Here is a 144179-nt window from a genome sequence, read left to right on the forward strand (position 1 = left end):
CCCTGGTCCTAGTGTAGCCAGTATCCTAAACCTGAATCCATGGTCCTGGTGTAGCCAGAGTCCGGAACCCGAATCCCTGGTCCTGGTGAGTCCAGGGTCCTGAACCTGAATCCCTGGTCCCGTTGCAGCCAGTCCTGAACCCGAAGTCCCTGGTTCTAGTGCTGTCAGTGGCTGAACCTTGTCCCCTGGTATGTACAGTATCCGAGGCCTGTGTGTCTGAACATGTGCTTATCCGAGTAACCGGTATGTTAGAACGGCTTCAACCAGTCTCAGAACACTGAAGGCGCATTGGAGGCACCTGTATCCTGAAGCCACTAAGGCCGTAAATGAATTAGTTCTGTCTATTCGTATCAGTAATAGTGTTGAGCATTCCGATACCGCAAGTATCGGGTATCGGCTGATACTTGCGGTATCGGAATTTCGATACCGAGATCCGATACTTTTGTGGTATCGGGAATCGGTATCGGGATTAATATCAATGTGTAAAAGAAAGAATTAAAATAAAAAATAGGGATATACTCACCTCTCCGGCGGCCCCTGGACTTTACCGCCGTAACCGGGAGCCGTTGTACCTAAGAATGCGTGCTTGAAGGGCCTTAGATGACGTCACGGCGCTCTGATTGGTCCGTAGCGGTCGCGTGACCGCTACATGACCAATCACAAAGCCGAGACGTCACCTAAGGTCTTACAAGCGCGCATTCTTAGGTACAACGGCTCCCGGTTACGGCGGTAAAGTCCAGGGCGCGTCAGAGGGTGAGTATATCCCTATTTTTTATTTTAATTCTTTCTTTTACACATTGATATGGATCCCAGGGCCTGAAGGAGAGTTTCCTCTCCTTCAGACCCTGGGAACCATACAGGATACCGTCCGATACTTGGTGTCCCATTGACTTGTATTGGTATCGGGTATCGGTATCTGATTAGATCCGATACTTTGCCGGTATCGGCCGATACTTTCCGATACCGATACTTTCAAGTATCGGACGGTATCGCTCAACACTAATCAGTAACCATTTTGCCTAAGGATCCTAAACCTATTAGTCTGAACGGAGCCCGAGTCCATCTCCATGTCAGTATCCATTCTGCAGAGGATCAAGGAGCTACTACTCTGAATGGAAACCACGTGTGCCACCTGCGTGTATAACAATAAAGCTGTTGACGGCGTGACATGAAGACTAGAGATGAATGGATTGTTCTACAGAAGATTAAGTCTGTGTTGTTTCCTGAATTTGCAGTTTCATGAGAATTCTATAATTTTGAGATTTGATTTGTGGTTCTCAAGAAAATGTTTTTTTACATTTTCAGAGTTACTGGGTAAGTCTTTCACTTTTGCTGTGTGTGGCTCTTTTCTTTCGGGTTATTAAGACAAGTCAGAGATGTTATCATGACTCCTCAGTGGAGGTCCAAGAGCTGGAACCTCTCTATTTTTTGGAATAAATGTAAGAACACCTGTTTTTCAAAGAGTTCCTCAGGCCTTTGCATTCTCATTATTGCGGGTCCCAGACCTTCTCAGGTGACATATCTTAATCAAAATGTCTGAAAAAGAACTTAATTTGAGAAACCTAATGACTATCTATTGTTACGTCAAATGAATCAAAGTAAAATGATCATTGTCATTGAGTATAATTATAATTATTTATTTTAAAATATTTAATTAGCCCAATTAACACATTGATTGTAATAAAGAGTTGTTTTCATATTAAGTAACATTTGGCACAAATAATGTCATACAATTAAAGTATTTTTCTCAATACAACATAAAACTCGAAGCATAATTTCAGAAGAAAATCAGAACACAATGATATAGGAAACTAATTATAATTCACAGCACGTACTGCTATATATAAATGTATTTCCTATGTTTCTGCTAGATCTCACTGGAAAAAAAATCATAAGCTGGTCTGGTTGGCACTGGGCTGCGTGTCTCTGGTTAGGAAATTAATTCAGTTTCATTGCGTTTATACTCTATATAAAAAAACAACGTTGGAGTCATATGGAAATTTACATGAGGACAGAGACTTTAAAGGGCAGTTTATTCTTATGTGAAAAAAAACACAATAGAGTGCCAATTTATGAACATTTTTCTTCCAAATCGATTAAAATAAGTGAAAAAAATTGTTGATACTGGTTAAAGGTATATTAAGTGTTGAAAATATAGAGAAATAAATTCCAGCTTCTCCTTCTATCCTACTGAGTGTTATTGAACTCCATCTACCGATCTTTCTAGAATAAAAGACTAAAAAAACTAAAGCCCACCCGCTTAGCAAACATCACTCCTTCAAGCACCAGCCAGCTGAAATTAGGGGCATTATTTGCTGCATTTTCTTATTGTTTACAAGACTTACTGTTTCATTAACCTCTACACTACCTTGCGATTTTTCGTTTTTGTACTTTTGAACAACACTTTATTTTTCCACCTAGCTTCCTGGAAAAAGGGGGAAAAAAATGCAAATGCATTAAAATTTCAAAAAGTGCAATTTCACAATATTTTTTTTATTTTTTATTTACCATGTTCATTATATTGGAAAACTGACCTAACAATATGATTCTGCAGGTCACAATGAGTACGCAGATAACCAACATGCATAGTTTTTTTTATATAGGTGGTGAAATTTTTTTTAGGCAATTTATAGAAAAAAAATTGCTTATGTTGACATTTTCATCTTTTGGGTTCTTTGGCTGTATGGGGGATTATATTTTGGGCATTAAGATGATTTTATTGATACCTTTTTGGGGTAGATACAATTATTTGATTGCCTCTAATTGCATTTCTTTGCAATATTGTAGAGGCCAAAAAAACCATAATTCTGGTGGGTTTTTTTTGTTACGCCTTTTACCAACAGCTTTATTTTATATGTTGCTAGATTGGACATTTTTGCGATACCAAATATGTGTACTTTTTTATTTATTTTTTTTAATTGGTTTAATGGGGAAAAAGAAGGGTGATTTGAACGTTTTAGTTTTTTGATTTTTTTTCATATTTTTAAAACTTTTCTTTTTATTTTTACTGTTTTCAATGGTCTCCATAGGAGAACTGAAGTTGCAAGCTGCCCGTGCTAAACATAGCAGTTATTCGGCACTGCTATGCATAACATAAATGACGATCCCTATGAATGCCAGCCACAAGTCGTCGTTCACAGGAGGATTGTAAGGACAGGCATGTTGGTCATGAACAGACCCCCCGGCTGTCATGACAAACCATTGGCGCCCGCGATCATCTGACAGTTGCACCGATCGGCAGGAAGAATTACACGCTTCCAGGTGGTGCATGTTAAATACCGCTGTCAGTGATTGACAGTGGGATTTACCTAGCTGATAGCCTTGGGTAGATCACTGCTGCATGTCTGAGTTTGATACAATTTACCAATAACACTCGGCCATGTAAGTCGATGATTTAATGGAAAATATTGGACTGTACTCGAATGACATCTGAATGCAGTCCAATTTTCACTGGCTGACAGAATGAAGAAGGTGGAGACATTTTTTTCTCCCTCTGAAAGAATCAGAGCACACCATGATCACACTCTGATAAAACACTAATCAGAATGTGATTTGCACAATTGTCCCAATTCTCTTGAGTGCAGGAATATATGGTCGTGTGCACCTGCCCTAATAGTGACAAGTTACCATGTGACAAATCAGTAATACATGTGGTATATAAAGTTTGTAGGTTTGGAATGTAATTCACCTTTCGAAATGCACGCAGAATCTAAAAGTGTTCGTTCAAGTGCAAAAGAAAGGCACTAGGGCAGCAGCAAAATCACCTGGGGCTCATGAGTAGTAATGCATGTAGTTTTACATACAGTGGCATGTGAAAAATGTGAGCATTACAGTTATTGTTAACAGTTAAGCAAGTTGAAGATGAGATGATCTCTAAAAAGCCTACGTTTAAGGATGACACATTTCCTTTGTATTTTAGACAAAATATATACCGTATATACTCAAGTATAAGCCGAGATTTTCAGCCCATTTTTTTAGGCTGAAAGTGCCCCTCTTGGCTTATACTCGAGTCATTGTCCCAGGGGGTCGGCGGGGGAGGGAGAGCCGCAGCTGTCCATCATAGTCACATGCTCCCGGTACATCTCTGCATGTCCCTGCTTCTCCGGCACCAGCAGCTCTTCCTGTGGTCAGCGGTCACATGGTACCGCTCATGAAAGTAATGAATATGGACGCGACTCCACTCCCATAGGGGTGGAGCGTATATTCATTACTTTACCGAGCATTACCAGTGACTGCTGAACATAGGAACAAGCTGCCGGCGTCAGAGACCATTGCATCAGAAAGCAATTATCACAGGAGTATGAACACCTTGTGCAGTTACCAGCCAACTGGCTTCTTTTGTTGGACTCAGATATACTGGCACCACAGATCCCCGGCTCAATAGCACCAGACTCTGAGATATTGAATCTAGAAAATGACCTATAATAAGAGAATGCAATATCTCTGAACCTAGCCAAGCACGTAACCGGAATCTGCATTCCTTCCCCGACAAGCCCATACCATGCAGTCACCTCTAGAACTCTGTATAATTGAATTATAAAGCATAGCTACCAGGAATTAAATATGGTAGCCGTATTTGGTCTCCCTGCACAGATAAAATCCATTAGAACCCAGTCCCATTTATAGCTTTGGGAGGAAAGTTATCAGCATCCACAGTTCTATCCAGAAAACCATGCTCTCAGATATGGGAGGAGAGAGGCTGCACAGCCCAGGGGTTGGTACAGCCTGTGGGAGGGAGCAGCCTAGGGGATAGAAGGCAGCTCCTCATTTTGGACTCAGTTTTTCAACTGGCAGGAGGTCAATTAGCTGACGCGGCCAAAGAATCAGCACCTCCCTGTGTTCGCATGCTACATAACATGGTAATTGTAATCTATCTGTTTTCTACCCTTGTACTACACTCCTGACTGTATACTTGTACATTTGTTCTTGTAAATATATACCTGTATATTTCTAGTGCTCCTTTCTGCGATTAAATATAAAATAAATTTTGGGCTGCTCTTTTATCTCGATTCATGAATCCCCATGTCATGCTCGGTTGGTTATTATATGCTACCCCGGGGTTGGTTTCTGACCCAATATAAGCCTGTTGTCGGACGGGGTTTATATTTAATGAGGAACTGGTGGCAGCATACTGTACTGTGTTTTTGAGGAACTCTGAAAATGATGGCTAAGAGGTTTATATATATATATCCCTAGCCTGGACTCATGATACATATCCCCCCTCACTGGGAGCGCCTCAATAACTCGTACCTATAACGGAAGCCTTCCCGCGACTATTTTTCTTTGGTGCAGTTCCCTGACTGACCTGGGGTAAGTGGAGGCGCAAGAGAGCCGATGCCTGCTGGATCATTCTCTCCCCTCCCCTGAGGTGAGAGAAGTTGACACAGCCTTTCCCCTGTATGATTCGTCACACCCATTTACATACCCATTACTGTAAAACTAAAAATAATAAAACACCATATTTCTCAACTGTCCGATGATAATTATTATGTCCCACAACATGATCCAACTCTGCTACATCTGGATTGTATGGCTGAGTGGTAGCATGGTGCAACAGCTCAGTTGTGAATCCAGGAGATGCTGAGCTGAGCCTGAGAGCGCAGCTTCAGTGACCCGCTGTGATGTCATTGAGATTACCGCCAGTCACAGGCAGTGGTTCTCAGGCTCAGCTCAGTGTCTTCTGGATTTATGGCTGAGCAGTCGCATCATGCCACCGCTCAGCCATGCAATCCAGATGAAGCAGAGTTTGGCTCTTCATGGGACAAATGGAGTATCGGCAGACAGGTGAGGATATGGTGCTTTATTATTTTTAATTTTACAGTAATAAATGGGTAAAATAGAGTGGGAAGTTTTTTTTTAAAGGATTTTTTCGGTGTGTTTATTTTGATTAAATTACTTTTTTCTGTGTCTCTTTATTTAATTCTCACTACGGGGTTAGTAATGAGGGCATCTTATAGATGCCTCTCTACAACTAACCCCTGGGCTTTATGTCAGCTGACATTACAAAGCTGACATCAACCCACAAATATTATCCCACTTACCATCACACCAGGGAGAGTGGGAAGAGTGAGTCTAAGCACCAGAATTGGCATATCTTATGGTTGCGCCATATCCCTGAGGAAGGAGTCAGAGACTCTGAAACGCGTAGGATAGTGTGGTCCTGTGTGCTATTTGTAGCTGGTCACGTGATCACATCACATGCCTGTGACGTCACGCAAGGTCCTGTACCTTGCCGGCTTTTTGCTTTCACATTAAGCTGCTTTTGCCAGTGCACAGCAGAGTTTGCATTTTCCAGGGGAACGCTAGTCACCGGCCGGGACAGCATCCTCTGTACTACAATTCATTACTTATTACTGCCCTGTGGCATTGGACATTAATGGAACAGTTATACAGATAAGGATCCAGCCGCATGCTTCACAGCACATAACTGCAGGACCTTTTGAAGACATAACAGGCAAAATCTGAACACAGTCTTGGACACTCAGGTAATTTCAGATTGCCATTCATTTGTATATTAACGTGAAACATATTTTGTTTTTTATTCACATTTTTATTTATTTTTATTTATTTTTTTATTTTTTTATTTTATGATCTTAAATTGAGGAGTTTAGCGCAAATATTTTAACTTTTCCTTTTGTGGGTTAGTAATGAGGGCATCTTATAGATGCTTCTCTACTACTAACCCCTGGGCTTTATGTCAGCTGACATTACAAAGCTGACATCAACCCACAAATATTATCCCACTTACCATCACACCAGGGAGAGTGATAAGAGTGAGGCTAAGCACCAGAATTGGCGTATCTTATGGTTGCGCCATATCTGGTGTGGCTGAGGGCTGATGTTCTTAATCTGGGAGGGGGCCAATATCCATTGCCTATTCCTAGGCTATTAATATCAGCCTGCAGCATCTTTTTTTTGTTTTTGCTGTTTATTGAGCTTAGGGGCACCCCACGTCATTTTTTTGGGGGGTCTCCCCTATAATAACCAGCAAAGGCTAAGCAAATATTTGTGAAATGGTATTAATAGCCTGGGAATCTTTAGGGCAATTGGCTCCTTTCCAGAATATTAACAACAGCCTTCAGCCATTGGCTTTCCCTCAGCTGGTTATGAAAATTACCCCACACCATTATTTTCATTTTTTTAAATTTATTTCCCAAGGTAAGCTTAGTTCACAGCCTTCCGGTGTTGCAGCAGCTGGAAACTCCAGTAACCTAAAAATGTCCCTCAAAATTTCCCATGAGGGTTACAATGGAAATACTTGGCATGGATGTGATGGGGCCGAAAGTGCCCACAACCTTAAAGATTATTGATTGAGCCTTTCAACAAGCTTTATTAGTCTGTAGAACCCAAACAGTAATGTGTATCTACAGTAAGAAGTTCGTGTTCAGGGTTTGGTACCGGCCACAAGGTGTCCAGTACGAAACCCAAACTTTACATGTGAATAAAAGACAAATCTCGCCATACCTGATGGCAATGGATTAAGATATTACATATCTTTGACAATATTTCATGCTGCTCTTACTTACAGAAAATTTTGAAAATTCAACTATGATGGTAAATAACCCCAATATATTAACCCTATCTTGACTATTTGGGGGCTTATATATAAAATATTAAAAGATTTCTGCCAGTTTATTCATTTCTGGCACAAAAAAAATTACATAAATCTGTAAATTAAGAATTAAGTTTAGTGCCTATACATGTGGAAGAAACTCTGTTCTGCAGAGATGTGCCTAGGTACCTCATCTGATGCCTCTGTACAGCACATGACAGTTTTTTTCTGTTGGATTCCACACACTTAGAGGCTGTGAGAATAACAGCATTGTGCAAGTTTAGGCTTGTATCGAATTGTAATATTGTTGTCCGTATGAGCCCTTAGGCTTTAAGCAGTCACTTGCTGTAAATATGTATTTTTCTAGTACAGTAGGTGTAAATGTCTTTGTTCTCCTGAATCTGAAATTGATTAATTCTTGCATTTTTTTCCTTTCTGAGATTTGTCTCCCTCTTACCTCAACTCTTCTTGGAGTTTTTTTTTAGGATCACACCACCTTCCCTAGATGGGGCTACTAGTGTTGAGCGATACCGTCCGATACTTGAAAGTATCGGTATCGGAAAGTATCGGCCGATACCGGCAAAGTATCGGATCCAATCCGATACCGATACCCGATACCAATACAAGTCAATGGGACTCAGGTATCGGACGGTATCCTGATGGTTCCCAGGGTCTGAAGGAGAGGAAACTCTCCTTCAGGCCCTGGGAACCATATTAATGTGTAAAAGAAAGAATTAAAATAAAAAATATCGCTATACTCACCTGTCCGACGCAGCCGGGACCTCAGCGAGGGAACCGGCAGCGTTGTTTGTTTAAAATTCGCGCTTTTACTTGGTTACATGAGGTCCCGGCTTGTGATTGGTCAGGGCGGCCATGTTGCCGGGACGCGGACCAATCACAGCAAGCCGTGACGAAATTACGTCACGGCTTGCTGTGATTGGTCCGAGTCCCGGCAACATGGCCGCCATTAACCAATCACAAGCCGTGACGTCACGGGAGGCTGGACATGCGCGTATTTTGAAAAGCGCGCGTGTCCAGCCTCCAGTGACGTCCCGGCTTATGATTGGTCACGGCGCCATGTTGCCGGGACGCGGACCAATCACAGCAAGCCGTGACGAAATTACGTCACGGCTTGCTGTGATTGGTCCGCGTCCCGGCAACATGGCCGCCATTAACCAATCACAAGCCGTGACGTCACGAGAGGCTGGACACGCGCGCTTTTCAAAATACGCGCATGTCCAGCCTCCCGTGACGTCCCGGCTTGTGATTGGTTAATGGCGGCCATGTTGCCGGGACGTCACTGGAGGCTGGACACGCGCGCTTTTCAAAATACGCGCATGTCCAGCCTCCCGTGACGTCACGGCTTGTGATTGGTTAATGGCGGCCATGTTGCCGGGACGTCACTGGAGGCTGGACACGCGCGCTTTTCAAAATACGCGCATGTCCAGCCTCCCGTGACGTCACGGCTTGTGATTGGTTAATGGCGGCCATGTTGCCGGGACGTCACTGGAGGCTGGACACGCGCGCTTTTCAAAATACGCGCATGTCCAGCCTCCCGTGACGTCACGGCTTGTGATTGGTTAATGGCGGCCATGTTGCCGGGACGTCACTGGAGGCTGGACACGCGCGCTTTTCAAAATACGCGCATGTCCAGCCTCCCGTGACGTCACGGCTTGTGATTGGTTAATGGCGGCCATGTTGCCGGGACGTCACTGGAGGCTGGACACGCGCGCTTTTCAAAATACGCGCATGTCCAGCCTCCCGTGACGTCACGGCTTGTGATTGGTTAATGGCGGCCATGTTGCCGGGACGCGGACCAATCACAGCAAGCCGTGACGTAATTTCGTCACGGCTTGCTGTGATTGGTCCGCGTCCCGGCAACATGGCCGCCCTGACCAATCACAAGCCGGGACTTCACGTAACCAAGTAAAAGCGCAAAATTTAAACAAACAACGCTGCCGGTTTCCTCGCTGAGGTCCCGGCTGCGTCGGACAGGTGAGTATAGCAATATTTTTTATTTTAATTCTCTTTTTTACACATTATTACATTAATGTTGTTGCGATACCCGATACCCGATATCACAAAAATATCGGATCTCGGTATCGGAAATTCCGATACAGCAAGTATCGGCCGATACCCGATACTTGCAGTATCGGAATGCTCAACACTAGGGGCTACCCATCACTTTGATTATTTTTCCCTATGTTGCTAACTACATGCCGATTCTGCCTGACATCAATCTCTGCTGGCTCAAAGTAGTCACTAGTAGAGATAAGCAAATATTTCAATGTTCATTTCAGATTATGATCGCCGAATTTGCAATATTCGCCAATTAATTTGTCGAATATTCGCCAAACATAGCCAAATGTCATTCATGCCAATGGGAGGCTAAAAAAAAAAAAGCATGTACAACAACTTATAACAGTCCCAAATGCTGCCAAAACACATGAAATGAGGAACAGATACCAGGAAATTGGCCTCAATTCACCCACAGTACAAATTGTAGCATGGCACTGCAGCAATCAGCCAGGCATAAGGTACCAGGGACAGCATTTACAGCTTTCAATTGAACGTCACAGTAAGACAAGGTGGGTGAAGGATCAGTGTAGGCCTTCTTTGCTGGGTGCCCTGATACCACATGCAACACCTCTAACCTGCTTCCATGCTAAGCCACACTCAGATGGAACAAATATCAGTTTCGTAGACTACTATTGTCAGAAAAATTTAAGGATAGTAACACGGTAGTTGAGTCGAAGGAAGTGGAGGCCTGATAGTCATGGAGGCCTACTGCTACATGCAACATGAATGAAGGAGACCCAACCTGGAGTCTACACATGTTCAAAAATTTTTGGCAGACAGTACCAAAGTGGCATCAATTTCCTGACAGTAGAAATAGTGTAATAGGGACTGACAGGTCTTCCACTACACCCAATCCAGCAGATGGACACCTCAACCAGAGATGTTCACATTTCCAAAATTTATTGGTAGACAATACCAAAGTGGCATCAATTTCACCACAGTAGAAAAAGGATAATAGGGACCCACAGGTCTTCCATAACATCCTATCCAGAAGATGGACACCCAACAAGGAGTGTTCACATTTAAATAAATGAGTGCCTGACACCACCGAAGTGGAATAAATGTCACGAGAATAGAAATAGTATAATTGGGACCGACACGTTTTCCACTACAGCAAAAACAGCAGATTTAGACCAACCATGACTGTTCACATTTCCACAAATTTGTGTTAACATCAGCAGCAGCAGCAGCGGCAGCAGCCACAGCAGGCATAGAAGCCACACTAAAGGTATCACATAGTGCAGTTGCATGACATTAATGCAGCACACTAAATATGCAATATCACCTAGTCTGTACAGTCTGAGATTGGGGTGCAAAAGTCCTTGGAGATCCATGACTTGTTCATCTTGATGAACTTAGAGACAATGTTACCCCTTCCGCATGATCCTCTGCTTCCTCCTCTTCTTCTGGGACTACATCTCCTCCCACAGGCTATTCAAAGTCTACTGCAGCATATGGATGACCAGAATAGCGATGCTGATGATGGCATTGTCAGCGCTAACCATCTTAGTAGCCATTTCGAAATTGTGCAGATGGGTGCAGAGGTCCTAAATCTGTGCCCACTCTGTAATCATGATATGCGCCACATCCATACTGTGTTAGCTCGAGCTATACAATATGACATACTGCGTCAGGACTTGTTGCAGCTTCCACAATCGCTGCAACATGTGTAGAGTGGAATTCCATGTTGTCGGCACATTGCATATCAATCTGTTAACTGTCATGGACAAAGACCTCTGTATCAATGCAAGTCGATGACCTGAGGGGTGCGAATGGTGGAAATGAACACACAGCTTCTGTGCTTTATGGAGCAGATCACCCAGGCCAGGATAGTGGTGGTGAAAACGCTGTACCACCAGGTTGAGGATGTGAGCCATGCAAAGCATGTATGTGAGCTTGCCTCGCTGTAGGGCTGCCACCAGGTTCGCACCGTTAATGGACATGGCTTTAACTGGATGCAGGTTCAGCAGAGACAGCCATTGATCAAACTCAGCCTGGAGAGCTGTCCACAACTCTTAAGCTGTATGACTGTGATCTCCAAGGCATATCAATTTTTAACACTGCCTGATTACGGTGAGCCCTGGCTGCGCAGAATGGAGGAGGTGGGGATTTGCTCTGCACTGTTGGAACACATGTCTCATTAAGAAAAAGGTTGAGGTCGCAGGTGGAGGCCCTAGAGGAGATAGAGGAGGAGGCAGAAGCAGTGGAGGAAGTGTTAAATGTAGAGATTGTCCTGCAAGCCTTGAGGATTCCAAGACTTGTGGATTAGCGCCTGTCCCCACAGCCACCAGAGTCACCCAGTGCCCAGTCAAAGAGATGTAACGCCCTTGGCCATGCTTACTTGTCAAGGTGTCTGTGGTGAGATACACCTTGGCAGACATAGATTTAGTGAAGGAATGGGTAATATTTTCTGCGACATGCTGGTGTAGTGCAGGCACAGCTTTCTTTGAATAGTAATGGTGACTGGGCAATTGGTACTGGGGGGACTGCAATGTTTATCAGCTTTCGGAAACCATCGGTATCTACCAGGCAGAAAGGCAGCATTTCTGTGGCCAAGAAATTGGAGATGGTGGAGTTTAACCTCTTAGGTTTGTCATGCGTAGGAGGAAATAATCTTTTATGTGACCACAACTGAGGTACCATGGGCTGGCTGCAGTGCTGTGAGAGGGAGGAGTACGGTGAACCGGACAAACTGCTGGACCGTGAGAGAAGTGCAGGCAGAGATGTTATGGTGGATTGTGAAAGATGTGGTGTGCTTGTTCTCTGAAATTGGTTAAAAATAGCAGGAATGTCCGCTTTTGTTTCAACTGACGGTGGGCTCTCAGTCAGTTTGACTGGAGCAGATAAAAAATCTGAGGTTCTGCGGTCGAAGACATGCATCTCAATAGTTGGCACGGTAACAGAGGAGAAAGAAGAAGTAGCAGATGTGATTGATGGGGTGACTGATGGTTGTTGAGGTCTGCAGGTCTGCATTTTTGACCAGTGGGATTCCCACAGTATCGCATATTGATTGCGCATGTGAAGGTTCACACATGTCGTAGTCAAATTATTCCACTTTTTACCTCAACTCAAATTTTTTTGCAAAGTTGGCAGATTACGTGAGTTGGTTCATCCTTTGCAGACCCACGGACGATGCTGGTCACAGCCACAGTTGTGGCTGAGGATGCATTGCTCATCGTGGCTGCATCATTACGTGTTTGTGACGTATGGCACAACATAACCTACTCATCTTCCTCCTCAGATGACCTACTCAGCTGGGTGTGTCTATGTTCATCCCAACTGGGATCAAACACCTCATCATCATCATCCTCTGAGTTATCACTTTTTGCACCCATGGAGTCGCCCTCCTCCTCTTCCTGCCCTGACAGCACAGTACAGTCCATGTGAGCCTCAGATATCTCCCTCTAGGGGTTAACGTATGATGACGAGGGTCAGGATGCTGTTTGGACCCTACTTCGTCCTACCCTGGATCCAACTAAGAATATTTTTGGCATCGGTGTAAATTTTCTCTTCTTGACTTTGTAAAACTTTTGAGTTCACTTCTGATAACCCTGACTAGAATTTGTGATCAGCTCTTAAGAATCACCCATCTGTGGTTCCGTACAGTCAGTTGTATGGCTGGAGAGTTGGGACGCGGGGGGAAGCAAGGGGAATTTGGGTGCCACATCTGTGGACTGTACTGAATGTGATGTTGAGGTGGAGGAAGAGGAGGAGAGGCCACTTGAAGCTGCATTTGCCATCCACTTGAGCACATGCTCTTTCTGGGCCTCATCAACAAGGCATACCGCTGTGCGTATGCCAAAGAAAGGTAGTGGAGTAGCCCATCCAGTAACAGAAGTTGTCAGATGTCTTTTCATAGGATGTGACGTTGTTGGTTCACTAGTGCTTTCACTAACCTTACCACCTACCTGAAGTACACCTTGAACACCAAGTCTATTTCCCCTTCCACCACAGCCTAGTTTTTTCTCAGTCAGGTTGCTCAAATAGTGTGGTAGGAGCACAGTATTTGCAAGAAAAAAATTTGATTTTAAACTCTGCACCACCTCTGCAAACTGCTGAATTTCAGAGGCAGTAAATTCCAAGCTGAAATATTGCGTGCTGTATCATGTTAGTCACAGAAGAAAGAATCATTTGAGTGTGGATGAGGCCTGTATAACAAAGAATATATGCTACAAACAATTTGAAAGTCAGATGTCCTCTACTGTATGATGTTAGGAACACAAGAATTTTTTTAAAAAAAAGGGGAGAAGCCAGCGCAGCTTATGGTCAGAACGCAATACATAAAGTGCACATGCACATATTGATTTCTAACTGTATTTTAAAATGAGACAGATAAAGGTCGACCAGATCCAAGCATAGACATTTCGGGTCCAACCTCCACACTGCCCAACCAGCACCACAGATAAAGAGTGAGACAGGCCCAGACACAGGTGCATAATCAAACAGAGCCTAGGGCAGGGCAGGGCAGAACTGCTGTGTATGTGTACAGCAGCCTAGATCAATCACAATGAACACAGAAAGAATGGTGTGCATAACCCAGCGCACACGGCAACAGTGGTGGTCAGCCACAAACCAATGTCAAAACAGGGGAGAAGCCAGCGCTGCTTATGGTTAGAACGCAATACATAAAGTGCACATGCACATATTGATTTCAAACTGTATTTCAAAATGAGACATTTAGCAAACAATTGATGAATTCTTTGAGCCACCCCGCCATGCCAAGGCATTCTCATAATGGGGCAGTCCTACTCTACGTTTTTTATATTCGCTGTGCCATTACAGCCTCCTAAATGTGTTGGAAGCATGACCACATTAATCCCACTCTTCGTTTTTTATATTCACTGTGCCATTACGGCCTCCTAAATGTATTAAAAGTGAGACCACATTAAATGCAAACTGTACCTGAAGCATTTCTGAATCTCTCCCATAGCGCCAGAAAGGGTAAGCGCAGATAAAGGTCGACCAGATCCAAATATAGACACTTCGGGTCCAACCTCCGCACTGCCTAACGAGCACCACAGATAAAGGGTGAGACAGGCCCAGACACAGGTGCATAATCAAACAGAGCCTAGGGCAGGGCAGGGCTGCTGTGTGTGTGTACAGCAGCCTAGATCAATCACAATGAACACAGAAAGAATGGTGTGCATAACCCAGCGCACATGGCAACAGTGGTGGTCAGCCACAAACCAATATCAAAAAGCCTAGATCAATCACAATGAACATATATGCTACAAACAATTTGAAAGTCAGATGTCCTCTACTGTATGAAATTAGGAACACAATAAATTTTTGGAGGCCTCTGGATCAGGCCTCTATTACACACTAGATGCCACAAAATATTTTAAAGTTAGGTCCCCTACTGTATGACGCTAGGAACAGAAGAATTGTTTGTGGCCTCTGGATCACGCCTCTATAACAAACTAGATGCTACAAACTATTTTAAAATCAGGTCCCCTACTGTATGACGATTAGCAACAGAATTTTTTTTATATATATATGCGCAAGATCTGCAGGCTGCTTAATTTCAACCCAACAAAATGACAAAGTGTGACACGACACTTTTTGCAACTGAAAAATTATAATTTTTTCTTTTAATGTGCATTAGGATTTCAGTTTGATATCACCACAGCACTAAATAACAATGTGGGATACAGCAGGGTGTTTCACATTTAGCTATTGAAAAAATATTACTTAGAACACTACACTTGTGCATGGAGCACCATAGAAGCAGTGCACAACACATCTGTAGGACATGTGCCCTGCTGGCTTTGTCTGTGGACCTCCGTAATGGCCAAAAACAAATGCTGGAAGGTAAATTTAACAGCCATACTGGACACTAGCTAGCTACACTATCCGACTGATATACAGCCGCCTAGCTAACTAGCTAAAATCTTGCTGCCAGCATCAAGAGCGGCCTCTCTGCACTGTTACAGTGTCAAAATGGTGTTAAAACAAGATGTCCGATCTTTTTATGGAGTGGAACATGTGATTTCTACAGCCAATGACAAACGCCATGGTGTCAGGACATTGTGGATGTTTCCTGTGCCCTGACTGGCTAGCAGCAATGTGCACACATAAAGTTAGGAAAAAAAAGTTTACAAGAACACCACGATTCTGACCTCTGCAAACTCCCTTCGCTCATCAAACACATACAAAACACTCCTGATACACCACCATTATTGTTTCAAAAGTGCATAACATACTTTTGTGGCAACACAAATATATTCCCGCACTTTTTACTAAATGTTACTGATTTTTAATGATTTTATAAAATTTTGCTCGTATTTACGATCATGAATCCAAATGTGCCATATTTGTACCAAATTTATGTTTGGCGATTGTTTTCCAAACAAATTCGCTCATCACTAGTCAACAACAGCTCCTGCTGCTTCTTATAACCGAAACTTCAACAAAACAGCTCTTGCACTCTGCTATATGGAGGTTCACTGTCCACATCATGCTGATTGACAGCCTGCTTCCTGCAGTTAAGCCACACTGATTTGGCTATCAATCAGCATGACATCGGCAGTCACACCCCATAGACAGAGCAGAGTGAAAGAGAAGAAGCTGCTATATCAATGTGAGGTCACCAGAAGCTGCAAAATTGCCAGCAGGAGCGATGTGTGACTGCTCGGAACTGGCAGAGATCGGCACCGAAAAGAACAGATAAGGGTAGTTAGTAAGTAACTGCAGTAAGTTCCTAACCTCATAGGGAAAAATAAGCAAAGTTCTGGATAATCTCGGTAACTAAATTATGTTTAAATTCAGGGAGCAAAAAGTAAGAGAAGCCAGATCTCAGAAATTGAGAGGCGTAGGGCCAAATTCATGAGAACAGCTGCACTTTCACCAGATAGCATATATATTTATATATATGCAAACATTGTAAGTTGCAGTTCCTTTTTAAAGGGGTTACCCAGTGTCAAGAAATTGATACTTACAGTATGTTGGTAAATGTTAAGTCATGACTCATGACGCATCTATTCACTGTGGTAACTTTAGTATTTATGGAAGCTAAAATATGAATATTTATAGTGGGTTACTTAGATATTCTCTTTGATCTATAGATCTATACTGTCTATACTTGTCATACAACTAATATTACAATTAATAATAAACATTAACTACCGGCATCTGAATTTTTTCTATGAAAATATTTAAATGTGTAAATTGCCAAGAGTCAACAATAAGACTGCAAACTGCGTATGCAAACATTATATGGATCAGTTGAGTTCACATGACTGTTCTCGCCTCGGGCAAACCACACCCGGATATTGTGTGAGTCTAAAGGAATGATGTTTAACATCTTAAATTCTAGCTCATATTGTGAAGTGCAGATTTAGCTTAGGAAAATTTTTCTTTTTCAAAACAGTGGCCCTAATTTATTAGTTAATTTGCACCTTTTTAAAGTTAACTGTAACTTTACTTTAACTTTATTTGGTTTCGCTTTTTTTTGGGGGGGGGGGGGGCAATGTGGACATGTTGTTTGTACATTTTCCCGCTTAATTGTAAAGTGCAGTGGAATAAGTTGCTTAAACTTAAACTTAAACAGTTTCTTTGTCCTAATGTATTATTTGCATTTTTTTTTCGAAATGCTGCAAAAAAAAAATCTCAAATGTGCTCCAATATCATTTTGGAGAACAAAATCTGTCTAATTTTTTTTTTCCACAGTTGAAGATTAACATTCAACATTTTAAAGGTTCATGCAACTCTTTGGTCTAAAAAAGTCCAAAACAGGAGTTGCGCAAACATTTTTCAGGCCAGTTTGGATCAGTTCAGCTGAATGGGTGGAGCTTACAAAGAGTGGGGTAATGCTTGCTCACTAGATTCATGAAAAGTTGTTGTTTTTACCCCAGAAATACTACTATTGTTCCTGACTGGAGTAGCATTTCTAGTCTGACACACACTCAGAAGAAGCATCAAATTCATTAAGAGGCTTGGGCCTCACAATGAATTTGTTACTTATTGTACTCCATCAAGATTGGTATAGTACAACCGTACACTGTGCCATTCTTAATTAATGGAGCCCTAAATGTCTAACTATGTAGCAAAACATGGATCAAATGTATCAGACAGCACGAGGCGCTTTGACACATTTTTAGATTGTCTGGTCTTACAGCACGAGGCGCTTTGACACATTTTTAGAATGTCTGGTCTTAGTTTACTCTGAATTAGTTAGAATTCGTAATCTGCTCTATTTTGCCATTTGTCTAAAAGGGAAAATCACACAAAGCAGTGGACCTACAGCTGTGGACTTGTATAGTTTGCTCCATCCATTTGTTGAGCACTCCCTGTTTTAGATATGATGAGGCTAATGTAGTTACTTTGAAAATCCATGAACGATTGCATGAAAATTCCCCTACCCATCATTATAATTTTATTTTATGAGTTTGAACTCATATAGTGCTCAGTTTAATTTAAGGATTATGAAGCCATTCTGACTTGGATTTTCTAATTAATTAACTTCATCAGGTTTAAAAGATCCTTTTAAAGAGGATTGGTCGCAGTGTCAAATTTGTCCAGTTTTTGCCTTTGTTTTATTTCTGTTGCTGAATACATATTGATTTTTTTTTAAAGTCTGCCATATGGTTCCAGAAATATAAACGTTTTTAACTGGTTTCAAATTGTAAGGTCTTTATGAAGTGGGCAGTGCTCACAGGATTCCCTGAGAGTGTGACTTTAAGGGCTCATACTCATTTGCGAGAATCTCAGATGAGTCTCGCATGTTAGTACCCGGCACTCAGATAGGAGCGTGCGGCCGCATAGCAATACATGCAGCCTCACGCTCCGCTCCTGAGTGCCGGGTGCAGTGCCAGGTATTGCCGTGCAAGACTCATTCAAGTTTCTCGCAAGTGAGTATGAGCCCAAAGCTGCTGTTCATTATTAGGGCTCATACTCACTTGCAAGAAACTCGGATGAGTCTCGCACATCAATACCTGGCACTGCACCCAGCACTCAGGAGCGGAGCGTGCTGCTGCATGTATTGCTATGCGGCCGCACGCTCCAATCTGAGTGCCAGCAGCAGTGCCAGGTATTAACATGCGAGACTCATCCGAGATACTCACAAGTGAGTATGAGCCCTTAAAGGGGTCATCTGGGATTTTTTTTATTTCTTAAGAGCCTGAGAACTTACCGGCAGGTAGTTGAAACTACCTACCTTTTGCTTCCATATGCCAATTTCTTCCGACTCATTGCAATGCATTATACTAGTGACCAGAGTAAATAAATTTAAAGTCCCATAGAGAGACTAAGTAATAAAATGAAAAAAAGATATAAAAAAATTATAAAAGTATTCCTAAAAAAATCATAAAATAAAGAACTAAACAATGAAAAAAGCATAAAACCAATAAATATGTATATTAATGTAAAAACAAAAATGAAAAAAGTACACATATTTGGTATTGCCGTGTCCAGAATGACCTGACCTATAAAACAGTCATACCAGTTAACCCCTTCAGTAAAGACCGCAAAAAAAGAGGCAAAATCATCATCATATCGCAGAACAAAAAGTGGAATACAACGCCATCAAAAAGTCAAAAGTAAATAAAATCGGTATAGCTGAAATGTCATCTTGTCCCTCAGAAAACAAGCCATCAAACAGCTTTATCAGTGGATAAATAGAAAACATATAACTCCTGAAAATTGCAATGGAAAAACAATTCTTTTTTTTCCAAAAATCTTTTTATTTTGTATAGAGGACAAAACTTAAAAAAATGTATAAATGTGGCATCACTGTAATTGTACTGACCCAAATAATAAAGCTGCCTTATCACTTTGACCACATGATGAGCAACAATAAAAATAAAAAGATAAAATAATGTCTGAATTGCTGGTCTTTGTTCATTCTGCCTCCCAAAAATTGGATTAGAAAAAGAAAAAAAAATGTTATTTGCCAAAAAATAGTACCAATAAAAATGTCAAAATGTCTGGCAAGAAGCAATCCCTCACATGACTCTGTTAGCAGAAAAGTATACAAATTAAATTAAATCTCTCAAGGTGTGACGATGCAAAATCTTTGTTTTATAAAAATATAGTTTTTTAGTGTGTGACAGCAGCAAAACAGAAAACACCAATGTAAATCTGGTATCGCTGTAATCACACCGACATGAAGAATAAACCTGCCTTATTACTTATAGAGCACCAGGAATGACGTAAAAATAAATAAAACCAATTCTTGATCTGTTGTTGATTTGTTCATTCTGCCTCACAAAGATTGCAGTTAGGCTTGTCACACATTAATCCTGTGCTCTATACGATTACGCCAGAGTTTCCATGTAAATCTCTGAAATACATGATTCTGGAGGAACGACTGGTAGAAAATGTCCTATAATGGGGGAGATGGGGACACTGGATGTCATCTGGCCTATGACCAGGCAGTGTACCTCCTTTTCAGCATATAAAGTGCGAAAAGCGCTATTGCTCCCCACTAGTGATGAGCGAGTATACTCGTTACTTGAGATTTCCCGAGCATGCTCTGGTGATCTCCGAGCATTTGGATGTGCTCGGAGATTTAGTTTCTGTCTCTGTAGCTGCATGATTTGCTACTGCTAGACAGCCTGAATACATGTGGGGATTCCCTAACAAACATGCAGCACCCACACGTACTCATGGTAGCTAGCAGCCACAAATCATGCAGCTACGGTGACAGAAACTAAATCTGCGAGCACATCCAAATACTTGGAGATCACCCAAGCATGCTCAGGAAATCTCAAGTAACGAGTATACTCGCTCATCACTACTCCCCACACTCAAAAAAAATCCAGTGCAGCTTGTTTCTGGAAAACACCTACGGAGTTAAAATTGTAATTACACCTGTAAATAAATTCCCAAAGGGTATAATTTCCAAAATAGGGTAACTTGAGGGGGAATCTGCTCTTTTGGCACTGAAGGGCTCTGTATAAGGAGTCTGCAAACTATTGTACAATAATTTGTTCTTCAAAAGTCAAATAGCGCTTACTCCCTCTCGAGTCTCGCCGTGTGGCTAAGCAGTACTGAACATCCACATATGGGGTAATGCCACGTTCAGCAGAAATTGTGTAACAAATATTGGTGCAATTTTTACCCTTTTCACCTTATGAAAATGTAAAATTTAGAACTAAAACTATTTTTTGTGGTAAAAATGAAATTATTTTTTCTTCACTGTCCAATGGTATAAAATTAAGCTGCCCATCTGTGCCGTCAATATGATCACTTTAGATTAATTAATTGAGAGGTGCAGATTATAAAATGGGGTCACTTATGGGGGGCATCCACTGTTCTCGCACATCATGGGTTCTGCCAATGTGACATTGCACCCTCAAGCCATTTCAGCATAACCTAAAGTCTAATATGGTGCTTCTTCCCTTCTGAGTTTTGCACTGTGCTTCAAATTTGGGCATATTCAGGAGGATATGTGTAACATATTGTACCATTCATTTTTTCCCATTAGCCCTTTTGAAAATTAAAAACTTTTGGTCAAAGCATCATTTTAGTGTAAAAAAAATGCTCATCACACATCTAAATAAGTTTCTTGAGTGGTGTAGTTATCAAAATAGTGTCATGTGTAGGAGGTTTACACTGTTTAGGCACATCAGGGGCTATGCAAATGCTACATGGAGTCCCCTATCTATTCCAGCTAATTTTGAGCTATAAAAGTCAAATGGTTCTCCTTCCTTTCCAAGTCCTGCCATGTGCTCAAAACAGTGATTTTCCCCTATATATGGGATATTGGTGTACTCATGAGAGATTGCAAAACAAAATTGTATGTTCCATTTTCTCCTGTTACCCTTATGAAAATGAAAAATCACCATTTTTGTAAACAAATGTATTTTTTCATTGTCATGGCACAAGGTAAAATTCTCTAAAGCACCTGTGGGTTCAAGGTGCTCATCATACCCCTAGATAAGTTCTTTAAGGGTATAGATTCCAAAATGGGTTCACTTGAAGGGTGTTTAATAATCTAATAATAATCTTTATTTTTATATAGCTCTAACATATTCCGCAGTGCTTTACAGGTTGCTAAATTCCCTATCAGTATGTCTTTGGAATGTGGGAGGAAACCGGAGTACCCGGAGGAAACCCACGGAAACACGGGGAGAACACTCAAACTCCTTGCAGATGTTGTCCTTAGTGGGGCTTGAACCCAGGACTCCAGCGCTGCAAGGCTGCTGTGCTATCCACTGCCCACCGTTGTTTTAGCACATCAGGAGCTCTGCAAAGCATCACGGTGTTTGCTATCTGTTGCGGAAATTTTTTTTTGCCCTAAATGTCAAATGCCTTCCCTTCTGAGCCCCGCCATGTGCTCAAACAGTCGTTTTCCACCATTTATTGGGTATCGGCGTACTCAGGAGAAATTGCACAAAAAATTGTGTGGTCCAATTTCTCCTTTTACCCTTGTGAAAATTAAAAATTTGGGACTACAGCGAACAATTTTATGGGAAAAAGTATTTTTTTTTTCCTTTCACATTGCTTTAATCCTCTTTAATAATGTATGCAGTTTGTATTGGATAATCTGGTGACTCTCCCTTTAGGCAAATAGCATCACATGTTATTGTTCTGTTTTGGTTAATACGAGAAATGACCTGTTCCTGTGGTAGGCTGCCCTTTCATAGAGCAGCATAAATTATTTAAGTGACAGATCTGTCCTTAAAATAGTTTTCTATGAATAAGAAAGCTAATGACATTTACGAGGCAACAAGTTCTAGTTAAAAAGTATTTAAGGCTTTCACTAGTGACTCATGGATTATCGAGTTGATTTATTGAGTAGATAAGTTTTTGTTCTCATGAATTCCTCATTTTATATTTTGTAGAATATTCCACACATAGCAGAGTTACAAAAATATTCAGCAACATCATATACATTAGTATTTTCTGGTATTTTTCTCTAGCAAACATCCAGTATAGTTTAGACATTAAAAAATAAAATAAATACATAACTCCACCAATTCACCATTGCTCATCCATTCTGCTTGCCAGGGCCCTCCCTGGTCCCCCATATTGCTATTTTTGCATGGACATCATATGATAGCTGCAGCAGTACCATGGATGGACATACCGCATGTGCAGCCTTTGTGGCTGCACTGGGGCCCAGAGGTGGATGGGGGCCCCTGCAGGGTGGCTAATAATCGGGGCAATCTGACCCCTGGCGATGGTGGAGAGGAAGACAATGGTGATGCTGTGGCAGAGCGTGTGGAAAGGTGAGAGGTGCTGTGTGTGTGTATGCATGTGTAGTGCTGCGGGGGAATGTGCAAAGAGGTGAATGGTGCTGTGTGTGTAGGGAAAGGAGAGGGCAGTGATTGGGCTGATAAAGAGTAGGCAATGATGGGGTGATGGAGAGGGCAGTGATGGGGATTGTGGGGGAGGAGGAAATGATGGAAGTGGTGGAATGGGCAAGGATGGGGATGGTGGGGGAGGAGGAAATGATGGGTGTGGTGGAAAGGGCAATGATGGGGGTTGGTTGGGGAGAAGGCAATGATGGTGGTAGTGGAAAAGACAATGATGGGAGTGGTGGGGAAGCAGGCAATGATGGGGTGGTGGAGGGGAAGGCTGTGATGAAAGTGGTGGAAAGGGCAATGATGGGGGTGATAGAGAGGGCAATGATGGGGTGGTAGGGGAAAAAGCAATGATGGAGGTGGTGGAAAGAGCAATGATGGGGTGGTGGAAATTGCAATAGGGGTGGTGGGAGAGGAGGTAATGATGGAAGTGGTGGAATGGGCAATGATATGGGGTCATGGGGAGAAAGCAATGATAGTGGTGGTGGAGAAGGCAATGATGGAGGCGGTGAAGAGTGCAATGATGGGGTGGGGGAGAGGACAACAATGGGATGCGGAGGGAGGAGGACAATGAGGGGTGTGGGGGATTAAGATAGGAGGAAGGAAGACTTATAATGGACATAGGAACAGGGGAGGAGGGGGAAAACATTATTATTGCTTATCATGTCTAACACAGTCCCTTAGTATAGAGTGTATGTACTTATTATGTATAACACAGTCCCTTAGTATATAGAGTACTCACTAATTCTGTATAACACCATCCTTAGTTACATCGTTTCGTCTTTAAATATGTATCACATCATCCCTTATTATGGACCACCCTCTCTAGTTATATATTGTGCCGTCCCTTATTTTAACAACCCTGCTGGCATCACTGCATGGCCTCCCATCCCCCAACTGCATTACACTTAAACTCACTTACTTCTCTGGGCCATATTGTGACTTCTCTCTGCTGCCAGCTCCATGCTATGTGCCTCATGTCTGCTGCTTGCTCTGTGCATGCTCTGTCTGTGTGCATAGGGGGGGGGGTGCAAGCAACTCCTCTGTTTTATTGAGACTGTGTGCACCTTGCTAAGGTGTCCCCGGCCAATTGCCATGAGGCTTCCTATATTTAAGATATGTACACCCATTGGTGGGGGCCTGTGCAACTTACCCCCTCAGTCAGTTCTTAACTGCTGAGGTGCCAGGCCCTGTCTCTGTGACTCTTGTGTCCGCCACCCAGGGGGGCATTGTACCCTAGTCTGTGTCCTTGTGTAGCCACCCAGTGGGGCATCGTACCCTGGCTTGTGTCCTTGTTTCTGTGCCTTGTCCCAATCCTGACTCTGTCTTAGTCTAGTCCTGTTCCTGTGTTCGTTTATGTCCCTGTCTTGGTTTGCTTTCTCTGCTGTGCATACTCTGTGTCTTGCTTTGCTCTGCTCTGCACTCTGTATCTAGCTTTGTCTGCTCTGCACTCTGTGTCTTGCTTTGCTCTGCTTTTGGCTCTGCTCTCTGCAACCTTGCTTTGTTCCTTGCTCTGCACTCTGCGGCTTCGCTTTGCTTTCAGCGCTGCACTCTGTGTCTTGCTCTGCTTTTGGCTCTGCTCTCTGCAACCTTGCTCTGCACTATGTGGTTTTGCACTCAGCTCTGCACTCTGACTTTGCTCTGCTCTCAGCTCTGCACTCTGTGGCTTTGCTCTCAGCTCTGCTCTGCTCTGCACTCTTACTTTGTTCAGCTCTGCACTCTGTGGCTTTGCTCTCGGCTCTGCTATCTGTAGCTTTTTTCTGCACTCTGACTTTGCTCTGCTCTTAGCTCTGCACTCTGTGGCTTTGCTCTGTGGCTCCGATCCTTGCAGTTCTACCGTGCTCTGCTTCTTGTGGTTCTTCCCTGCTCTGACTCCTGTGTCTCTGCACTTGGCACCGCCTTCTGCATTTCTGCTCTTGGCTCCGCCTTCTGCTATTGGCTCCGCCTCCTGTGTGTGTGCACTTGGCTCTGCCTCCTGCTCTTAGCTCCACCTCCTGCGTGTCTGCACTTGGCTCTGCCTCCTGCTCTTGGCACCGCCCCCTGTGTTTCCACACTTGGCTCCTGCTCTTGGCTCCGCCTCCTGCGTTTCCGCACTTGGCTTCGCCTCCTGCATTTCCACACTTGAATCCGCCTCCTGCATTTCCGCACTTGGCTCCGCTTCCTGCTCTTGGCTCCGCCTCCTGCATTTCCATGCTTGGCTCTGCCTCCTGCATTTCTCTTCTTGGCTCTAGCTCCTGTGCTTCCGCTTTGCATTCGCTCTTGCGGTCTTTCGCTACCTATTCATAAGTCCTCCTGTCTGAACAGGTTTTTACCTGTTTTACATACCTGCCTGCAGACCGGTCCCTAATGGTTCTTCCAGTATACCAGCCTTGTCCGCCTGTCCTGCTAGAGAGCCAGCCGAGCGCACCTGTTTGCCAGTGTCTCTGTTGTACCCGTTTGCCTGCCTGTGTCCCAGCTGTGCCCGCCTGTTTTCCAGAGTGCCAGCCATGCCTGCCTGCCTGTCTATGTTCCGTTCTCCCAGTGGGATCAGCAGCCACAGCCAGACAACACCCTGGAGTGGTACCTGGTAGCTTCCTGCCGCACAAGTCTGACCTCACCAACAGAGGCTCTAGCGAACACCAAGGAAGCTACTTAGTTGCGCCCCTTCCAGGGTAGTCTGTTCTGTGGCACAATGGGGCCACACCCCCGCACGCCCACGCCAACCAGTTTGGGCGTGAGCGTGACACTTATTATATAGCTTCCTCTGCTGTTATGTACAGTATTGTCTGTTACATAGTGTATTCTTGTTATTTTTGTTATTCACAGCGCCCTCTTTTATTACATAGTCCCCTCTCTTTTTAGATATAAAATGACTGCTGATGGAGGAGCCGATGACCAGACTACCAGTCCATCAGCTCCTCTATTAGAAAACAATATTTCCCATGCTCCATCAGTCATCATTGCATTATACAGCTAACAAGACAGGACGGTATGTAATAAAAATCAGGGCTCTATATAATCCAATATGTGATGGTGCTGTACATAACAAGACAGGGCACTGTATAATAAGGGATGGCAATATACATAATAAAGGAGACTATGTAATATATACAATATATACTCGAGTATAAGCCAATCCAAGTATAAGCCGAGACCCCTAATTTTGCCACAAAAACTGGGAAAACTTAATGACCCGAGTATAAGCCTAGGGTGGGAAATGTAGCAGTTATTGGTAAATTTCAAAAATAAAAATAGATACCAATAAAAGTAAAATTAATTGAGACATCAGTAGGTTAAGTGTTTTTGAATATCCATATTGAATCTGGAGCCCCATATAATGCTCCATAAAGTTCATGATGGGCCCCATAAGATGCTCCATACAAAATACGACCCATATAATGCTCCATAAAGTTCATGATGGGCCCCTTAAGATGCTCCATAATAAAATATGCCCCATATAATGATCCATAAAGTTTATGATGGACCCCATAAGATGCTTCATACAAAAATATGCCCCATATAATGCTGCACAAAAGTTGATTATGGCCCCATAAGATGCTCCATAGAAACATTTGCCCCATACAATCCTGCATAAAGACTGATTATGGCCCCATAAGATGCTCCATAGAAAATGTGCCCCTTATAATGCTGCATAAAGGTTGATTATGGCCCCATAAGATGCTCCATAGAAACATTTGCCCCATATAATGCTGCACAAAGGTTGATTATGGCCCCATAAGATGCTCCATAGAAACATTTGCCCTATATAATGCTGCACAAAGGTTGATTATGGCCCCATAAGATGCTCCACAGAAACATTTGCCCCATATAATGCTGCATAAAGGTTGATTATAGCCCCATAAGATGCTCCATAGAAACATTTGCCCCATATAATGCTGCACAAAGGTTGATTATGGCCCCATAAAATGCTCCATAGAAACATTTGCCCCATATGCTGCTGCGATAAAAAAAATGACATACTCACCTCTTGTCCTGAACAGGCAGGGGCACCAGCACTTGCAATATTCACCTATCCCCGTTCCAGCGCAACATGCTGCTGTGTCTTCCGTGCTCCCTGCAGCGACTGTTGAGGCAGAGGGCGGCGTGCACACTAAACACATTATTGCACCCTCTGACCTGAACGTCACAGCCAGAGGACACGGAAGACGGAGAGGCACACAGCGGTGGAACGGGGACAGGTGAATATCGAAATGCTCACCCACCCCCGTTATACTCACCTGCTCCCGGCACGCTCCCTTGCAGCTTCTCACTGACAAATGGTCTCCGGGAGCTGGCAACTTCTTCCTATGTTCAGCGGTCACATCGTACCGCTCATTAAAGTAATGAATATGCGGCTCCACCCCTATGGGAGTGGAGTCGCGTCCATATTCATTACTTTAATGAGTGGTGCCACGTGACCGCTGAACACAGGAAGAACTGCGGGCGCCGGAGAAGCAGGGACATGCAGAGACACACCGGGAGCAGGTGAGTATGATGAACAGCTGACTCTCCCCCTCCCCCGCCGACCCCCTCGGACAATGACTTGAGTATAAGCCAAGAGGGGCATTTTCAGCCTAAAAAAATGGGCTGAAAATCTCGGCTTATACTTGAGTATATACGGTAAATGTATGTGTGTGTGGGTATATACAACCCCTGGCAAAAATTATGGAATCACCGGCCTTGGAGGATGCTCCTTCAATTGTTTAATTTTGTAGAAAAAAAGCAGACCACAGACATGGCACAAAACTAAAGTCATTTCAAATGGCAGATTTCTGGCTTTAAGAAACACTAAAAGAAATCAAGAACAAAAAATGTGGTAGTCAGTAATGGTTACTTTTTTATCCAAGCATAGGGGAAAAATTATGGAATCACTCAATTCTGAGGAAAAAATTATGGCTTTAGTTTTGTGCCATGTCTGTGATCTGCTTTTTTTCTACAAAATTAAACAACTGAATGAACATCTTCCAAGGCCCGTGATTCCATAATTTTTGCCAGGGGTTGTGTATATATATATATATATATATATATATATATATATATATATATATATATATATATATATATTATTGCTTTGCCGCCATAAAAGGGGGGGGCCCAGACACATTTCTTGCACAGGGGCCCCAAGCTCTCAGTGTCCGCCCCTGAGCAGTACACAATGCATCTCCTCTTCTGCTGGTTATTAGATGCATGTCTGTAGTACTAAAATAGTATACCAGTGAATACAGCAGTTATTTGAAGAACTGCCTGAAGGAGAAGGCTTCGAATATGGCTGAGTATCTAGGTAGCAATACAGAAGACTAACAATAAGGGATTGGCATTATTATTTTTTTTTTTTAAACAATGCTGTGATGTTTAAAAAAAAATGAATAACCCCTTTAATGTCATATAAAAACACAGCTTCTGAGTCAAAGTAATGTATGCTTGTAATTGAAAAAACAAGAATTTTTATGTAAATGCAAAAAACATAACAGAGGAGGAGTGAGAACCCCGAACATGGACTTCTTACTGTACATCCGGTTTTCTGCTTGAGTTTGGCAGGCTAATAAAGCTTGTTGAAAGGCTGCAGCACAGCAAATCAACAAGCTTTTTTGATGTGGGCACATGCAGCACCAAGCATTGGCATGGATATGATTGGTTGGTGCACAATGTTAGAAAAAAATAAATAATAAAAAAAGGTGTGGTGTCCCTCCTATTTTTGATAACAAGTGCAGGTGAGCAGACAGCTCCCAGCTGCAGGCCCCAGCTGCCCGCTTTATTTTGGCTGGTTATCAAAAATATATGGGCCCCAATGCCATTATTTTTTACTTATTAAATATTTTTTGATAATCAGCCAAGGTAAAGCAGACAGCTGGGGGTTGATATTCTCAGGCTGGGAACGTCATGTATATTTTTCCCTCCTCAGCATAAAAATAGCAGCTAGCAGCCACCCCAGAAAAGGTGCATTCATTAGATGCCCCAATTCTGGAACTTTTTCTGGCTCTTCCTTCTTGCTCTGGTGCCCTGGCAAAAGGGGTAATATTTTTGGGTTGATGTTAGCTGTGCAGTGTCCGCTGACATCAGGCCCAGAGGTTAGTAATGGGGTGACGTCTATCAGACACCTCTATTACTAACCCAGTAAGTAAAAAGAAGAAAACACACAGAAAAAATTCTTTATTTCCTCAGCTGTGAACTTCGTGCACCTTATCCACGTTACCGAGAGGCACTGATGCTGTGATATTGAGCAAAGCTCAGTCTCTCTGCTGGATACCAGGCTGAGCGCATGCATCATGCAAATGTTCAGCATGGCATCTAGATGTAGCAAAGCTAGACTCTTTGCAGGAAAACTTGATTATCTTCAGACAGATGAGGAATATGGTGTTTTATTTTTTGTCTTTTACAGGGTAAATGGGTATTGCCGGACAATCTTCTCGTTGGACAGGTGAGTATAACTTTGCATTTTTATTTTTAATTTGTTGAAATAAATGGGTGAAAGAGGCAGATGTTTACTGGAAATAAAGTACTTCATTCAGGCTGTTAGCTTTTTTAGAATTTGACTAAGGCCGGCGTCCCACTCAGCGTATGTAAATACGGTCATTTTTTTACGGCCGTAATACGCAGAAAAGTCCCCAAAATAGTGATCCGTATGTCATCCGTAGGCAGGGTGTGTCAGCGTATTTTGCGCATGGCATCCTCCGTATGTAATCCGTATGGCATCCGTACTGCGATATTTTCTCGCAGGCTTGCAAAACCGACATCTAATGGATTTATGTGCTCAAATGTTCGGTAAAACATATATACAATATATATATGTATGTCATTGAGACACATATATACATATTCTGTATTTATATTTAATTCAGCGCGATATATATGAAAAGCCGGTAATTCAATTGCCGGCTTTTCATTTCTCCTTCCCAAACCCAACATGATATGAGACATGGTTTACATACAGTAAACCATCTCATATCCCTTATTTTTTTGCACATTCCACACTACTAATGTTAGTAGTGTGTATGTGCAAAATTTTGGCGCTGTAGCTGCTAAAATAAAGGGTTAAATGGCGGAAAAAATTGGCGTGGGCTCCCACGCAATTTTCTCCGCCACAGTGGTAAAGCCAGTGACTGAGGGCAGATATTAATAGCCTAGAGAGGGTCCATGGTTATAGGACCCCCCTGGCTACAAACATCTGCCTCCAACCACCCCAGAAAAGGCACATCTGGAAGATGCGCCTATTCTGGCACTTGGCCACTCTTTTCCCATTCCCGTGTAGCGGTGGGATATGGGGTAATGAAGGGTTAATGTCACCTTGCTATTGTAAGGTGACATTAAGCCAGATTAATAATGGAGAGGCGTCAATTATGACACCTATCCATTATTAATCCAATAGTACGAAATGGTTAAGAAAACACACACACATTATTACAAAGTCCTTTAATGAAATAAAGACACAGGTTGTTGTAATATTTTATTATTCTCTTAATCCAGCTGAAGACCCTCGTTCTGTAACAAAGTAAAAATAACAAATCAACAATATCTCATACCTTCCGATGATCAGTAACGTCCCACGAAGTAAATCCATCTGAAGGGGTTAAATCATTTTACAGCCAGGAGCTGTGCTAAAGCACTGCTCGTGGTTGTAAAACCCCAGGAATGAATGGAGTGCAGGGTGACCTATAGTTACCTTGAGTCACGGTGAGGCGCCCTCTGCTGGTTGTCCTCATAAGAACTCGAGCGTGGGAACTTTTACCAGGCTCCAGTTCATGAGGACATCCAGCAGAGGGCGCCTCACCGCAACTCAAGGTAACTACAGATCACCCTGCTTTCCATTCAGTACCCGGGGTTTTACAGGCAGGAGCGAGTGCTTTAGCACAGCTCCTGGCTGTAAAATGATTTAACCCCTTCAGATGGATTTACATCGTGGGACATAACGACGGAAGGTATGGAATATTGTTGTTTGTTTTTTTTACTTTGTTTCAGGACGATGGTCTTCAGGTGGATTAAGAGTCTAATAAAATATTACAACAACATGTGTCTTTATTTCATTAAAATACTTTGTAATCATGTGTGTGTATTTCATTAACCATTTAGTACTATTGGATTAATAATGGATAGGTGTCATAATTGATGCCTCTCCATGATTAACCTGGCTTAATTTCACCTTACAATAGCAAGGTGACATTAACCCTTCATTACCCCATATCCCACCGCTACACGGGAGTGGGAAGAGAGTGGCCAAGTGCCAGAATAGGTGCATCTTCCAGATGTGCCTTTTCTGGGGTGGCTGGGGGCAGATGTTTTTAGCCGGGGGGGCCAATAGCCATGGACCCTCTCTAGGCTATTAAAATCTGCCCTCAGTCACTGGCTTTACCACTCTGGCGGAGAAAATTGCACGGGAGCCCACGTCAATTTTTTCCGCCATTTAACCCTTTATTTTACAAGCTACAGCGCCCAAATTTTGCACATGCACACTACTAACATTAGTAGTGTGGAATATGCAAAAAAAAAGGGATATGAGATGGTTTACTGTATGTAAACCATGTCTCATATCCTGTTGGGTTTGTGAAGGAGAGAGGAAAAGCCGGCAATTGAATTACCGGCTTTTCACTAAAACCGCTGCGTATTTCTCGCAAGTCACACTGCTGGTCCGTGTGGAATCCGTATTTTTCTCGCCCCCATAGACTTTCATTGGCAATTTTTTTGCGCAATACGGTGACAAACGCAGCATGCTGCGATTTTCTACGGCCGTACAAGACCGTATATTACGAATGCGTAATATACGGCAGATAGGAGCAGCCCCATAGAGATTCATTGGGCCGTGTGTAATGCGTATTTTACGGATGTAGTTTATGCGCTCATACGTCCGTAAAACTCGCTAGTGTGACACCGGCCTAAGGGAGTTAGGAATGAGGGTGTCTTATAGATGCCTGTCCATTGTTAAACCCTGGGTTTGATGTCAGCTGCCAATACAAAGCTGACATTTTATTATTATTATTATTATTATTATTATTATTATTATTCATTTTTATAGCGCTATTTATTCCATGGCGCTTTACATGTGAAAAAGGGGCATACATAGACAAGTGCAATCAACATGAGCAATACAATGCACACACAAGTACAGAAGGACAGAGGACTCTGCCTGACAAGGGCTCACAGTCTACAGGGGATGGGTGAGGATACACTACGAGAGGGTAGAGCTGGTTGTGCGGCGGTTCAGTAGACCCCAATGCTGTTACCCCACTTGCCACTGCACCAGGGCAAGTGCGAAGAGCAGATACTAAGCCCCAGAATTGGGCATCTTTTGGATGAGTCATTTCTGGAGAAGCTGATGTTTTAGTATGGGAGAGGGCAAATATCCACAGTCCCTTCCTACCTTATAGATATCAGCTCGCAGCTGTCAACCTAGCCTTTGCTAGTTATTAATTATAGGGGGGTTCACATCTTTTTTTGGAGGGTCCCCCATTTAAATAACCAGTAAAGGCTAAGTGTACAGCTGTGAACTGACATTAATATCCTGGGAAGCTCCATGTTTATTACCCTTTTCCCAATCTATAAACATCAGCCCCCAGCTGACCTCTTTCCCTCAGCTGGTTATTAAAATTGCAAGGGACCCATGCCATTTTTTTCTTTAAAGCATTTATTTCTGACTTAAATACATGTACAGTAAGTTACACATGCAAAGCAATAATTATATATCTTACATGTTTCTACCTATCTACCTATCTATCTATGTAAAATAAAAATTGTAAAGCAGCACCTGCAAGCATTGTATGAAAAATGGGTGCCAGGCCTTCCAGGCATAGATCAATCCTCAATATAGTATAAAAAGATGAAGATGTCACTCCTTTTTTAGAAAAAATATGGTGGCATAATAGCCAATGGGGGCTTCAGCAACATTTCAGTTCAAAGTGTGAGCCTTTCTCAAGCCCTCTCAATTTTTTGTACAATACTTTAGCTCTTCACATGGCACTGTATGGTTTGAGGACCTGATCTGAGTGATCTACACCCTCCATGTACTTAACATAATCCAAGATACAATCTGGCTTTGGGACTTGTGTTGCTTTACGTTAGACAGTGACATGGGAGCTGTTGTCATGGTGTATGGTGGTCAAGATAAGGATATCCCTTTTGTCCTGATAATTTTATTGGGGTATAGTCCATATTGGATCGATTGCCTTAGGGGTTGCCTGGGTCCTAGGGCGCCTTGCTGGGGGGCCCTCCTCATTTCAAGAGGAATAGAGGAATGTGGGATCTTCCTCACTGGCTGAATCCGTGTCAGAGGCAAGAAAAATGTATGCCTCCTCTGGTGTTAAACATCTTTTTGATGAATGGTCCGCTTTTATTTTATTATTCAAAGCACAAGGGATGTGTGTAAGTGTTGCTTTTACACTTGCATTGTGTGTGGTCTGTGTATATGGTACTACATATTATAAAAGTAGAGAAAAAAAGTAAAACGGAAAAATTTTAATAATAATAAAATAAGAAAAAAAGAAAAATCAGTAGATGTAAAAAAAAAGTTTGTAGGAAAAAAAAATCAGAGACATTTACTACACTAAAGCCCTACTTATAAAGTTACCCTGTGCTTACTCAGCACAAACATTTTTTTTTTCAAAAGAAAAATGTTACCTCCCTATAAAGCTACTCTGTATTAACTACTATTTTTTCTTAAAGAAAATCGGATGCCACTAGCAGTGTGACGTCCAATACTGTAATACGCTACATCGCTATGTATGAAACTACACTGTACGAACTACTGTTTTTTTTTTTTAAAACAAAATAGTGTTGGAGAGGGGGGACTGGACAGGGAAAGGGATTGGGGAACCCCTGCTGCTGTGATCTCAGATCAGCAGCAGCCAGCACACAGCCCGCAGCACAGGAGCAGGAGGCAGATAGCAGCACTGGGAGGCACAGATGGCGGGGAGATTGCACTGGCCACCAATGAATCTCTCTCAGGGTAACACAGTGGGATCTCACAACCACTCTGCGCGCAAACTCTGAGGTAAAGATGGCATGCAGCATGGGATCACTATTTTAGATTAAGGGTCCCTTTCCACTTGCGAGATAAAAAACGGTCCGTAATCTGGACCGAAAAAACGGATGGAACGTATGCGATTTTCATGCGAGTGTCATGCGAGTACAATGCGATTTTTAATCGCATCATCCGTTTTTTATAATCGCATCATCCGTATGACATCCGTATTACTGTCCGATTTGTACGCACCGGTGTCCTTTGAAAAGCCGGCAATTCAGCGCGGTGTACAGTAAAATCACACTGACAGGTTAGAATAGAGTAGATATATACACATAGAATAGGTATATATACATATATATATGTCAGTGAGACACCTATATATGTATATTTATTTTTAATGCAGCGCTAGATAGCATAAAAGCCGCTAATTCAATTGCCGGCTTTTAATTTCTCCTTCACAAACCCGACATGATATGAGACATGGTTTACATACAGTAAACCATCTCATATCCCCTTTTTTTTGCATATTCCACACTACTAATGTTAGTAGTGTGTACGTGCAAAATTTGGGTGCTGTAGCTATTAAATTTAAGGGTTAACTCGCGGAAAAAATTGGCGTGGGCTCCCGCGCAATTTTCTCCGCCAGAGCGGTAAAGCCAGTGACTGAGGGCAGATATTAATAGCCAGGAGAGGGTCCATGGTTATTGGCCCCCCCATGGCTAAAAACATCTGCCCCCAGCCACCCCAGAAAAGGCACATCTGGAAGATGCGCCTATTCTGGCACTTGGCCACTCTCTTCCCACTCCCTGTAGCGGTGGGATATGGGGTAATGAAGGGTTAATGCCACCTTGCTATTGTAAGGTGACATTAAGCCAGATTAATAATGGAGAGGCGTCAATTATGACACCTATCCATTATTAATCCAATTGTAGGAAAGGGTTAAAAAACACACACACACATGATTACAAAGTAGTTTAATGAAATAAAGACAGCGGTTGTTGTAATAATTTATTGCTCTCTCAATCCATCAGGAACACCCTCGCTTGGCAACATAATAAACGCACAAGATACATACCCTCAGATGTCAGATCACGTCCCACGATGTAATCCATCTGAAGGGGTTAACTAATATTACAGGCAGGAGCCCTGCTAATGCAGCTGTGTGCTCCGTGCCTGTAATTCCCCGGCGAATGAATGAAATGTAGGTCATTGACCTACATTTCCTTCAGTCGCGGTGATGCGCCCCCTGGTGGATGTCCTCATATGACCTGGAGCGTGGGAAAAAGTTCCCAGGCTGCAGTTCATGAGAACATCCACCAGAGGGCGCCTCACCGCGACTCAATGTAAGTACAGATCCTGCTTTCCTTTCAGCACCCGGGGGATTACAGGCACCAGTGAGTGGTTTATCGCAGCTCGTGCCTGTAATATTAGTTAACCCCTTCAGATGGATTACCTCGTGGGACATGATCGGACATCAGAAGGTATGTATCTTGTGCGGTTATTATTTTGCCAAGCGAGGGTTTCCTGATGGATTGAGAGAACAATAAATTATTACAACAACCGCTGTGTTTATTTCATTAAACTACTTTTAAATCATGTGTGTGTGTTTTTTAACCCTTTCCTACAATTGGATTAATAATGGATAGGTGTCATAATTGACGCCTCTCCATTATTAATCTGGCTTAATGTCACCTTACAATAGCAAGGTGGCATTAACCCTTCATTACCCCATATCCCACCGCTACAGGGAGTGGGAAGAGAGTGGCCAAGTGCCAGAATAGGCGCATCTTCCAGATGTGCCTTTTCTGGGGTGGCTGGGGGCAGATGTTTTTAGCCACGGGGGGGCCAATAACCATGGACCCTCTCCTGGCTATTAATATCTGCCCTCAGTCACTGGCTTTACCGCTCTGGCGGAGAAAATTGCGCGGGAGCCCACGGCAATTTTTTCCGCCATTTAACCCTTTATTTCAGCAGCTACAGCGCTGAAATTTTGCACATACACACTACTAACATTAGTAATGTGGAATATGCAAAAAAAAGGGGATATGAGATGGTTTACTGTATGTAAACCATGTCTCATATCCTGTCGGGTTTGTGCAGGAGAAATGAGAAGCCGGCAATTGAATTAGCGGCTTTAATGCTATCTAGCGCTGCATTAAATATAAATATACATATATAGATGTCTCACTGACATATATATATGTATATAGACACATTCTATGTGTATATATCTAGTCTATTCTAACCTGTCAGTGTGATTTTACTGTACACCGCGCTGAATTACCGGCTTTTCAAAGGACACCGGTGCGTAAAAATCGGACAGAACTCGCATGGTGCGAGTGCTGTGCGATTTTTTTCTCGCACCCATTGACTTGCATTGGCGAGTCTCGTCCGAGAATCGCAGCAATACGCAGCATGCTGCGATTTTTTTCTCAGCCGATCCAGATTTTTCTCAGTCCGATTTCGGCTGAGAAAAAAATCGCAAATCAAAAGACACCTATTAACTAACATTGGTCCGAGTGCAATCCGATTTTTTATCGGATTGCACGCGTCCGTTTTCCTCGCAAGTGGAAAGGGACCCTAACCCTTTGGCACTGATTGGTTAAAAACTATTGTTCAGCCAATCAGCACCAAACGGGTTAATCAGGCGAGGTGACGTCGCGATCACCCCACTCATTGTGACTGCATTGAGTGGTGCTGTCTTAGACAGTACCAATCATATCATGTCGCATGGTATTTTTTTACTGTACAACTTTATTGACACATCACTAGTGTTGAGCATTCCGATACCGCAAGTATCGGGTATCGGCCGCCGGAGAGGTGAGTATATCCATATATATCCATATACTCACCTCTCCGGCGGCCCCTGGACCTTACCGCTGTAACCGGGAGCCTCCGTTCCTAAGAATGAGCCCGTGAAGGACCTTCGATGACGTCGCGGCTGACGTCGCGGCTTCTGATTGGTTGCGTGAGCGGTCACGCGACCAATCAGAAGCTGCGACATCATCGAAGGCCCTTCACGCGCTCATTCTTAGGAACGGAGGCTCCCGGTTACAGCGGTAAGATCCAGGGGCCACCGGAGAGGTGAGCATATCCATATTTTTTATTTTAATTCTTTATTTTACACATGAATATATATCCCAGGGCCTGAAGGAGAGTTTCCTCTCCTTCAGACCCTGGGAACCATTCCGATACTTTGCGTCCCATTGAAATGCATTGGTATCGGGTATCGGTATCGGCGATATCCGATATTTTTCGGGTATCGGCCGATACTATCCGATACCGATACTTTCAAGTATCGGACGGTATCGCTCAACACTAGGGTTGAGCGACTTTCATTTTTTTAAGATCGAGTCTGGTTTTGTGAAACCCGATTTAGTCCAGAGTCGAGTCGAGTGAAGTCGGCCGATTATCGCTAAAAGTCGGGGATCGACCGAAACACGAAACCCAATGCAAGTCAATGGGGAAGCATAGCCGGCAGTGAGTGGAGGCCAGGAAAACACCTACAGTGCACATTTTACTGCCAAAAACATCCATTCTTGTTTTCTGAAGCTTGTCAATCTTAATTAACTTTATAATAATAGTTGGGCACTGGAAATTGGGGGTCATTTGGCAAAAGTTGTGGGGGTAGGGCTGGTTCAAGGTTTTAGTGGGCCCAGGAAACATGGACTACGTCATGGCGGTGGAGCAGGGAGAGGTAAGTATTTCAACGTTGCAAGTGCTGTGATCCTGAGCAAGCAGGGGGGGCCCACTCGTTCGCATTGGCACTGGCACAGGGCCCCTCAAAGTACGGCGGTGTGTTTGCATGGCGGGGGCGCCTCCCACCAGCAGCAACACTTTTGCGTACTCTGAGTGGCCCTGTGCCAGTGACGTCGCCAACGAGTATGCCCCCCCACCTGATGAAGGAACCTGCACTTTCATCTGCACCTTCCTCTTTGTCCCTGTGTAAGGTGGTATAATATGCGGGAAGGGGAACCTTACTTTCAGCAGGGTCAGATTCTGGCTGTGTAGAGTACAAGGGGAATGTAGTGGTCTAGGTCAATGTACCAGCAGACTCATCTAGCAGTGGCTGGGCAATGGGCAGGATGATGAGGAAACAGATATAGGGCCAAAGAATAAAGTAGGCTAAATGCAGATCAAAATTGGTAACAGGACTAAACAGGCGGCATTGCTTTGTTCACTGGAGTAGCAAACCCAAGAGCAGCAGACACTGTTTCAAGGGCCTAACCACACTAGTAGGCCAAATGCAGTTTAATATCTGATAGTATAGGCCGAAAGCCAGAATGTGGAAGCTCAGCTTTGTTCAGTTGAGGACAACACCAGGGAGGGGCAGACACCGTTAGTAGGCCCTAACCACCATTTTGTTTTTTAAAAAACACTTAATGAGAGCCAGAAGGTTGAAGCTCAGCTTTATTCAGTTGAGGGCAACACCAGGGAGGGGCAGACACCGTTAGTAGGCCCTAACCACCATTTTGTTTTTTAAAAATCACTTAATGAGAGCCAGAAGGTTGAAGCTCAGCTTTATTCAGTTGAGGGCAACACCAGGCAGGGGCAGACACCGTTAGTAGGCCGGAACCACCATTTTGTTTTCTAAAAAACACTTAATGAGAGCCAGAAGGTTGAAGCTCAGCTTTATTCAGTTGAGGGCAACACCAGGCAGGGGCAGACACCGTTAGTAGGCCGGAACCAGCAATGTGTTTAAAAACAGCAGTTAATCAGAGCCGGAAGGTAGAAGCTCAGCTTTATTCAGTTGAGGGCAACACCAGGGAGGGGCAGAAGCCGTTAGTAGGCCCTAACCACCATTTTGTTTTTTAAAAAACACTTAATGAGAGCCAGAAGGTTGAAGCTCAGCTTTATTCAGTTGAGGGCAACACCAGGCAGGGGCAGACACCGTTAGTAGGCCGGAACCAGCAATGTGTTTAAAAACAGCAGTTAATCAGAGCCGGAAGGTAGAAGCTCAGCTTTATTCAGTTGAGGGCAACACCAGGGAGGGGCAGAAGCCGTTAGTAGGCCCTAACCACCATTTTGTTTTTTAAAAAACACTTAATGAGAGCCAGAAGGTTGAAGCTCAGCTTTATTCAGTTGAGGGCAACACCAGGCAGGGGCAGACACCGTTAGTAGGCCGGAACCAGCAATGTGTTTAAAAACAGCAGTTAATCAGAGCCGGAAGGTAGAAGCTCAGCTTTATTCAGTTGAGGGCAACACCAGGGAGGGGCAGAAGCCGTTAGTAGGCCCTAACCACCATTTTGTTTTTTAAAAAACACTTAATGAGAGCCAGAAGGTTGAAGCTCAGCTTTATTCAGTTGAGGGCAACACCAGGCAGGGGCAGACACCGTTAGTAGGCCGGAACCACCATTTTGTTTTTTAAAAAACACTTAATGAGAGCCAGAAGGTTGAAGCTCAGCTTTATTCAGTTGAGGGCAACACCAGGCAGGGGCAGACACCGTTAGTAGGCCGGAACCAGCAATGTGTTTAAAAACAGCAGTTAATCAGAGCCGGAAGGTAGAAGCTCAGCTTTATTCAGTTGAGGGCAACACCAGGGAGGGGCAGAAGCCGTTAGTAGGCCCTAACCACCATTTTGTTTTTTAAAAAACACTTAATGAGAGCCAGAAGGTTGAAGCTCAGCTTTATTCAGTTGAGGGCAACACCAGGCAGGGGCAGACACCGTTAGTAGGCCGGAACCAGCAATGTGTTTAAAAACAGCAGTTAATCAGAGCCGGAAGGTAGAAGCTCAGCTTTATTCAGTTGAGGGCAACACCAGGGAGGGGCAGAAGCCGTTAGTAGGCCCTAACCACCATTTTGTTTTTTAAAAAACACTTAATGAGAGCCAGAAGGTAGAAGCTCAGCTTTATTCAGTTGAGGACAACTTGAATTAGGGACTGCATACAGACTTAGCAGGCTGTCCCCTGTGTGGACCATGCATCCAATACATTAACCCATTGAGCCACAAAGGACACGTAACCTTCCGTGGCCATGCCTACAGGTCCATGTGTCTGTTGTCAGGTGTACCTTTGTCAGTGTAGGCCTATTGGAAGGAGGGACTGCAGACAGGCTTCGAAGGCCTAACACAATAAAATGGGCTGGCTGTAGGCACTTTAAAATTGGTTCCAGGGGTACACGGGCAGCAGTGGTCTGGTCAGTGGAGGCCTAGTGGAAGGAGGGACCGCAGACAGGCTTCGAAGGCCTAACACAATAAAATGGGCTGGCTGTAGGCACTTTAAAATTGGTTCCAGGGGTACACGGGCAGCAGTGGTCTGGTCAGTGGAGGCCTAGTGGAAGGAGGGACCGCAGACAGGCTTCGAAGGCCTAACACAATAAAATGGGCTGGCTGTAGGCACTTTAAAATTGGTTCCAGGGGTACACGGGCAGCAGTGGTCTGGTCAGTGGAGGCCTAGTGGAAGGAGGGACCGCAGACAGGCTTCGAAGGCCTAAAATAACAAACAATAGGCTCATGGCAGTTTTACAGCGGTTACATGGATACACGGGCAGGCAGCTTGGTGGTGAGTGGAGGAGTATTTAAAGTAGGGACCGCAGACAGGCTATCAAAGGCCTAAAATAACAAACAATAGGCTCATGGCAGTTTTACAGCGGTTACATGGATACACGGGCAGGCAGCTGGTGATGAGTGGAGGAGTATTTAAAGTAGGGACCACAGACAGGCTATCAAAGGCCTAAAATAACAAACAATAGGCTCATGGCAGTTTTACAGCGGTTACATGGATACACGGGCAGGCAGCTTGGTGGTGAGTGGAGGAGTATTTAAAGTAGGGACCGCAGACAGGCTATCAAAGGCCTAAAATAACAAACAATAGGCTCATGGCAGTTTTACAGCGGTTACATGGATACACGAGCAGGCAGCTGGTGATGAGTGGAGGAGTATTTAAAGTAGGGACCGCAGACAGGCTATCAAAGGCCTAAAATAACAAACAATAGGCTCATGGCAGTTTTACAGCGGTTACATGGATACACGGGCAGGCAGCTTGGTGGTGAGTGGAGGAGTATTTAAAGTAGGGACCGCAGACAGGCTATCAAAGGCCTAAAATAACAAACAATAGGCTCATGGCAGTTTTACAGCGGTTACATGGATACACGGGCAGGCAGCTGGTGATGAGTGGAGGAGTATTTAAAGTAGGGACCGCAGACAGGCTATCAAAGGCCTAAAATAACAAACAATAGGCTCATGGCAGTTTTACAGCGGTTACATGGATACACGGGCAGGCAGCTTGGTGGTGAGTGGAGGAGTATTTAAAGTAGGGACCGCAGACAGGCTATCAAAGGCCTAAAATAACAAACAATAGGCTCATGGCAGTTTTACAGCGGTTACATGGATACACGGGCAGGCAGCTGGTGATGAGTGGAGGAGTATTTAAAGTAGGGACCGCAGACAGGCTATCAAAGGCCTAAAATAACAAACAATAGGCTCATGGCACTTTTACAGCGGTTACATGGATACACGGGCAGGCAGCTTGGTGGTGAGTGGAGGAGTATTTAAAGTAGGGACCGCAGACAGGCTATCAAAGGCCTAAAATAACAAACAATAGGCTCATGGCAGTTTTACAGCGGTTACATGGATACACGGGCAGGCAGCTGGTGATGAGTGGAGGAGTATTTAAAGTAGGGACCGCAGACAGGCTATCAAAGGCCTAAAATAACAAACAATAGGCTCATGGCAGTTTTACAGCGGTTACATGGATACACGGGCAGGCAGCTGGTGATGAGTGGAGGAGTATTTAAAGTAGGGACCGCAGACAGGCTATCAAAGGCCTAAAATAACAAACAATAGGCTCATGGCAGTTTTACAGCGGTTACATGGATACACGGGCAGGCAGCTTGGTGGTGAGTGGAGGAGTATTTAAAGTAGGGACCGCAGACAGGCTATCAAAGGCCTAAAATAACAAACAATAGGCTCATGGCAGTTTTACAGCGGTTACATGGATACACGGGCAGGCAGCTGGTGATGAGTGGAGGAGTATTTAAAGTAGGGACCGCAGACAGGCTATCAAAGGCCTAACATAACAAACAATAGGCTCATGGCAGTTTTACAGCGGTTACATGGATACACGGGCAGGCAGCTTGGTGGTGAGTGGAGGAGTATTTAAAGTAGGGACCGCAGACAGGCTATCAAAGGCCTAAAATAACAAACAATAGGCTCATGGCAGTTTTACAGCGGTTACATGGATACACGGGCAGGCAGCTGGTGATGAGTGGAGGAGTATTTAAAGTAGGGACCGCAGACAGGCTATCAAAGGCCTAAAATAACAAACAATAGGCTCATGGCAGCTTTACAGCGGTTACATGGATACACAGGCAGCTTGGTGGTGAGTGGAGGAGTAGTGCAAGGAGTGTCTGTCCCAGTACTCCCAAAATATAAATAGATGTTAATGTCTCGCAAAACAACCAAAACAAAAAAAAGGTGGCATACTTAGGTACAGGGGTGGGCTCATCTACTGAGTTTCTGACATAGTAATTTGGCAGTAACTATTTAATGGTGCCAATATAGGACACAGACACAGACTACTTTAAGTTGCATCATAGATGTCTACAAATTTGTATTGTCAGTGCCAGACATTGAATGATGTCAGCGAACAGACTAAAGATTGGTGGAGCTGTGCGACATAATTTTGCACGTGGTAGAGCACATTTTGAGCTGGGGTAGGGGGGAACTCTCTTGAGGCCGGCGGGACCGCCCCAGGGCCCCTCATGTTACAACGGTGTGTCTGACGTTGGGTGCGCACCACCACCGCCAGAGACACTACATTGTACTATGAGGGACCCAGTAGCAATGCCGTCAACCAAAAGCGAGCACACCCACCTCTTCAGACAAACAGCAGTCTCACGGGTGCTTGCGCCAAGTCGCGATACCACGGCCCCGTGTGGGGAGTTTTGCCATTTAGGGAGGTGTAAACATGTCGTATGCTGTACAATCAGCTGCAGCAAATTAGACATTAGAAAAGTAATTCACAGGCAAGAGCTTTTCATAGGAAAGCTAGGTGTCGGCCGGGCAAGGTGGGGCAAAAGATTTCGAAATCCAGTTGTGGTTCATTTTAATGAATGTTAGATCGTCAACATTTTGGGTAGCCAGACGAGTCCTTTTTTCGGTTAATATTGAACCTGCAGCACTGAATACTCTTTCTGATAGGACACTTGCTGCCGGGCAAGCAAGCTCCTGCAATGCATATTCTGCCAATTCTGGCCAGGTGTCTAATTTGGAGGCCCAGTAATCAAATGGGAATGACGGTTGAGGGAGAACATCGATAAGGGATGAAAAATAGTTAGTAACCATACTGGACAAATGTTGTCTCCTGTCACTTTCAATTGATGCAGCAGTACCTGTCCTGTCTGCGGTCATAGCAAAATCACTCCACAACCTGGTCAGAAAACCCCTCTGTCCAACGCCACTTCTGATGTGTGCACCCCTAACACTCCTAGTCTGCTGCCCCCTGGAGCTCGTGTGAGAACGATCACGTGCGCTGTGTGCTGGGAATGCCTGAAGCAAACGGTCAACAAGAGTTGATTGTTTGGTTGCTAATATTAGTTCCAAGTTCTCATGTGGCATAATATTTTGCAATTTGCCTTTATAGCGTGGATCAAGGAGGCAGGCCAACCAGTAATCGTCATCGTTCATCATTTTCGTAATGCGTGTGTCCCTTTTTAGGATACGTAAGGCATAATCCGCCATGTGGGCCAAAGTTCCAGTTGTCAAATCTCCGGTTGTAATTGGTTGAGGGGCAGTTGCAGGCAAATCTACGTCACTTGTGTCCCTCAAAAAACCAGAACCCGGCCGTGACACGCAACCAATTTCCTGTGCCCCCGGGAAAGGTTTGGCATTAAAAATATACTCATCCCCATCATCCTCCTCGTCCTCCACCTCCTCTTCGCCCGCTACCTCGTCCTGTACACTGCCCTGACCAGACAATGGCTGACTGTCATCAAGGCTTTCCTCTTCCTCTGGTGCAGACGCCTGCTCCTTTATGTGCGTCAAACTTTGCATCAGCAGACGCATTAGGGGGATGCTCATGCTTATTACGGCGTTGTCTGCACTAACCAGCCGTGTGCATTCCTCAAAACACTGAAGGACTTGACACATGTCTTGTATCTTAGACCACTGCACACCTGACAACTCCATGTCTGCCATCCTACTGCCTGCCCGTGTATCCTCCCACAAATAAATAACAGCACGCCTCTGTTCGCACAGTCTCTGAAGCATGTGCAGTGTTGAGTTCCACCTTGTTGCAACGTCTATGATTAGGCGATGCTGGGGAAGGTTCAAAGACCGCTGATAGGTCTGCATACGGCTGGCGTGTACAGGCGAACGTCGGATATGTGAGCAAAGTGCACGCACTTTGAGGAGCAGGTCGGAGAACCCAGGATAAGTTTTCAATAAGCACTACACCACCAGGTTTAAGGTGTGAGCCAGGCAAGGAATGTGTTTCAGTTGGGAAAGGGAGATGGCAGCCATGAAATTCCTTCCGTTATCACTCACTACCTTGCCTGCCTCAAGATCTACTGTGCCCAGCCACGACTGCGTTTCTTGTTGCAAGAACTCGGACAGAACTTCCGCGGTGTGTCTGTTGTCGCCCAAACACTTCATAGCCAATACAGCCTGCTGACGCTTGGCAGTAGCTGGCCCATAATGGGACAACTGGTGTGCAACAGTGTCATCTGCCGATGGAGTGGTTGGCAGACTGCGTTCTGTGGAAGAGCTGTAGCTTCTGCAGGAGGACGAGGAGGAGGAGGAGGAGGGGGTGCGAACGCCTACAGCCAACTGTTTCCTAGACCGTGGGCTAGGCACAACTGTCCCTAAATTGATGTCGCCTGTGGACCCTGCATCCACCACATTCACCCAGTGTGCCGTGATGGACACATAACGTCCCTGGCCATGCCTACTGGTCCATGCATCTGTAGTCAGGTGCACCTTTGTACTCACAGATTGCCTGAGTGCATGGACGATGCGCTGTTTAACATGCTGGTGCAGGGCTGGGATGGCTTTTCTGGAAAAAAAGTGTCGACTGGGTAGCTCGTATCGTGGTTCAGCGTACTCCATCAGGGCTTTGAAAGCTTCGCTTTCAACTAACCGGTAGGGCATCATCTCTAACGAGATTAGTCTAGCTATGTGGGCGTTAAAACCCTGTGTACGCGGATGCGAGGATAAGTACTTCCTTTTTCTAACCAGAGTCTCATGTAGGGTGAGCTGGACTGGAGAGCTGGAGATCGTGGAACTTTCGGGTGTGCCGGTGTACATGGCAGACTGAGAGACGGTTGGAGACGGTATTGTTTCCGCCGGTGCCCTAGATGCAATATTTCCTCCTACAAAACTGGTGGTTCCCTGACCCTGACTGCTTTTGGCTGGCAAAGAAACCTGCACAGATACTGCCGGTGGTGCGGAAAATGGTGGCCTTACAGTGACGGAAGGGATGTTGCGTTGCTGACTAGCTTCATTGGCCGAGGGTGCTACAACCTTAAGGGACGTTTGGTAGTTAGTCCAGGCTTGAAAATGCATGGTGGTTAAGTGTCTATGCATGCAACTAGTATTTAGACTTTTCAGATTCTGACCTCTGCTTAAGCTAGTTGAACATTTTTGACAGATGACTTTGCGCTGATCAGTTGGATGTTGTTTAAAAAAATGCCAGACTGCACTCTTCCTAGACTCGGATCCCTTTTCAGGGATTGCAGACTGAGCTTTAACCGGATGGCCACGCTGTCCTCCAACAGGTTTTGGCTTTGACACGCGTTTTGGGCCAGATACGGGCCCGGCAGATGGAACCTGTTGCGATGTTGATGCCTGCTGCGGCCCCTCCTCCACCTCCGCTTCTGAACTACTGCCGCCTGCACCCTGTTCCCCCAATGGCTGCCAATCGGGGTCAATAACTGGGTCATCTATTACCTCCTCTTCGAGCTCGTGTGCAACTTCGTCTGTGTCACTGTGTCGGTCGGTGGTATAGCGTTCGTGGCGGGGCAACATAGTCTCATCAGGGTCTGATTGTGGATCTGTACCCTGAGAGGGCAATGTGGTGGTCTGAGTCAAAGGAGCAGCATAGTACTCTGGCTGTGGCTGTGCATCAGTGCACTCCATGTCAGAATATACTTGTAATGGGCATGGCCTGTTAAATGTTTCACTTTCTAAGCCAGGGACGGTATGTGTAAAGAGCTCCATGGAGTGACCCGTTGTGTCGCCTGCTGCATCCTTCTCTCTTGTTGTAGTTTTTGCTGAGGAGGACAAGGAAGCGACTTGTCCCTGACCGTGAACATCCACAAGCGACGCGCTGCTTTTACATTTACCAGTTTCGGAAGAGGAGGCAAAAGAGCTAGAGGCTGAGTCTGCAATGTAAGCCAAAACTTGCTGTTGCTGCTCCGCCTTTAAAAGCGGTTTTCCTACTCCCAGAAAAGAGAGCGTTCGAGGCCTTGTGTAGCCTGACGACGAAACTGGCTCCACAGCTCCAGACTTAGGTGGAATATTTTTATCCCCACGACCACCTGATGCTCCACTACCACTACCATCATTACCAGCTGACAATGAACGCCCACGACGACCTCTTGCACCAGACTTCCTCATTGTTTTAAAATCTTAACCAAAGTAACTTTATTTGTTGCTGTCAAACAACTTACACGGTGAGCTATAACTTCAGTATGATTTCAATATCCCTTAACAGGTTGGTGAGACCACAAGGAAAATCAGGCACAATGTTACACACTCTGTTTTCTGTGGCACAAAATCACAGAGATGACACACACGCAGGACTGTCACTCAAGCACTAATGTCAATATTAATCTCCCACCTAATTTATTTTTTTTTTTTTCTCAGGGAGACTTTAGAAACCAAATAATATTAAAAAAAAAAAAAAAAAAAAAAAGGCTTTCTATGGCCCACAATTAGAGAGAGAGAGGTGGCACACCCAGGAGTCAAGACTGGCGCACAAGCTGAAAGGGCAATATTACTCTCCCACTGTTTTTTTAAGGTTTTTTTTTTGTTATTTTCAGGGAGACTTTAGAAACCAAATAATATTAAAAAAACCAAAAAAATAAATAGCCTTTCTATGGCCCACTGAATGAGAGAGAGAGGTGGCACACCCAGGAGTCAAGACTGGCACACAAGCTGAAAGGGCAATATTACTCTCCCACTGTTTTTTTATGTATTTTTTGTTTTTTAAGGGAGACTTTAGAAACCAAATAATATTAAAAAAAAACAAAAAAAAAAGGCTTTCTATGGCCCACAATTAGAGAGAGAGAGGTGGCACACCCAGGAGTCAAGACTGGCGCACAAGCTGAAAGGGCAATATTACTCTCCCACTGTTTTTTTAAGTTTTTTTTTTTTTATTTTCAGGGAGACTTTAGAAACCAAATAATATTAAAAAAACCAAAAAAATAAATAGCCTTTCTATGGCCCACTGAATGAGAGAGAGAGGTGGCACACCCAGGAGTCAAGACTGGCACACAAGCTGAAAGGGCAATATTACTCTCCCACTGTTTTTTTAGGTATTTTTTTTTTTCAGGGAGACTTTAGAAACCAAATAATAAGAAAAAAAATAAATAAATAAATAGGCTTTCTATAGCCCACTGAATGAGAGATAGCACACACAGCAGTGGCAAACAAGCCCTGACTGAGGCCAATATTTTTCTCCCACTGATTGATGTAGTGTTTTTGTGTTGAGGTAGATTTTAGAACACAAATCAAGGAAAAAAAAAATAAATGCTTTCTATGGCCCACTGAATGAGAGAGAGGTGGCACACCCAGGAGTCAAGACTGGCACACAAGCTGAAAGGGCAATATTACTCTCCCACTGTTTTTTATGTATTTTTTGTTTTTTAAGGGAGACTTTAGAAACCCAATAATATTTTAAAAAATAAATAAATAGGCTTTCTATGGCCCACTGAATGAGAGGGAGAGAGGTGGCACACCCAGGAGTCAAGACTGGCACACAAGCTGAAAGGGCAATATTACTCTCCCACTGTTTTTTTATGTATTTTTTGTTTTTTAAGGGAGACTTTAGAAACCCAATAATATTTAAAAAAATAAATAAATAGGCTTTCTATGGCCCACTGAATGAGAGGGAGAGAGGTGGCACACCCAGGAGTCAAGACTGGCACACAAGCTGAAAGGGCAATATTACTCTCCCACTGTTTTTTTAAGTTTTTTTTTTTTTATTTTCAGGGAGACTTTAGAAACCAAATAATATTAAAAAAACCAAAAAAATAAATAGCCTTTCTATGGCCCACTGAATGAGAGAGAGAGGTGGCACACCCAGGAGTCAAGACTGGCACACAAGCTGAAAGGGCAATATTACTCTCCCACTGTTTTTTATGTATTTTTTGTTTTTTAAGGGAGACTTTAGAAACCCAATAATATTTAAAAAAATAAATAAATAGGCTTTCTATGGCCCACTGAATGAGAGGGAGAGAGGTGGCACACCCAGGAGTCAAGACTGGCACACAAGCTGAAAGGGCAATATTACTCTCCCACTGTTTTTTTATGTATTTTTTGTTTTTTAAGGGAGACTTTAGAAACCCAATAATATTTAAAAAAAAAAATAAATAGGCTTTCTATGGCCCACTGAATGAGAGGGAGAGAGGTGGCACACCCAGGAGTCAAGACTGGCACACAAGCTGAAAGGGCAATATTACTCTCCCACTGTTTTTTTAAGTTTTTTTTTTTTTATTTTCAGGGAGACTTTAGAAACCAAATAATATTAAAAAAACCAAAAAAATAAATAGCCTTTCTATGGCCCACTGAATGAGAGAGAGAGGTGGCACACCCAGGAGTCAAGACTGGCACACAAGCTGAAAGGGCAATATTACTCTCCCACTGTTTTTTTAGGTATTTTTTTTTTTTCAGGGAGACTTTAGAAACCAAATAATAAGAAAAAAAATAAATAAATAAATAGGCTTTCTATAGCCCACTGAATGAGAGATAGCACACACAGCAGTGGCACACAAGCCCTGACTGAGGCCAATATTTTTCTCCCACTGATTGATGTAGTGTTTTTGTGTTGAGGTAGATTTTAGAACACAAATCAAGGAAAAAAAAATAAATGCTTTCTATGGCCCACTGAATTAGAGAGAGGTGGCAAACCCAGGAGTCAAGACTGGCACACAAGCTGAAAGGGCAATATTACTCTCCCACTGTTTTTTTATGTATTTTTTGTTTTTTAAGGGAGACTTTAGAAACCCAATAATATTTAAAAAAAAAAATAAATAGGCTTTCTATGGCCCACTGAATGAGAGGGAGAGAGGTGGCACACCCAGGAGTCAAGACTGGCACACAAGCTGAAAGGGCAATATTACTCTCCCACTGTTTTTTTATGTTTTTTTTTTTTTTCAGGGAGACTTTAGAAACCAAATAATATTAAAAAAACCAAAAAAATAAATAGCCTTTCTATGGCCCACTGAATGAGAGAGAGAGGTGGCACACCCAGGAGTCAAGACTGGCACACAAGCTGAAAGGGCAATATTACTCTCCCACTGTTTTTTTATGTATTTTTTGTTTTTTAAGGGAGACTTTAGAAACCAAATAATATTAAAAAAAAAACAACAAAAAAAAGGCTTTCTATGGCCCACAATTAGAGAGAGAGAGGTGGCACACCCAGGAGTCAAGACTGGCGCACAAGCTGAAAGGGCAATATTACTCTCCCACTGTTTTTTTAAGTTTTTTTTTTTGTTATTTTCAGGGAGACTTTAGAAACCAAATAATATTAAAAAAACCAAAAAAATAAATAGCCTTTCTATGGCCCACTGAATGAGAGAGAGAGGTGGCACACCCAGGAGTCAAGACTGGCACACAAGCTGAAAGGGCAATATTACTCTCCCACTGTTTTTTTAAGTTTTTTTTTTTTGTTATTTTCAGGGAGACTTTAGAAACCAAATAATATTAAAAAAAACAAAAAAATAAATAGCCTTTCTATGGCCCACTGAATGAGAGAGAGAGGTGGCACACCCAGGAGTCAAGACTGGCACACAAGCTGAAAGGGCAATATTACTCTCCCACTGTTTTTTTATGTATTTTTTGTTTTTTAAGGGAGACTTTAGAAACCAAATAATATAAAAAAAAAAACAAAATAAAAGGCTTTCTATGGCCCACAATTAGAGAGAGAGAGGTGGCACACCCAGGAGTCAAGACTGGCGCACAAGCTGAAAGGGCAATATTACTCTCCCACTGTTTTTTTAAGTTTTTTTTTTTTTATTTTCAGGGAGACTTTAGAAACCAAATAATATTAAAAAAACCAAAAAAATAAATAGCCTTTCTATGGCCCACTGAATGAGAGAGAGAGGTGGCACACCCAGGAGTCAAGACTGGCACACAAGCTGAAAGGGCAATATTACTCTCCCACTGTTTTTTTAGGTATTTTTTTTTTTCAGGGAGACTTTAGAAACCAAATAATAAGAAAAAAAATAAATAAATAAATAGGCTTTCTATAGCCCACTGAATGAGAGATAGCACACACAGCAGTGGCACACAAGCCCTGACTGAGGCCAATATTTTTCTCCCACTGATTGATGTAGTGTTTTTGTGTTGAGGTAGATTTTAGAACACAAATCAAGGAAAAAAAAAAATAAATGCTTTCTATGGCCCACTGAATGAGAGAGAGGTGGCACACCCAGGAGTCAAGACTGGCACACAAGCTGAAAGGGCAATATTACTCTCCCACTGTTTTTTTATGTATTTTTTGTTTTTTAAGGGAGACTTTAGAAACCCAATAATATTTTTAAAAAAAAATAAATAGGCTTTCTATGGCCCACTGAATGAGAGGGAGAGAGGTGGCACACCCAGGAGTCAAGACTGGCACACAAGCTGAAAGGGCAATATTACTCTCCCACTGTTTTTTTAAGGTTTTTTTTTGTTTTTTAAGGGAGACTTTAGAAACCAAATAATATTAAAAAAACCAAAAAAATAAATAGCCTTTCTATGGCCCACTGAATGAGAGAGAGAGGTGGCACACCCAGGAGTCAAGACTGGCACACAAGCTGAAAGGGCAATATTACTCTCCCACTGTTTTTTTTATGTATTTTTTGTTTTTTAAGGGAGACTTTAGAAACCCAATAATATTTAAAAAAAAAAAAAAAAAAAAGGCTTTCTATGGCCCACAATTAGAGAGAGAGGTGGCACACCCAGGAGTCAAGACTGGCACACAAGCTGAAAGGGCAATATTACTCTCCCACTGTTTTTTTATGTATTTTTTGTTTTTTTAAGGGAGACTTTAGAAACCCAATAATATTTAAAAAAAAAAAAAAAAAAAAGGCTTTCTATGGCCCACAATTAGAGAGAGAGGTGGCACACCCAGGAGTCAAGACTGGCACACAAGCTGAAAGGGCAATATTACTCTCCCACTGTTTTTTTATTTATTTATTTATTTTTCAGGGAGACTTTAGAAACCAAATAATAAGAAAAAAAATAAATAAATAAATAGGCTTTCTATAGCCCACTGAATGAGAGATAGCACACACAGCAGTGACACACAAGCCCTGACTGAGGCCAATATTTTTCTACCACTGATTGATGTAGTGTTTTTGTGTTGAGGTAGAATTTAGAACACAAATCACGGAAAAAATAAATAGGCTTTCTATGGCCCACTCAGTGAGAGATGGCACACACAGGGATGGCACTGTAGCAGAAATGCCAATCTTAATCTCCCACAAAAAAAACAAAAAAAAAACAGGGACTGTCCTACAATTACTATCTCCCTGCAGTAATGTAAGCCAGGTATGGCAGGCAGCAATAGGAGTGGACTGATGCACAAATTAAATAAAAAGTGTGGACAAACAAAAAAGATAGCTGTGCAGAAAGGAACAAGAGGATATGTGCTTTGAAAAAAGCAGTTGGTTTCCACAGTGGCGTACACACAGCAATACAGCTATCACGGAGCCTTCTAGGGCAGCCCAATGAGCTACAGCGCTGAGGAAAAAAAAAAAATAGCTTCCACTGTTCCTGCACACCGAAGGTGGTGTTGGACAGTGGAAATCGCTGCAGCACAAGCGGTTTGGTGGTTAGTGGACCCTGCCTAACGCTCTCCCTGCTTCTGACGAAGCGGCAGCAACCTCTCCCTAAGCTCAGATCAGCAGCAGTAAGATGGCGGTCGGCGGGAACGCCCCTTTATAGCCCCTGTGACGCCGCAGACAGCAAGCCAATCACTGCAATGCCCTTCTCTAAGATGGTGGGGACCAGGATCTATGTCATCACGCTGCCCACACTCTGCGTTCACCTTCATTGGCTGAGAAATGGCGCTTTTCGCGTCATTGAAACGCGACTTTGGCGCGAAAGTCGCGTACCGCATGGCCGACAAGCACAGGGGTCGGATCGGGTTTCATGAGACGCCGACTTAGCCAAAAGTCGGCGACTTTTGAAAATGATCGACCCGTTTCGCTCAACCCTACTCAACACTACACATCACTGTTATTGGTTAGTCAGAATTGAACAGCCAATCACAGCGATTACCGACACGGCGGGGTGGTAAAGACCCCTCGGTAAACGTGCATGGATGACCTGCTGTCAGAGGCAGCAATCTTCTTTACTTGGTCACCGCGCGATGCAGCATGGAGAACACAAATAATGCCACATGTTTGCGCATGTCGGGACGGGGTTAAATGATAGAGATTTCCTGCATGTGAAAGCTATTGTTAAAATCACTTTGCATACGCATGTCCTATGGATGTCATGTGTATGCTAGGTGAGAAAGATTGCATTCTACTCACATGACACTCTCATGACACTTGCATGACACACATCTGACTTTTCAGGAACATCGGACCGATTTTAATGCTGATGGGTATGAACCCTTAAAGTTCGTCTGAACCCGATGAACCCAAAACATCCATAGGTCCGCTCATTCCTAAACAGAGGCAGCAAGGAACAGTTTTGGTGTGGCGTTTACATATATCAAATTAGACTAATAAAATAGATCTGCAATCAATCAGAACTTTGTGTGACAAGCACACTCTGGCAAGCTGTCACAGAGTGAAATATTTTTTTCGGCAAGATTTGTGGCTTGCTTAGACCTACATTTGATCCTTGTCTGGCTGATGTAAAGTTCTGCAATGTCTAAAATGAAGGTTGTCATTATAGGTGATTTGAATGAAGCAAATTGAATAGTGAAAAAAAATTATTGGCTTGAGGGAATTCTTAAAAATGTAACACTAATTTGATAATGTTGGCCTATCCTTAGGCTATGGTCAAACCACTGTATATTCTTTAATTTGAGAAAACCGGCCCGATTATGCTCATGACACTCAGAGCAGAGTTTGATCAGAATGTAATCACAGTGTGATCCGATTTTCTTGACTGTGGAGAAGATGGAAAAAAAATTGTCCATCTCATCTTCTCCATTCTGTTAGGCCATGAAAATTGCATCGCACTTGGATGTCATTCAACTGCAGTTTGATGTTTCACACGCACTGTTAGACTGTGAGTGTGATCCAATTAACGGATGCAAATTGTTCATCCTGCAATTTTTTTCCTCGGACTGACGAATTCTGAGGAAAAAATCCAATGTTTTGTCAGATCATACTCGGACTGAAAATATGGCCATGTGCACAAGCCCTTAAAGGGGTTGTACAACATTTGTTCGGCCCCAATAAAGTAATAAAGCCTATACTCACCACCTGTGCCAGCGCCGTTCCCACTGTGTCAGCACTTGCCTTTCCCGGGGCTGTAATGTTATGTGACCCGTGACATCAGCACCCAACCAGTGCTGGCATCACTGTCGCCACCTTTGTACAAACTGAACATGAAGAGGAAGACAGGGATCAGCTGTAGCCCAGACTTCCTCTTCATGTTCAGTTTTTATTATTTTATCTGGGTATAACACTTAGTTTAAGAGGGGGTTGTCCTAATAGTAGACAAACCCTTTAACATAGATTATTAATATCAGGTTGGTGGGGGATGCTACACCCTGCATCTCCACTGATCAGTTGCACCTGGTGCCTGGTGAAAAAGTTGACCAACTAAAAAGGAAAATCATGAGACAAACATTATAAAGAGCTTTCATTTTAAAATAAAAAGCACAATTCTTGATTCCGAGGAATAGACATAGACCCAATGACCTGACGAAACTGCAGAGGGGTTGAAACGCGCGTCGAGGTGGGGGTAACAGACCACAAATCCTACTTAACATGGCCACAGGTAATTCATTGTCTATCCTAATATCATATTTTGTCTGCATGTGTTAGTTTACTGTGATCATCTTATCACCAGTATTCAAGACATTTGTGCACATGCATTGCTTACGTTGAGCCTATTATTTACCTATGTAAGAAAACAACTGTGGGCGCTGCACTAGTAATCCTACTGCTGCAGATAGACGGACACAACTACCAAAAAACGTCCGGATTGGAGTAGATACACACCAGAGATCAATTAATATATGTATATCCGCGCTGCAGGTTACAAGAAATCTATCTATTGATGAGAGTGCAATATTTTACATAGATCATTCAACATGCACTCTATCATAAATTATCCAAAATTAGTTGTTGTATTGCCCCTACCTCATTAGTAGTGAGCCCCAATCTTCGGCGTGTCTCAGCGCTTCCACACGCTTGATGCCGACGAGGCGCAGAGAGCTCACTACTAATGAGGTAGGGGGTGACTGTCACCGGCCGGGACAGAACCTCCTTAATTGTTCCTCATATTTGGAGTAGAAGGAAAGAACGCAAGGACTTTGGAAGTACAGTTACCTAGTGAATCCAGACCGTGTCATACGAGGCAACCAAGGATACCAAATCAGGAGACTTGGAATGCATAAATGCCCGGTAAATATGAATATATAGATTTTTAAAGGCAATACAACAACTAATTTTGGATAATTTATGATAGAGTGCATGTTGAATGATCTATGTAAAATATTGCACTCTCATCAATAGATAGATTTCTTGTAACCTGCAGCGCGGATATACATATATTAATTATTATTTACCTATGAACACCTATATCAGCACTTATATTTGCCATTTATTGCACTGTATTTACATGCTGTTTATAGTTGTTCATAATACTATTCAAGTATCTAGTTCAATCATTATATGTATTTCTGATGCTCTTTTGTTCTGTCACTGTTCATATTTCCATGTGTGACAGGGAATCCAGTACCCCTGTCCTTATTATTAAACTTAAAAAAAAAAAAAAATGTTGTATTTAAGTTGAAGTAACTTTTATTATAAATATTTAATAAAATTTGTACATTGCATTCTATCTTTTTATCGTGTTGCTTCTTCTGTGTCGCATTTGACTTATAGACTCAATCGTTTTGGATCCTCATTAAAAAGCTTTAAAGGGGTCGTATGTATAGTATTAGAAAAGTATGGCTTCTTTCTTTCTGAAACAGTGCCACATGTCTCCACTGATTTCAATGCACTTCAGCTCTATTAATTTTAATGGGACTGAGCTGCCATACCACACGCAACCTGTGGACAGGTGTGGCACTGTTTCTGCAACCATGTTTTTGTAAGTGTATAGAATCTCGTTAATCATTGTGCGATTTTATACAGACAAAAGTAGAAAGAGAGAAAACAAAAACAATGAGAAACACAACAGTAATGCTACCCCCACAAACGCTGCCATGAAGATACAGTATGTTCTGTTATCTAGCATTGTGTTCTAGCTTCCAGCATAAGATTGATTTTATTGCATCGCTGAGCGAGCTGGCTATAACCTCTCAGACTATTTCTACTGTTACAAGAAAGGAGAAATAATAAAATAAAATGCAGATTACTCCTTGTCAAGCTAGCGTTTAAAAGACGCTCATGGCTTATGGCGGTTTACATAATTTCTTATTTGTACAAGTTCTGTTTTGCTTTGTTCTATTTTGATTTTATTTTGAAACTTTATACTTTTTTACTTATTTATATTTTTCATTATGTATTTTAAAGTTAACATACATTTACATTCAGGCTATTTTTATACCCTTTTTCGCAATGATTATTGGGAAATCACTGAAAAAAAGCTTTGGTTTTGAGAACCAATTTTACGAACAAAGCATTTTGTGTAACTACAGATTGTTTTGCTGTTTTTTCCCATGACTAGAATAGCAAAATCCTGTGAATTTGTCGTGATGGGTTGTGTCTCCAAATAAGTTCTCCAAGTATGTGCGCATGAAAACTACAAATTGCTAATCGAAAGTCCTTATACAATTTTTGTCAATAGTAAAAACAAAATTCATGACTTCTGATAGCGTCAGCAGAAAATCAAATTGCAAGAAAAGTCTTTAAGTAGAAAAACAATAAAAAAAAACTTATAAATCTGGCAACACTATATTCCTGAAGATATGCAGAATAATGTTAACATATCCTTGCTAAACTTGTAATTTTTTTTTGAGAATGTTTTTAAACATTTTGCAAGTTAAGTAATTTATAATAGTGCCATTAAAAATATACCTTGTCCAAAAAACAAACCACCATATATCCACACGATGCAGGGATTAAAAAACTTGTAAAATGTCCATGATACTATGTCTGTGCCAACCTTTAAAACTGTCAGATAAAAAAAGATCAATATCAATAGAATATACTGAAGCTAGTATTTTAACTGACACAAGGTAGTTTTGAGGGAGGTTCATTGATAATTTTTCATAAGGCCTGGGAGCTACAATTTACTCCTATGAGTAGGAGCATACAGTACATAGAAATCATGGGCCCTATAAAAAGCATTGGACTCTCATGGCACAAAGGGGAGTCACAAAAGGCTTTAACCCCCAATTTTTCAACACAGGAAGAGAGACATGAATTGTGACATGTCTACATAATTATTGCCCCATAGTGATCATTTCAGGACCCCCATGCACTACAATAAATGCCCCTATACAATATGTCCCTGTACGATACGCCATGTACACAGTATGATGACCCATATCAAATCCCAGCAGTTTGATGTCCCCATGATATCATACCCTTTCAGCCACCTAACACAGTATAATGGCCCTACAGGCCCCCCACACAAAATGAGGTCTCCCACAGTTTCCCATGCAGTGTGATACGTCCCACAGTTCCCACCACACAATATGATGGCCCTCACAGTCTCCCTACACAATATAATGGCACAGTCACCAACACAGTATGATGGCCCCATAATCCTTTTAAAAAATATGATGGTCCCCCACACTAAATTATGCCTCCTACAGACTACAGACCCCACACACTATAACGCTCCCCACAACAAATAGTTTGATGCTCCCCAACCCAAACACAGCATGACCGCTCCACAGTCTTCTCACGCAGTATAATGGCACAACGATTCACCCATGCAATAAGATGGCTTCCACAGTCCTCTACACAGCATGATGACTCCATGTTCCCTTTATACAATATAATAACCCCCACAGTCCTCTACAAAGTATGATGTCCCCACACAATATGATGTGCCCCTGCACACAGTATTATAAACATAAGGATGAATGACCTCGGGGAGATCAAAACATCCAACACCGCGGAGACACCATCACGTGTTTCTCAATGCAGTGATCCAGAACACTGCCCCCATCCCTTAAGGGAAATATGCAAATGCATGTAGAAAAGCCGCAGAGACACCATCACGTGTTTCTCAACGCAAGCAATGAATAGCCAGGTCTTTCACCAGGAAGGAACAACCACGGGAAGGGCAGCATCCAATAAAGGAAAACCACCTATACCAAAACATGGTATCCATCCACAGACAGCTGTTTCAGGGTATTTTCCCCTCATCAGTGTGGAGTAGGAAACTGGCTTTTAGTAGCAGTGCCTGGTGAAAAGACTATAAACATAAGGATGAATGACCTCGGGGAGATCAAAATATCCCACACCGTGGAGACACCATCACGTGTTTCTCAACGCAGTGATCCAGAACACTGCCCCCATCCCTTAAGGGAAATATGCAAATGCATGTAGAAAAGCCACGGAGACACCATCACGTGTTTCTCAAGGCAAGCAATAAATAGCCAGGTCTTTCACCGGGAAGGAACAACCACGGGAAGGCAAATACCCCAAAACAGCTGTCTGTGGATGGATACCATGTTTTGGTATAGGTGGCTTTCCTTTATTGGATGCTGCCCTTCCCGTGGTTGTTCCTTCCCGATGAAAGACATGGCTATTTATTGCTTGCGTTGAGAAACACGTGATGGTGTCTCCACGGCTTTTCTACATGCACCTGCACACAGTATGGCATCCCCACAGCCCCCACACTGTCTGATGCATCTAAAGTTCAGCGCAAAGTTTGCTGGCCCTCACAATACCCATACACAATAATATAGGCCACACTGTTCAGCACACAGTATCATGCCTCCCACAGCTCTCCATATAGTATGATAGACCTACACAACCTCCCATATACTATGAAGGCTCTCACAGCCTCTCATGCATTATGATTTCTGCCACAATTAATAACTGAGGAAATATAAAAAATACTCACCTTACCCCATGCCTCTTCTGTTCTGGTCTATGAAGTGTGTCTACAGAAGGTCCATGCAGCAGGTTCGATCTATGTATTCTTGCATGCTGTGCTGAGTCTCAGACGTACAAGTTGAATGGTGGAAGAATGAGCCAATGGTTTTATATTATTAATTTATTATTATTATTATTGTACATTTTTATAGCGCCATTTATTCCATGGTGCTTTACATGTGAAAAGGGGCAAATATACTGTAGACAAATACAACTAAACATGAGCAAGAAACAAGGCACACATGCACATAAGGAGGGAGGACTCCTTGCCCTTGAGGGCTCACAGTCTGCAGGGGATGGGTGAGGATACACTAGGAGAGGGTAGAGCTGCTTGTGCGGCGTTTCAATAGGTTGAGGATCACTGCAGGCTGTAGGCTTGTCGGAAGAGGTGAGTCCTCAGGTTCTTTTTGAAAGTTTCTATGGTAGGCGAGAGTCTGATGTGTTGTGGTTGAGAGTTCCAGAGTATGGGGGAAGCACGGGAGAAGTCTTTGATGCGGTTTAGGGAAGAAGAGATAAGAGGGGAGTAGAGAAGGAGGTCTTGAGAGGATTGGAGGTTGTGTGTAGGTAAGTACCAGGAGACGATGTCACAGATGTATGGAGTATACAGGTTGTGGATGGCTTTGTATGTCACTGTAAGGGTTTTGAACTGGAGTCTCTGGGCGATAGGAAGCCAGTGAAGGGCTTGGCATAGGGTAGAGGCTGGGGAATAGCCAAGTAGTCAAGGCGGGAGATAAGGGCATGCACTAGTGTTTTTGTGGTGTTGCGGTCAAGGAATGCGTGGGTCCGGGAGATATTTTTGAGTTTGAGACAGCAGGAGGAGGCAAGGGCTTGGATATGTGGCTTGAAAGAGAGGGCAGAGTCGAGGATCACCCCGAGGCACCAGGCGTATGAGACTGGGGAAAGTGAGCAGCCATTGACATTGATAGAAAGGTCTGGTGGAGGGGTAGAGTGAGATGGGGGAAAGATGATGAACTCTGTTTTGTGCATGTTCAGTTTTAGAAAGCAAGCAGAAAAGAAGGCTGAGATAGCAGACAGGCAGTATGGAATTTTGGTAAGTAAGGAGGTGAGGTCGGGTCCGGATAGGTAGATCTGCATATCTTCGGCGTAGAGATGGTACTGCATACCGTGGGATTCTATGAGCTGTCCTAGGCCAAAGGTGTAGATGGAGAAGAGTAGGGATCCTAGAACAGAGCCTTGAGGAACACCGATGGACAAGGGGCGAAGTGAGGAGGTGGTGTGGGAGACACTGAATGTTCGGTCTGTCAGATATGATGATATCCAGGATAATATCCAGGATAGGGCCAAGTCTGTGATGCCAAGACAGGATTTGTAGCAGAAGGGAGTGGTCCACAGTGTTAAATGCAGAAGACAGGTCCAGTAGAAGGAGGGCAGGGTAGCTGTTATTGTGGTGTTATAAAAGTGGCAGCAGCATTTGTGTCATGAAGGGAGGCTATGTCTGTAAGAGGGAGAAGGGACTCAGAGAATGATTGTAAATTGAGGTGTCTGAGATTTTTACGAGGGTGAGTGAGTTTGTGGAAGGGGGTTGCACACTAGGAGAGGAGAGGGAAGAGAATGTCAGTAGGTTGTGGTCAGACAGGGGGAGGGGTGAGTTAGTGAGATTAGTAAGGGAGCAGAGGCGGGTGAAGATGAGGTCCACCGTGTGGCCATCTTTGTGAGTGGCCTCAGAGGACCATTGAGTGAGGCCAAAGGAGGAAGTCAGTGATAAAAGTTTAGAGGCAGCTGAGGTGGAAGTGTCAAAGGGGATATTGAAGTCACCCATGATGATAGTGGGAAAGTCAGCAGAGAGGAAATGAAGTAGCCAGGTGGTGAGGTGGTCGAGAAAGGTGGAGATGGCTAGTTCTGGGGGACGGTATATGACAGCCAGCTGGAGGTTGGAGGGGGAATAGATGCGGATAGAGTGCACTTCAAACGAGGAAACGGTAGCAGAGGGTGGTAGCGAGAGTAAAGGAGCAGGTGCCAGACAGGAGCAAGCCAACTCCTCCACCACGTCCTGGGGCGAGGGGTGTGAGAGAGGTGGAAACCAACATTGGAAAGCGCAGCTGGAGAGGCTGAGTCAGAGGGGGTGAGCCAGGTTTCAGTGATGCCAAGGAAGGAGAGTTTGTTGTTGATGAAGAGGTCATGGATAAATGGCTGTTTGTTGCAGACAGAGCGTGCATTCCAAAGTGCTCAAGGTAGGGGGGCCGGGGGGAGTGGAGGCTGGATGAATGGGTATGAGGTTATCATGGTTGGGAAAACGTGCAGAGGATCATGGCCGGGGGTTAGAAATGGGTGTGGGGATGTGTTGAGGAGGGCCGGGATTTGGGAATACATCACCAGAGATGAGGAGTAGCAGACAGAGCGTTAGAAGGTGGGAGCAGGATAGGACATGATGCGGCCATGTTTGTCTGGCAAAAAAGGATTGTATGTGGGGGAACAGTTCTGAGGAGAAGGTGACATGGCTGGGGAGTATTGAGGGAGAAATTACTAGTTCTTTGCTGGGTGGAGGGATTGCAGGAGATTGTAAGAAGGAAAGTAGCATGGGGGTGAAAGAGAAAAGAAACCAAAACATTGTAGTGGTTTGGTAATTTGTTACCTTCCAGTTAATTCCAGTCTAATTTAGTCTAATTCAATGTAATTAAAAAGATGTAATTTAAAAGATGTAAGTTAAAAGATGAATGGAGCAGACTAAGTCTGGAGCAGATGCCTGCATGTGAATATATCCCCAGCTAAGGGCAAACAGGTGTGAATGAGGAGGTGGCTGGGTATGGGAGACCAGATGTAGAGAGTTAAGCAACTGTCATAAATAGAGGGGGGTTGGACTGACCACTCAAAGAGATATCAGAATAACATAAAGAGAGACACGAAACAGGTCATGGAAACAAGATGATAGGTAAGAAAGCATACCAGAAAAGGATTATATGTGCTGCACATAGACGGTCAGATGCCAGGGAAACCATAGAAAATCAATGCAATATACAGAGACATTCAGGAGCCACGGAGAGCTGGGGAAAGTCAGTGCATACCATAGAAAATCAATGCAATATACAAAAACATTCAGGAGCCAGGGAGAGCTGGGGAAAGTCAGTTCATACCAGAAAAGGATTATATGTGCTGCACTTAGACAGTCAGATGCCAGGAAAACCATAGAAAATCAATGCAGTATACAGAGACATTCAGGAGCCACAGAGAGCTAGGGAACGTCAGTGCATACCATAGAAAATCAATGCAATATACAGAGAAATTCAGGAGCCAGGGAGAGCTGAGGAAAGTCAGTGCAAACCATAGAAAATCAATGCAATATACAGAGACATTCAGGAGCCAGGGAGAGCTGGGGAAAGTCAGTGCATACCTGTGGGAAGAGGGGAACAGCTCGATTAGATGGTACAGATGATGATAATATTGTAGCAGTGATGAGTAGCCAAATGCATTCTAGAATTCAGTCTAATTCAAAGTAATTAAAAACATGTAATTTAAAAGATGGAAGTTAAAAGATGAATGGAGCAGACTGCGTCTGGAGCAGACGCCTGCATGTGAATATATCCCCAGCTAAGGGCAAACAGGTATTTAAGAGCCAATGGCTCCCTTTTCACCATTACATTCATCATGAGGATGGAAATACCATTGAAATCAGAATGCCCGGCAGAGGGTGGGGAAAGATGCCACTCAGCACGGGGTCCCTGTACCTTACAGGCCCCATATCAGCCATGTGGTCTGCTGCTATGGGGAATATGCACCTGCCTATGGGGCTTCTATAAAGCTCTGGGGGAAGCTGTGTCCTGTTATGCAGAATAGCAATTAATAGGTTTCTTTTCAGGATATTAAGCGTTAAGTCATTCGTACCAAATCTTTAGTAATTTAAAAACCTCAAGAAGTTACCATGGTTTCCAGAAGCAATTTAAGTGATTCTAAGAACCATAGTGCATATTTGTTGGACATTTCTTTTTTTAATTTTATGTTTTTATGCTCGTTGTTGCCAGAGGGCCTTGACTACATAACACCGCCAAATTGTATATTCACAAATGGGTTTATTTATAAAACATATCAATTTAGCCGCATTCATCAGACTCTATATGTATCATCGGAGGATAACTTTTTATTTTTCTACGATGAGCAGCTGTGCCATCATATTAATGAAATATGAGTAAACTGCATTGTGTTTGTTTATTGCTAAGACTCACGGTTTGCTGCTTAATTGGAACGTGAATTGTATTGTGGTAGGAAAATATTCAATTAACATGCTATCACTATGGTTCTTCTCATGGAGCAATGAAAATGAAAGGTAATTTCACCTGTTACAATGAATCTGTCAGCATTGCATTGTGTAGAGCAGCATAAATAATCTATACAATGTGTTAGCAAACATATAGCCTCAGGCGAGAACGCGGTCTCCAGCAGTCCTCCAGTCCTTGTCCGTATGTAAATGATTTGGTCTTGAGCACTCCTTTCATAAATGTGCATATTAAGTTGGTCAATCGTGTTTCCAATTTGGAAATTCCTGCTCTTAGGTGTCATTGATGTACACAGTCAGGAAATGTTCTTTGCATATTTTCCAAAAAAATAAACTAAAGTAGGTGTCCAATAGCCTGTAGCCTAACAGGTCTAATATGCAGTATCTCTGGGAGAAGAAAAATGATCTTTCCTCATTGTAAAACAGACACAGTATATTGATATAAAGGGGTTTTCTAGGTCTTAGGGGACTTTTTCCTATTGAGCTAAGAACTTCAGGCAGTTAGTCACTAACTACCTGCCTGTTCTGCCTATCCCAGTTTAGGACAGTCACAGACCTCTCCTGCTGGCGATTTTCCTTCTTCTGGTGATGTCATATACAAAAAGTCCACCTCTTCTGCTCTGCTCTGATGATGGAGAGCCACTGCTGATGCTATGCTAATTGACAGCCAGCTCCCCACTGCCTAACTGCGGGGAACCAATAGTGATACTTTGTGAGCTGAACAGACCAGATGCAGAGGATAGGAGAGTGCTCTACTCACTTACTGAGGACTTCACCATTATTTGCATATGAATTAAAACATACATTGCATAGCTAAAGGTGCAGATGACATTATCTTTCAGACAGCAACATGACCATATAAATAGTCTTGGGTGGATCATGATGACAGATTCCCTTAAAATGTAATATATTTTTAATATTTTTGGTGATTATTTTCATATGACAATCTGTATTTAAAAAAAATTCTTTCAATATTTTTACTAAGCTTTATACTTGACACAAACATCCTGTTTTGTGCCAAAGACTTTTCAGAGATCTCACTATCAATAAAGACATAACTACAATGACAAATCACACCTATATGCACAACGTATGATAACACAGGATCCACCAATCACAACAGGTGATGTGTCAGCTCCTCCAGTTCCCTCTCCATTCACAAATACCTTTGCACACATTCATTAGAATGTAGGGTTTAAGTAAATTTATTGCTGCTAATGTACATTGTGTCCAGGGGAAAAATACATGCCCCCGGACAGACTACAGGTATGAGGGGCAAATTATAAAAACGAATAGTTCAGCGTTGGAAGGGACCCCAACTAAAAGAGCCACCTTGACAGAATGCAGCATTAGTGCTGCACAAGGTGGCTCTTTTAGTTAAAAATGCCTGGGGGGGTGACAGGTTCCCTTTAAATGGCTGAAGGCCAGAGCTTTCAGTGTTCAGTGTGAGTCTGGAGAGAGAAGACTCCAGGAAAGTGTGTGCTAAACCTGAACCATGGGCATTGCTGCCTGTGAGAGGGTGGATTCCCACTAGGAAAAGGACTGTGTTTTTTGGTTTCTTTGTTTCCTGTTTTGCCCAGAGGGCTGTGTTTACTTTCCCAAGCTTGGTTTATGCTGTCCACAATAAACCAAGCCTTTTCTTGAAGAGACAGTGTTCAGGTTATACCTCTGTGTGCAGCTGAGTGAGCCGCTCTACCACAGTAGCAAAAATCTGCTGACAGATTCTCTTCAAGGGAACACTTAAATCTCACATTGGATCTCAATTAATGAAAGATTCAAAAATAAAATCTCTATTGTTTTTTATTGACATCTCGGTGATCAAAAAATTGAGGGCAGGATTCAAAATCACCCCTCCAAAAGTAAAAACTTAATTTACAAATGGATCAAATTTGGTTTAATTTCATCATGAAAATTCATAATGTGACTTAATAATATGTATAGCATTGTATGTAATAATGTAATTGATGTACTCCCCCAAATGTCTGGGTTTATGGCTTTACCATGGTTGCTGTATGTTAAAGCACACTGTGGCTGCAATGTGCGAATGTATATTAGAGAACTCACGTTTACAATGTAAGACTAAGGAGCGCATGAACAACACTCAATTGGTTTACATCATAAAAGTGACTTTCGGCTTATGAACAAATTCCTTGTGTGAGCCAACGAGGTGGAACGGTAGCACTTGAGAAGCGCACCGGGGCATTGCTGGAAATCTGGTAAGATGACAATTATTGAGTTTGTTTATGCACTTACACTTCATGACAAAAATATTTTTAGACAGAGGGTAAAAAATAATGTAGTAATGCTTCTTTACTAGTCCAGGGCAGCCAAAGTAATAATGTAGGTTGGTATTGGCAAGGTTAAAGGGAAAATCCATACACACCTTGTGGAAATACAGACCTTTGTTGCAATCTTAGATACTGACTTAGCTGATCTAACTCTGCTAAGAAGCAGCAGCCCTGCCATTCAATCCATTGGTCAATAGCAGGTAAAATGCATGCTGTAAAGGGGGGAAGGAAGTTCCAGAAACTGTAGTGCTGGCAGCATGCTAATAAAAAAAAGACTGTACAAGGATGGCAAGTTACATAGCATGAGAAATGAGACCTTTCCTGGACATATTAGAGTGATATCTGCACTAAAAGCAGTGGGCAATCATTTTCTACAGGTTTTGTGTGTAAGGATAGGTAGGCTTTTAACTAAACTTATTAATTCACTATTTTCAATAGCAAAATAAATTGTAGTAAAGTCAATCTCAAGTCAAAAAAGGAAAACTTAAAATTAACTTTAAATTCAAACCTGAAGTTCCTTACAAATCTCTTGTAAGACACGTGTCATGTACAAATTCCTGTCCTTAAAAAACAGACTTGTTAGTTGAAAATCCTAGAAAGATAAAACTGTCTACAGATTGTTCATTAAGGCTTCTCCCTTGGTGAACATTTTATGTTTTATAACTTGTTTTAGTGAACTTCTAAGTAAAACTTTGAAAAGAACAAAAAAGTGTAAAAATCGAAAATGTAATGTACTGTCAAATCCAAACTACTGTAGAGAGAAAAATTGTATCAAGGCTTCCTGAACTGCATGTTAAGGAGCCATGTTAATGAATTCTCATCCATCTTGTTAAAGGAATTAGCTCTGAAATCGGTTTTGACGCTCGTACTTCGCACTATGTCTTTGTAGAAGATCTAAAGCTAAGAGTGACCATATGGATAACGTTGGAGAAAACACTCTTTATGTTCATATTAAAATGCTGTGCACAGAGCATTGTAAATGGGGCCACATGGTCCAGAATACCCTTCTTCACACAGATTCAGTAACAAGCTCAGCACTGTCAATCAATGTTACAAAGGTGAAGCTAGACTGCAATAGGGTGGGAGGAAGGATGCTCCCAATGCGGTGGCTCTGCGAATTGTGTTCCAAGCACCTTATTTGTTTATTAACATGAAGAAAATTTTCATAAAAACTTTCAGATGATTTTAAAACCAAAGGTATGGAATCTTCTTAGGCTAGGTTCACATTGCGTTAGGGCAATCCGTTTAGCGCTAGCGCTTGCGGATTGCGCTAACGCAATGTTTTTGTAGGGGCTGCATTTAGGGGTCGCGCTATCGTCCCCGCTCTCGCAGATCCCCGATCTGCGAGAGCGGGGAACGGACCTCGGGCACGCCGCGGATGCTGCAAGCAGCGTCCGAGGCGCGCTACAAAAGAACGGCACATCGCTAGCGCGAGCCGAAAAAGGCACGCGCTAGTGATACGCTACAGGCGAAATTTACATTGCTGTCAATGGGTGCGCTAACGGACCCGTTGCACAGCGTTAATTGCGACATTTTCGCCGTGCAACGCTGTCCGTTAGCGATCACCCACTAACGCAATGTGAACCTAGCCTTAGGGTTTGTGCCTACAATTAGGAATAGCTGCGTTTTGGAAGCTGTGCACTGCGTTCCAACTGTGTGTGCCTTGTTTCACTGGTTTTACTCTGCATGTCTGTGCTCTTGTCCTTTCCTACTTTCCCCCTAATCAGCTGGGATACTGTTATTTGTTACCTCTATGGATGCTGCTCAGTTCCCTGCTCTGCTGCGTAGCTGTACATGTGTTGTAGAGTCTTTTCTCTGCTGCATGACCATCCACGTGTGCGGTCCCTGGCTGTACAAGCTATCTGCGGGTTGTGACATCTTCTGCAGCTGGTGCATGACTTTCCATGTGTGTCCAGGCTTGCAGCCACTGGCAGGTGCCCTAGGCTTCAGTTCCTGTGTTGGCTGTGCTGTACTGGCTACTGTCTGTGCTTAGGGTACGCGCGGCCACACCTTCCCTGCTTTTATTAGGGGCAGTGTTTGCACTTGAATTGCTGTTCCCAGCCTATTGCAGAGGGGCAGCTCCTATTTAACGTTCCTATTCCCTGTTGGGCATGGCCAGAGCTTCTCATTAGGTTTCTGAACTTAGCCATATGTGTTTGGTCCTCCATGTTGCTCCTGCTCTGCCCGGTCTTCAACTCCTGTTCTGCCTGCTATCAGTTCTAGGAAAGCTGATGTCCTTGTCCCTAGACCCGTGCTATCTATGTGTTGGTACCAAAGTACTTGCCATGAATGTGGATTCCTGCTGTGTGATATTCTTGAAGTCCTTCTGTGTTTTGAACCGTGTACCCAGAGACTTTCGGTTCTGAGACTGCAGTGCATGCACCATACCGCTTGAGTTTCTTTCTAGGTCATGTCAGATGTCCGGATACTGGTGACCTCTGCCTGATGCCTGGAGCCTGACGACCGCTGTCTGGTGCCTGAAGTCTGACTACTGCTGCTCGATGTCCTGCCAGTGTCCTTGAAGTCCTGTCGGTTTCTCTGATGTCCTGCCTGTGTCCTGATGTTCCCTGCCTGGAGCCGTGTCTGTTATCTGCAGTCCAGATGTCCTGCCTTTGTCCTAGATGTCCAGACTGTGTCAAGATATCCAGTCTGTGGTCCTGGAGGTCCAGCCAGCATTTCAGAGTCGGTTCCACTCGTGTTCCTGGATGTGCTCCTCCTCCGTGTTTCTGGGAAGTCTCCAGTCTACTCATGTTCCTAGGTGATGGCTCTGCCTGTGTGTCCTGGATCTGACCAGCCGATGTCTTGAACTTCCATGTCGGTGTTCCTGGATCCGTGCTGTCCATGCTTTGCTTGTGTCCCGATGTTCGGCCAGTTCCCTGGGGTCCATCCTGTGATGATATCTGTCCTAGGGCAGTGTGATCTTCTCCTGCTGTGCCTGTGCTATGCCTGAGGCTGGAGAGAGAGGTTTCCTGATATGCCCGTGCCAGATGACCCTGGACTGCATCAACCCGTGAAAACCTCTTGCTATCTTCTGACGTCTGCTGTCCTTTGATGTGCGGAATCGGGAGGCTAAAATTGTTATGTCTTGTGTTCTGTATGATGACTTTATGTAGTAAACTTTATGTTTCTTCATATCTGAAGTTGTGCGGTGTCTTCTAGTCCTGCATGTCACCACCTTGCCCACATGCTTAGCTGCCACAGACCCCAGTTGCTTCCCTTCACGAATCCGGGTAGACCCGGGTTCCCCTCTGTGGTCTAGTGGGTCCACATTCCATTACCACCTGGGACGCACACCCCACATCATCGATTATGGTGGCCTGGTTACGTGGGAGTGTAAGCTAAGTAACCTAAGCCGTGTCCGTGACACAAATGCTGCATTGAAAATTACAAGCACAGTAGATGGGATTTCTAAAAATACCATGCCTACTGGGCTTCTATTTGATGCTGCGTAAACTCATCCGCTGTGCGGGTTTACGAGCCACAGCATGTCAAATTCTGTTACGGAGACGCTAGTTTCCGCAAAAGAAATTTCCAAAATAGAAATGTATTGGATGCAGTAAATCCGCATTGTTTAGTGAACACATGCGGATTTACCTGCGTGATTAGTATGCAGAGTTTTGTACTCAGCGAAAATATGTTGCAGCAAAAGTGCTGCTACTTCCTGATCGTGGAAACATAGCCTTAGAATAAGGTCCCCTACAGACACCTGTACAAACTTTCCTAATGATATCTTAGCTGACAGACTGACAGCCACAAATGTGACAATTCATTTTACTAAGTATAAAGGGAATCCAACTCACAGTTATGTAGGAATCCAAATTAGCAAGGAACCACGTACTAACGATATGCGTGTATACAGTAAGTATGGGTTCCAAGATGGACGCTCCAGCTTCTGGTTAAAAATCAATTTCAATGGTTAATATTAATTCAACTCCACATGCATGTACAGGTAGGCCAAAGGAAAGGCAGTGCGTTACACACGCAGTCCCGTGTTCCCATTCAAAGCCTTTGTGATGACACAGCATTTCTCCTTAATTATGCCGGACGTAAATTGTGTAGGCCCAGAATCATGAACTGTTATCTGAAGTATTGACTCTTCTTATAGGATGAATATTTACTTCTAATATTATCTCCTACAGTTTATTTTCTGTTATCTTTGCAATACAGTACTGCTGTACTAAAGAACACTGAACAATAATGTTTGCTGATATGTTGATTACATACATTGTCCATGCTAGACAGATTGTTGAAATCCCAAATCAGAGGAGGAAAAATTATGCAAATAGATTACATAATCAAACAGTGCAGGTTGGCCTCATTCACATCTCTCTCTGACCTCTAGATGCTGGTTGAAGGCCAGTTGAGAACTAAATAAAGAGACTTTTTCCTCTCGTCGGTGTGACTCTACATATCGGCTTAGGGGACTAGGGCCCTGGCTGGAAGAACACAGGACTGCTTCATTTACCATCACTGAAACCCCAGAGGCGTCTCAAATAATCCAGGTTGGGACAATAGGGTCACCTGGCCACATACCTCACTGCTCTCGGTTAGCTTCCTAATCTTGTCTTTACCTCCTCGCTGTGGGGACCCGCCAAAAGTGGGGAGCCTTTGGTGGTGGTATTCGGCATTGGAAGCAGTTCTAATCCCGGTGAGTAAGCAGAAGGGTGAGACTCTGTATTTTGCTCAATTTTGGGTATTTGCTGGGACTGTTCTGTATGCTATTGTGTGTTGGTGGTTCAATAAATTATTGCCACACTGTTTACCCTCACCTTGTGTTGCCTGAGTAGTGTTCTGCCCACGGGGAGAGAGCACGGGTGTTCAGTGGTATGAGCCCTGGTCCATGCAGTCTTTCTAAAGGCAGATGGGCCAGTGGACGAGAGCACCCACTGACCACCGTGTCTACACACTCTTTTTTAGCCATTGAATACTAATAAAATGTCTTTTTACCAGAAACTGGAACACCTTCCTTGGAATTCAAATCATTTTACTGCATTTGTTTAGGTTATTTAACCCCTTCATGACCTTGGGATTTTCAGTTTTTCCGTGTTCGTTTTTCGCTCCCCTCCTTCCCAGAGCCATAACGTTTTTATTTTTCCGTCAATATGGCCATGTGAGGGCTTATTTTTTGCAAAACAAGTTGTACTTTTGAACGACATCATTGGTTTTAGCATGTCGTGTACTTGAAAACAGGAAAAAAATTCCAAGTGCGGTGAAATTGCAAAAAAAGTGCACTTGTTTTTTGTTTGTTTTTTTTGCTAGGTTCACGAAATGCTAAAAATGACCTGCCATTATGATTTTCCAGGTCACTACGAGTTCATATACACCTAACATGACTAGGTTATTTTTTATCTAAGTGGTGAAAAACAATTCCAAACTTTGCTAAAAAAAAAAAAAAATTGCGCCATTTTCTTGTAGCGTCTCCATTTCTCATGATCTGGGGTTGGTTGAGGGCTTATTTTTTGCGTGCTGAGCTGGCACTTTTAATGATAACATTTTGGTGTGAATACGTTCTTTTTATCGCCCGTTATTGGATTTTAATGCAATGTCGCGGTGACCAAAAAGACATAATTCTGGCGGTTCAATTTTTTTCCCGTCTACGCTGTTTAGCGATCAGGTTAATGCTTTTTTTATAGATAGATCGGGCGATTCTGAACGTGGCAATACCAAATATGTGAAGGTTTGATTTTTTTTTATTGATTTATTTTGAATGGGGCGAAAGGGGGTGATTTAACCTTTTATTTTTTTGACTTTTTTTTTTTACTTTTTTCATGCTTCAATAGCCTCCATAGGAGGCTAGAAGCTGGCACAACTCAATCGCCTCTGCTACATAGCGATCATCAGATCGCTGCTATGCAGCAGAAATGCAGGTGTGCTATGAGCGCCGACCACAGGGTGGCGCTCACAGCTACCGGGGATCAGTGACCATAGAGGTCTCAAGGACCTCTATGGTTACTATACAGAAGCATCGCTGACCCCCGATCATGTGACGGGGTTCAGCGATGCGCTCATTTCCGACCGACCGGCCGGAAGCGCCTGTTAAATGCCACTGTCAGCGTTTGACAGCGGCATTTAACTAGTTAATAGCGGCGGGTGAATCGCGATTTCACCCGCCGCTATGGCAGGCACATGTCAGCTGTTCAAAACAGCTGACATGTCCCGGCTTTTATGCGGGCTCACCACCGGAGCCCGCATCAAAGCGTGGGTTCTGACCTCGGACATACTATCCCGTCCAAGGTCAGAAAGGGGTTAAAAAGATTTTTTCAAAATCACAAAATATCCTATAGTTAAAGGATATCTTATCTTTTACACTCCCAGTGATTGTTAAGTACTGCAGAATATGTTGATAATAAATAAAAAATATTAGTATTTTTCATTGATCCTAGGAATGGGGCTCTAGATCTCCAAAAATGAAGATCTGTAAAACCTCAACTCAAATGGAACAAAGGTGCCTGTGCTTGGTTTCAGCTCCATTATTTTGTCAATTAAACTGACAGAAATAGCCGAGGTCTGTACTCTGATTTCTCAAGCAGTCTCATAGACAATGAATGGAGCAGTGGCCGAGAAAGGACATCTTTGCTCCATTTACAACTGGGCTCATTTTTGGTGGTCTTGATCTCGGAACACTGAGAGTCCCAGTTATCAGCACATTTCCTATTTTGTGGCTAGGGTATAACTTGCAATTATTGGAAAATCCCTATAACCCTTTCAAGACCTTGCGATTTTACGTTTTCTCCTCCCTTTCCTTCAAGAGACATATATTTTTATTTTTTTGTCAATGTTGCCGTATGAGGGCTTGTTTTTGCAAGACGAGATTAATTTTTAAATTGCACCATTGATTTTACCATATAGTTTACTGAAAAACGGGAAAAAAATCCAAGTGCGGTGAAATTGCAAAAAAAGTGCAATTCCACTATTGTTTTTTTTAACTTTTGTGTTTTTTTTTTAATTTTTTTCATAGTTTAAAAAATTTTTTTTCACACTTCTTACTGATTTCAATAGTCTCCTTAGGAGACTTTTAACTGTGATCATCCAATCGCTTGTGCTATTCATAGCAGTGGTACTGTGATACCCCAGGAGTCCAGTTGTCACAGTGGTATTGCCTTCTAAGGGTAATGGGGGGACCTAAGCGCACCACATATCATAATAAATTATACATATGGTGGTATTGCGTTCCTCACGGGGAGGGTGATGCCATGCCTGGAATTGAGGAAGATCCCTTTAACAGGTATCACGGACATACAACACTGTTCTGACTCCAGGCCAGAAGGGGGAGCTCTAGACACGGATTCAGGGTAACTTCCTTATATATTCTGGCTGGAGTTAAGTGGTCTGTCATAGAGATGAGTGGAAGAAGGGAGTCTGTGAGGAGAGCTGGAGCCGTGCAGACACGAGGTTCTGCAGCTCCTGGCAAGAGAGAGAGAGACAGAGCAGTCTGTGAGAGACTGTAAGGGGAGCAGAGGTGTAGGAGCGGAAAGATACTGGGAGCGGAGCTGCGAGAGGGCTCAATCCAGAATCAGCGCAAGTAACTGGAGACCGGAATCCGAGGTTGTGGGGGTAACTGTATGCCCCACAGCAGAAACTGGTGGGCAGGAGATTTCAAGTCGCTTGTCCACCACTACACCAGAAGGCACAGCAGCATATAGAGCCCAGAGTCACCACTAGAAGAGACACCTGTAAAAAGGCTCAAGTTGCCTGTCATGCGGGTAGTGTCTGACTCAAAGGACAGAGATAAAAAGAGAACCTTGTGTGAAGCCTTAGGCAGCAAGGGACTTCAACCACAGCGCAGTAAGGAAGGCTTCCAACCCCACCTGGCTAGGGGCATTCCAAAACACTTCTAGGCTGGCCGGACCTCACCATCGCCTGTGATCCGTACCCTGGACCGTGGCTGCATACTACCAGTAAAGGTAAAGAGATTGCAACCTTCTCTTCCAATTCTTTCCAGCACTACACCGTCTGTCATCTTTACCCACTACATTGGAAGCCCTGGGGACTAAGCTTCACCTGAAGGAAGCCATACCATCCCTGATGCAGTACCATCATCCCCAGTGGACCCCATTAAGTAGTGTCAGTCATCCCTGACCAAATACCACAGGTGGCTTCATGAACGTTCTTTATTCAAACAACCCCTTTAAAGACTTTCCATTTGACTTGGATGCCCAGGGCCACGGACCGGGTCACTGCAATCGTGACTACCCCTTTAATGACCACTGGACCTGGCCCTATTACCTCAGGGTCCTAGCATGCGCTCGACTACTGTATGTATAGGACAGCAACTAGTCTGGTCTCCGACTCCAGTCCCCAGCCAGATCTTCTAACTATTAGACATGAGCTCGGATACTCGTTACTCGACTCAAGCAATTTCACATTCTCGCATATTCATTTCAAGTATCGAGTATAATGAGAGTCAATGGGAAATCCAAGCACTTTTCCAGCAGACCCTACAAGGAGGCTTGGGGGAACACTGAAAATGTTGAAATGGATGATAAAAGAGCTAAATGGAAGGAGAACAGCATGGGGAAGACCCCTGGAATAGGGATGAGCAAACCCGAACCGGAACGGGTTTGCGTCTGACACCTAGTGTCTGGTACCGAACACCGAACATGGACGTTTTACTGTATAACCGGTTTCCTGTTCGGGTTTGCCATTCTAATAAAGTTTGTTGAAAGGCTGCAGTGCAGCCAATCAACAAGCTTTTGGACTGTGGGCTCTTCCGGAACCAGCACAGCCATGCCAAGTACATGACCCGGCCTGCATAAAGTCCAGATCACAAATACTGCCGCCATTATCCTCTCATTAGTGTAGGGATAGGAGGCATCTGGAGTGAGGGACAGATTCTGACTCTGCAAACACAACCTCTACAACCCCTATAAGTGCTATTTTTGTGCTAAAAGCACTGTGTGTACTCTGCAAACTCTGCCTGTGGTAGTACTGTCCATTAAGCTGCTGTGTGTACCCTGCACCCCCCCACTTGTGGGAGTACTGTGCTTTAAACTGCTGTTCGTACTCTGCACCCCTCCTACTATGGGAGTACTGTCCTTTAAACTGCTATGTGTACTTTGTACCCCCAACCTGTGGGAGTACTGTCCTTTAAGCAGCTGTGTGTACTCTGCAAACCCATCTGTGAGAGCACTGTGTGAACTCTGCAAACAATTTAAACTCTGTTGTTGTGACAATGTGAACTCTGTTGTTGTGCCTGTACAAGTTGGGTGACTATGTGCGGGAGTACTCTGCAAAACACCCTCGTTTTTCATTTGGGAAGGCCACAAAACATTGTGCCTGGGAAATAGAACAAACAAACTACGGTGCACTCTAACAATGGCTGGGTGCGGCTGGTATGATTCTATATTCAGCCAAAGTTTTGGACAAGTCCTATGGGATTTACACCTAGATGATTTTAATGTGGGGTTGCCTACATTGCTTTCCGCAGGGCTAGCCAGCCAGCACCTCCAAGGTGTAAAGGACAAGCTCAGGCCATGTGTCCAACTTGGAGACCCAGAAGTTAAATGTGCCAGACCCATCAAACAGGGCTATCTCTGTACCGCAGGCACCATTAGGGACTGTAGTGTGTGAGGACATCTAGTTTGTACAGGAATCGGCTGGCTCAGTTGTTTTTTAGTATCTAACCTATTGAACCTGGGTAAGTTGCTACACAGGCATAGCCTAAACATTGTATTCTGGTATTACGGACCATGTCAGATGGTGGTGCTGGATATTGTGACGTGGTGAGTAGGGCTTTACCCATTTCTGCCATGCTATCCCTTCCTTCCTAGCTGCATTGGTGACTTTCTTCTCCTCCTCTGCCTTGTGCTTCCACTGAGCCCAAGCTGTCAGATGAGGATGCCTTCAGTAGTGCATGTATCAGTGTGCGCTTGTATTCCCACATTTTAGGATGATGTTCTAGTGAAAGAAATAAGGATGGCACATTGAGCATGTAGTGGGGATACAGCAGGATGGCCACACAATAATCAGCACTTGCAACAATCCTGCCAGCTCAGCGGAAAACAAGCTGTACTTGGTGGGGGCTATATTTTCTATATCCTCTCTATCATCTGTATCCCCCCAGCCTATCTCCAGTAATACCCATAAGCTACTTTGCGTGCCACACTGCTCTGAACACGATTGTTCATCATCCCCCTTCTCCTACTCCTCCTCCTCATCATCCAAAACTGTCCCTTGGCTGGACATTCATGCACATTGCCACTTTTGGTACAGAAATCCATCTTCAAAGAAGTGTGGATTGGATGCCTGGCCTTGGAATGTTGTGAATGATCACTGTTCAACCTCGTCTTCCACCTGTGCCACCACCTCATCCATCATAGCCAGAAGCTTTGTTTTTCTAGAAGGCATAGAAGTGCTATAGTAATGCTAAAGATGATGGCATCAGTGCTGGCCATGTTGGTGGAGTACTTGAAGCATCGCAACATGGCCCGCATGGAAGGTCAAACGTTGGTCATGAAGTGCTGTTGTTCTCAGATCGACTCACCAGTGTGTGCTGCATCTCAAACTCTTATGTCCCCTGCTGCTGCATGCACAGGCTTTCCAGCATGTGCAAGGTGGAGCTCCACCTTGTGGGTACGTGACATATGATGCAGTGAATGGGAATGGGAAGTGAAGCTGCAGCGTAAAAAGGCAAGCAGTAACAGGATGAGAACGAAGACCAAAAGTGCACCTAGGTGGCCCATACTTTCTGATCGGATGAGGGGACATGGAGGAAGCCCAATAAGAAGAGGAGGCATCAAGGACAGAAACAGCTGACCTAAAGCGCCAGCCACGGTGCACAGTAGCAGCCAATTTAATAGTTAGGGGCCAGCTTCAATGCTTTGCAGCAGCTGACATAGTGGCTGGGGTTGGCCGCTGTGCACAGTAGCAGACAACTTAATGGCAAAGCATGTCAATATATACAAGCAGGGTCATCTATACACCCTTGAAATCACCAACAGGGCCTAAAAAAATAGGAAAATACAGTTCTGGTACTTTTACACACAGAAAAAAATATAAATAGGGTCATCCAGTCAACCACACACCCTTGAAGGCAGCAACTGGAGGGCCTCATTAAAATATTGAACATTAAAAACACTTTATGTGCTGCTGTCATCTGGTGGTGTGGAAAAGTCGTGTCTAATCCAGGCTTTGTTCATTGTTTTCAAAGTGAGCCTGTCATCACTTTTTGTTGATAGGCGGAAGAGACTGTCTTTTATGACCCCCCTGTTGTACTAAAAATCCGCTCCGACAAGACCCTAATGGCAGGGCAGCACAATGCTTCCAAGGCATAGAAGGACAGCTAATGGCAGGTGTCCAGTTATGACACCCAATAGCTAAAGTTCACAGAGGAATTTGGGAGAAAACTGGTTTTATCGGCCAGGAACTGCTTGTCCAACGTGGACGCTGTCAGATTGTCATAAAATTGTTCCACGCCTTTGACAGTGTACTCCTGCCTCTGTTGTACTCTGGTGTGTTTCTCCCTAACCTCCTCTCCTTAATTAGGCAAGGAAGCATGACTCCTGCCACTTGCAATGTCTGGAGGGAATTTGGTGAGCATATTTTCCACAATGGCCTTCTGGTATTGCAACATTTTAAAAGACCTCTCCATCTCTAGAAGGGTTAAAAACCAGTACTATTTTTTTTGCCAAGATGAATGTAACGCAAGAGTCATGGGAATGGCAATGTTACACAAAGTCTTCCATATGTGCCAAGGTCCCTACAGCCAAGGTCCCTACAGCCAACACTTCTCTGTCTCCACCACGAAGACTATTGTCTATCTCCTCCTCCTTCTCCATCTCTTCCTACCCATTCCCCTCCTGAGCCCATTTATGTAGGAGGGATGGGACAAAGCTTGTGTGGCTAGCTCCTGTTCCTACTCCTCCGCCTTAACATCATCACTGTTACCCAATCTTCTCTGTGCAGATGAGATGAGACTGGGTAGTGTGACGCCCGGGAGACCGAGGTACCCAGCACCAGATCAATGAGGTCCATCTCTTGAGGGGGATGTCACTAGTGGCTTGACCCGGTGCTGTGGCCTCAGGCGATGCACAGTGTAAGGGATATCATGAAGGAACAGACACTTACTTGGTCAGCAGCAGGTCTTCTCAGCTGTGATGACCCCGATCCTGGATCGACGGCTATTGTCCAAATGAAAGACTGAGGCGCTGAAACGTTTAACCAATTTACTTCAACAAAAAGGGATTTGCCACCAATACTGTCACCGGAGTCTATATGAGCACTCTGAATTACTTTGATCCTGTCAGGATTTCCACCTCTTATTATGCGCAGTTTCTGTATGGCCCTGCTGCTGTTTGTGAACTGGCTGCCGACCCAATCTGTCTCTTCTGTGCTCTGGTTCGACGGACAACCCGAGTCCTTTTTGTCGGCTTGCCCCCTCTGGGAGTACTGCTGAACTCTGTGTCTGTTGCTGCGTCTTACCCTGGTGAAGCTGATATCACCTCACTTCCTTCCGGTTGCTGCATTATATATAATGAATATAGCCACGGATCCGGTATCCCTCTCTGCGCCTATTCTGGGTAGAGGTTATTGCTACCCGGTTTTCACAATGTCCTTTTTCTCTATTCCTCTTTTCCTACTATGGGTATCACGGGCCTATAATCCGTCATAGGGCTGTTAGGAGTTCAGTTATACGACCTCTCACTTTCAGCTCCTCAACCCAACTGCCGATCTTTTTCTCAGACCAGAATAGATCAAGGGGAGTCTCTGGAGCTCCCCCTTCTGGCCGGAGATGGTAGTGCAGTCTTGCTATTTTAATATTTGTATTTTGTGTCAATAACTATTTTTGTGGCAAATACCCCTAGGGGCGCCACATCAGTATCCTCCAGTCTCATGTTGTCCTGCATCTTCACCTGGTCCTCATGCAAAGCTTTATGCTTAATTGTGAGCAGCAACTGTTTAAGTAGGCACAGAAGCGGGATTGTTGTGCTGATGATGGTGTCATCATAGCTCACCATCTTTGTGGAGTCCTCAAAGTCTTGGAGAACTGCACAAATTTCAAACATCCATGCCCACTCTTCGGTTGTTAAGTACAGAGGCTGACCAGAATTTGGACATGTAGAAGCTGTTATTCAACAACTGGTTTCTGCTCCTCACAAAGCCTTGACAGCATGTGTACATCTGCCACTAGGTTACATCCATTATCATGCACGACCATGCCTGGTTGGAGGTTCAATGCCAAGAGCCACAGACCTGTCTGGTCTACTATTCCTTTCAATATCTGTGTGGTGTGCAGTTTGTCTCCAAGATAAAATAGAATCAGCAGAGCCTGTTACTGCATAACTAAGGCAATGCTACAGAGCTTCCAGCTGATGTGTGCTCTGAGATGGCATATTGGAGATAGGGATGAGGAAGAGCAGGAAGGGGTCCAGAAGCTTTCGCATCAGGTGGAAAAAACACTGATAGAAATGGGGCCATCAATTCTCGGCGTTGGAAACACATGTGACATGCCAGGGTGGGACTCGGCTCAGCCCTCCATAATGTTCAACCAGTGTGCCATCAGTAAAATATAGCGTCCCTGGCCACAAGTGTTTGTCCTCTAGACCGTCGTTAAGTGGATAATCCCAGCAGCTGTGTTAAGGTACCTTCACACTGAACGATATCGCTAGCGATCTGTGACGTTGCAGCGTCCTGGCTAGCGATATCGTTGAGTTTGACACGCAGCAGGATCCTGCTGTGCCATCGTTGGTCAGAGCAGAAAGTCCAGAACTTTATTTCTTCGCTGGACTCCCGCAGACATCGCTGAATCGGCGTGTGTGACGCCGATTCAGCGATGTCTTCACTGGTAACCAGGGTAAACATTGGGTTACTAAGCGCAGGGCCGCGCTTAGTAACCCGATGTTTACCCTGGTTACCAGTGTAAATGTAAAAAAAAACAAACACTACATACTTACATTCCGGTGTCTGTCCCCCGGTGCTGTGCTTTCCTGCACTGTCAGCGCCGGCCAGCCGTCACCGCTGTGCTTTCCGGCCGGCGCTCACAGTCAGTGCAGGAAAGCACAGCGCCGGGGGACAGACACAGGAATGTAAGTATGTAGTGTTTGTTTTTTTTTACATTAGCACTGGTAACAGGGTAAACATCGGGTTACTAAGCGCGGCGCTGCGCTTAGTAACCTGATGTTTACCCTGGTTACCCGGGGACCGGCATCGTTGGTCGCTGGAGAGCTGTCTGTGTGACAGCTCTCCAGCGACCACACAGCGACGCTGCAGCGATCTAGATCGTTGTCTAGATCGCTGCAGCGTCGCTAAATGTGACGGTACCTTTAGTAAGGACACGGATGATGTCCCTGGACACGTGCTGGTGCATGGCAGGAATGCCACAGCGAGAGAAAGAGTGGCGACTGGGGACAAAGTACCCAGGGACCAAATTTGTATACCTGTAGCAGGCCAATTTTTTTATTTTTTATTTCAACCCAATGAAATTTCACACAAACTAAGTTCTACAGAATATATGATAATAGTCAATTGTTGAACAGCTAAATTTGTACACCTTTAGCAGGCCAATTTTTTTTCAACCAAACAAAATTTCACAAAATGCAGGTTCTACAGTGTATATGACAATAGACAATTTTTGGAACAAAAACATTTTGTGAACTGTACCAGGCCAAGTGTTTTTTCAAAATTTGAACCTACCGTAATTTTACACAAAGCACATTATTATTATTTGTATTATTTATTTATATAGCACCATTAATTCCATGGTGCTGTACATGAGAAAAGGGATTACGTACAGGGTTATAGATAACGTTTACAGTAAACAAATTTACAATGACAGACTGGTACAGAGGGGAGAGGACCCTGTCCTTGCGGACTTACATTCTATGGGATAATGGGGAGGAGACAGGAGGTTGGGGGAGCGGCAGCTCTGGTGGTGGTGAGGCGGCAGCTCTGGTGGTGGTGAGGGGGCAGCTCTGGTGGTTGGTGAGGCGGCAGCTCTGGTGATGGTGAGGCGGCAGCTCTGGTGGTGGTGAGGGGGCAGCTCTGGTGGTTGGTGAGGCGGCAGCTCTGGTGGTGGTGAGGCGGCAGCTCTGGTGGTGGTGAGGGGGCAGCTCTGGCGGTGGTGACACGGCAGCTCTGGCGGTTGGTGACATGGCAGCTCTGGCGGTTGGTGATGCTGCAGCTCGGGTGGTGGTGATGCGGCAACTTGTGTGGTTGGTGAGGCGACAGCTCGGGTGGTTGGTGAGGTGGCAAAATAGTTATTGCAGGCTGTAGGCTTTCCTGAAGAGATACATTAAGGTGTATAGATGAATAATTGAATCCATAAACATTTTTGGAAGATTTTTTTGAAGTTTTATATACTAGAACTGCATTAAACTGTAAGGATGAATAATTTAGTCCATAAAAATTTTTTGAACTTTTTTTGAGTGTTATATACCACCAAAATTTAACATGAAGCACGTAATACTGTATGGATGAGCAATTGAATGCAGACAATTTGTTTCAACGTGGAGTGTTATATACCATCCTAATGTCACATAAAGCACCTAGCACCCTATAGATGTCTAATTGAATACAGACAGATTTTTTATGCTTTTTTTGAGTCTTATATACCACTGAAATGGAACAGATAACACTTAATACTGTATGGATGATTAATTGAATCCAGACAAATTTTTAAATGCTTTTTTGGAGTGTTATACATCACCAAAATGTCACAGAAAGCACCAAATACTCTATGGATGATTAACTGAATACAGATAAATTTTTCAATGCTTTTCTGGGCTGTTATATAATACTGAAATGTACCACAGAGCACATAATATTTTATGGATGAGACATTAAATTAAAAAAAAATATTTCAACACTTTTTTGAACTGTTACATAACACCGAAATGTACCACATAGTATGTAATAGTATATTATATATAATATATATAATGGATGAGTAATTGAATACATACAAATGTTTATATGCTTTTTGGGAGTGTTATATAACATTGAAATGAGTGCAAAATAGTATATGGATGAGTAATTGAAAACAGACATATGTTTCAATGCTTTTTTGGACTGTTATACACACATGGCTAAAATTGTTGGTACCCCTCGTTTAATGACAGAAAAACCCACAATGGTCACAGAAATATCTTGAATCTGACAAAAGTAATAATAATTAAAAGATCTATGAAAATGAAGAAATAAAAGTCAGACACTGCTTTTCAACCATGCATCCACGGAATTAAAAAAACAATAAAAATCATGAAATAGGCCTGGACAGAAATGATGGTACCCCTGAAAATAATGTGACAAAAGGGACATATTAATTCAAGGTGTGTCCACTAACTAGCATCATAGGTGTGTACAATCTTGGAATCAGTGAGTGGGCCAGTATATAGGGCTTCAGACACTCACTGTGCTGTTTGGTGACATGGTGTGTATCACACTCAACATGGACCAGAGGAAGCGAAGGAAAGAGTTGTCTCAGGAGATTAGAAAGATAATTATAGACAGACATGTTAAAAGTAAGTTATAAAACATCTCCAAGCAGCTTGATGCTCCTGTGACTGCAGTTGCACATATTATTCAGAAATTTAAGATCCATGGAACTGTAGCCAACCTCCCTTGACGTTGCTTCAGGATGAAAATTGATGACAAATTAAAGAGACAGATAATACGAATGGTAACAAAAGAGCCCAGGAAAACTTCTAAGCAGATTAAAGGTGAACTTCAAGCTCAAAGAACATCAGTGTCAGATTGCACCATCCATCGTTGTATGAGCCAAAGTGGACTTCATGGTAGACGACCAAGGAGGACACCATTGTTGAAAAAAAATTATAAAAAAGCCAGACTAGAATTTGCCAAACTACATGTTGACAGCCACAAAGCATGCCATCTTCAAAAACGAGTCAACTGGAGCAGTTTGATCTTGAGTGGGCCAAAATACTTGTTGAGAGGTGCAGAAGTCTCAATGACAGTTACAGGAATCTTTTGATTGCAGTGATTGCCTCAAAAGGTTGTGCAACAAAATGTTAAGTTAAGGGTACCATCATTTCTGTCCAGACCTATTTCATGAGTTTTATTTTTTTTTAAATTCTGTGGAAGCCTGGTTGAAAAGCAATGTCTGATTTTCATTTGTTCATTTTGATGGATCTTTTATTTATTATTACTTTTGTCAGATTCAAGTTATTTCTGTGACCATTGTGGGTTTCTCTGTTAATAAACGAGCGGTAGCAACAATTTTGACCTCGAATGTAAAACACTGAAATGCATCACAGAGCACGTAATAGTATATGGATGGGTAATTGAATGCAGAAGAATGTTTCAATGCTGTATGGGAATGCTGTGTAACATCAAAATGTATCACAGAGCACATAATGGTATATGGATGAGTAATTGAATACAAAAAAAATGTTTCAACACTTTTTGAGAGTGTTATATATCATCGAAATGTATAGGAAAGGAAGTAATACTCTATGGGTGAGTAACTGAATCCAGAAAAATGTTTTTTGGACTGTTACATAACATAGAAGTGTGCCACAAATCACTTAATACTCTATGGATAGCAATAAAGTAAATTTTGTCACATGCCCATAAAAAATGTGGCCAACTGCAGTAGCTATATATTTAGCAATGGACTCTAAAGCCCTAATCCCTGCCCAGAGACTGTATTTAGCCACTGTCCCTGCTCCTGCACCCCACCCTAGGCTAAATGCAGAATGTATCTGATACAAACAGCAAATCATAAAATTAGCCCTTACAAGAACTGATAGTATGATGGTTCAGCTTCAGAAGCAGTATCAACAGTGAAGGACTCTTATTCATTAAACTGTGCACAAACACATGTGGACAAGCACTCTCTCCCTCCAATAACAACTGTCACAGAGCTATGCAATGGTGTCAGTGTGCCGAGCATGGCAGCGTCTGTCGTTTTATAACCCCTGATACTGTCACGCTGCCAGCCAATCACAGTACTGTCACAACCAAGATGGCTGCAGCATTACAGTGACTCGCAGGCAATCTATGCAAGCTTATTGGCTGTGTACCAGGGGCCTAACTTGTGGGACAAGGATTCGAGTTTGAAATCGAACACCGGCTAATGCTTGCTAAGAGCCGTGCACATCCAAGCACTCTTATACTCGAGTAATATCCGTGTATCACGGAGCACGTTCGCTCATCCCTACTAACTATATTTAAATATACTAGATGGTGGCCCGATTCTAACGCATCGGGTGTTCTAGAATATGCATGCACAGTGTATAGCACAGCCACGCAGTACATTGAGCAGCCCACGCAGTACATTGTGCAGCCCACGCAGCAGTACATTGCGCAGCCCACGTAGTACATTGCGCAGCCAATGCAGTACATTGCGCAGCCAACGCAGCACATTGCGCAGCCCACGCAGTACAATGTGCAGCCCACGCAGTACATTGCGCAGCCAACGCAGTACATTGTGCAGCCCACGCAGTACATTGCGCAGCCCACGCAGTACATTGCGCAGCCCATGTAGTACATTGCGCAGCCCACGTAGTACATTGTGCAGCTCACATTATATATTGCACAGCCTGTTGTGAATTCTGCTCTTGGGCTCCCTCCAGTGGTTGTAAGTGGTAGCGCTTCTGTCTCTGAATCGCAGCATTTATCAGGTGTGTTCACTTTTTGCAATTTTGACTGGGCTATTTAGTCTTGCTTCACCCTTTAGTCAGTGCCAGTTGTCCATTGTTCCTGGAGGATTCACATCCCTGCCTGGTCTCTTCTGCTTTGCAGTTCATTTCAACAAAGATAAGTTCTGGCCTTGATTTTTGCTGTCCACATGCTGTGGCCTTATTGTTCAGTTCTTTTCCATGTTTTTGTCTTGTCCAGCTTGGTCTGTATAAGGATTTGTTTAGCCAAGCTGGTATCTCTGGAGATGCAGATATACCCTCCATATCTTTAGTTAGCTGTGGAGATTTTGTATTTTCTGTGGTGGATATTTTCTAGTGTTTTAATACTGACTGCATAGTACTCTGTCCTATCCTTTCTATTTAGCTAGAAGTGGCCTCCTTTGCTAAATTCTCATTTCAGTCTGTGTATGTTTTTTCCCTCTCCTCTCACAGTCAATATTTGTGGGGGGCTGTCTATCCTTTGGGGATTTTCTCTGAGGCAAGATAGTTTTCCCTTTTCTATCTCTAGGGGTAATTAGTCCTCCGGCTGTGTCGAGATGTCTAGGGAGCGCTAGGTACATTCCACGGCTACTTCTAGTTGCGGTGTTAAGTTCAGGGTCTGCGGTCAGTACAGGTTCCACCTTCTCCAGAGTACGTCTCATGCTGCTCCTAGGCCACCAGATCATAACAGTACAACTGGCCGACAATGAGTTAACCGCATCTCAGAAGAAGGGAAGGAAAGTGCTGAGCCATTTTTTTTTCTGTAGTCTGTTGTGTTTTTTTTTTTCTTCCCTCTTTACCTCTTGGTGGCTCAGGAGTTCGGCGCTGGTATGGATGTTCAGGGATTGGCTTCTCGTGTGGATCAACTTGCTGCTAGAGTACAGGGTATTTCTGATTATATCATTCAGACTCCGGTTTTAGAGCCTAGAATTCCAACTCCTGATTTGTTTTTTGGTAATAGGTCCAAATTTCTGAGCTTTAAAAATAATTGTAAACTGTTTTTTGCTCTGAAAACCCGTTCCTCTGGTGATCCCATCCAGCAGGTTAAAATTATTATATCTCTGCTGCATGGTGACCCTCAGGATTGGGCATTTGCCCTGGAACCTGGGAATCCGGCTTTGCTTAATGTAGACACCTTTTTTCAGGCACTTGGGTTATTGTATGACGAACCTAATTCAGTGGATCATGCTGACATGCTGAGAAGACCTTGTTGGCCCTGTCTCAGGGTCAAGAAGCGGCAGAATCATATTGCCAGAAGTTTAGAAAATGGTCTGTACTGACTAAATCGAATGAGGATGCCTTGGCGGCAATCTTCAGAAAGGGTCTTTCTGAATCCGTTAAAGATGTTATGGTGGGGTTCCCCACGCCTGCTGGTCTGAGTGATTCTATGTCTCTGGCCATTCAGATTGATCGGCGCTTGCGCGAGCGGAGGGTTGTGCACACTATGGCAGTCTTCCGAGCGGAGTCCTGAGCCTATGCAGTGTGATAGGATTGTGTCTAGAGCTGAACGACAAGGATTCAGACATCAGAATAGGTTGTGTTTTTACTGCGGCGATTCTGCTCATGTTATTTCTGATTGCCCTAAGAGTACCAAGAGAATCGCTAGTTCTGTTACCATCAGTACTGTACAACCTAAATTTCTGTTATCTGTGACCCTGATCTGCTCATTATCGTCATTTTCTGTCATGGCATTTGTGGTTTCAGGCGCCGCTCTAAACTTAATGGACTTAGAATTTGCCATACGTTGTGGTTTCCCCTTGCAGCCTTTGCAGAGTCCCAATCCTTTGAGGGGCATTGATGCTACACCGTTGGCTAAAAAAACCCCTCAGTTTTGGACACAGCTGACCATGTGCATGGCGCGAGCCCATCAGGAAGATTGTCGTTTTCTGGTGTTGCATAATTTGCGTGATGCTATTGTGCTGGGTTTCCCATGGTTACAGGTGCATAATCCGGTATTAGATTGGAAATCTATGTCTGTGACTAGTTGGGGTTGTCAGGGGGTTCATGGTGACGTTCCTTTGATGTCAATTGCCTCCTCCCCCTCTTCTGAAATTCCTGAGTTTTTGTCAGATTTCCAGGATGTATTCAATGAGCCCAAGTCCAGTTCCCTTCCACCGCATAGGGACTGTGATTGTGCTATTGACTTGATTCCATGCTGTAAGTTCCCTAAGGGCCGACTTTTCAACCTGCCTGTGCCAGAACATACCACCATGCGGAGCTATGTTAAGGAGTCCTTGGAGAAGGGGCATATTCGGCCATCTTCTTCACCATTGGGAGCAGGTTTTTTTTTTGTTGCCAAAAAAGATGGCTCCTAGAGACCCTGTATTGATTATCGCCTCTTGAATAAGATCACGGTCAAATTCCAATACCCTTTGCCTTTGTTTTCTGATCTGTTTGCTAGGATTAAGGGGGCTAGTTGGTTTACTAAGATTGACCTTCGAGGGGCATATAATCTTGTTCGTATTAAGCAGGGTGACGAATGGAAAACTGCGTTTAATACGCCCAAAGGCCATTTTGAATATCTTGTGATGCCATTCGGACTCTCTAATGCTCCATCTGTGTTTCAGTCCTTCATGCATGATATATTTCGGAATTATCTTGATAAATTCATGATTGTATATTTGGATGATATTTTGATTTTTTCAGATAATTGGGAGTCTCATGTGAAACAAGTCAGGATGGTATTTCAGATCCTTCGTGATAATGCCTTGTTTGTGAAGGGGTCTAAGTGCCTCTTTGGAGTACAGAAGATTTCTTTTTTGGGCTTCATTTTTTCTCCCTCATCTATAGAAATGGATCCGGTTAAGGTTCAGGCCATTCATGATTGGATCCAGCCCACATCCGTGAAGAGCCTTCAGAAATTTTTGGGCTTTGCTAATTTTTATCGCCGTTTCATTGCCAACTTCTCCAGTGTGGTTAAACCCCTGACCGATTTGACGAAGAAAAGCGCTGATGTGATGAATTGGTCCTCTGCGGCTGTTTCTGCCTTTCAGGAGCTTAAACGCCGATTTACTTCTGCCCCTGTGTTGCGTCAGCTGGATGTTTCTCTTCCTTTTCAGGTTAAGGTTGACGCTTCTGAGATTGGGGCAGGGGCCGTTTTGTCTCAGAAGAATTCTGATGGTTCCTTGATGAATCCGTGTGCCTTCTTTTCTTGAAAGTTTTCGCCTGCGGAATGCAATTATGATGTCGGCAATCGGGAGTTGTTGGCTATGAAGTGGGCATTTGAGGAGTGGCGACATTGGCTTGAGGGGGCCAAGCACCGTATTGTGGTCTTGACCGATCATAAGAATCTGATTTATCTCGAGTCTGCCAAACGGCTGAATCCTAGACAGGCCCGATGGTCCCTGTTTTTCTCCCGTTTTGATTTTGTAGTCTCGTGTCTTCCGGGTTCTAAGAATGTTAAGGCTGATGCCCTCTCTAGGAGCTTTTTGCCTGATTCTCCTGGGGTCCTTGAGCCGGTCGGTATTCTGAAGGAAGGGGTGATTCTTTCTGCCATCTCCCCTGATTTACGACGGGTTCTTCAGGAATTTCAGGCTGATAAACCTGACTGCTGTCCAGTGGGGAAATTGTTTGTTCCTGACAAATGGACTAGTAAAGTGATTTCGGAGGTTCATTGTTCTGTGTTAGCTGGTCATCCTGGGATTTTTGGTACCAGAGATTTGGTTGGTAGGTCCTTTTAGTGGCCTTCTTTGTCATGGGATGTGCGTTCATTTGTGCAGTCCTGTGGGACTTGTGCGCGGGCCAAGCCTTGCTGTTCCCGCGCTAGTGGGTTGCTTTTGCCTTTGCCGGTCCCTGAGAGGCCTTGGACGCATATTTCTATGGATTTTATTTCGGATCTTCCGGTTTCCCAGAGGATGTCAGTTATCTGGGTGGTTTGTGACCGGTTTTCTAAGATGGTTCATTTGGTACCTTTGCCTAAGTTGCCTTCCTCTTCTGATTTGGTTCCGTTGTTTTTTCAGCATGTGGTTCATTTGCATGGCATTCCGGAGAATATTGTGTCCGATAGAGGTTCCCAGTTTGTTTCTAGGTTTTGGCGGGCCTTTTGTGCTAGGCTGGGCATTGATTTGTCTTTTTGTTCCGCATTTTATCCTCAGACAAATGGCCAAACCGAGCGAACTAATCAGACTTTGGAAACTTATTTGAGATGCTTTGTGTCTGCTGATCAGGATGATTGGGTGGCTTTCTTGCCATTGGCCGAGTTTGCCCTTAATAATCGGGCTAGTTCTGCTACCTTGGTTTCACCCTTCTTTTGTAACTCTGGTTTTCATCCTCGTTTTTCTTCGGGGCAGGTTGAGCCTTCTGATTGTCCTGGGGTGGACTCTGTGGTTGACAGGTTGCAGCAAATTTGGGCTCATGTTGTTGACAATTTGGTGTTGTCTCAGGAGGGGGATCAGCGTTTTGCTAACCGTCGTCGGTGTGTTGGTTCCCGGCTTCGGGTTGGGGATTTGGTCTGGTTGTCTTCCCGTCATGTCCCTATGAAGGTTTCTTCCCCTAAGTTTAAGCCTCGGTTTATTGGCCCTTATAGGATTTCTGAGATTATCAATCCAGTGTCTTTTCGTTTGGCCCTTCCAACCTCTTTTTCCATCCATAATGTTTTTCATAGATCTTTGTTGCAGAAATATGTGGTGCCCGTTGTTCCCTCTGTTGATCCTCCTGCCCCGGTGTTGATTGATGGGGAGTTGGAGTATGTGGTTGAGAAGATTTTGGATTCTCGCTTTTCGAGGTGGAAGCTTCAGTATCTTGTCAAATGGAAGGGTTATGGCCAGGAGGATAATTCTTGGGTTGGTGCCTCCAATGTTCATGCTGATGATTTGGTTCGTGCCTTTCATTTGGCTCATCCGGATCGGCCTGGGGGCTCTGGTGAGGGTTCGGTGACCCCTCCTCAAGGGGGGGTACTGTTGTGAATTCTGCTCTTGGGCTCCCTCCGGTGGTTGTAAGTGGTAGCGCTGCTGTATCTGAATCACAGCATTTATCAGGTGTGTTCACTTTTTGCAATTTTGACTGGGCTATTTAGTCTTGCTTCACCCTTTAGTCAGTGCCAGTTGTCCATTGTTCCTGGGGGATTCACATCCCTGCCTGGTCTCTTCTGCTTTGCAGTTCATTTCAACAAAGATAAGTTCTGGCCTTGATTTTTGCTGTCCACATGCTGTGGCCTTATTGTTCAGTTCTTTTCCATGTTTTTGTCTTGTCCAGCTTGGTCTGTATAAGGATTTGTTTAGCCAAGCTGGTATCTCTGGAGATGCAGATATACCCTCCATATCTTTAGTTAGCTGTGGAGATTTTGTATTTTCTGTGGTGGATATTTTCTAGTGTTTTAATACTGACCGCATAGTACTCTGTCCTATCCTTTCTATTTAGCTAGAAGTGGCCTCCTTTGCTAAATTCTCATTTCAGTCTGTGTATGTTTTTTCCCTCTCCTCTCACAGTCAATATTTGTGGGGGGCTGTCTATCCTTTGGGGATTTTCTCTGAGGCAAGATAGTTTTCCCTTTTCTATCTCTAGGGGTAATTAGTCCTCCGGCTGTGTCGAGATGTCTAGGGAGCGCTAGGTACATTCCACGGCTACTTCTAGTTGCGGTGTAAAGTTCAGGGTCTGCGGTCAGTACAGGTTCCACCTTCTCCAGAGTACGTCTCATGCTGCTCTTAGGCCACCAGATCATAACAGCAGCCCACGTAGTACATTGCGCAGCCCACATTGTACATTGCGTAGCCCATGTTGTACATTGCGCAGCCCATGTTGTACATTGCACAGCCCACGTAGTATATTGCGCAGCCCATGTAGTATATTGCGCAGCCCATGTTGTATATTGCGCAGCCCACATTGTATATTGTGCAGCCCACGTAGTATATTGTGCAGTCCATGTAGTATATTGTGCAACCCATGTAGTATATTGCGCAACCCATGTAGTATATTGCGCAGCCCATGTAGTATATTGTGCTGCCCACGTTGTATATTGCACAGCCCACATAGTATATTGCGCAGCCCACGTAGTATATTGCACAGCCCACATTGTATATTGCGCAGCCCACATTGTATATTGCGCAGCCCACGTTGTATATTGCGCAGCCCACGTAGTACATTGCGTAGTCCACGTTGTACATTGCGCAGCCCACGTAGTATATTGCGCAGCCCACATAATATATTGCGCTGCCCACGTTGTATATTGTGCAGCCCACGTTGTATATTACGCAGCCCACGTATATAGCAATGTGGGCATGATATCCCTGTTTTAAAAAAAATAATTAAAATAAAAAATAGTTACCGGTATATACTCACCTTCCGTTGGTGCCTGGATCCAGGAAGCGGTTACCGACGCTTGGGATCCACCGAAGCTGCGCCGAGCCGCTCGCGCCAGCCGCCATCTTCCGTTCCCATGATGCATTGCGAAATTACCCAGAAGACTTAGCGGTCTCGCGAGACCGCTAAGTCTTCTGGGTAATTTCACAATGCATCGCCGGGAATGGAAGATGGCGGCCGGCGCGAGCGGCTCGGCGGACTACGGAGTGTGAGTATAGCAGGTTTTTTGTTTTTTTTTTTATTATTTTTAACATTACATTTTTTTACTATTGATGTCTCATAGGCTGCATTAATAGTAAGAAATTGGGGACACACAGGGTTAATAGCAGCGGTTACGGAGTGCGTTACCTGCGGCATAAAGCGGTCCATTACCGCCGGCATTAACCCTGTGTGAGCGGTGACCGGAGGGGAGTATGCGGGCGCCGGGCAGTGAGTGCGAGGAGTAAGGAGCGGCCAATTTCTTTCGGACTGTGCGCGTCGCTAATTGGTCGTGGGCGTTTTGCCACGACCAATCAGCGACTTGGATTTCCATGACAGACAGAGGCCGCGACCAATGAACATCCGTGACAGACAGACAGACAGAAAGACGGAAGTGACCCTTAGACAATTATATAGTAGATAAATCATTGTATGTATCGAGAGAGAGAGATACCTAGCTGCAGTTGTGCAACGAGGCTTTGTCTGATTCATGCTGCCTGTGTTTTGGGCAGCATGAATCAGCTCATAGGTTTTCTTTTTAAGGTGGGCCTTTTGGAGAATTTATATTTATTTTCACTGATTCAAGATTTGACAGCATTTTTCTGCCTATTTTGATAATAACTTCTTATCAGTCTTCTTAAGAACATGATATCATATTTTCTTTTCAATAAGTAAATGCCTATAGGTATTATAAGATTTAAATTCTAAACTTTTCTAAACTTGGAGGCGATATTTCTAAAAGCAAACATGTCCTGAGAGTACAATTGCAGATCAATCTGAGATCAGGTTACAAGGAAATGAAATTGCTTTTCATTTTAATATGTGTGATATTATTATATTAGAACACCGTGCACCAAAGATCGTTAGAAAATCAAACGGGCAACGCACTCGAGGCTCCGTCGTCTGAGTAAATGAAAGACATTTAAGAACACAAACAGAAGGCTGTAAGTGACAGCGCAAACAGAGATCTTACGACAAGAGAGAGTTCCCGATGCCATCTGCACAATGATGATACTAGTCTTATCACAGAAACAGCCTCACTATGTTTTCACCCAAACAAGCAGATGTATGGCGTGATAATGAACCTTCTACTTTGCACATTACGTTAAGTAATTTTATATTAATAATACAATATAATGAGTCTTTTCCCTGCAGGAATGTGAGGGGGATCTTTACATTAGCTTAATTATGCGATTATACATTAGAAAATCATTAACCTCATGATTGACATTATTATAAAATGCTTATAGAATGGATAGTGAATAATATCTAATTATTGAAGGTTTACGAGATGGGCTATTTTTGACAAATGGGAAATAATGGTTTGCCTTTTACAGATTATCCTTGGTTGCAGAAATAAAGGGAATCTATCAGCACAAAATGACTGTTCAAACCAAGCATATGCGCTCAGTGAACAGATTCACTCAGTGAAGATGATGGTGGAAAATAAGGAAGTGGGTTGGGGCATTGAACTTCGCTTTGTATGAACAGTCGTTTTGTGGTGAAAGACTCCACGTACATGCTGACTACCTGTAGCTGTCACAAAAGGGAGATTACTGCAGCAGATTTACTAAAACTGTTTACGTTTTAGCCAGTGCAAACATAGATGAGATGGTCTTAAGCCCCTCCATACACAATAGTTGGTCGGACAACAGTTTGGAATATCTTTGGCTATCTTGCTCAACTATCCATAAGCAGGATAACTCATTCTGCTGGCTCCCATTCCCTCAGCGTATCCAGTTCAAATTATTAATACTAAACTACAAAGCCATCCATAACCTGTCTCCTCCATATATCTCTGAACCAATCTCCCGATATCTTCCCTCATGCAATCTCCGGTCCTCCCAAGACCTCCTTCTCTCCTCCACACTTATTCGCTCCTCACCCAACTGCCTCCAAGACTTCTGAGTATCCCCCATCCTCTGGAATTCTCTGCCCAAACACGTCTGACTATCAACCACATTGAGATCCTTCAGACAGAACCTGAAAACCCATCTCTTCAGGAAAGCCTACAGCCTGCACTGACCCCGCTGCCTCCTCACCACTACCGGAGCTACCGCCTCACCAACACCGGAGCTCCTGCAACCCCCAACCTATTGTCTCCATCCCCATAGTCCTGTAGAATGCAAGACCACAAGGGCAGGGTCCTCGCTCCTCTGTATCAGTCTGTAATTGTTAGTTTGCGTACTGTAAGTGATATCTGTAATTTGTATGTAACCCCCTTCTCATGTACAGCACCATGGAATCATTGGTGCTATATAAATAAATAATAATAATAATAATAATAATAATAATAAAAAAAAGTGCTCCTGTGTTTTGTATGAAAAAGTCACTGCCAGGATCTTCTGGCTGCAGCTTATCTATTAGAGAACAAAAGGAACGGCATTTCAAATGGAGACTAGTTGGATTAAATGTCGTAGAAGGGAAGGGATCTCCCATGCACATTAAATAGTTGTTGGTCGGACAACTGTTCGGATGATGTTTGGTTATCTTGCCCGACTATCTATAAGTAGGAGAACTCATTCTGCCAAGCGCTCCTTTGTTTTGTATGAAAAAGTCACTGCCAGGATCTTCTGGCTGTGGCTTATCTTTTAGGGAACAAAAGGAACGACATTCCAAAATCAGACTAGCTTGATCCTTATCTCTCCCATCATTACCTGTTGTAGTAGAAAATGAAGCGCCCATACACATTAGACTGTCAGCCAAACCCATCGATATCAACTGACATTTGTGTAATATACATTATATTTTGGCCTTAAAATGCTGCACATTTTTCAGAGTGATTTATGCTGAATAATAAATCTGGATCAGTTTTAGATTGTCTCGTCTAAATTTACACCAGATATTAGGTTTACTTTAGTCCAGAAATTTGCATCACACTTTACAATCTATCTCAGACTATGACCCTTTCATATGAAGCTAAGACCCTTTCTCTCTAAGCCACATTTTTTAAGCAAGCCAAAAATTGAGTCTAAAATATTGAGTCTAAAATATACAGTGTCAACATGCTATGTGACCACTGCAGCTAATCACAAAAATCAGTGGTGACCTCTGTGGTGTTTACAATATCACCAATTTAGCCAATGATTGGCTGCGGTGGTCACTTGGCCATATCATTACTCTAGCCTGGTAGGCACAGAACAGTTGTAGACCAGATAAGTATCAGCAGGGAATTGCAAAAATCTGAGTTTAATCTGTATTTTTTTATTCAGAGTTTCATCAGAGTTTTCTCAGTGTCAGTTTATATAATTTTTTTTGCATGAAAAAACAAACAAAAAAGTATCTCTATCTTCTCCTATCAGTCCATGAGAAACAAAGAGCACTCAGATGGCATGGACCCATATACCTGCATTGCTTATTTTGATCTGACACTCGGATCAACATTGGACATGGCTCTATGATTTTGCGCGGACTGCTCAGACTGTGAAAATTTATGAACATGTGAATGGTCCATTAAATTGGGGTCCATTCTTCTCTTCTTAGAGCTCATTCTGGTTTCATCTGTGTTTTTTTTAATCAGAGTTTCATCAGAGTTTGTTCAATGTCAGTTTTTACCATCGGAGTTTGGTCCGAGTTTCTCAACATTTTCATATCAGTGAGTGCTGTCCAATTTCTTTCACAGACCCACAGACTTTCACTGGCTAGATCTATCCAAGACATGGATCAAAGTTGGAGTATACTCGCTGCTCGGGTTTTCCTGAGCACGCTCGGGTGATCTCCGAGTATTTGTAACTGGTTGGAGATTTAGTTTTCCTTGCCTCAGCTGCATGATTTACAGCTGATAGATAGCTTGAATACATGCGGGGATTCCCTAGCAACCAGGCAATCCCCATATGTACTCAGGCTGGCTAGCAGCCATAAATCATGCAGCTGAGGCAAGGAAAACTAAATCTCGGAGCAGTTACAAATACTCTGAGACCACCTGAGCGTGCTCGGGAAAACCCAAACAACGAGTGCACGCTCTCATCACTAGTGCCAATCACTCTGTCAGCAAAACTACATTGACATGTGAGCAGCTCCATAGACTCTCAGCGTGCAGTCAAATGGCCAAATAACACAGCTGACGATCTCATCACAATGCTTGGACTGTCTGGTGGCTCCCTGACCAGAACGTGACAGCTGCAAAGAGATGCATGTTGTCATGCTCAGGTCAGGAGAACCTCAGGCCAGTCTGAGCATTGTGATGCGATCTTTTCCATGTTATACGGCAGTCTGACTATGCCCTAACAGGTAAAAGTTCTATCCGTGAAAAATACGCACTGAACTCGTAAAAGAAAAGCTGTCATCTGAATGAGCCCTTAAAGTATGTGTACATGTTAACTACTTGTTTCACCAATTTTTGCATCAAAATTTTTGCAGAAAAAAACGCTACATAAAAAAGTGCATTTTTGCCACATATGTTATGCGGTTTTTGAGTGTTTTTCCCATTTATTGGAATCGGTGAGAAATCACATCAAATTCACTGAAAGAATTCACATGCTGTAGATTTGAAACTATTTCATATTTGGAAGGAAACCATAAGCAACTTGCGCATCTCAGAAATGTCATTCGTTTTGCTGATACAATAGTAAAAACGAGCTGGAAAAAAATGACATGTGAACATATCCTTACTCTATATCTTCCAGATGGTATAAGACCAGCATGAATCAGCAAAATTATAAATGAAGAACAAAGCAGAGTTGGAATTCTAGCAAATAATGCGTGAAGAATTTTGTACAGGTGGAGTCAGCAGCAGACAAGCCTGGACAGACACAAGGGTGTGAAGAAAAATGGATTAGATGTTAGAAGCAGGAGATGAGGAGCAGCTCTATGGGAAAGAAACATTTCAAGAAGAGAAAGATCTGCAGGGTTTTACATTCTCGAAATGAGACGAGACAGAATCAGCGCTCAGGACGAGGGAATAGTATAAATGCAACAGTAAGAAACATTTAATATAAGATCTAAATGACTGTGATGGAAATGCAGTACAACAGTCCAAATCGAGTCTACTTCCACAGAAGTCATTCAATACTGATAAGACCTCAGGCACATGTGGATTTTAGTTGCATGTGAGCTATGTCTTTGAAGTGAGGGAAGGAAACCCATGCAAACATGGGGAGATTATACAAACTTCTTGCAGATGTTGCCCTTGGTGAGATTTGAACCCAGGACCCCCAAGCTGCAAAGCAACAGTGCTAGCCACTGAGGAAATGTACATGTTCTATCCATGTTTTTCATAGGTAGCACATACAGTTGTGCTCAAAAGCTTACATACCCTGGAATAATTTTTGCTTTCTTGGCCTTTTTTCAGAGAATATGAATAACACCAAAACTTTTTCTCCACTCATGGTTAGTGGTTGGGTGAAGCCATTTATTTATTTATTGCCAAACTACTGTGTTTTCTCTTTTTAAAGCATAACGACAACTGAAAACATCCAAATGTCCCTGATCAAAAGTTCACATACCCTGGTGATTTTGGCCTGATAACATGCACAGAAGTTGACACAAATGGGTTTGAATAGCTACTATAGATAACATCCTCACCTGTGACCTGTTTGCTTGTAATCAGTGTGTGCGCATAAAAGCTGAGTGAGTTTATGGGATCCAGACAGACTCTTGCATCTTTCATCCAGCCACTGATGTTTCTGGATTGTGAGTCATGGGGAAAGCAAAAGAATTGTCAACGAATCTACGGGAAAAGGTAGTTGAACTGTATAAAACAGGAAAGGGATACAAAAATATATCCAAGAATTGATAAAGCCAGTCAGCAGCGCTCAAACTGTGATTATCAAATGGAAAATCAGGGGTGCTGTAAAAACAAAACCACGGTCAGGTAGACCATCAAAAATGTCATCCACAACTGCCAGGAAAATTGTTCCGGATGCAAATAACAGGACTCTCTGAAAACTAGCGCTGTGGCTGTTTCAAGATGCAAATATGAGTGGAGAAAAAGTTTTGGTGTTATCATTCATATTCTCTGAAAAGAGGCCAAGAAAGCAAAAATTCTGCCAGGGTATGTAAACTTTTGAGCACAACTGTATGTCTAAAATAGAATATGGGGAAAACAAACCCAACCAATATATGGAAAGCCAGAGAAACACAACAATATAGAATATGATGTTTTTTATACTAGGTATATGCTTTTTTTTTAACCAAGCTTGCACATTGAAATAAGTTCATGAAAAAATGGGAAAAGCATATGCCATCCAAGTTACTATTTTTTTTACTGTTTAATGCCACCTTCATATGCAAACAAAAAATCGTACGGGTGAGATGGTCCGTTTTTACTATCAGTGTGGCTTTCTGTTGGCTGCCTGTGTGTGTGTACCTTCTTCGTGGAAAAGAAGGTGGGATAGAATCCGACTTTTAAGGTACCTTCACACTGAGCGACTTTAGAATGATAACGATAGTGATCCGTGATGTTGCAGCATCCTGGATAGCGATCTCGTTGTGTTTGACACGCAGCAGCGATCAGGATTCCGCTGTGATATCGTTGGTCGGAGCTAGAAGGCCAGCACCTTATTTCGTCGCTGGATCACCCGCTGACATCGTTGAATAGGTGTGTGTGACACCGATCCAGCGATGTGTTCACTTGTAATCAGGGTAAACATCGGGTTACTAAGCGCAGGGCCGCGCTTAGTAACCCGATATTTACCCTGGTTACCATTGTAAATGTAAAAAAAAAAATAACACATACTCACATTCCGGTGCCTGTCGCGTCCCCCGGCGTCCGCTTCCCTGCACTCCTCCTGCATCCTGTGTCAGCGCCGGCTGGCCGTAAAGCAGAGCACAGCGGTGACGTCACCGCTTTGCTTTAGGGCCGGCGCTTACACAGGATGCAGGAGGAGTGCAGGGAAGCGGACGCCAGGCACTGGAATGTGAGTATGTGTTTTTCTTTTTTTACATTTACAATGGTAACCAGGGTAAACATCGGGTTACTAAGCACGGCCCTGCGCTTAGTAACCCGATGTTTACCCTGGTTACCCGGGGACTTCGGCATCGTTGGTCGCTGAGAGCTGTTTGTGTGACAGCTCTCCAGCGATCAAACAGCGACGCTGCAGCGATCGGCATCGTTGTCTATATCGCTGCAGCGTCACTTAATGTGACGGTACCTTTAGTTGCAAGACATCTCTATAATGGGAAGGATGGAGTGATGCATGTGAAGTGTGTCCATGGAAAACTTAAATCTGCAAGCTTTCGGACGCACTTTACATCTTCGTCAGACACATCTCTATATCTTTATCTGTAGCAAAAAACTCACTTTTATGACTTTGGCTGCTCTTTTAGATGCATCACCCCATCCATCCCATTCCCAAATATCTTAACAATTTCAAAATGTTGAGCTCTTGTTTCAGTCATTCATTTACAAAGCTGGCCCATAAAGGGTATATCGTGCTGCGAAAGCCATCTTTTTTGTTACCATTAGTGTTGAGCGATACTTTCCGATATCGGAAAGTATCGGTATCGGAAAGTATCGGCCGATACCGTCAAAATATCGGATCTAATCCGATACCGATACCCGATCCCAATGCAAGTCAATGGGACGAAAATATCGGAATTAAAAGAAACCCTTTATAAACTTGTAGGTTCATTCTACATGAAGGAAAACAACTAAGAATAATGTAGGATGTATTGGGGGACGTGGCGGAGACATTAAAGGCACAGAGGTTTAGCCCAATGTAATAGAATAGCAGGTTTTTTATTTTTTTTATGAAGTTCGGCGGTAGAAAGATTTTGACTATGTTAATTTTTTTTTTATTTTGTCAGATATTGATGTTTCACTACTTCCACGCCCTTCACCTTCTTTTTTACTTCTCCCACACTTTCTTCTTCATTATCCTCATCATCAGCTTCTTTGACATCAACTTCTTCACCTTATTCATCTTCTTCTTCATCTTCTACCTATTATTTTTTTTCTTACATTGTTCATATTCTTTTTATTTTACTATTATCTTCATCATATTCTACTTCTTCATCATATTCTTATTTGTGACAGGCATTCCCGTAGTTGTTATCTATAAAAGTTTGAAGATTACACCTTCCGTTCTGCCTGTCACAAAAGAGTTACATTTGTCCGCGTTCAGTTTGGCCTGCAGCATCAGGCTTTATCCAGGGGCACCACGAGGAGGAACGGACTCACCCCCATACACTGCTTAGTCTTCTTCTGCTTATAATTTAAATAATATTTTTTGCTCTGATATTTAGTGTTATGCTTAATGTTCTTCTGCTCTTTGTTCTGCAGCCTCTTGTTCTTCTGCTTCTCGGTCTTCCAGGTCGTCGTCGTCTCCAGGGTCGTCGTCTCCTGGGTCGTCGTCATCGGGGTGGTCTTCAGGGTCGTCGTCTCCGGGGTCGTCGTCATCGGGGTGGTCTTTGGGGTCATCGTCTCCAGGGTCGTCGTCATCACGGTGGTTGTCGTCTCTGGTGTCGTCGTCATCTTAGGGGTGGTCTTCCGGGTCATCGTGTTTAGTCTCTTGAACTTGGAAATGTAGCAGAAGGTACAAGAAGGCTGAGAAAATGCCGAGAACCAGCTGATGGAACTGGAACTCGGATGGCTACCCGAAGGTCCAAGAGCCAATGGAACTACCGAGGACCAGCTGACGTTACTGGAACCCGGTCACTAAGCAGGAGGTACCCGTGCCTGAAAGCACTACCAAGGACCACCTGACGTTGGTGGAACTCGGATACCCAGAGGGAGGCACCTAAGCCAAAGGCTCTGCCCGGAACCAGCTGACGGTACTGGAACCAGGATGGGGAACAGAAGGTACAAGAGCAAAAGACACTGCCGAGAACCAGCTGATGGTGCTGGAACCCGGATGGGTAGCCGAAGGTCCAAGAGCCAATGGAACTACCGAAGACCAGCTGACGTTACTGGAACCCGGTTACTAAGCAGGAGGTACCCGTGCCTGAAAGCACTACCAAGGACCACCTGACGTTGGTGGAACTCGGATACCCAGAGGGAGGCACCTAAGCCAAAGGCTCTGCCCGGAACCAGCTGACGGTACTGGAACCAGGATGGGGAGCAGAAGGTACAAGAGCAAGTGTCTGCGTGGCTTTTGCAGGACACGATGCCGGCTGCACAGCAGGGGAACAGCTGGCGGTGCTGAACCCCACTGACACATTGGCTGGTGTTTTTCTCTGTGCAGCTAGCAGTACCGGGCCCCAACTGGCGGTGTTAGAGCCCGGGGTCAGCAGGAGGAGGAGATGGAGCAGAGTGTAGGCCGAAGCCTGCACTGGCGGCAGCTTTGGGTGTGTTGTGCCTGCGTGGCTGTTGCAGGACACGTTGCCGGCTGCACAGCAGGGGAACAGCTGGCGGTGCTGAACCCCACTGACACATTGGCTGGTGTTTGGCTCTGTGCAGCTAGCAGTACCGGGCCCCAACTGGCGGTGTTGGAGCCCGGGCTCTGCAGGGGGAGCAGAGTGTAGGCCGAAGCCTACTTGAACCAATTTCAAAGGTAACCTTTAACCCCCCCTCAGGGGTTACAAAGTAGAAGAGCCACAGCTTATGCAGCAGTAGTGCTGCACAAGTCAAAGGTTGCTCTTTTAATTTTGCTCCTTGCACACGCTGAATGAAACACGTATAACATTTAGCCCTTTATACAGTCAAACTGTGTTGGAGGCGCGAGTTCCCTTTGTAATGAGACGCAGCACAGATGTCAAGAATCCCACCTTGGTGCTGGGTGCAGCCTCCTGAGCGTTGTTATTTGCTGTACAGGAGTCTGCGCTGTCGTGTTATCCCCTGGCCTAGCGCTGTTAGCGCTGCCAATCTTCTGAACTCAATTAATGTCGGCCGCTGCGGTTCGCGATGACCATGAATCCCAGCCCCGCGGTGTCTTAACATTGTTAAAACACTGCGGGGCTGTGATTCATGGCCTGGCGCAGCACATATGTTCGCCTCTCGCACTCGGGTCCTTACACCCGCTGCAGACTGTGCGGCGTCAGCTGATCCCTTATCGCATGCCACGGCCATGAAGCCGCACAGTCTGAAGAAGGCGGAAGGAGATGAGGGACAGGCGAAGTGATGCACTGCTCATGCCCATCAATCACACCCTCGCAATCCCAAGAAATAAGACACCGAGGGGCGTTGTGTGGGTCAGGGCGGCCGCAGAGGCGCAGGCAGCCAAACAATGATGCCAGAAGACGGGCAGCGCTACCAAGGGGGTTGCAGCGTGTCATTACAAAGGAAAGTCACACACCCGGGACGGTTAAATGGTCACACAGAGGACACATTTCAGACGTGTTTTCAGTTCCACATGTGCGAGGAGAATACGTTTATGAGCCACCTTGCACACATGCAGCATTACCGCTGTACAAGGTGGCCTTAAAAGCGTACAAACGCCTGGGGGAGGGGGGACAGGTTCCCTTCAATTTCAGTTCTTGTGTCTGCGTGGCTTTTGCAGGACACGATGCCGGCTGCACAGCAGGGGAACAGCTGGCGGTGCTGAACCCCACTGACACATTGGCTGGTGTTTTTCTCTGTGCAGCTAGCAGTACCGGGCCTCAACTGGCGGTGTTAGAGCCCGGGGTCAGCAGGAGGAGGAGATGGAGCAGAGTGTAGGCCGAAGCCTGCACTGGCGGCAGCTTTGGGTGTGTTGTGCCTGCGTGGCTGTTGCAGGACACGTTGCCGGCTGCACAGCAGGGGAACAGCTGGCGGTGCTGAACCCCACTGACACATTGGCTGGTGTTTGGCTCTGTGCAGCTAGCAGTACCGGGCCCCAACTGGCGGTGTTGGAGCCCGGGCTCTGCAGGGGGAGCAGAGTGTAGGCCAAAGCCTACTTGAACCAATTTCAAAGGTAACCTTTAACCCCCCCTCAGGGGTTACAAAGTAGAAGAGCCACAGCTTATGCAACAGTAGTGCTGCACAAGTCAAAGGTTGCTCTTTTAATTTTGCTCCTTGCACACGCTGAAAGGAACACGTATAACATTTAGGCCCTTACACAGTCAAACTGATTTTGAGGCGTGAGTTCCCTTCGTAAAGAGACGCAGTACAGCTGGCAAAAATGCCACCTTGGTGCTTTGCGCGGCCTCCTGAGCATCGTTATCTGTTGCACAGGAGTCTGCGCTGTCGTGTTATCCCTTGACCTTGCGCTGTTAGTGCTGCCCGTCCTCTGACATCATTTGATGTCGGCCGGTGCGGTTCGCGATGCCCATGAATCCCAGCCCCGCAGTGTCTTGACATAGTTAAAACACTGCGGGGCTGGGATTCATGGCCTGGCGCAGTACATATGTTCGCCTCTCGCTTGGGTTCTTACACCTGCTTCAGACTATGTGGCGTCAGCTGATCCCTTATCGCATGCCACGGCCATGAAGCCGCACAGTCCGAAGAAGGCGGAAGGAGATGAGGGACAGGCGAACTGATGCACTGCTCATGCCCATCAATCACACCCTCGCAGTCCCAAGAAATAAGACACCGAGGGGCGTTGTGTGGGTCAGGGCGGCCGCAGAGGCGCAGGCAGCCAAACAATGATGCCAGAAGACGGGCAGCGCTACCAAGGGGGTTGCAGCGTGTCATTACAAAGGAAAGTCACACCCCCGGGACGGTTAAATGGTCACACAGAGGACACATTTCAGACGTGTTTTCAGTTCCACATGTGCGAGGAGAATACGTTTATGAGCCACCTTGCACACATGCAGCATTACCGCTGTACAAGGTGGCCTTAAAAACGTACAAACGCCTGGGGGAGGGGGGACAGGTTCCCTTCAATTTCAGTTCTTGTGTCTGCGTGGCTTTTGCAGGACACGATGCCGGCTGCACAGCAGGGGAACAGCTGGCGGTGCTGAACCCCACTGACACATTGGCTGGTGTTTTTCTCTGTGCAGCTAGCAGTACCGGGCCCCAACTGGCGGTGTTGGAGCCCGGGCTCTGCAGGGGGAGCAGAGTGTAGGCCGAAGCCTACTTGAACCAATTTCAAAGGTAACCTTTAACCCCCCCTCAGGGGTTACAAAGTAGAAGAGCCACAGCTTATGCAGCAGTAGTGCTGCACAAGTCAAAGGTTGCTCTTTTAATTTTGCTCCTTGCACACGCTGAATGAAACACGTATAGCATTTAGCCCTTTATACAGTCAAACTGTGTTGGAGGCGCGAGTTCCCTTTGTAATGAGACGCAGCACAGATGTCAAGAATCCCACCTTGGTGCTGGGTGCAGCCTCCTGAGCGTTGTTATTTGCTGTACAGGAGTCTGCGCTGTCGTGTTATCCCCTGGCCTAGCGCTGTTAGCGCTGCCCATCTTCTGACATAATTTAATGTCGGCCGGTGCGGTTCGCGATGACCATGAATCCCAGCCCCGCAGTGTCTTAACATTGTTAAAACACTGCGGGGCTGGGATTCATGGCCTGGCGCAGCACATATGTTCGCCTCTCACACTCGGGTCCTTACACCTGCTTCAGACTGTGCGGCGTCAGCTGATCCCTTATCGCATGCCACGGCCATGAAGCCGCACAGTCTGAAGAAGGCGGAAGGAGATGAGGGACAGGCGAAGTGATGCACTGCTCATGCCCATCAATCACACCCTCGCAGTCCCAAGAAATAAGACACCGAGGAGCGTTGTGTGGGTCAGGGCGGCCGCAGAGGTGCAGGCAGCCAAACAATGATGCCAGAAGACGGGCAGCGCTACCAAGGGGGTTGCAGCGTGTTATTACAAAGGAAAGTCACACCACCGGGATGGTTAAATGGTCACACAGAGGACACATTTTAGACGTGTTTTCAGTTCCACATGTGCGAGGAGAATACGTTTATGAGCCACTTTGCACACATGCAGCATTACCGCTGTACAAGGTGGCCTTAAAAACGTACAAACGCCTGGGGGAGGGGGGACAGGTTCCCTTCAATTTCAGTTCTTGTGTCTGCGTGGCTTTTGCAGGACACGATGCCGGCTGCACAGCAGGGGAACAGCTGGCGGTGCTGAACCCCACTGACACATTGGCTGGTGTTTTTCTCTGTGCAGCTAGCAGTACCGGGCCTCAACTGGCGGTGTTAGAGCCCGGGGTCAGCAGGAGGAGGAGATGGAGCAGAGTGTAGGCCGAAGCCTGCACTGGCGGCAGCTTTGGGTGTGTTGTGCCTGCGTGGCTGTTGCAGGACACGTTGCCGGCTGCACAGCAGGGGAACAGCTGGCGGTGCTGAACCCCACTGACACATTGGCTGGTGTTTGGCTCTGTGCAGCTAGCAGTACCGGGCCCCAACTGGCGGTGTTGGAGCCCGGGCTCTGCAGGGGGAGCAGAGTGTAGGCCAAAGCCTACTTGAACCAATTTCAAAGGTAACCTTTAACCCCCCCTCAGGGGTTACAAAGTAGAAGAGCCACAGCTTATGCAACAGTAGTGCTGCACAAGTCAAAGGTTGCTCTTTTAATTTTGCTCCTTGCACACGCTGAAAGGAACACGTATAACATTTAGGCCCTTACACAGTCAAACTGATTTTGAGGCGTGAGTTCCCTTCGTAAAGAGACGCAGTACAGCTGGCAAAAATGCCACCTTGGTGCTTTGCGCGGCCTCCTGAGCATCGTTATCTGTTGCACAGGAGTCTGCGCTGTCGTGTTATCCCTTGGCCTTGCGCTGTTAGTGCTGCCCGTCCTCTGACATCATTTGATGTCGGCCGGTGCGGTTCGCGATGCCCATGAATCCCAGCCCCGCAGTGTCTTGACATAGTTAAAACACTGCGGGGCTGGGATTCATGGCCTGGCGCAGTACATATGTTCGCCTCTCGCTTGGGTTCTTACACCTGCTTCAGACTATGTGGCGTCAGCTGATCCCTTATCGCATGCCACGGCCATGAAGCCGCACAGTCCGAAGAAGGCGGAAGGAGATGAGGGACAGGCGAACTGATGCACTGCTCATGCCCATCAATCACACCCTCGCAGTCCCAAGAAATAAGACACCGAGGGGCGTTGTGTGGGTCAGGGCGGCCGCAGAGGCGCAGGCAGCCAAACAATGATGCCAGAAGACGGGCAGCGCTACCAAGGGGGTTGCAGCGTGTCATTACAAAGGAAAGTCACACCCCCGGGACGGTTAAATGGTCACACAGAGGACACATTTCAGACGTGTTTTCAGTTCCACATGTGCGAGGAGAATACGTTTATGAGCCACCTTGCACACATGCAGCATTACCGCTGTACAAGGTGGCCTTAAAAACGTACAAACGCCTGGGGGAGGGGGGACAGGTTCCCTTCAATTTCAGTTCTTGTGTCTGCGTGGCTTTTGCAGGACACGATGCCGGCTGCACAGCAGGGGAACAGCTGGCGGTGCTGAACCCCACTGACACATTGGCTGGTGTTTTTCTCTGTGCAGCTAGCAGTACCGGGCCCCAACTGGCGGTGTTGGAGCCCGGGCTCTGCAGGGGGAGCAGAGTGTAGGCCGAAGCCTACTTGAACCAATTTCAAAGGTAACCTTTAACCCCCCCTCAGGGGTTACAAAGTAGAAGAGCCACAGCTTATGCAGCAGTAGTGCTGCACAAGTCAAAGGTTGCTCTTTTAATTTTGCTCCTTGCACACGCTGAATGAAACACGTATAACATTTAGCCCTTTATACAGTCAAACTGTGTTGGAGGCGCGAGTTCCCTTTGTAATGAGACGCAGCACAGATGTCAAGAATCCCACCTTGGTGCTGGGTGCAGCCTCCTGAGCGTTGTTATTTGCTGTACAGGAGTCTGCGCTGTCGTGTTATCCCCTGGCCTAGCGCTGTTAGCGCTGCCCATCTTCTGACATAATTTAATGTCGGCCGGTGCGGTTCGCGATGACCATGAATCCCAGCCCCGCAGTGTCTTAACATTGTTAAAACACTGCGGGGCTGGGATTCATGGCCTGGCGCAGCACATATGTTCGCCTCTCACACTCGGGTCCTTACACCTGCTTCAGACTGTGCGGCGTCAGCTGATCCCTTATCGCATGCCACGGCCATGAAGCCGCACAGTCTGAAGAAGGCGGAAGGAGATGAGGGACAGGCGAAGTGATGCACTGCTCATGCCCATCAATCACACCCTCGCAGTCCCAAGAAATAAGACACCGAGGAGCGTTGTGTGGGTCAGGGCGGCCGCAGAGGTGCAGGCAGCCAAACAATGATGCCAGAAGACGGGCAGCGCTACCAAGGGGGTTGCAGCGTGTCATTACAAAGGAAAGTCACACCACCGGGATGGTTAAATGGTCACACAGAGGACACATTTTAGACGTGTTTTCAGTTCCACATGTGCGAGGAGAATACGTTTATGAGCCACTTTGCACACATGCAGCATTACCGCTGTACAAGGTGGCCTTAAAAACGTACAAACGCCTGGGGGAGGGGGGACAGGTTCCCTTCAATTTCAGTTCTTGTGTCTGCGTGGCTTTTGCAGGACACGATGCCGGCTGCACAGCAGGGGAACAGCTGGCGGTGCTGAACCCCACTGACACATTGGCTGGTGTTTTTCTCTGTGCAGCTAGCAGTACCGGGCCCCAACTGGCGGTGTTAGAGCCCGGGGTCAGCAGGAGGAGGAGATGGAGCAGAGTGTAGGCCGAAGCCTGCACTGGCGGCAGCTTTGGGTCTGTTGTGCCTGCGTGGCAGTTGCAGGACACGTTGCTGGCTGCACAGCAGGGGAACAGCTGGCGGTGCTGAACCCCACTGACACATTGGCTGGTGTTTGGCTCTGTGCAGCTAGCAGTACCGGGCCCCAACTGGCGGTGTTGGAGCCCGGGCTCTGCAGGGGGAGCAGAGTGTAGGCCGAAGCCTACTTGAACCAATTTCAAAGGTAACCTTTAACCCCCCCTCAGGGGTTACAAAGTAGAAGAGCCACAGCTTATGCAGCAGTAGTGCTGCACAAGTCAAAGGTTGCTCTTTTAATTTTGCTCCTTGCACACGCTGAATGAAACACGTATAACATTTAGCCCTTTATACAGTCAAACTGTTGGAGGCGCGAGTTCCCTTTGTAATGAGACGCAGCACAGATGTCAAGAATCCCACCTTGGTGCTGGGTGCAGCCTCCTGAGCGTTGTTATTTGCTGTACAGGAGTCTGCGCTGTCGTGTTATCCCCTGGCCTAGCGCTGTTAGCGCTGCCCATCTTCTGACATCATTTAATGTCGGCCGGTGCGGTTCGCGATGACCATGAATCCCAGCCCCGCAGTGTCTTAACATTGTTAAAACACTGCGGGGCTGGGATTCATGGCCTGGCGCAGCACATATGTTCGCCTCTCGCACTCGGGTCCTTACACCCGCTTCAGACTGTGCGGCGTCAGCTGATCCCTTATCGCATGCCACGGCCATGAAGCCGCACAGTCTGAAGAAGGCGGAAGGAGATGAGGGACAGGCGAAGTGATGCACTGCTCATGCCCATCAATCACACCCTCGCAGTCCCAAGAAATAAGACACCGAGGGGCGTTGTGTGGGTCAGGGCGGCCGCAGAGGCGCAGGCAGCCAAACAATGATGCCAGAAGACGGGCAGCGCTACCAAGGGGGTTGCAGCGTGTCATTACAAAGGAAAGTCACACCACCGGGATGGTTAAATGGTCACACAGAGGACACATTTTAGACGTGTTTTCAGTTCCACATGTGCGAGGAGAATACGTTTATGAGCCACCTTGCACACATGCAGCATTACCGCTGTACAAGGTGGCCTTAAAAACGTACAAACGCCTGGGGGAGGGGGGACAGGTTCCCTTCAATTTCAGTTCTTGTGTCTGCGTGGCTTTTGCAGGACACGATGCCGGCTGCACAGCAGGGGAACAGCTGGCGTTGCTGAACCCCACTGACACATTGGCTGGTGTTTTTCTCTGTGCAGCTAGCAGTACCGGGCACCAACTGGCGGTGTTAGAGCCCGGGGTCAGCAGGAGGAGGAGATGGAGCAGAGTGTAGGCCGAAGCCTGCACTGGCGGCAGCTTTGGGTCTGTTGTGCCTGCGTGGCAGTTGCAGGACATGTTGCCGGCTGCACAGCAGGGGAACAGCTGGCGGTGCTGAACCCCACTGACACATTGGCTGGTGTTTGGCTCTGTGCAGCTAGCAGTACCGGGCCCCAACTGGCGGTGTTGGAGCCCGGGCTCTGCAGGGGGAGCAGAGTGTAGGCCGAAGCCTACTTGAACCAATTTCAAAGGTAACCTTTAACCCCCCCTCAGGGGTTACAAAGTAGAAGAGCCACAGCTTATGCAGCAGTAGTGCTGCACAAGTCAAAGGTTGCTCTTTTAATTTTGCTCCTTGCACACGCTGAATGAAACACGTATAACATTTAGCCCTTTATACAGTCAAACTGTGTTGGAGGCGCGAGTTCCCTTTGTAATGAGACGCAGCACAGATGTCAAGAATCCCACCTTGGTGCTGGGTGCAGCCTCCTGAGCGTTGTTATTTGCTGTACAGGAGTCTGCGCTGTCGTGTTATCCCCTGGCCTAGCGCTGTTAGCGCTGCCCATCTTCTGACATCATTTAATGTCGGCCGGTGCGGTTCGCGATGACCATGAATCCCAGCCCCGCAGTGTCTTAACATTGTTAAAACACTGCGGGGCTGGGATTCATGGCCTGGCGCAGCACATATGTTCGCCTCTCGCACTCGGGTCCTTACACCCGCTTCAGACTGTGCGGCGTCAGCTGATCCCTTATCGCATGCCACGGCCATGAAGCCGCACAGTCTGAAGAAGGCGGAAGGAGATGAGGGACAGGCGAAGTGATGCACTGCTCATGCCCATCAATCACACCCTCGCAGTCCCAAGAAATAAGACACCGAGGGGCGTTGTGTGGCTCAGGGCGGCCACAGAGGCGCAGGCAGCCAAACAATGATGCCAGAAGACGGGCAGCGCTACCAAGGGGGTTGCAGCGTGTCATTACAAAGGAAAGTCACACCACCGGGACGGTTAAATGGTCACACAGAGGACACATTTTAGACGTGTTTTCAGTTCCACATGTGCGAGGAGAATACGTTTATGAGCCACCTTGCACACATGCAGCATTACCGCTGTACAAGGTGGCCTTAAAAACGTACAAACGCCTGGGGGAGGGGGGACAGGTTCCCTTCAATTTCAGTTCTTGTGTCTGCGTGGCTTTTGCAGGACACGATGCCGGCTGCACAGCAGGGGAACAGCTGGCGGTGCTGAACCCCACTGACACATTGGCTGGTGTTTTTCTCTGTGCAGCTAGCAGTACCGGGCCCCAACTGGCGGTGTTAGAGCCCGGGGTCAGCAGGAGGAGGAGATGGAGCAGAGTGTAGGCCGAAGCCTGCACTGGCGGCAGCTTTGGGTCTGTTGTGCCTGCGTTGCAGTTGCAGGACACGTTGCCGGCTGCACAGCAGGGGAACAGCTGGCGGTGCTGAACCCCACTGACACATTGGCTGGTGTTTGGCTCTGTGCAGCTAGCAGTACCGGGCCCCAACTGGCGGTGTTGGAACCCGGGCTCTGCAGGGGGAGCAGATTGTAGGCCGAAGCCTACTTGAACCAATTTCAAAGGTAACCTTTAACCCCCCCTCAGGGGTTACAAAGTAGAAGAGCCACAGCTTATGCAGCAGTAGTGCTGCACAAGTCAAAGGTTGCTCTTTTAATTTTGCTCCTTGCACACGCTGAATGAAACACGTATAACATTTAGCCCTTTATACAGTCAAACTGTGTTGGAGGCGCGAGTTCCCTTTGTAATGAGACGCAGCACAGATGTCAAGAATCCCACCTTGGTGCTGGGTGCAGCCTCCTGAGCGTTGTTATTTGCTGTACAGGAGTCTGCGCTGTCGTGTTATCCCCTGGCCTAGCGCTGTTAGCGCTGCCCATCTTCTGACATCATTTAATGTCGGCCGGTGCGGTTCGCGATGACCATGAATCCCAGCCCCGCAGTGTCTTAACATTGTTAAAACACTGCGGGGCTGGGATTCATGGCCTGGCGCAGCACATATGTTCGCCTCTCGCACTCGGGTCCTTACACCCGCTTCAGACTGTGCGGCGTCAGCTGATCCCTTATCGCATGCCACGGCCATGAAGCCGCACAGTCTGAAGAAGGCGGAAGGAGATGAGGGACAGGCGAAGTGATGCACTGCTCATGCCCATCAATCACACCCTCGCAGTCCCAAGAAATAAGACACCGAGGGGCGTTGTGTGGGTCAGGGCGGCCGCAGAGGCGCAGGCAGCCAAACAATGATGCCAGAAGACGGGCAGCGCTACCAAGGGAGTTGCAGCGTGTCATTACAAAGGAAAGTCACACCACCGGGACGGTTAAATGGTCACACAGAGGACACATTTTAGACGTGTTTTCAGTTCCACATGTGCGAGGAGAATACGTTTATGAGCCACCTTGCACACATGCAGCATTACCGCTGTACAAGGTGGCCTTAAAAACGTACAAACGCCTGGGGGAGGGGGGACAGGTTCCCTTCAATTTCAGTTCTTGTGTCTGCGTGGCTTTTGCAGGACACGATGCCGGCTGCACAGCAGGGGAACAGCTGGCGGTGCTGAACCCCACTGACACATTGGCTGGTGTTTATCTCTGTGCAGCTAGCAGTACCGGGCCCCAACTGGCGGTGTTAGAGCCCGGGGTCAGCAGGAGGAGGAGATGGAGCAGAGTGTAGGCCGAAGCCTGCACTGGCGGCAGCTTTGGGTCTGTTGTGCCTGCGTGGCAGTTGCAGGACACGTTGCCGGCTGCACAGCAGGGGAACAGCTGGCGGTGCTGAACCCCACTGACACATTGGCTGGTGTTTGGCTCTGTGCAGCTAGCAGTACCGGGCCCCAACTGGCGGTGTTGGAGCCCGGGCTCTGCAGGGGGAGCAGAGTGTAGGCCGAAGCCTACTTGAACCAATTTCAAAGGTAACCTTTAACCCCCCCTCAGGGGTTACAAAGTAGAAGAGCCATAGCTTATGCAGCAGTAGTGCTGCACAAGTCAAAGGTTGCTCTTTTAATTTTGCTCCTTGCACACGCTGAATGAAACACGTATAACATTTAGCCCTTTATACAGTCAAACTCTGTTGGAGGCGCGAGTTCCCTTTGTAATGAGACGCAGCACAGATGTCAGGAATCCCACCTTGGTGCTGGGTGCAGCCTCCTGAGCGTTGTTATTTGCTGTACAGGAGTCTGCGCTGTCATGTTATCCCCTGGCCTAGCGCTGTTAGCGCTGCCCATCTTCTGACATCATTTAATGTCGGCCGATGCGGTTCGCGATGACCATGAATCCCAGCCCCGCAGTGTCTTAACATTGTTAAAACACTGCGGGGCTGGGATTCATGGCCTGGCGCAGCACATATGTTCGCCTCTCGCACTCGGGTCCTTACACCCGCTTCAGACTGTGCGGCGTCAGCTGATCCCTTATCGCATGCCGCGGCCATGAAACCGCACAGTCTGAGGAAGGCGGAAGGAGATGAGGGACAGGCGAAGAAATGCACCATTCATGCCCATCAATCACACCCTCGCAGTCCAAATAAATAAGACACCGAGGGGCGTTGTGTGGGGCAAGGCGGCCGCAGAGGCGCAGGCAGCCAAACAATGATATCAGAAGATGGGCAGCGCTACCAAGGAGCTTGTTGCGTGTCAATACAAAGGAAAATCACACCTGAGGGACGTTTTAATGGTCGCAGAGGACTCATTTTTAGACGTGTTCACTTCAACATGGGCAAGGAGATTAAGTTTCTGAGCCACCTTGCACACATGCAGCATTACTGTCGTACAAGGTGGCTGTAAAACGTAAAAACGCCTGGGGGAGGGGGGACAGGTTTCCTTCAATTCCAGTTCTTGTGTCTGCGTGGCTGTTGCAGGACACGTTGCCGGCTACACAGCAGGGGAACAGCTGGCGGTGCTGAACCCCACTGACACATTGGCTGGTGTTTGGCTCTGTGCAGCTAGCACATCTGGGCCCCAACTGGCGGTGTTAGAGCCCAGGGTCAGCAGGAGGAGGAGAGGGAGCAGAGTGTAGGCCGATACTGCACTTGAGCAAGTTGAAAGGGAAACTTTAACCCCCACCAGGCGTTTGTAGCTGAAAGAGCCATCGTGTACAGCACTAATTATAAAAACAGGAGAAAAATGAGTCAAAATTATCCCAGATTAATATAAAGAAGGTTTATTGATTTTTAAACAATAATAACAAAAATTACATAAATAATATAGTAAATAGTTTTGTGCACAGTGACCAATTCCTGGGTGCAACCAAGAACCAGGTATGCAGATAGGACAACAGATATATCCAATCAATAGGGTTATCCAAAATTCTCCCCTTATGTCATGAGGTTCATATTTAGCACATGGTATAAATATCAATACTTAAAAGGCTATACAAGTAAAAGCCATAAAGTACCATGCGCTCAGTCCATACTAATCATAACAAATCCAAAAGAAAAGTAAAAAGTAAGAGGAATGGATATGTTTAATTACCCATGTTCAGCAGAGTGCCCAGTCTGCGTCCTGGTGCCGTACCCCAACGCACGTTTCGCGTTCGCCGTGTTGCCGCTTCCTCAGGGGGCCCCCTGAGGAAGCGGCAACACGGCGAACGCGAAACGTGCGTTGGGGTACGGCACCAGGACGCAGACTGGGCACTCTGCTGAACATGGGTAATTAAACATATCCATTCCTCTTACTTTTTACTTTTCTTTTGGATTTGTTATGATTAGTATGGACTGAGCGCATGGTACTTTATGGCTTTTACTTGTATAGCCTTTTAAGTATTGATATTTATACCATGTGCTAAATATGAACCTCATGACATAAGGGGAGAATTTTGGATAACCCTATTGATTGGATATATCTGTTGTCCTATCTGCATACCTGGTTCTTGGTTGCACCCAGGAATTGGTCACTGTGCACAAAACTATTTACTATATTATTTATGTAATTTTTGTTATTATTGTTTAAAAATCAATAAACCTTCTTTATATTAATCTGGGATAATTTTGACTCATTTTTCTCCTGTTTTTATAACTATGTGATTGAGTCGCTATATAATTATTATTTGTCTGACATCTGTGTTTTATTGTGTACAGCACTAATGCTGGAAAAGGTAAACTTAGCTCTTTTAATTATGGTCCTTGCACATGCTGAACCTAACACTTATAAAAAGTGTCCCCTCCTACCGTGATACCGTCCGGTAGGTGGAACTTTCCTTTGTGATGTGACGCAGCACAGCGGTCATTCTTACCCCCTTGGCGCCGTGCGCCGCCTCCTCAGCGTTGTTTGAATCAGTCCCGGAGCCGGCGCTGTTAGGTTAGCCCTTGGCCATGCACACATTTTGCGCTAATTATTTAATCAGGAGGAGGAGTGGCAAATTCCTGCGAGATCCAGGCCTTGTTCATTTTCAGGAAAGTAAGCCGGTCAACGTTATCGGAGGATAGTCGCATGCGACGGTCAGTTAGTACACCACCTGCAGCACTAAAGACACGTTCCGATAATACACTGGCCGCAGGGCAAGACAGCACCTCCAATGCATACTGGCTTAGCTCTGGCCATGTATCCAGCTTTGAGACCCAAAACTTGAAAGGGGAAGAGCCGTCTGGGAGTACAGCAAGAGGGCAAGACATGTAGTCTGTCACCATCTGACGGAACCGTTGCCTCCTGCTGACTGGAGCCGTCTGTGATGGTGTAGACTTTTGTGGGGGGCACAGAAAACTGTGCCACAGTTGGGCCATACTGGTCTTGCCTTGGGCAGAGGCACTGCTTCTGCTCCCTCTTTGTGCAGAGCCTCCACCACTGCCTGGACGCACTGAGCTGCTTTGGAATGCACTAGCAGCACTTCTCTCAGTTGGAATGGAGAAGATGATGGAATTGACCAGTGTGTCTTGGTACTCCCGCATTTTTCGCTCCCGGTTCAACGGTGTGATGAGGCTTTCTACGTTGTCCCGGTAGCGAGGATCGAGGAGGGTGAACACCCAATAATCAGACATGTTGAGAATGTGGGCGATGCGGTGGTCGTTTCTCAGGCACTGCAGCATGTAATCCACCATGTGCTGCAGACTGCCAACTGCCCAAGAAACGCTGTCCCCTGCTGGAGGCGTGATATCTGCCCGCTCGTCATCACCCCACCCTCGCTGTACAGTACTGGACAATTCGGTAACTCCCTCCTCTGGACGGATGTCTTCCTCCTCCATTGACTCCTCCTCATCCTCCTCACAAACTGTCCCCTGCCTACGCGTTTGTGAGGAACCACGTGGCGCTGACTGTCCAGAAGATGATGGAAATGGTGAATCCTCATCCTCCACCTCTTCCACAACATCATCCCTTAGCGCTTGCAGTGATTTTTCAAGCAGGCAGATAAGGGGGACAGTCATGCTGACTAGTGCATCATCTGCACTCGCCATCCGCGTGGAATAATCAAAGGGACGCAAAACCTGGCAGACGTCATTCATAGTGGCCCACTCTGTGGTTGTGAAGTCTGTACGGCGCTGACTGCGACTTCTTTGCGCCTGAAGCAGCTGGTACTCCATTACAGCTTGCTGCTGCTCACACAACCGCTCCAACATATGTAACGTGGAATTCCACCTGGTAGGTAGGTCACATATGATGCGATGTTCCGGCAGGCGGTGTCGGCGCTGCAGAGCCGCAATGCGCGCTTTTGCCGTGCTGGAACGCCGAAAGTGAGCACACTCTAGGCGGACCTTGTGCAGCAGTGCATCAAGATCCGGATAGTCCCTCAAAAAGCTCTGCACGACCAAATTGAGCACATGTGCCAGACATGGGATGTGAGTGAGGTTGCCGAGGCCCAGAGCTGCCACCAGATTTCGGCCATTATCACACACTACCATGCCTGGCTGGAGATTCGCTGGCACAAACCACACATCGCTCTCCTGCTTGATGGCATTCCAGAGCTCCTGCGCTGTGTGGCTACGATTCCCCAAAAAAATTAATTTCAAGACGGCCTGTTGACGTTTGGCCACGGCTGTGCTCATGTCGGTCGTAACAGGTACACGTTCATCACGGGTCCATGTGGAGGTGGACTGTGACGGCTCCTGCAGCGATGATTCTGAGGAACTGGTGTAAGAGGAGGAGTCAATGCGTACAGAATGGATTCCTGCAATCCTTGGAGTGGGCAGGACACGTCCTGCGCCACTCGCACGGTCTGTACCCGGCTCAACGACATTAACCCAATGGGCAGTGAGGGAAAGGTATCGCCCCTGTCCATGTTGACTGGTCCACGCATCGGTGGTGAGGTGGACCTTGCTACTGACGGCGTTCAGTAGCGCGTGTTTTATGTGTCCCTCCACATGCTTGTGCAGGGCAGGGACGGCTTGCCTGCTGAAGTAAAAGCGGCTGGGCACATTGTACTGTGGGACTGCCAATGACATCGAGTCACGGAAGCTGTCAGTCTCCACCAGCCTGAATGACAGCATTTCCAGTGACAGAAGTTTGGCAATGCCTGCAGTCAGAGCCTGTGCTCGTGGGTGGTTTGATGAGAAAGGCCGCCTTTTCTCCCATGCCTGTACTACCGATGGCTGTAGACTGGGCTGGGAGTGTGTGGATGACTGGGAAAGTGGTGCTGCGGGTGGAATTACAGCGGGTCTCTGGACAACAGGGCCAGAGGTTCTTCCACGGCGATCCTGGGAGGAAGCCGAACCAGCTGCGTGTGAGCTAGAGGAAGAGGCAACACGAGCTGAAGAGTTGGTAGCTGCCGCTGTTGGTTGGCCTAGCTCTTCAGTGTGTTTTTCTAACTCCGCCGGGTGCCTGTTGCGCACATGTTTCCACATGTTGGAGGTATTGAGGTTGCTGACATTTCGACCTCTTTTGACTTTTTGATGACACACCTTGCATCTGACATAGCAAATGTCATCTGCAACTGTGTCAAAAAAGGACCAGGCACTGCAAGTCTTGGGAGCGCCCTTTTTGGCTTTTGGAAGAGACATGCTCCTAACGGGTGCCAAAGCGGAGGCTGCAGGATCCGCAGTCTTCCCCCTCCCTCTCCCTCTTTGGGCCGTACGGGGAATCTCTTCCTCAGAGCTGCTCCCACCACCTTCCTGTCCCTCACGCCAAGATGGGTCAAGGACCTCATCATCTACACTACACTCTGCCCCCAACTGCTCCTCCTGGGTAGTCTCAGCAGCAGAGCACGCACCAGTAAGTGGCACGTGAGTGTCATCATCAGCTGATGCGGCCTGCGATGTGGTGACCGGAGCCACTGGCCCACCCGCCTCTTCAGAGGAAGAGAGAAAAAGCTGTTGGGCATCACTGCACCCTGCCTCTTCTTCCATTTCTCCAATGCTGCTTGGCTGGCCCCCTGTTTCCAAGCCAAGAGATTCAGAGAACAGAAGTAGAGACGGCTCCTGTCCTGGGCTCTCTGTCTGCCTGGGCAATTTGGCAGGTGGTGAAGAGACAGATGGCTGCTCTCCAGTGCTCTGTGTCTGAGAGGATGTGGCACTAATTGAAGTTGATGCATTAGCTGCCATCCATCCGACAACGGCTTCAATTTGTTCTTCACGCAGCAGCGGTGTACGGCGCTCTGACACAAAGCTGCGCATGAATGACTGTTGCCTGGTGAAAGTGGGTGCTGATGAGTCACCGGTGCCCGCAGCAGGCACAGAATCCCCACTTCCCCTCCCTGCTCCGCGCCCACGCCCACGTGCCTTACTCACTGCCTTCTTCATCTTGGTTGACTGATAAAGATAAGCAGAAAAGTGCTAACGGCTTTGTGTGCTTATTCCTGAGCAACTCCTCCTAACAGGTATAAGAAACACTAATTTTCTAAAGTGTGGACTAGACTTTAATATGAGCTAATGTGGCCTACACAAATGTAAAGTGGTGTAACTGGTGTGTTTGGTGAACTTTATTATTTATTTATTTTTTGGGGGCTGAACTGACAACGGATAGAGCTGCAGTCACACAGAGACCGTGCAGACAGCCGTAAACGGCGCTGCAAGGCCCAAAAACCCTCCTCTACGTTATCCTATGTAGTGTTTTTCCACAAGTTAGCTGGAGACGGGTGGAAAGACACTAATAGGATTTTTTTGAAAAAATGTGCAGCAGCCTGCACTACTTAAAACTAAATGAAAATTGATTTGGCGGTATGACGCAGTGAAGAACCCTGAGCTGGAGACAACCAGGCTATGGCTGCTCACAGACTACAGGGTGAGCTGCAGTCACACGGAGACCGTGCAGACAGCCGTAAACGGCGCTGCAAGGCCCAAAAACCCTCCTCTACGTTATCCTATGTAGTGTTTTTCCACAAATTAGCTGGAGACGGGTGGAAAGACACTAATAGGAATTTTTTGAAAAGATGTGCAGCAGCCTGCACTAGGGTTGAGCGAAACGGGTCGATCATTTTCAAAAGTCGCCGACTTTTGGCTAAGTCGGCGTCTCATGAAACCCGATCCGACCCCTGTGCTTGTCGGCCATGCGGTACGCGACTTTCATGCCAAAGTCGCGTTTCAATGACGCGAAAAGCGCCATTTTTCAGCCAATGAAGGTGAACGCAGAGTGTGGGCAGCGTGATGACATAGATCCTGGTCCCCACCATCTTAGAGAAGGGCATTGCAGTGATTGGCTTGCTGTCTGCGGCGTCACAGGGGCTATAAAGGGGCGTTCCCGCCGACCGCCATCTTACTGCTGCTGATCTGAGCTTAGGGACAGGTTGCTGCCGCTTCGTCAGAAGCAGGGAGAGCGTTAGGCAGGGTCCACTAACCACCAAACCGCTTGTGCTGCAGCGATTTCCACTGTCCAACACCACCTTCGGTGTGCAGGGACTGTGGAGGCTATTTTTTTTTTTTTTTCCCCTCAGCGCTGTAGCTCATTGGGCTGCCCTAGAAGGCTCCGTGATAGCTGTATTGCTGTGTGTACGCCACTGTGGAAACCAACTGCTTTTTTCAAAGCACATATCCTCTTGTTCCTTCCTTTCTGCACAGCTATCTTTTTTGTTTGTCCACACTTTTTATTTAATTTGTGCATCAGTCCACTCCTATTGCTGCCTGCCATACCTGGCTTACATTACTGCAGGGAGATAGTAATTGTAGGACAGTTTTTTTTTTTGTTTTGTTTTTTTTTGTGGGAGATTAAGATTGGCATTTCTGCTACAGTGCCATCCCTGTGTGTGCCATCTCTCACTGAGTGGGCCATAGAAAGCCTATTTATTTTTTCCGTGATTTGTGTTCTAAAATCTACCTCAACACAAAAACACTACATCAATCAGTGGGAGAAAAATATTGGCCTCAGTCAGGGCTTGTGTGCCACTGCTGTGTGTGCTATCTCTCATTCAGTGGGCTATAGCAAGCCTATTTTTTTTTTTTTTTTTTTAATATTATTTGGTTTCTAAAGTCTCCCTGAAAAAAAAAAAAAACCTAAAAAAACAGTGGGAGAGTAATATTGCCCTTTCAGCTTGTGTGCCAGTCTTGACTCCTGGGTGTGCCACCTCTCTCCCTCTCATTCAGTGGGCCATAGAAAGCCTATTTTTTTTTTTTTTAAATATTATTGGGTTTCTAAAGTCTCCCTTAAAAAACAAAAAATACATAAAAAAACAGTGGGAGAGTAATATTGCCCTTTCAGCTTGTGTGCCAGTCTTGACTCCTGGGTGTGCCACCTCTCTCCCTTTCATTCAGTGGGCCATAGAAAGCCTATTTATTTTTTCCGTGATTTGTGTTCTAAATTCTACCTCAACACAAAAACACTACATCAATCAGTGGGAGAAAAATATTGGCCTCAGTCAGGGCTTGTGTGCCACTGCTGTGTGTGCTATCTCTCATTCAGTGGGCTATAGCAAGCCTATTTTTTTTTTTTTTTTTTTTATATTATTTGGTTTCTAAAGTCTTCCTGAAAAAAAAAAAAAAACCTAAAAAAACAGTGGGAGAGTAATATTGCCCTTTCAGCTTGTGTGCCAGTCTTGACTCCTGGGTGTGCCACCTCTCTCCCTTTCATTCAGTGGGCCATAGAAAGCCTATTTATTTTTTCCGTGATTTGTGTTCTAAATTCTACCTCAACACAAAAACACTACATCAATCAGTGGGAGAAAAATATTGGCCTCAGTCAGGGCTTGTGTGCCACTGCTGTGTGTGCTATCTCTCATTCAGTGGGCTATAGCAAGCCTATTTTTTTTTTTTTTTTTTTTTAATATTATTTGGTTTCTAAAGTCTCCCTGAAAAAAAAAAAAAAACCTAAAAAAACAGTGGGAGAGTAATATTGCCCTTTCAGCTTGTGTGCCAGTCTTGACTCCTGGGTGTGCCACCTCTCTCCCTCTCATTCAGTGGGCCATAGAAAGCCTATTTATTTTTTTTTTAAATATTATTGGGTTTCTAAAGTCTCCCTGAAAAAAAAAAAAAAACATACAAAAAACAGTGGGAGAGTAATATTGCCCTTTCAGCTTGTGTGCCAGTCTTGACTCCTGGGTGTGCCACCTCTCTCCCTTTCATTCAGTGGGCCATAGAAAGCCTATTTATTTTTTCCGTGATTTGTGTTCTAAATTCTACCTCAACACAAAAACACGACATCAATCAGTGGGAGAAAAATATTGGCCTCAGTCAGGGCTTGTGTGCCACTGCTGTGTGTGCTATCTCTCATTCAGTGGGCTATAGCAAGCCTATTTTTTTTTTTTTTTTTTTTATATTATTTGGTTTCTAAAGTCTCCCTGAAAAAAAAAACAAAACCTAAAAAAACAGTGGGAGAGTAATATTGCCCTTTCAGCTTGTGTGCCAGTCTTGACTCCTGGGTGTGCCAACCCTCTCCCTCTCATTCAGTGGGCCATAGAAAGCCTATTTATTTTTTTTTTTAAATATTATTGGGTTTCTAAAGTCTCCCTTAAAAAACAAAAAATACATAAAAAAACAGTGGGAGAGTAATATTGCCCTTTCAGCTTGTGTGCCAGTCTTGACTCCTGGGTGTGCCACCTCTCTCTCTCATTCAGTGGGCCATAGAAAGGCTATTTTTTTTTTGGTTTTTTTAATATTATTTGGTTTCTAAAGTCTCCCTGAAAAAAAAAAAAAAACATACAAAAAACAGTGGGAGAGTAATATTGCCCTTTCAGCTTGTGTGCCAGTCTTGACTCCTGGGTGTGCCACCTCTCTCCCTTTCATTCAGTGGGCCATAGAAAGCCTATTTTTTTTTTTTTTTAAATATTATTTGGTTTCTAAAGTCTCCCTGAAAAAAAAAAAAACATAAAAAAACAGTGGGAGAGTAATATTGCCCTTTCAGCTTGTGTGCCAGTCTTGACTCCTGGGTGTGCCACCTCTCTCTCTCTAATTGTGGGCCATAGAAAGCCTTTTTTTTTTTTTTTTTTTTTTTAATATTATTTAGTTTCTAAAGTCTCCCTGAAAAAAAAAAAAACATAAATTAGGTGGGAGATTAATATTGACATTAGTGCTTGAGTGACAGTCCTGCGTGTGTGTCATCTCTGTGATTTTGTGCCACAGAAAACAGAGTGTGTAACATTGTGCCTGATTTTCCTTGTGGTCTCACCAACCTGTTAAGGGATATTGAAATCATACTGAAGTTATAGCTCACCGTGTAAGTTGTTTGACAGCAACAAATAAAGTTACTTTGGTTAAGATTTTAAAACAATGAGGAAGTCTGGTGCAAGAGGTCGTCGTGGGCGTTCATTGTCAGCTGGTAATGATGGTAGTGGTAGTGGAGCATCAGGTGGTCGTGGGGATAAAAATATTCCACCTAAGTCTGGAGCTGTGGAGCCAGTTTCGTCGTCAGGCTACACAAGGCCTCGAACGCTCTCTTTTCTGGGAGTAGGAAAACCGCTTTTAAAGGCGGAGCAGCAACAGCAAGTTTTGGCTTACATTGCAGACTCAGCCTCTAGCTCTTTTGCCTCCTCTTCCGAAACTGGTAAATGTAAAAGCAGCGCGTCGCTTGTGGATGTTCACGGTCAGGGACAAGTCGCTTCCTTGTCCTCCTCAGCAAAAACTACAACAAGAGAGAAGGATGCAGCAGGCGACACAACGGGTCACTCCATGGAGCTCTTTACACATACCGTCCCTGGCTTAGAAAGTGAAACATTTAACAGGCCATGCCCATTACAAGTATATTCTGACATGGAGTGCACTGATGCACAGCCACAGCCAGAGTACTATGCTGCTCCTTTGACTCAGACCACCACATTGCCCTCTCAGGGTACAGATCCACAATCAGACCCTGATGAGACTATGTTGCCCCGCCACGAACGCTATACCACCGACCGACACAGTGACACAGACGAAGTTGCACACGAGCTCGAAGAGGAGGTAATAGATGACCCAGTTATTGACCCCGATTGGCAGCCATTGGGGGAACAGGGTGCAGGCGGCAGTAGTTCAGAAGCGGAGGTGGAGGAGGGGCCGCAGCAGGCATCAACATCGCAACAGGTTCCATCTGCCGGGCCCGTATCTGGCCCAAAACGCGTGTCAAAGCCAAAACCTGTTGGAGCACAGCGTTGCCATCCGGTTAAAGCTCAGTCTGCAATCCCTGAAAAGGGATCCGAGTCTAGGAAGAGTGCAGTCTGGCATTTTTTTAAACAACATCCAACTGATCAGCGCAAAGTCATCTGTCAAAAATGTTCAACTAGCTTAAGCAGAGGTCAGAATCTGAAAAGTCTAAATACTAGTTGCATGCATAGACACTTAACCACCATGCATTTTCAAGCCTGGACTAACTACCAAACGTCCCTCAAGGTTGTAGCACCCTCGGCCAATGAAGCTAGTCAGCAACGCAACATCCCTTCCGTCACTGTAAGGCCACCATTTTCCGCACCACCGGCAGTATCTGTGCAGGTTTCTTTGCCAGCCAAAAGCAGTCAGGGTCAGGGAATCACCAGTTTTGTAGGAGGAAATATTGCATCTAGGGCACCGGCGGAAACAATACCGTCTCCAACCGTCTCTCAGTCTGCCATGTACACCGGCACACCCGAAAGTTCCACGATCTCCAGCTCTCCAGTCCAGCTCACCCTACATGAGACTCTGGTTAGAAAAAGGAAGTACTTATCCTCGCATCCGCGTACACAGGGTTTTAACGCCCACATAGCTAGACTAATCTCGTTAGAGATGATGCCCTACCGGTTAGTTGAAAGCGAAGCTTTCAAAGCCCTGATGGAGTACGCTGAACCACGATACGAGCTACCCAGTCGACACTTTTTTTCCAGAAAAGCCATCCCAGCCCTGCACCAGCATGTTAAACAGCGCATCGTCCATGCACTCAGGCAATCTGTGAGTACAAAGGTGCACCTGACTACAGATGCATGGACCAGTAGGCATGGCCAGGGACGTTATGTGTCCATCACGGCACACTGGGTGAATGTGGTGGATGCAGGGTCCACAGGCGACATCAATTTAGGGACAGTTGTGCCTAGCCCACGGTCTAGGAAACAGTTGGCTGTAGGCGTTCGCACCCCCTCCTCCTCCTCCTCCTCGTCCTCCTGCAGAAGCTACAGCTCTTCCACAGAACGCAGTCTGCCAACCACTCCATCGGCAGATGACACTGTTGCACACCAGTTGTCCCATTATGGGCCAGCTACTGCCAAGCGTCAGCAGGCTGTATTGGCTATGAAGTGTTTGGGCGACAACAGACACACCGCGGAAGTTCTGTCCGAGTTCTTGCAACAAGAAACGCAGTCGTGGCTGGGCACAGTAGATCTTGAGGCAGGCAAGGTAGTGAGTGATAACGGAAGGAATTTCATGGCTGCCATCTCCCTTTCCCAACTAAACACATTCCTTGCCTGGCTCACACCTTAAACCTGGTGGTGCAGTGCTTATTGAAAACTTATCCTGGGTTCTCCGACCTGCTCCTCAAAGTGCGTGCACTTTGCTCACATATCCGACGTTCGCCTGTACACGCCAGCCGTATGCAGACCTATCAGCGGTCTTTGAACCTTCCCCAGCATCGCCTCATCATAGACGTTGCAACAAGGTGGAACTCAACACTGCACATGCTTCAGAGACTGTGCGAACAGAGGCGTGCTGTTATTTATTTGTGGGAGGATACACGGGCAGGCAGTAGGATGGCAGACATGGAGTTGTCAGGTGTGCAGTGGTCTAAGATACAAGACATGTGTCAAGTCCTTCAGTGTTTTGAGGAATGCACACGGCTGGTTAGTGCAGACAACGCCGTAATAAGCATGAGCATCCCCCTAATGCGTCTGCTGATGCAAAGTTTGACGCACATAAAGGAGCAGGCGTCTGCACCAGAGGAAGAGGAAAGCCTTGATGACAGTCAGCCATTGTCTGGTCAGGGCAGTGTACAGGACGAGGTAGCGGGCGAAGAGGAGGTGGAGGACGAGGAGGATGATGGGGATGAGTATATTTTTAATGCCGAACCTTTCCCGGGGGCACAGGAAATTGGTTGCGTGTCACGGCCGGGTTCTGGTTTTTTGAGGGACACAAGTGACGTAGATTTGCCTGCAACTGCCCCTCAACCAATCACAACCGGAGATTTGACAACTGGAACTTTGGCCCACATGGCGGATTATGCCTTACGTATCCTAAAAAGGGACACACGCATTACGAAAATGATGAACGATGACGATTACTGGTTGGCCTGCCTCCTTGATCCACGCTATAAAGGCAAATTGCAAAATATTATGCCACATGAGAACTTGGAACTAATATTAGCAACCAAACAATCAACTCTTGTTGACCGTTTGCTTCAGGCATTCCCAGCACACAGCGCACGTGATCGTTCTCACACGAGCTCCAGGGGGCAGCAGACTAGGAGTGTTAGGGGTGCACACATCAGAAGTGGCGTTGGACAGAGGGGTTTTCTGACCAGGTTGTGGAGTGATTTTGCTATGACCGCAGACAGGACAGGTACTGCTGCATCAATTGAAAGTGACAGGAGACAACATTTGTCCAGTATGGTTACTAACTATTTTTCATCCCTTATCGATGTTCTCCCTCAACCGTCATTCCCATTTGATTACTGGGCCTCCAAATTAGACACCTGGCCAGAATTGGCAGAATATGCATTGCAGGAGCTTGCTTGCCCGGCAGCAAGTGTCCTATCAGAAAGAGTATTCAGTGCTGCAGGTTCAATATTAACCGAAAAAAGGACTCGTCTGGCTACCCAAAATGTTGACGATCTAACATTCATTAAAATGAACCACAACTGGATTTCGAAATCTTTTGCCCCACCTTGCCCGGCCGACACCTAGCTTTCCTATGAAAAGCTCTTGCCTGTGAATTACTTTTCTAATGTCTAATTTGCTGCAGCTGATTGTACAGCATACGACATGTTTACACCTCCCTAAATGGCAAAACTCCCCACACGGGGCCGTGGTATCGCGACTTGGCGCAAGCACCCGTGAGACTGCTGTTTGTCTGAAGAGGTGGGTGTGCTCGCTTTTGGTTGACGGCATTGCTACTGGGTCCCTCATAGTACAATGTAGTGTCTCTGGCGGTGGTGGTGCGCACCCAACGTCAGACACACCGTTGTAACATGAGGGGCCCTGGGGCGGTCCCGCCGGCCTCAAGAGAGTTCCCCCCTACCCCAGCTCAAAATGTGCTCTACCACGTGCAAAATTATGTCGCACAGCTCCACCAATCTTTAGTCTATTCGCTGACATCATTCAATGTCTGGCACTGACAATACAAATTTGTAGACATCTATGATGCAACTTAAAGTAGTCTGTGTCTGTGTCCTATATTGGCACCATTAAATAGTTACTGCCAAATTACTATGTCAGAAACTCAGTAGATGAGCCCACCCCTGTACCTAAGTATGCCACCTTTTTTTTTGTTGTGGTTGTTTTGCGAGACATTAACATCTATTTATATTTTGGGAGTACTGGGACAGACACTCCTTGCACTACTCCTCCACTCACCACCAAGCTGCCTGTGTATCCATGTAACCGCTGTAAAGCTGCCATGAGCCTATTGTTTGTTATTTTAGGCCTTTGAAGCCTGTCTGCGGTCCCTCCTTCCACTAGTCCTCCACTGACCAGACCACTGCTGCCCGTGTACCCCTGGAACCAATTATAAAGTGCCTACAGCCAGCCCATTTTCTTATGTTAGGCCTTTGAAGCCTGTCTGCGGTCCCTACTTTAAATACTCCTCCACTGACCACCAAGCTGCCTGCCCGTGTATCCATGTAACCGCTGTAAAACTGCCATGAGCCTATTGTTTGTTATGTTAGGCCTTTGATAGCCTGTCTGCGGTCCCTACTTTAAATACTCCTCCACTCACCACCAAGCTGCCTGTGTATCCATGTAACCGCTGTAAAGCTGCCATGAGCCTATTGTTTGTTATTTTAGGCCTTTGAAGCCTGTCTGCGGTCCCTCCTTCCACTAGTCCTCCACTGACCAGACCACTGCTGCCCGTGTACCCCTGGAACCAATTATAAAGTGCCTACAGCCAGCCCATTTTCTTATGTTAGGCCTTTGAAGCCTGTCTGCGGTCCCTACTTTAAATACTCCTCCACTGACCACCAAGCTGCCTGCCCGTGTATCCATGTAACCGCTGTAAAACTGCCATGAGCCTATTGTTTGTTATGTTAGGCCTTTGATAGCCTGTCTGCGGTCCCTACTTTAAATACTCCTCCACTCACCACCAAGCTGCCTGTGTATCCATGTAACCGCTGTAAAGCTGCCATGAGCCTATTGTTTGTTATTTTAGGCCTTTGAAGCCTGTCTGCGGTCCCTCCTTCCACTAGTCCTCCACTGACCAGACCACTGCTGCCCGTGTACCCCTGGAACCAATTATAAAGTGCCTACAGCCAGCCCATTTTCTTATGTTAGGCCTTTGAAGCCTGTCTGCGGTCCCTACTTTAAATACTCCTCCACTGACCACCAAGCTGCCTGCCCGTGTATCCATGTAACCGCTGTAAAACTGCCATGAGCCTATTGTTTGTTATGTTAGGCCTTTGATAGCCTGTCTGCGGTCCCTACTTTAAATACTCCTCCACTCACCACCAAGCTGCCTGTGTATCCATGTAACCGCTGTAAAGCTGCCATGAGCCTATTGTTTGTTATTTTAGGCCTTTGAAGCCTGTCTGCGGTCCCTCCTTCCACTAGTCCTCCACTGACCAGACCACTGCTGCCCGTGTACCCCTGGAACCAATTATAAAGTGCCTACAGCCAGCCCATTTTCTTATGTTAGGCCTTTGAAGCCTGTCTGCGGTCCCTACTTTAAATACTCCTCCACTGACCACCAAGCTGCCTGCCCGTGTATCCATGTAACCGCTGTAAAACTGCCATGAGCCTATTGTTTGTTATGTTAGGCCTTTGATAGCCTGTCTGCGGTCCCTACTTTAAATACTCCTCCACTCACCACCAAGCTGCCTGTGTATCCATGTAACCGCTGTAAAGCTGCCATGAGCCTATTGTTTGTTATTTTAGGCCTTTGATAGCCTGTCTGCGGTCCCTACTTTAAATACTCCTCCACTGACCAGACCACTGCTGCCCGTGTACCCCTGGAACCAATTATAAAGTGCCTACAGCCAGCCCATTTTCTTATGTTAGGCCTTTGAAGCCTGTCTGCGGTCCCTACTTTAAATACTCCTCCACTCACCACCAAGCTGCCTGCCCGTCTATCCATGTAACCGCTGTAAAACTGCCATGAGCCTATTGTTTGTTATGTTAGGCCTTTGATAGCCTGTCTGCGGTCCCTACTTTAAATACTCCTCCACTGACCACCAAGCTGCCTGCCCGTGTATCCATGTAACCGCTGTAAAACTGCCATGAGCCTATTGTTTGTTATGTTAGGCCTTTGATAGCCTGTCTGCGGTCCCTACTTTAAATACTCCTCCACTCACCACCACCAAGTTGCCTGCCCGTGTATCCATGTAACCGCTGTAAAACTGCCATGAGCCTATTGTTTGTTATGTTAGGCCTTTGATAGCCTGTCTGCGGTCCCTACTTTAAATACTCCTCCACTGACCAGACCACTGCTGCCCGTGTACCCCTGGAACCAATTATAAAGTGCCTACAGCCAGCCCATTTTCTTATGTTAGGCCTTTGAAGCCTGTCTGCGGTCCCTACTTTAAATACTCCTCCACTCACCACCAAGCTGCCTGCCCGTCTATCCATGTAACCGCTGTAAAACTGCCATGAGCCTATTGTTTGTTATGTTAGGCCTTTGATAGCCTGTCTGCGGTCCCTACTTTAAATACTCCTCCACTGACCACCAAGCTGCCTGCCCGTGTATCCATGTAACCGCTGTAAAACTGCCATGAGCCTATTGTTTGTTATGTTAGGCCTTTGATAGCCTGTCTGCGGTCCCTACTTTAAATACTCCTCCACTCACCACCACCAAGTTGCCTGCCCGTGTATCCATGTAACCGCTGTAAAACTGCCATGAGCCTATTGTTTGTTATGTTAGGCCTTTGATAGCCTGTCTGCGGTCCCTACTTTAAATACTCCTCCACTGACCAGACCACTGCTGCCCGTGTACCCCTGGAACCAATTATAAAGTGCCTACAGCCAGCCCATTTTCTTATGTTAGGCCTTTGAAGCCTGTCTGCGGTCCCTACTTTAAATACTCCTCCACTCACCACCAAGCTGCCTGCCCGTCTATCCATGTAACCGCTGTAAAACTGCCATGAGCCTATTGTTTGTTATGTTAGGCCTTTGATAGCCTGTCTGCGGTCCCTACTTTAAATACTCCTCCACTGACCACCAAGCTGCCTGCCCGTGTATCCATGTAACCGCTGTAAAACTGCCATGAGCCTATTGTTTGTTATGTTAGGCCTTTGATAGCCTGTCTGCGGTCCCTACTTTAAATACTCCTCCACTCACCACCACCAAGTTGCCTGCCCGTGTATCCATGTAACCGCTGTAAAACTGCCATGAGCCTATTGTTTGTTATGTTAGGCCTTTGATAGCCTGTCTGCGGTCCCTACTTTAAATACTCCTCCACTCACCACCACCAAGTTGCCTGCCCGTGTATCCATGTAACCGCTGTAAAACTGCCATGAGCCTATTGTTTGTTATGTTAGGCCTTTGATAGCCTGTCTGCGGTCCCTACTTTAAATACTCCTCCACTCACCACCAAGCTGCCTGTGTATCCATGTAACCGCTGTAAAACTGCAATGAGCCTATTGTTTGTTATTTTAGGCCTTTGATAGCCTGTCTGCGGCCCCTACTTGCAATACTCCTCCACTGACCACAATGCTGCCTGGAGTGCCTGCCTGTGTATCCATGTAACCGATGTAAAACTGCCATGACTGCCTACTGTTTGTTATTTTAGGCCTTTGATAGCCTGTCTGCAGCCCCTACTTGCAATACTCCTCCACTGACCACACCAATGCTGCCCGTGTACCCCTGGAACCTATTTAAAAGTTCATAGAGCCTAGTTATATATTTTATTTACTATTAATAAGGCCATGATGGACTACGCTGTACCACGCTACAAGCTAACCAGTCGACACTTCTTTTGCGAGAAAAGCCATCCCAACCCTCCACCAGCATGTAGAAGACCGCATTGTCCATGCACTCTGGCAATCTGTGAGTACAAAGGTGCACCTGACAACAGACGCATGGACCTGTAGGCATGGCCACAGAAGATTACGTGTCCATTACGGCGCAATGGGTTAATGTGGTGGATGCATGGTCCACAGGGGACAGCCTACTAAGTCTGTCTGCAGTCCCTAATTCAAATTGTCCTCCACTGTCTAAATCGGAGCTTCCACCTTCTGGCTTTCGGCCTATAGTATCAGAAATTAAACTGCATTTGGCCTTCAACTTTGGTTAGGGCCTACTAACGGCTTCTGCCCCTCCCTGGTGTTGCCCTCAACTAAATAAAGCTGAGCTTCAACCTTCTGCTCCAAATTACCATTTTGAAAAATGCAATAGGCTTTTCCGGCCTACTAAAGGTGTCTGTCTGTGTGCCCCTGCCTGGTGTTGTCCTCAACTAAATAAAGCTGAGCTTCAACCTTCCGGCTCTCATTAAGTGGTTTTAAAAAAAAAAAATGGTGGTTAGGGCCTACTAACGGCTTCTGCCCCTCCCTGGTGTTGTCCTCAACTAAATAAAGCTGAGCTTCAACCTTCCGGCTCTCATTAAGTGGTTTTAAAAAAAAAAAAATGGTGGTTAGGGCCTACTAACGGCTTCTGCCCCTCCCTGGTGTTGCCCTCAACTAAATAAAGCTGAGCTTCAACCTTCTGCTCCAAATTACCATTTTGAAAAATGCAATAGGCTTTTCCGGCCTACTAAAGGTGTCTGTCTGTGTGCCACTGCCTGGTGTTGCCCTCAACTAAATAAAGCTGAGCTTCAACCTTCTGCTCCAAATTACCATTTTGAAAAATGCAATAGGCTTTTCCGGCCTACTAAAGGTGTCTGTCTGTGTGCCCCTGCCTGGTGTTGTCCTCAACTAAATAAAGCTGAGCTTCAACCTTCCGGCTCTCATTAAGTGGTTTTAAAAAAAAAAAATGGTGGTTAGGGCCTACTAACGGCTTCTGCCCCTCCCTGGTGTTGTCCTCAACTAAATAAAGCTGAGCTTCAACCTTCCGGCTCTCATTAAGTGGTTTAAAAAAAAAAAATGGTGGTTAGGGCCTACTAACGGCTTCTGCCCCTCCCTGGTGTTGTCCTCAACTAAATAAAGCTGAGCTTCAACCTTCCGGCTCTCATTAAGTGGTTTTAAAAAAAAAAATGGTGGTTAGGGCCTACTAACGGCTTCTGCCCCTCCCTGGTGTTGTCCTCAACTAAATAAAGCTGAGCTTCAACCTTCCGGCTCTCATTAAGTGGTTTTAAAAAAAAAAATGGTGGTTAGGGCCTACTAACGGCTTCTGCCCCTCCCTGGTGTTGTCCTCAACTAAATAAAGCTGAGCTTCAACCTTCCGGCTCTCATTAAGTGGTTTTAAAAAAAAAAAATGGTGGTTAGGGCCTACTAACGGCTTCTGCCCCTCCCTGGTGTTGCCCTCAACTAAATAAAGCTGAGCTTCAACCTTCTGCTCCAAATTACCATTTTGAAAAATGCAATAGGCTTTTCCGGCCTACTAAAGGTGTCTGTCTGTGTGCCCCTGCCTGGTGTTGCCCTCAACTAAATAAAGCTGAGCTTCAACCTTCTGCTCCAAATTACCATTTTAAAAAATGCAATAGGCTTTTCCGGCCTACTAAAGGTGTCTGCCCCTCCCTGGTGTTGTCCTCAACTGAACAAAGCTGAGCTTCCACATTCTGGCTTTCGCCCTATACTATCAGATATTAAACTGCATTTGGCCTACTAGTGTGGTTAGGCCCTTGAAACAGTGTCTGCTGCTCTTGGGTTTGCTACTCCACTGAACAAAGCAATGCCGCCTGTTTAGTCATGTTACCAATTTTGAACTGCATGTAGCCTACTTTATTCTTTGGCCCTATATCTGTTTCCTCCTCATCCTGCCCATTGCCCAGCCACTGCTAAATGAGTCTGCTGGTACATTGACCTAGACCACTACATTCCCCTTGTACTCTACACAGCCAGAATCTGTCCCTGCTGAAAGTAAGGTTCCCCTTCCCGCATGTTATACCACCTTACACAGGGACAAAGAGGAAGGTGCAGATGAAAGTGCAGGTTCCTTCATCAGGTGGGGGGGCATACTCGTTGGCGACGTCACTGGCACAGGGCCCCTCAGAGTACGCAAAAGTGTCGCTGCTGGTGGGAGGCGCCCCCGCCATGCAAACACACCGCCGTACTTTAAGGGGCCCTGTGCCAGTGGCAATGCGAACGAGTGGGCCCCCCCCCTGCTTGCTCAGGATCACAGCACTTGCAACTTTTAAATACTTACCTTTCCCTGCAACACCGCCGTGACGTAGTCCGCATTTCCTGGGCCCACGAAAAACTTGAGCCAGCCCTACTCCCCCCACAACTTTCCCCCAATTCCCTATGCCCAATTATTATTATACAGTTAATTAAGATTGGCAAGCTTCAGAAACAAGAATGGATGTTTTTGGCATTAAAATGGGCACTGTAGGTGTTTTCCTGGCCTCCACTCACTGCCGACTATGCTTCCCCATTGACTTGCATTGGGTTTCGTGTTTCGGTCGATCCCCGACTTTTAGCGATAATCGGCCGACTGCACTCGACTCGACTCTGGACAAAATCGGGTTTCCCAAAACCCTACTCGATCTTAAAAAAATGAAAGTCGCTCAACCCTAGCCTGCACTACTTAAAACAAAATGAAAATTGATTTGGCGGTATGACGCAGTGAACAACCCTGAGCTGGAGACAACCAGGCTATGGCTGCTCACAGACTACAGGGCGAGCTGCAGTCACACGGAGACCGTGCAGACAGCCGTAAACGGCGCTGCAAGGCCCAAAAACCCTCCTCTACGTTATCCTATGTAGTGTTTTTCCACAAATTAGCTGGAGACGGGTGGAAAGACACTAATAGGAATTTTTTGAAAAAATGTGCAGCAGCCTGCACTACTTAAAACAAAATGAAAATTGATTTGGCGGTATGACGCAGTGAACAACCCTGAGCTGGAGACAACCAGGCTATGGCTGCTCACAGACTACAGGGCGAGCTGCAATCACACGGAGACCGTGCAGACAGCCGTAAACGGCGCTGCAAGGCCAAAAACCTCTCCTCTACGTTATCCTATGTAGTGTTTTTCCAGAAATTAGCTGGAGACGGGTGGAAAGACACTAATAGGATTTTTTTGAATAAATTAGCAGCAGACTACACTACTTGAAAAAAAAAAAAAAAAAGAACAGTATGAGGCAATGAACCACCCTCCCTGAACTGAATACAACCAGCTATGGATGGCCTATGTGGCTGCACTCAGACTAGAGAGTGGGCTGCACTCACACACACACATACACAGACCTTGCAGATCGCTGTGAAAACAGCGCTACAAGGCAAAAGCAAGGTGAATAGTAGGTGAACACAGCGGTTGCTAAATTAGCCTTTGGAAAGCACAAAGAAGCAAATCGCTATCTCTAAACTGTCCCTCAGTCAGCAAACAGCGTCCTGTCACTAACTGAATTCACAGCAGAGTGATCGCAAAATGGCGCCAGCGACTTTTAAACTGCATCATGACATCATTTCAGCAGCCAATCACAGCCTTGCCAGTAGTTTCATGCCCTCCATGCTAAACAGGATGTGCCCACACTTGGAATCATTCTCATTGGCTGAATTTCTGCATTTTGAATCTTGGAACTTCCGATTCCGGTATCCGATACGCGGCAAGTATCGGAATCCCGGTATCGGAATTCCGATACCGCAAGTATCGGCCGATACCCGATACTTGCGGTATCGGAATGCTCAACACTAATAACAACTGTCTCCTTGCCTCTCGGTGTATAATATCCAATTTTACTGATTTCTTTGTAGCTTACAGTAACACTGCTACCTTTCAGTGGTCTCCAGGATTCCTTTAAGACTTTGCCTCTATTGGTCCTCCTTTGTCTTCCAGGATATATTCTGTCTGCTTGTGGTTTCCATGACACCTTTAAGACTTTCAATTTAACTTCAGTAACTCTTCTATCTGTTTCCCATGTGCAACACCCACCTGCTTCACTGATGCTCCTTGCCTGACTGCCCATCCTGATCTTGGGCGTAGAGTATCCTCCTCTAGTGTGCCCACTTTGGACAACAAAATATCAAGACCATGGGACCCAAAGGTGCCGCAGCATAACACTGTTGCAGTTGGTTGTGGACTTATTTTGGGGGAAAGGGCCCTATGAGGGGTTGGTACTTTTTTGCCCTTTGTTGTGCTCTAAGGCAAGATTTGATAGCAGCCCAGCACGATCCTATGTGTTATATTTGCTAGGCCGTATGCAAAGCTTCCCTAGACACACAACAGGATCCTGGTATTGTATTAAGACTTTCTAGTAACTCTTTTAGTTTGTCTTACTAGTAACTATTTAAGCTTGTCTCCGCACAGATTCTGTCCACAGGCTTCAGGCTGTCTAGTGGTTGCCAGTGGTTTACAGTCCTTGAGTTACTTGCCTGCAGGTTCCAGTAACCCTGCTGCCTGTCAGCGCCCTTCAGGACTTCAACTGTTTATTGCAATTTCCAGTAACCCTTCTGCCAGTGGACTTCAGAACTTTTCTTCTCTGTGGTTTCCAGTTGGCCTGTAGCCTATCAGTGTTTTTCAGTACTTCCCCTGTCTACAGCCTCCAGTAACTCTGCTACCTATCAATGTTATTAAGGACTTCACATGTTTGTCTGTAGCTAACAGTAACATTGCTGCATGTCAGTCGTCTTCAGAACTTCACCCTTAACATGCAGTATCCAATATACTTGCTACCTGTAAATGGTCACTTGGGACAACATTAATGCTTTGCCTCTACATGCATGCCTATGGCCTCCAGGACGTCGACTTTTTGCTTCTGGCTTCCATAACCACTTTAAGACTTTCAGTTTGCCTCTACATGCCTGCCTGTGACTTCCAGGACTTCCCTTGTCATATAGCAGCATTCAGGAATACTTTAAGACTTTAAATTTGCCTCTATGCGACCGCTTTTGGCTTCCAGGACATCTACTGTCCGCTTGCTATTTCCAGGACGCCTTTAAGATTTTTAGTTTTCCTCTAGTAAATCTGATATCAGTTTCCCACTTGCAACACCCACCTGCTACACCGACGCCCGTGGCCCATATGCCCATTTAGACCTCGGGCTTTGAGGATCAACCTCACCTAGTGTGCCTCTGAATTCTTGAAAAAAACCTTCCTATAAGAGTGAAGGCTGCAAATATCTGCAAAAGGACCAACTCCATATTAATGTCTATGGACTTATAATGGGACATCTTAAACGATCCTTTCGGTGTAAAGTGGAGGGGGGCATAATATACTTTTTTTTCCACAAGTGAAGTGTTTGTCCAGAACAAGCAAAGGACATTGAACACACACATGGTCAAAATTGCTGGTACCCCTCACTTACTGACAGAAAAACCCACAATGGTCACAGAAATAACTTTAATCTGACAAAAGTAATAATAAATAAGAGATCTATGAAAATGAACAAATGAAAGTCAGATGTTGCTTTTCAACCATGTTTCCACAGAATTTTTTCAAATATAAATAGGCCTGGGCAGAAATGATGGTACCCGTGAAAATAATGTGAGAAAAGGGACATGTTAAATCAAGTTGTGTCCACTAATTAGCATCACAGGTGTCTACAATCTTGGAATCAGTGAGTGGCCAGTATATAGGGCTACAGATACTCACTGTGCTGTTTGGTGACACGGTGTGTATCACACTCAACATGGACCAGAGGAAGAGAAGGAAAGAGTTGTCTCAGGAGATTAGAAAGCAAATTACAGGCAAACATGTTATAACTTTTACTTTTAAGACCATCTCCAAGCAGCTTGATGTTCCTGTGACTACAGTTGCACATATTATTCTCAAATGTAAGATCCATGGGACTGTAGCCAACCTCCCTGGATGTGGCCGCAGGAGGAAAATTAATGACAAATCAAAGAGACAGATAATATAAATGGTAACAAAAGAGCCCAGAAAAACTTATAAACATATTAAAGGTGAACTTCAAGCTCAAGGATCATCAGTGTCAGATCGCGCCATCCACCGTTGCGTGAGCTAAAGTGGATTTCATGGGAGACGACCAAGGAGGACACCATTGTTGAAAAAAAATCATAAAAAAGCCAGACTGGAATTTGCCAAACTACATGTTGACAAGCCACAAAGCTTCTGGGAGAATGTCCTATGGGCAGATGAGACAAAAATTGAACTTTTTGGCAAGGCTCATCGGCTCTATATTTAGAGATGGAAAAATGAAGCATATCAAGAAAAGAACACTGTCCCTACTGTGAAACATGGAGGAGGCTCTTATGTTCTGAGGCTGGTTTGCTGCATCTGGCACAGGGTACAATGAAATCTCAAGACTATCAAGGGACTCTAGAGAGAAATGTGCTGCTCAGTGTCAGAAAGCTTGGTCTCAGTCGCAGGTCATGGGTCTTGTCTAAAAACACCCTAGAATGGCTAAGAGGAAAACATTGGACTATAATGAAAGTAGCCTTCTATGAGCCCTGACCTAAATCCTATTGAGCATCTTTGGAAAGAGATGAAACATGCCGTCTGGAAAAGGCAACCTTCAAAAATGAGACAACTGGAGCAGTTTGCTCTTGAGGAGTGGGCCAAAATACCTGTTGATATGTGCAGAAGTCTCATTGACAGTTACAGGAATCGTTTGATTGCAGTGATTGCCTCAAAAGGTTGTGCAATAAAATATTAATTTAAGGGTACCATCATTTCTGTCCAGGCCTATTTCATGAGTTTTATTTATTTTTTGAATTCTGTGGAAGCATGGTTGAAAAGCAATGTCTGACTTTCATTTGTTCATTTTCATAGATCTTTTATTTATTATTACTTTTGTCAGATTCAAGTTATTTCTGTGACCATGGTGGGTTTTTCTGTCTTTAAACGAGGGGTACCAACAATTTTGACCATGTGTGTGTATCTATATATATAATTGTCTAAGGGTTTTTCCGTCTGTCTGTCTGTCTGTCTGTCTTTCTGTCTGTCTGTCTTTCCGTCTTTCTGTCTGTCTGTCTGTCTGTCTGTCCTGGAAATCCCGCGTCTCTGATTGGTCGAGGCCTGGCGGCCTCGACCAATCAGAGACGGGCATAGCATGGCGACGATGATGTCATAATGGAAATCCCGCGTCTCTGATTGGTCGAGGCCGCCAGGCCTCGACCAATCAGCGACGGGCACAGTATCGACGTAGATGTCATAATGGTTGCCATGGCGACGATGATGTCATAAAGTTTGCCTCGACCAATCAGCGACGGGCACAGTCTGCCGCGAATTCTGGAATCATCATTGTCCATATACTATACTATATATATATATATATACGGTGGCTCAGTGGTTAGCACTGCAGCCTTGGAGCACTGGGGTCCTGGGTTCAAATCCCACCCTAGACAACATCTGCAAGGAGTTTGTATGTTCTCCCCGTGTTTGCGTGTGTTTCCTCCCACATTCCAAAGACATATTGATAGGGAATTTAGGTTGTGAGCCCCATCAGGGATAATGTGTGCAAACTGTAAAGCTCTGCAGAATATGTTAGCGCTATATAAAAATAAGGAATATTATATACACATATATTTATGTTCTTTTGTTCTTATGAGTCATTGTAAGATAATGATTGAGAAATGAATTATTTTTCCATGAAATTAATGTTTTTGAAAAGCAAATTGAACAAATAAAGTGGATAAATGACTAATTCAATGTCTTTTAGGTAACATTTGACACGGATTTACCTAATTCTAAAGCTTGATGTAATTTCAGAGGAGAACTGCACTCTGGATAATCTTAATTTCTTTTTAATGTTGATAGTTTATAACAGTAATAATCACTTCTTAGCTGAAGTGCTCACTGCTGTTAATGCTCTGGACAATTGGTGGTAATTATAAGCTAATTATTGGACTTCAGATTCCATTAATGATTTCTCTGTGTACCGAATCCATACAGATCTTTAGTAATTCTCCAGAGCAGATTATATATGGAAAAATGTATCCTACAATATACATTATGGGAGTATTAAAATGTACCAATTAGTTGAAGTAATATATTACTTGAAGAGGCCGAGTGTCTTTGAACAGCAGAATGGTTTGGGGGTAACATTTACAGGCATTTGTTTTAGTAGGTATTATACCCTGCATTGTAATAATTCTAATATGTTCTGTTTTGTGTTAAATATATTCTAACTTACTTCAGACATATACCATCAACAGTTTTTTTTACTCTTTTGTTATATTTAACTTGCTTTGTACATATAGATAGCATGTGCTATTGGATGTCCATGTGCATGGGATTCTAGACCCAATTTTAGAGCTTAACTCTAATCAGCAGAAATAAAGACTACAGACAATATTGTGAAGTGAGATGGACGTAAGGCTTTGTTGAGGGTTACCTATTAGGGTTGAGCGACTTTCATTTTTTTAAGGTCGAGTCGGGTTTTGTGAAACCCGATTTTGTCCAGAGTCGAGTCGAGTGCAGTCGGCCGATTATCGCTAAAAGTCGGGGATCGACCGAAACACGAAACCCAATGCAAGTCAATGGGGAAGCATAGTCGGCAGTGAGTGGAGGCCAGGAAAACACCTACAGTGCCCATTTTAATGCCAAAAACATCCATTCTTGTTTCTGAAGCTTGTCAATCTTAATTAACTTTATAATAATAGTTGGGCATTGGAAATTGGGGGTCATTTGGCAAAAGTTGTGGGGGGTAGGGCTGGTTCAAGGTTTTAGTGGGCACAGGAAACGTGGACTACGTCACGGCGGTGGAGCAGTGAGAGGTAAGTATGTCAAGTTTGCAAGTGCTGTGATCCTAAGCAAGCAGGGGGGCCCACTCGTTGGCATTGGCACTGGCACAGGGCCCCTCAAAGTACAGCGGTGTGTTTGCACGGCGGGGGCGCCTCCCACCAGCAGCGACACTTTTGCGTACTCTGAGGGGCCCTGTGCCAGTGACGTCGCCAACGAGTATGCCCCCCCACCTGATGAAGGAACCTGCACTTTCATCTGCACCTTCCTCTTTGTCCCTGTGTAAGGTGGTATAACATGCGGGAAGGGGAACCTTACTTTCAGCAGGGTCAGATTTCTGGCTGTGTAGAGTGCAAGGGGAATGTAGTGGTCTGGGTCAATGTACCAGCAGACTCATCTAGCAGTGGCTGGGCAATGGGCAGGATGAGGAGGAAACAGATATAGGGCCAAAGAATAAAGTAGGCTAAATGCAGTTCAAAATTGGTAACAGGACTAAACAGGCGGCACTGCTTTGTTCAGTGGAGTAGCAAACCCAAGAGCAGCAGACACTGTTTTAAGGGCCCAACCACACTAGTAGGCCAAATGCAGTTTAATATCTGATACTATAGGCTGAAAGCCAGAAGGTAGAAGCTCAGCTGTATTCAGTTGAGGGCAACACCAGGGAGGGGCAGACACCGTTAGTAGGCCCTAACCACCAATTTTTAAAAACACAGCACTTAAAGAGAGCCAGAAGGTAGAAGCTCAGCTTTATTCATTTGAGGACAACACCAGGCAGGGGCAGACACCGTTAGTAGGCCGGAACCACCAATTTTTAAAAACACAGCACTTAAAGAGAGCCAGAAGGTAGAAGCTCAGCTTTATTCAGTTGAGGACAACACCAGGCAGGGGCAGACACCGTTAGTAGGCCGGAACCACCAATTTTTAAAAACACAGCACTTAAAGAGAGCCAGAAGGTAGAAGCTCAGCTTTATTCAGTTGAGGACAACACCAGGCAGGGGCAGACACCGTTAGTAGGCCGGAACCACCAATTTTTAAAAACACAGCACTTAAAGAGAGCCAGAAGGTAGAAGCTCAGCTGTATTCAGTTGAGGACAACACCAGGCAGGGACAGACACCGTTAGTAGGCCGGAACCACCAATTTTTAAAAACACAGCACTTAAAGAGAGCCAGAAGGTAGAAGCTCAGCTTTATTCATTTGAGGACAACACCAGGCAGGGGCAGACACCGTTAGTAGGCCGGAACCACCAATTTTTAAAAACACAGCACTTAAAGAGAGCCAGAAGGTAGAAGCTCAGCTTTATTCAGTTGAGGACAACACCAGGCAGGGGCAGACACCGTTAGTAGGCCGGAACCACCAATTTTTAAAAACACAGCACTTAAAGAGAGCCAGAAGGTAGAAGCTCAGCTTTATTCAGTTGAGGACAACACCAGGCAGGGGCAGACACCGTTAGTAGGACGGAACCACCAATTTTTAAAAACACAGCACTTAAAGAGAGCCAGAAGGTAGAAGCTCAGCTGTATTCAGTTGAGGACAACACCAGGCAGGGGCAGACACCGTTAGTAGGCCGGAACCACCAGTTTTTAAAAACACAGCACTTAAAGAGAGCCAGAAGGTAGAAGTTCAGCTTTATTCATTTGAGGACAACACCAGGCAGGGGCAGACACCGTTAGTAGGCCGGAACCACCAATTTTTAAAAACACAGCACTTAATGAGAGCCAGAAGGTTGAAGCTTAGATTTATTCATTTGAGGACAACTTGAATTAGGGACTGCAGACAGACTTACCAGGCTGTCCCCTGTGTGGACCATGCATCCAATACATTAACCCATTGCGCCACAAAGGACACGTAACCTTCCGTGGCCATGCCTACCGCTCCATGTGTCTGTTGTCAGGTGTACCTTTGGACTCACAGATTGACAGAATGAAAGGACAATGTGGTCTTTAACATGCTGGTGGAGGGGTGGGATGGCTTTTCTTGCAAAAGAATTGTCAACTGGGTAGCTCATAGCGTGGTACAGCGTAGTACATCATGGCTTTATTAATATTAAACAAAATTAAAAAATAGGCTCTATGCACTGTAAAATTGGTTCCAGGGGTACACGGGCAGCAGTGGTCAGGTCAGTGGAGGCCTAGTGGAAGGAGGGACCGCAGACAGGCTTCCAAGGCCTAACATACTAAAATGGGCAGGCTGTAGGCACTGTAAAATTGGTTCCAGGGGTACACGGGCAGCAGTGGTCAGGTCAGTGGAGGCCTAGTGGAAGGAGGGACCGCAGACAGGCTTCCAAGGCCTAACATACTAAAATGGGCAGGCTGTAGGCACTGTAAAATTGGTTCCAGGGGTACACGGGCAGCAGTGGTCAGGTCAGTGGAGGCCTAGTGGAAGGAGGGACCGCAGACAGGCTTCCAAGGCCTAACATACTAAAATGGGCAGGCTGTAGGCACTGTAAAATTGGTTCCAGGGGTACACGGGCAGCAGTGGTCAGGTCAGTGGAGGCCTAGTGGAAGGAGGGACCGCAGACAGGCTTCCAAGGCCTAACATACTAAAATGGGCTGGCTGTAGGCACTTTATAATTGGTTCCAGGGGTACACGGGCAGCAGTGGTCAGGTCAGTGGAGGCCTAGTGGAAGGAGGGACCGCGGACAGGCTTCCAAGGCCTAACATACTAAAATGGGCTGGCTGTAGGCACTTTATAATTGGTTCCAGGGGTACACGGGCAGCAGTGGTCAGGTCAGTGGAGACCTAGTGGAAGGAGGGACCGCAGACAGGCTTCCAAGGCCTAACATACTAAAATGGGCAGGCTGTAGGCACTGTAAAATTGGTTCCAAGGGTACACGGGCAGCAGTGGTCAGGTCAGTGGAGGCCTAGTGGAAGGAGGGACCGCAGACAGGCTTCCAAGGCCTAACATACTAAAATGGGCAGGCTGTAGGCACTGTAAAATTGGTTCCAGGGGTACACGGGCAGCAGTGGTCAGGTCAGTGGAGGCCTAGTGGAAGGAGGGACCGCAGACAGGCTTCCAAGGCCTAACATACTAAAATGGGCTGGCTGTAGGCACTTTATAATTGGTTCCAGGGGTACACGGGCAGCAGTGGTCAGGTCAACGGAGGCCGATTGTAATGAGTGTCTGCCAGTTAGTAGTCCAAAACAACAAATAAATGTGAATGTCTCGCATTAAAACAAAACAAAAACACTAAAGGGTGCAATCATTAGGTTCAGGGGTGGGATCCTCTGCGTTGTTTCAGACCTACTAATTTAGCGCAAAATATTTACTGTGGTAAATAGAGGACACTGCCCCTGACTATGTTAAGTACCATCATACATGTCAACACAATGGTATTGTCAGTGGCAGGTATGGAAGGATGTCAGCGCATAGACTAAACATTGGTGGAAGTGTGATAGATAACTGTGGAAGTGGTAGACCAATGTTTGACCTGGGGGTGGGTGAACTCTCTTGTGGCCGGCGGTACAGGCCCAGGGCCCCTCATGTTACAACAGTGTGTCTGACGTTGGGTGTGCACCACCACCGCCAGAGACACTTTATTGTACTATGAGAGACCCAGTAGCAATGCCGTCGACCAAAAGCGAGCACACCCACCTCTTCAGACAAACAGCAGTCTCACGGGTGCTTGCGCCAAGTCGCAATACCACGGCCCCGTGTGGGGAGTTTGGCCATTTAGGGAGGTGTAAACATGTCGTATGCTGGACAATCAGCTGCAGCAAATTAGACATTAGAAAAGTAATTCACAGTAGTCCACAGGCAAGAGCTTTTCATAGGAAAGCTAGGTGTCGGCCGGGCAAGGTGGGGCAAAAGATTTCGAAATCCAGTTGTGGTTCATTTTAATGAATGTTAGATCATCAACATTTTGGGTAGCCAAACGAGTCCTTTTTTCGGTTAATATTGAACCTGCAGCACTGAATACTCTTTCTGATAGGACACTTGCTGCCGGGCAAGCAAGCTCCTGCAATGCATATTCTGCCAATTCTGGCCAGGTGTCTAATTTTGAGGCCCAGTAATCAAATGGGAATGACGGTTGAGGGAGAACATCGATAAGGGATGAAAAATAGTTAGTAACCATACTGGACAAATGTTGTCTCCTGTCACTTTCAATTGATGCAGCAGTAGCTGTCCTGTCTGCGGTCATAGCAAAATCACTCCACAACCTGGTCAGAAAACCCCTCTGTCCAACGCCACTTCTGATGTGTGCACCCCTAACACTCCTAGTCTGCTGCCCCCTGGAGCTCGTGTGAGAACGATCACGTGCGCTGTGTGCTGGGAATGCCTGAAGCAAACGGTCAACAAGAGTTGATTGTTTGGTTGCTAATATTAGTTCCAAGTTCTCATGTGGCATAATATTTTGCAATTTGCCTTTATAGCGTGGATCAAGGAGGCAGGCCAACCAGTAATCGTCATCGTTCATCATTTTCGTAATGCGTGTGTCCCTTTTTAGGATACGTAAGGCATAATCTGCCATGTGGGCCAAAGTTCCAGTTGTCAAATCTCCGGTTGTGATTGGTTGAGGGGCAGTTTCAGGCAAATCTACGTCACTTGTGTCCCTCAAAAAACCAGAACCCGGCCTTGCCACGCAACCAATTTGCAGTGCCCCCGGGAAAGCTTCCGCATTAAAAATATACTCATCCCCATCCTCCTCCTCGTCCTCCACCTCCTCTTCGCCCGCTACCTCGTCCTGTACACTGTCCTGACCAGACAATGGCTGACTGTCATCAAGGCTTTCCTCTTCCTCTGGTGCAGACGCCTGATCCTTTATGTGCGTCAAACTTTGCATCAGCAGACACATTAGGGGGATGCTCATGCTTATTATGGCGTTGTCTGCACTAACCAGCCGTGTGCATTCCTCAAAACACTGAAGGACTTGACACATGTCTTGTATCTTCGACCACTGCACACCTGACAACTCCATGTCTGCCATCCTAATGCCTGCCCGTGTATGTGTATCCTCCCACAAAAACATAACAGCCCGCCTCTGTTGGCACAGTCTCTGAAGCATGTGCAGTGTTGAGTTCCACCTTGTTGCAACGTCTATGATTAGGCGATGCTGGGGAAGGTTCAAAGACCGCTGATAGGTCTGCATACGGCTGGAGTGTACAGGCGAACGTCGGATATGTGAGCAAAGTGCACGCACTTTGAGGAGCAGGTCGGAGAACCCAGGATAAGTTTTCAATAAGCACTGCACCACCAGGTTTAAGGTGTGAGCCAGGCAAGGAATGTGTTTCAGTTGGGAAAGGGAGATGGCAGCCATGAAATTCCTTTCGTTATCACTCACTACCTTGCCTGCCTCAAGATCTACTGTGCCCAGCCACGACTGCGTTTCTTGTTGCAAGAACTCGGACAGAACTTCCGCGGTGTGTCTGTTGTCGCCCAAACACTTCATAGCCAATACAGCCTGCTGACGCTTGCCAGTAACTGGCCCATAATGGGACAACTGGTGTGCAACAGTGTCATCTGCCGATGGAGTGGTTGGCCGACTGCGGTCTGTGGAAGAGCTGTAGCTTCTGCAGGAGGACGAGGAGGAGGAGGGGGTGCAAACGCCTACAGCCAACTGTTTCCTACACCGTGGGCTAGGCACAACTGTCCCGAAATTGATGTCCCCTGTGGACCCTGCATCCACCACATTCACCCAGTGTTCCGTGATGGACACATAACGTCCCTGGCCATGCCTACTGGTCCATGCATCTGTAGTCAGGTGCACCTTTGTACTCACAGATTGCCTGAGTGCATGGACGATGCGCTGTTTAACATGCTGGTGCAGGGCTGGGATGGCTTTTCTGGAAAAAAAGTGTCGACTGGGTAGCTCGTATCGTGGTTCAGCGTACTCCATCAGGGCTTTGAAAGCTTCGCTTTCAATAACCGGTAGGGCATCATCTCTAACGAGATTAGTCTAGCTATGTGGGCGTTAAAACCCTGTGTACGCGGATGCGAGGATAAGTACTTCCTTTTTCTAACCAGAGTCTCATGTAGTGTGAGCTGGACTGGAGAGCTGGAGATCGTGGAACTTTCGGGTGTGCCGGTGGACATGGCAGACTGAGAGACGGTTGGAGACGGTATTGTTTCCGCCGGTGCCCTAGATGCAATATTTCCTCCTACAAAACTGGTGATTCCCTGACCCCGACTGCTTTTGGCTGGCAAAGAAACCTGCACAGATACTGCCGGTGGTGCGGAAAATGGTGGCCTTACAGTGACGGAAGGGATGTTGCGTTGCTGACTAGCTTCATTGGCCGAGGGTGCTACAACCTTAAGGGACGTTTGGTAGTTAGTCCAGGCTTGAAAATGCATGGTGGTTAAGTGTCTATGCATGCAACTAGTATTGAGACTTTTCAGATTCTGACCTCTGCTTAAGCTAGTTGAACATTTTTGACAGATGACTTTGCGCTGATCAATTGGATGTTGTTTAAAAAAATGCCAGACTGCACTCTTCCTAGCATCGGATCCCTTTTCAGGGATTGCAAACTGAGCTTTAACCGGATGGCCACGCTGTCCTCCAACAGGTTTTGGCTTTGACACGCGTTTTGGGCCAGATACGGGCCCGGCAGATGGAACCTGTTGCGATGTTGATGCCTGCTGCGGCCCCTCCTCCACCTCCGCTTCTGAACTACTGCCGCCTGCACCCTGTTCCCCCAATGGATGCCAATCGGGGTCAACAACTGGGTCATCTATTACCTCCTCTTCGAGCTCGTGTGCAACTTCGTCTGTGTCACTGTGTCGGTCGGTGGTATAGCGTTCGTGGCGGGGCAACATAGTCTCATCAGGGTCTGATTGTGGATCAGTACCCTGAGAGGGCAATGTTGTGGTCTGAGTCAAAGGAGCAGCATAGTACTCTGGCTGTGGCTGTGCATCAGTGCACTCCATGTCAGAATCTACTTGTAATGGGCATGGCCTGTTAAGTGTTTCACTTTCTAAGCCAGGGACGGTATGTGTAAAGAGCTCCATGGAGTAACCCGTTGTGTCGCCTGCTGCATCCTTCTCTCTTGTTGTAGTTTTTGCTGAAGAGGACAAGGAAGCGACTTGTCCCTGACCGTGAACATCCACAAGCGACGCGCTGCTTTTACATTTACCAGTTTCAGAAGAGGAGGCAAAAGAGCTAGAGGCTGAGTCTGCAATGTAAGCCAAAACTTGATGTTGCTGCTCCGGCTTTAAAAGCGGTTTTCCTACTCCCAGAAAAGAGAGCGTTCGAGGCCTTGTGTAGCCAGACGACGAAACTGGCTCCACAGCTCCAGACTTAGGTGGAATATTTTTATCCCCACGACCACCTGATGCTCCACTACCACTACCATCATTACCAGCTGACAATGAACGCCCACGGCCACAACCTCTTGCACCAGACTTCCTCATTGTTTTAAAAACTTAACCAAAGTAACTTTATTTGTTGCTGTCAAACAACTTACACGGTGAGCTATAACTTCAGAATGATTTCAATATCCCTTAACAGGTTGGTGAGACCACAAGGAAAATCAGGCACAATGTTACACACTCTGTTTTCTGTGGCACCAAATCACAGAGATGCCACACACGCAGGACTGTCACTCAAGCACAAATGTCAATATTAATCTCCCACCTATTTTTTTTTTTTTCCTCAGGGAGACTTTAGAAACCAAATAAGATAAAATGATTTTTTCAGGGACAATTTAGAAACCAAATAATAAAAAAAAAAGGCTTTCTATGGCCCACTGAGTGAGAGATGGCACACACAGGAGTCAGGAGTGGCACACAAGCCCTGACTGAGGCCAATATTTTTCTCCCACTGATTGATGTAGTGATTTTTTTTCAGGTAGATTTTAGAACCCAAATCAAGCAAAAAAATTAATAGGCTTTCTATGGCCCACAATTTGAGAGAGAGAGATGGCACACCCAGGAGTCAAGACTGGCACACAAGCAGAAAGGGCAATATTAATCTCCCACTGTTTGAATTTTTTTTTTTTTTCAGGGAGACTTTAGAAACCAAATAATAAAAAAAAAGGCTTTCTATGGCCCACTGAGTGAGAGATGGCACACACAGGAGTCAGGAGTGGCACACAAGCCCTGAGGCCAATATTTTTCTCCCACTGATTGATGTAGTGATTTTTTTTCAGGTAGATTTTAGAACCCAAATCAAGCAAAAAAATAAATAGGCTTTCTATGGCCCACTGAGTGAGAGATGGCACACACAGGAGTCAGGAGTGGCACACAAGCCCTGACTGAGGCCAATATTTTTCTCCCACTGATTGATGTAGTGATTTTTTTTTCAGGTAGATTTTAGTACCCAAATCAAGCAAAAAAATTAATAGGCTTTCTATGGCCCACTGAGTGAGAGATGGCACATACAGGGATGGCACTCTAGCAGAAATGCCAATCTTAATCTCCCACAAAAAAAACAAAAAAACAGGGACTGTCCTACAATTACTATCTCCCTGCAGTAATCTCAGCCAGGTATGGCAGGCAGCAATAAGGAGTGGACTGATGCACAAATTAAATAAAAAGTGTGGACAAACAAAAAAGATAGCTGTGCAGAAAGGAAGGA

This window comes from Ranitomeya variabilis, chromosome 2, assembly GCF_051348905.1.
Source record: "Ranitomeya variabilis isolate aRanVar5 chromosome 2, aRanVar5.hap1, whole genome shotgun sequence".
NCBI classification, from domain to species: domain Eukaryota; kingdom Metazoa; phylum Chordata; class Amphibia; order Anura; family Dendrobatidae; genus Ranitomeya; species Ranitomeya variabilis.